Here is a 144,179-nt window from a genome sequence, read left to right on the forward strand (position 1 = left end):
AAAGTGGATCCAGTCACCAATGATGTGGCCCGCTATCGACTGTGACCTGCGTCACACCAGCAACAGCTGGAAAGCATAGGGCGCGACTAGTTATGGGCTGCATAGCAGTTCATAAATTGAACTACTAAAACAAATCAAAATACGCTCTCAGAAATTTTCTACACTCACCATGCAAATACTATTCGGGAACGGATACTAACCTCTCGGACCTTTTTCTTCTTTTCTTCCTGTCAAACTGTATATAGATGACCGTTACCTCAATCGAAACAGCCCATCTGAAAATTCGCGTGGTTGTAGAAGCGACGTTTGCTCCTCCAGTCCGGCAGATCTTTCACCTAAAAAAGAACACAAAGTGCTACAGAGGTATTACAGATGGTTCACACAAATGAAACACCCATTAAACACGAATGTGTATAATGGTCCAAGTTTACTTACGTAATAAAGGGAACCAAAGTGGGAACTCATAAACGAACAACTTCGATCCTAGTCTTTCTCAGCACTGAAAAGAGTTGTGTGACATCTCTATGTGTGACATGTTTAATACATGCTTGGAACAGGCTAGGGGAAGAAAGGAGGAAGAATTTGAGCATTTTACAACAACCCGGGCATTCTTCTTTTTTTTTTTTTTGCACGAATGCAGGAAGGTTCTGTTTTTCAGTCAAAGCCATGCGTATCATTGCAGCCACTAAATTTGTTAGCGTTCACTTTAACCATGGTTTTTGTTTTTTTCACGCTCGGCGTTGTTACCTCGTCATATGAAACGCACCCTGTTATTCATCACTGCTGAGCATTTACAGGATTTGTCCAAAGTTGGGAAGAGCGCCTGGAACCACGGCTGTAAAAGCCTTTGATTCAAGCTGTTCGAAACCGCACCACCGATGAACAGTATTAGAACTAGCCTTTTTGCTCGAAGCATGTCGGTTTCATTTCGGCGAACGACGGCTGTGCATGCTCAATGCGGCCGCAATGAAAGCGTGTTGGTTCCAAACTTCTGATAAAGTACGTGCAGTAGACAAGATTCTGTATCCAGAGTGACCTCTTTTGGGCGGAACGGTTCCCTTTAGAGGGAGTGGGTGATCGCTAGCATGACCAAGTACCTCCCACACCTCTTAACCCCAATTCCCCCCTTCGGATCTTTATCGGCTTAGTTGAAAGTGGCACCTGCCCTGGTAATTCCAGCTCCTGTTGTGCTGTGCGTTATCGATTGAATTCGCTTTTCCATTTTGATTCGCTAAACCCGCTAGCCATTTACACAATATTTACTTACCAGTTTCTATGGTCTCGGGATTGGCACTCATCGTCGATGAACTCCGCGGCTTTCCCGGTTTGAGGGTATCTTGAAAACCATAGCCTGCAATGAAAGTGACTTCGACTTTACCAGCTGCTATTTACCATCCTTTTGGGGTGCATTTCTCACAACTCAAGAACGCGCTATGCTGCTTTAATGCATTTCAAAAATGTAAGTCGCAAACGAACGCATGTACTCGAACAGCGCACTTTTTCCCACCCTCTGTGACACCTTCAGCCCTCAAAGTGCCCCTTTCTAACAAAGTTGGCTATATAGTCACGCAGGTTGTCTGGTTGCTTACTCGCCAGCAAAGAAAGCTACGACAAAAGGCTCAGGTTTGCAGCTTTTAACAATATATCCCAGAAGTCTGACGAACTTTTTGCGATAGTTACACCGTCATACCGTCTAAGTTAACCAGCGGCAAAATAGGCTACCAAGGGGTGCATTCTGACATGTTCGTTTGCATTTGTATCGACTACATTCCGAAGTAGCTGCACTGGCTGCACCCCCCCCCCCCTTTTTTTTTCACGTTAAGGAACCCCGGCGTTCCCAACATAATTATCGCATCGCCAGGCAATTAGGGGCAAATGTAATGCTTTTTTTTTTTTTTTTTTCAAAATTCGCACAGCGAACTAACGTGACACGCACATTATTTTGTTTCGCGTGCCCAAGCCGCTACCTCACTTGCCCGGCTGAAGTGAAGATCATTCGAGTGTGGGCGAGGTTAGTTATCCGAATTCACTTTGCTTTGCACAAAGCGCGCAAAAATCGTTTCCATGCAACGAACAAAAATCGTTTCTATGCAACGTACCCGTAACATCGATTCTTCCATCAATACTGCCTACTATATAGTTCAAAGGCCCGTTCACACTTGCGAGGATGAGACGCGATTTCGGAAACTTTTGCCGCCCGGCGATCCGTTTTGTCGTTCGGTCTCGGCCAATTTGTCGCCGCGACAGAAATCGCGTTGTTCGTCGCAAGTGTGCACGGGCCTATAAGCAAGAAAATACTCACGAGTTGCTCCTGCACACCTTCCTTGTATGTCGCTTACATTGTCCAAACGCAGCCTCTGGCGCTTCGTTTTGAATATCCAGCGATAAACGGGTCTCGGTTGGACAGACCACGGAGAAAGATATAACACCATCGAACAGGCTACGACTGAACAAGCATGCGCTTGCGCATATACTTACGTCTACAACTGCAGTGTTCCAGGTAAACGATCCGGTGTAACGACTGGAGCTGGGTGCGCACGGGGTCGGTAGTGGCGAGAAAAGACCCCTTGAGCCCTTGCCCTTTTTTCTTTCCCTCTCATATGGGGCGAGAAGGCAGTGGATCTCCAAGCAACTTTCCGCAGCCGCTGTCTGCGGCTGAAACCTGTCTGAATGAACAAAAAGCCGTGGGGGATGCTACACAAAGGAACGTCGCACAATGCGACGGGAAACTTCTCCACCCGCCCTTGGGGACAGCGCCGCGAAGTTCGCCTTTTACATCGCAAAGTGAAGACAGCCTTACCTGCTCGTCTCAACGAACAGAATGAAGAGGACTCGCGAACAAGATTTACTTTGAACGAGACTGATCGTGATGCCCGGATCAAGGAACGCTTCATAACCAAACATGAAATACGAGTGGTGTAGGGAGAAAATTTGTAAAAAACACCAGTGGCATTTTTTTTGTAAACTTGAACTTTAACGTTTTGATTCACTAGTCAGAAATATCATGCTTCGATGAAAAAAGAATTGTGGGCAACTTAACCAGTCCGGCTGGTGCGTACGGAATAACTGTGTGGTCACATAACTACAAAAAAGGTTTTTTTTTTTTTTTTTTCGTACATGTATGCTTTAAACAAGTGAGTTACCCCTGCAGCCTTGAGCACTATTAGCGAACACGATTACGTAATTTCTCGCCTGATCGCCGATAAAGCATGCCTTCGCCAGGAATGCCTTCGCACATGGAGTCCATCTCCCCCTCCCTTCTTCCTCCCCCGTTAAACGGCTCCGAAAATTACATAGTCTCACGACTAGAAATAATAGGATATTTCACAGTAAATCACGGAATATTACGCAAATTACGGGATATTACGGCTAGAAACTGCTCTTTGTAATGTTTTCTAAAATGTTTTCTGAGTGAATCTAGAGCAATCTCTCCCCTGCCCAAAGAACCACAACTTAATAGGAAATAAGCCGCAACGAGTAAAATAAATCTGCTTTATAATAGGTGTACCTAACAATGGACACAAATCGTAAGATAAACTTTTGAAACACGGCATTAATATAATAAAAAAATTCAGTAAGTGCAGTAAATAGTCATTCACGACATATGATTTACCAAAATCAAAATACAACAATACGTTCAAAGCAAATAAGGCATACAAGAACCAGACCGAAGTAGGTGGCTAGTACAAACAAATATATTTTACATGACCTGCTCGAGACAGCTAGCGCACCGCTGGCGTTGTCTTATTACCGCTGTTTCCAGAAAACTGCACGTGCACTGCTTGCGTACTCAAACGCTTCGTCGTCGTTTTCTACCGTCGTTGTCTTCTTCCATCGTGGCACGTTAGGAGCACACTACGAGTAACCATATCTGTTCTTCAAAATGTTTTCGCATCGAAATGCCTTTGAACCGAGAAGTCCGTGCATCGGAAAGCCCGTGCGCCGAAACGTGCTTCACCGAAATGTCCCAGACCCCGTCATAACAGTAACAGGGAGACACTGAGATCGGATGATTCGTTTAAAATTAGCTCGATGGCATAGGCGCCAACAAAGTGGGCGCTGAAAGGCTTGATCCCCCCCCCCCCCCCTCTTCCCTCACCCTCCCCATTTTTCGAGGGCTTCGTGTCCTTACGCCGCACACGATGATGGGAAAAATATGGGTACGCAGCTTTTCAACAACAAACGCAACTCAAGGTTTTAAACGAAGTTCGCGTTTTTGGAGGCTAAACATTGCGCTTCGGCTGATTATAAGGACTCGAATACTTCCTAATCGTCTTGCCCTTGCCTGTGAGAATTCGGGCTTTGAGTTAGCACAATGTCTGCAAGGCACAAAATGGGAAAAAAGGAGTCATTTCAATTACATTTGAACCAGGATGTAACTAACTTCCATGTGACGAATTCCTGGATTTAACAAAGTTTTTCAAATCCCCATTGCCAGCCTCATTGAAAACGATGCGTTTTCAACCTGACCTCTATATAACGAAGGCATGGCAACAGTTACACCTTCATGTAACGAATTCGCTACGCTGATGAGCCATCGTTTTTTGCACTTTTTCTGAAAAATTGGCTGGAGATATGCACTAATTTAGCGAACATTGCCCGCGCTGCAAACTACCGTGTGTTTCCAATGTGAGTGTGGTGTCGCTTAGGTGCTAGGCTCAACTGTCGGTGAGTATATTCGCGCGTCTCCACTGATTTCTGAGGTGTAGGTTCGTTGGTGATGAGTACTGCTACTAGAAAACAAAAAGATTTGTCTTTTCAAGACAAGCTCGCAATTTCAGGTGCCGTCTCCGCAGGCAGGTAGGATCAACGTTGTCGTTCGGCACAGCATCCCAGCTAGCACCTTCTCAAAAAGTTTGAGTGCACAATTAAATAGCATCAAGTTCGCGAAAAGGCGCCCTTTCAGCACACGTTTGCTCCTTGAAACTGGTTAAAGCAGCGAAGAGTGTCAAAAGGCAAAATTGATAGTTACGTTACGCTTGCGAATACAGGGGTATAAGTGACCTTGATTCTTTGGACTGCCGTGTACTGAAAAACTTCGTGGAAAAGCAGAAGCCGCTAATAGAGCATTTTTTTCACTCTGAAATAAATTCTTGAAGGGAGAGTTCACTGTCCCTGATGTCAAGTATTCTGATTTAGTTTCGGCTTCATTTACGGGTGGCTTAAATCGAAACTTGCATATAATGAAAACCTGCATGTAACGAAAATTTTGAATTTTTATCAACTTCTTTGCATACAGGTTTAACTGTACGCGTAACTCTATATTTCGACGTGGTGCGTGCTTTTACACGGCGGATAAACCTAGGCTTGCATCAAAATTGACGAATTGATTACGTCTGCCGCAAAGGGAAGTTTTCAAAGTTTCAATTTCGTCGCCTAAATATTTTTATGAAGTTTCATCAAAGGTAATACAGTTGTCAAACAGTATAGCTTTTGCAGTGAATTAACAACACCGCAGCAGCAGACATCAAAATATTTAGGCAGCAATCGTGCCGCCAGCGCAGCGCTATGGGGAGGAATTGGAGCGACAGCGGAGTGCAGTTTATATACGTAGATGTTAAAAGTTGAAATCCACTCTAGAAATACAGTTATGCGGCTACAAAGGAAGGCTGTACAGCTTGGTTAGATACTTCGCAAGGGTCCCGGTGCTTGATTTCACCTAGGGTCCACCGCCCATCGACATCACGAAGTCGATTTCCCGACTAAACTTATAACCAGGAGGCTAGCCGTTTGTAGCGCGAGCGTGAGCGTAGGGTATCATCGATAGTGAGCACTTACGCGCTCGTATAGGCTCAAGGCAGGAGCATGGATATATGGTTAGCAACCGCCACCAAAATGTTAGAGAGGAAGACGTGAAACGAAGATGTATTTACAAGGCGTATTTACACCCGCCTTGGTGGCTCAGTGGCTAAGGCGTTGTGCTGCTGGGCACGAGGACGCTGGTTCGATTCCCGGCCGCTGCGGCCGCATTTCCGATGGAGGCGAAAAGCAAACACGCCCGTGCGTACGAGATTTAGGCGCACGTTACAGATCCCCAGGTGGTCAAAATTAATCCGGAGCCCTTCACTACGGCGCGCCTCATCGTCTGCGTTGCATCGGCGCGTTAAACCCTACAACCCATCAACCAACAAGGCGTATTTACATAACAGAAGGCTCCGCGCATACCAAGAACGCCAGAGCTTCGGCTTTTTCCTTTTCAATACATGTACACCTAAGAGTCGATCTGAGCGCGCCCAGCGTGTTGTTTTGGCTACAATTTAGCACACGTGCGAGCAGGCTAGGCACTGGCGTTCGTGTCTTCTTCCTCTGTGGCTGATGCACCATAACAATGCTGTTGTACTTTATATGGCTGATGCGAAACAAAATAACGCGAAACTGCGGTGTCGCAGTCTCGCGTTGCATGCGCAGGGCAACTCTGGCTTTCACTGTAGGTGTGAGTTCGTTACAGATCTACCAAATCATCCAATGGGTGTTAATTCGACCACCGCATTGATAAGAAGCAGCTCTCGCATTTTTGTTTTCTGCTTCAATGGCGCAGAATTTGCGGTGCAAACGTGACAGGAATGTAAAAATTACACATAACACTGTCAATTCCTATTCATTTTTTTCTATTCCTATTCATTCCTAGTCATTCATTCATTATTTAATTCATTCATTCATTCATTCATCCTAGTCATTCATTCCTAATCATTCCTAGTCAATTCCTAAAATAAATTTAACTTCATATGATGCTTACTGAAAATAGTTAAAAGCGTGCTTTCGTGTATATTTGAAGTAACCTGCATTTGACTTGCAAATCGTTGTTTCCCGGCAACAAGTGTATTTCTCGATGATGCAAAACACCTTCTGCTGCTCTGTGCTGTCGCTCTTTCTTGCGCTCGGTGCAGATGACAGAAAAGAAAAATACCAGGCAGCCTCACGCCGGAATACAAGACACAAGAACAGGCTTTTGACGCACTTCCCCTGCAGGTCTTGAGAGGGGGAGCAAGCCCCCACCCGCCGCGCGCACCCGCATGATACACGCCTTGCAAAACGAGGGGAGCGGCGGTGGGCAACAATAGGACTGGTCATAAATGGGACCGGTTGTTGAGGGAGCTATTCCTCTGAGGGAACAAAAGGCAACTGAGGGGAAAGCCGCCTTGCCTGAGAAATGTTTCGCGCGGACTCGCAGCGGCCAAAACCACAACTGATGACACGATTGGCGCTGTAATTTACCCTCCTCAACACGTTGGCTTGCCCATGTCCTGGGCTGGGCTGGGCTAAACACGCACGCATACACACTTACAACATTTGTCTCAGCACATGTCCGGCGGCGTCAAAATGCAGTCAAGCACTGAAATAATGTGGCTGCGATTTTTAAAAGCATTGGCGTAGCCAGGATTTTATATCGGATGGGGGGGGGGGTTGAGCCACCAGAGCTGCTCAAACGAGCTGGAAGTTGGCCGCGGAAGACACGCCAAAGATAGCAGAATCGGTGGCGACACGCCGAAGGCACGAGATGCAAAGTTCTATATATGTGAAATAAGGAAATAACCCGAAATATCCTCCCCCCCCCCCCTTTAATATGTCAAAATGGTGAAGCCCCCTCCCCACTTCCCTCACGAGAAATTTTGGGGGGAGGACTTGTTTTGACCCCCTGTACCCCTGAAGACTTTGGTAAAAGCCAGTTGTATTGTGCAATTAGTTTGAACATTTCGCTAATGCTTCAAGCATAACATCACCCTGCCGTTGTAACATAAATGTTATGCTTATGTTCAGATTTATTATGTTACCTGACAGTATTACCTCGAGCATTTTAATAACGTTAAATTTCTAAAATTACTTCAACGTTATGCCTTGAACATTGTAATAATGTTGCAATAAAGATGTTACCTATAACGTTGCTTTGCGGGTACTTCTTAACATTATAATAATGTTTACATTTTTACATCCCATTAATGTTCTGCCGTGAACATGCCCTGAACATTATTATAATGTTTCAATTTGCACATTACTTTAATGTTGAGTCCTGAGCATTTTAATAACGTTACCATTTCTAACATTGGTGATAAGTTGTTTCCTGAACATGTCCTGAACGTTATTATAATGTTTGTATATTTACATTACTTTATTGTGGAGTATGAGCATTGTAATAACATTAGTATTTCTAACATTGGTTTTAAGTTGTTTCCTAAATGTTAAATAAATGTTGGGAACAAAACGTTAACATACATGTTTGTTTTCAACGTAAAAATAACGTTTCTAACATAACATAAACATTGAATGTTTTTTTTTTAACGTTACATAAACATTGCCTCGTAACATTTAACGTTATTTAAACTTTCGCAACTTCCAGATAACGTTATTCTAATGTTCTGTGCTACTTGGGTTATGGCGAATCACTGCTCTGCACTTTCTACAGCGTTCACATTGAGTGGAACGGCTTTAATTTTTTGTTGAACCACTGCCCCCGCACCGAAGCTATGGGAACCTGGTGCACGGCCGCTCGATACCCCGCCGGGAGACCGAGTGGCCGTGCCTGGTGGAAACAAAATGCCATTACCGTGCGCTTTCCGGGCTTGCTCAGCCGTACCAGAGTCCTTCAATGCTTTACTCGCCACGAAACTTCGGCGCTCGTTTCATATAGGGACCGCGCGCGCCACTACAGGCGCCACCACCGCACGAAGGTCATCCAGCCGCCGCTTCCGCGGCGTAATTGGCCTGCTCTTGGCGTGCAAACGCTCGCCGCTTTTGGTGTCTGCGCGCTGATTAAGTGTATTTTTTTTCGTAGTACTTAGCGATGAATAGTCCAGTCATCACCTGCCTTCAATGTGGTTTTATTTTTCGTAGTAAATTACCGTAGACTTCGGCCGCGAACGGCAACGGCTTCTGCGGGCTCTGGCACAAGCGCTGCGCCGTCGTGTTTTCGGATTTTTAAATCTCTATTTCTTCTTTTCTTAAAGCAAAAGTTGTAAATATCACACATACGGTAGCTGCGTAGTGTGATATTTACAACTTTTGCTTTAAGAAACTGAAAGAAACTAAGTACGCGTCGTTCAGACTACGCTTAATGAATCCGTTGATTGCTCTGGAATGCACAGAACACTAAAAGAGATAGCCCAATAGTATTGTCGTCTCAATGAGTGGGTACATACTTGAGAACATCTAAAACGCTGCAGAAACGCGAAGGATCAAAACACGGAGAGATATGTTGCACGATGTGTCTTTCCGCTTCCACGCTTTACAATCCTTGCAAAAACAGGAAGCGAAAAAAGAACAATAACACTGATTTTATCACACGTAACAAAAAATTTGTTACGAAGGGAGACAAAAAGCGTGGTCCAGCGTACAAAAATTTATTTTTTCGCGCTGCGATGTACAGCACACGGAGGAAACAGAATATTGCCACGTTGCCAAGAACGACGCAATAAAAGCTTTTCTGAACGCAGCGAGCTAGCGAGCTCCTGTTCTACAGAAGATAGAATGAAACACAAACGTCGAAGAAGCAGTCCGCAGTGTGACGTGCACAGATGAACGTCAATAAAGTGAGTTGCGCGGCGTTTGCTATGCATGTACTCTCGGAACGTTATTAATTTCAGATCCATGGCAATGGGATCTAGAACATTGTCGAAGAAACAAAAAATCAAGTTGGCGACAAGGTGGCACCCTTTTCATATCAAACAATATTGCCAGACGGGACTTACGACAAAAAGAGCAAATGGGCGCTCCGGTTGAAACACCAGATAAGAAACCGGAATCGGCCACGTGCAGTTACAAAACAAACAAGACGAACCCTAAGGGATACTTCGCGGAAATATGAAAAGTAAAAGTACAAGGACGTCCCAAAGCTTTTTTTACACGCGAGCCTGAGCGCAAGGTAATAGAAGTTTGCAAACAGGTAATGAAGCACCTGACTAATATGACAAAAATTCGGCTTTAAGTTAGCCTTGTACCATTCTAGGTCCACGATGCTCTCAAAAGGGTACATTGCTTTTTCCATTCTCACACACAGTGCATTTCCACGCACTGTCACACACTTATAATCGAAGCTGAAATCTCCCGTTCCTTGCCTTGGAATGGCGCGCCTCCATTTCTCTCGCAGCTCCCCGTCGCTCGGTCAACAGAACAAGGAAACATTTTCTGTGGTGTCGTTGTACAAGGAACGACATCCTGGGACGCAACACGTTAGGCATCGTCGTTGCACTACTTAAAGGCCAAGTGCACTCAAAATTTCGACTTCTTGAAAACCCTATTTCCGTATAGTCTGCTTAAAAAGAAAGCAACATGCAAAATACAACAGCTGAAATACGCACGTGGACGCCGCAAGCGGCCAGCAAAAATCGGCGATTTTGAAACCGAAACCGAGGAGAGCGCGGCCATTGCAGTGACGTTGCAGCCGTCCAGCGAGCGGCCGGACGGTCACCAGTTCGGGAGAATGTCTGCGCGCAAGCTCTACGCGCGCACGGGGCAGCAGAGCTCGACCGGTTCCCCCGCTGCGTGGCTGGCCAGAGGAAAAAGCCACCGTCGGCTGGAACGTCACAGGCGCGTCATGGCTGTTTACGCGATCCGCCGGCAGGTGCAGAGTGGTCTGCGGCGGAGCCTTTTTAAACGCTTCTGACTGATTAACGAGGCGTTTCACGGGGCTACCACTTGTGTCTCAGCTTATTTGGGGGTACTTACTACGCATTAAAAACAAATTTGGCCGAGGTGAAATTTGAGTGCAGTTGGCCTTTAAGTCGCATCACTAGAGCGCGAGATACACGTTACATTTTTTTTTCCGCACAACACAAACACAGCTCGCCGCGGCTCCGCCGTTCGAGCCAGCGCAACGCCGCCCGAGTGACCTCAGTGAGAGGGTGGCGCCACCGCGCGCCGTCCAAACGCAGCATATGAAGCTCTCCCATTGAGTTACGGAGCAGTTTCGTTACCAGTAAAGCATTGAAGGACTCTGGCCGTACGCAACAAATACGATCGCCTAGGATATGTTCAGTGAAATTACGGTGAGAAATATTGCATGATCTTTCCGCATATTTTTTCGCGAACGCGTTTCTTTTGGCTAGGCTTGTGCCTGCGGTGGCTCCTTTCCTGCACAAGCAAGTGCGTTTGTGCCTTGAGTAGCATTATAAGATTTTAATAAGCGGTAAAAGCGGCCGTTAGAGCTACCGCACTACTTTGCGACCGGTGCTGCCGCCATGTTGCCGGCGCGTGCCGCTCGGCACACACAACTCTATGGTACACACCGTGCCGAGAAAACGTTTCATGCGGATCACGCTTTCGTCGCCCGCGAACGTGTTGCGTTCGTGTAACTTCTTGGGGGACTCCAACACTGGTTTCCCCTATTGTAAAACAGTGTGGGCAGTCCCCGAAGTGGTTTTCCCTGACTGGTACTACTGGATTGAAAAATTCCCTGACAGTTTCCTGACTTCTCCCGGTGGCTCAAAAGTCCCCGACTTTTCCGTTTTCCCGGTCGCTAGACACCCTGTATATACTAGAGGGAAATCTAGCGCTGCATTCGTGGATGAAAATCAAGATTCCGCGTGGCGCGCAAATCCGCGCCCACAATGAATACATGCCCGGTCCCTTGTGCAGGCATTAGATTAGATGACGACGGCACTATGCGATTAGTTGCGTTAAGTTGGCGATAAATGTAACATCCACAAAAAATCATTTATGTGGCTAGCATTTCGGTACAGCCCCGATGTCGAGTGCCCTGTAATGGGTTCTCCCTCGGTGTTCTCTAATAGTTACATTACTCTCTGTTAAGTATGACATGCTTGATGCATAACAGCCCTTGGTCTGTCTGAAGGCATGTACAATTTGTAACTTGTCTGGGCCGGGAATTCCCTTTGCATCTACGCCACATTCCTGAATAGGGTAGAACAAGGCATCTGCTATAGCCCCACAGGGGCTGCAGTGTGTTCAAATGAATAAAATAAATAAATAAATAAATATACCCTCACACCCACCTGCGCACAAGCGTAACCTTTATCACGTGAAAGACTGTCTTAAAAATTCGTATTCATTTCCACTTAAAGATACTGCGGATTTATCGATACACTGTTTGCCTTCCTTCCGAATGCAGAAGGCTCCAGTTAGTTCCCTTGCCACCTGTTCTCGGCTTTCGCTCATTAACTTAGTCCGATTCAGGAACGGCTTGCATGGCCTGCTTTCACACATTGCGCAGTGGTGCGGGAGGCTGTTTTGCTCCCCAGGCTCAGCTAGTTGCGAGTCTGCACTCGGCCCGTCTCATCTTTTTCGCTGTCCCATCCGTGTGGGCAGTTTTAATCCAAGTAAAAAATTGGGGAACCGTGAATAGGAGTAATGCTTAGGGATGGGAAATGACTAGGGAACTCTTGTAGAAGGGAAAAGAGTTGGGCTGGCATATATGACTCCCACATGTAAAAGGCTCAAAATTGGACCCACAAACAGCAGCGTTCATTTTTTATAGCTGCCGTTCAGTACAAGAGCCACTTTTACCAGGCCATCTACCAGCACCAGCCTTGTCAGTTTCTTGTCTCACTTTGGAAGCAGACTCCAAGTGTATGTCGTATCTGAGATTAAAAGCTGTTATTCAAAGTATCGTGAAGAACAAATTTTTTTTTACATTTAAGTGCTCACTGAGACTGAAGTACGTAGCTAAAAGCGGTGTAGAAATGATGCTCACAGCACAAACGGACCATGGACGCAGACAGCAAACAAGCACCAACTTCCAACGCACTGCAATACTCAAGTATACGTACAAACAAAACGTCACAGCAGGTCAGAATAAAGACAGTTATCAGGTCGGCAGCAAAGCGATGACGAGTAGCTGTTCAGTTTAGGATTTTCACATTTGCTACTCATCATCACTGCTCAACCCATTCGCTGTTTTAATTGTGTTCACCTTCTTGCCAGATTGTTGCAATGTAGCTGTCTGACCTACAGTCACGTTTTGTTAGAACTTCATTATGCGTCTTTCCGTCGATTGCAGTTGGTTGGAAGTTGGTGCTTGCTTGCGGTCCCCGTCTGCGTCCGTGGTCCCGTTCTTTGTGCTGCGAGCCAGTGGCATAAAAAAAATTCAAAAAACATTACTAAGAGGCACCACTGCTTCCTCACCAAGTAAAAGCTATGTGCACAATGCCTCCTGTGCACCACTTACAAGTATGGACACATCTGGTACACTTTAAGGTTCTTCACAATGTGTCTTTTGTCATTAGGAAGCCATGTACATGTACCAGCCCATGCAGCCAGAGCAGGATAAGCGAAAATGACTGCACCGTCATTTCTTGTGTGGGGCTCACCTAAACACAACTGATTTCTGGTCTCTTTGTCCAAAAATTACTTCTCTTTTTAAATATGAAGGTTTGTTTTATGAGATACAAATGACCTTTGGACAGTGAGTGAAGTCATCGTCTTTTCTAAAGGCTGCATACTGAGTAAGCAAGATGATACGTTGAGCACTTTGTATGTGTCTGCAAGAGCAGACATACTTACGCTCCGTAAAAATGTCACACATAGTGTTATGGGGCTGCAGAGAAGAAGGCGAACAATCTATTTAGATTTTTACATGGCGGCGATCAGACAGCCAGCGCAAGGCTTGCCAGCCCCTTTGTCGTCGTCGCTGGTCTTCGGTCATGGTGCTGTGGGGTATTGCCCACCTATATGTCCCAACACAACATCATCTTACAATTGCAACAACCATACAATTGCAGTAACTCATGCTTTCTGTTATGGGTATAAGAGTGCAGTGTTTGGGTGCTGCAATCCAGGGAGGCAAGTTTTAAAAAAGTCTTTTATTGGCGACTAGAATGCGAAAAACTTGGTCTGTCCGTCGCTTGCAGCAGCAGTGTTCCTGGCGAGGGGAAGAGGGGGAAAAGGCTGTGGAGGGTCTTGTGAGGCAGGCTGGACACGACACCATCATGCTTATGCCCTGTAATTGAAACCACTGTCTTAAGCGCATTCTCCACTTACTCCAATGGAGGCAGCAGTTTTGTACCAAACCAGCTTCAAAGGTAGAGACGCTTGCCAAGGCCATCCTCAGTGCTCATCGCATGTTCTCAACGATCATGCTCCTCGCCTTTTTGCCAAATTATATACTCGGTGTTCAGAACTTCTGCACCAATGTTAAAGGGACACTGAAGTGATTTGTAAACAATGCGGGATTACGAGCGCAAATTGTAGTCCGGAGTCCCTAGGCCCTGTTTCGACCACTCAGAGCGCGTTTACGCGAATTTATTTAGTAGAAAAATCAATTCGAAAATGCTGTCCTCCTCTCTGCACTCTCGCCCATTTTCTGTGGCGTTTTCGTGTGACGTCAGCAGGAGAGGAGCTGGCAATTGGTTGCGCTACTGCACGGCTCGCTGACCTTCTGCGACCGAGTCAGTCGGCCCAACGTTTAGTCCGCCGGCCGCCGATGGGTCGTCGCAATTCGCTTGATCAGTTGAAACTAAGCCACAACACGTTTGTGAATGGAAGAATGTGCCTTTCTTTACTTCGTTAGTTTGTACACTGTATCTCGCTCCAAGTCAAGGTCGCTTCACACAAGCGCTGCACAAGTGCACATGCGACGCTTCGCTGTCTGGTACGCCAGTGGGAAAATATAAGGCCTCTTGAAGGGGGAGAAGAGTCAGCGAAGTCAATATACGTACTAAGGAAATAAAATCAACTGATATTTTTACCGTACAGCGTAAAACTACGGTGTGGGAAGCACTTTTTTAGGGTGCGGGAAGCGCTGACAAGCACAGCGGTCAGCAGCACGACTACGCATCTGCGAACGCTTTTCCGTCGAAGAAATGCAATTGCTAGACGTGAGCTATTGTGGAAACTCAGGGGACGCTTACTGCATGAGCGCAATACAACAAAAAGTCACCTAAGCTGCTTGAAATACTAAAACTAAATAAAAGTGTAAACTGGTTATACATTATATACCTTATATTTGCAAGGTCAGCATGGCTCGCCCCGTGGCCTATTGGTCTGGGGTGCTATGTATGTCACCGCAAATTTTTTGCCAGTCACAAGTTCGAATCCCTGCGGGTGCATGCTTTTTTTTTATATATAAGTTAACTTTTTCGTTTTTCGCGATGTTTTTTATACTGAGTTTACCTTTTTTTTTTTTGGCCCGCAACGTTCATTGCTCCACGAACTAGTCCACAGAACTCGCGCAGGCTGGCACTGGCGCGCTAGCGAGTTCTCGTTGGTGTGCTGTTGCCATAAGCACCGACTGCTTGCGGGCAGTGGGCACGGGCCAGAATCAACAGACCCTTGGCCTGGTGCGAACACGCTTTTTACGATACAGGCATGAGTGAGGCAAGCTCCAAATATGGGGGAAAAGCGCATGCATTTGTGCGTCTGCGGGGACGCGGAGGGCGTTCATGCACTGCGTAGGCCTCGGCTAGTGAATGCTACGATTCCAAGCCGTCCTGGGAGGCTTATGTTATGCAGTTTACAGCCGACAACATGGCAGAAGCGCGGTGCTACTATTACTGGGATATTGAGAATGCCCATCCAACGACGCCATCGGATGCCAAAGATTTTGTTTTACAGAACCAAAACCGAAAGCGAAACTTGTTTGATTGCTAACCTTGGGCATCGTCCAATCACGGTGCCCCCTCCTCCCAACGTCACAGCTTAGTTGGTGCGGCCGCCGCAAACCGCACATGGTAGTTTTTCTTCTTTCGCGCTTTGTAAAATAATTACCGATTTGTCAACCGGATAAACGATGAAAAGTGTGCTAATTTGCGCCAGTCTACGCAGTGCAAGCAAAAACGGGAGCTTGACAAATTCACTTCAGTGTCCCTTTAATGCACCAATCCATCATCGCATATCACAGAATTACCGTATTTACTTGCGTAATGATCACAGTTTTTTTCCCAAAAATATCATGCAAATTTAGGGGTGCGATCATTATGCGAGGTAAATTTTTCGCAGAAAAAGTTTGAGCGCAGAAAACGCAAGTTGCAGGTCAGAATGTTCACGATAAGTCTCATGAACATAATCAACACAGCAAATAAAAACATAACTCAACCGACCACCGAATGACCACCGAACGATGCAAAATGCAGTGTTTTCATTACGCAACGCGCCGGAATTAGAGAATTACAGAACGCGCCGAAACGAGTTTGCTGCGAGGTCAGAACAGGTCGACTAAGTGGTGCCACTGTCATAGTGAGGGGCATCAAAACAGACATAGCTGCCGACGCAGCAAGCCGAGCGCACTTTTTTATATGTCTCGTGAGTACATTATGTGCATTTAGTGAGTGTTTCTTCCGCACCAATAATGAACTCATGCTTGCCAATATCGCTAATATTATCAAGTCGGCGACAATAACGTAGCCATGCCCGCTTTGAAAGAGGAGGAAACTAAGGTAAGCACGACCATCGTCATCAAACTTGGCACACATACGAAATATGGCTGTGGCAAGTTCAAGGTGCGATCATTGCGTGGGAAATAAAAAAAAGTCGTATTTTGACGACGAACTTCAGGGGTGCAATCATTACGCGAGTGCTATCATTATGCGAGTAAATACGGTAAAACTGTGGTCCCCCACAAAGTGCACATACAACACAGCGCAGAGGAACCGATCACACACTGTGCACCAAACAACCCACAGCAGTGCACATTTTGATTATACGTTTTATGCTCACTTTCTTCACAATCAAAGAATGTGTGGAAGGAAATTGAAGGTCAAAAACTGCCCTCTCAAAAGATACCAAACTGGCCGACCTACAGCCATGAATTTCTATAAAAGTTATGAAAAAAAAGAATGGAGCTGTAGTTTGCGAAAACACTGTTTACAGGAAATAGCTCACCCGTTTCTTCCTTTGCCCGTTTTATTTTCCCGAAAATACATGATGACAGAACGAACCCAGGCCAAGTTATTTACAGACCACGACCAACTTTATAGATAGTGACCTGCCCGTCACAGCCGGCGACAATGGGAGCCAGCACGGCAAAAAATTGCCGTGAAGGGACTGCGCGCCCCGCCCCGTCATGTGGGGCGAAGTTCAGCCCTCAAACTCGCCAGCTTCGCTTGCCTTGCAATGGGGCGTGCAACTTCTCGCATAAAAAGCAGCGATTGTATTTATCAGTGCCGACTGTACCGATCACTACCTTTAATACCGGCCAGCAAAGAGAATGCACAGTTACATACAGAAGCATTTCTTAGCTATGCAAACTTCAACGTAAACAAGTAAACCACACTGGTTGCATATGTGTCTGCTCGAATAGCATTTTTTATTTTAGAGCATATCCGTTCATTTACTCAAGGTAGATCTTAAAAATCATCGGGCGTGGATGAAATTCCTAACGCATTTCTTGTTTGCTATGCAGAATGGTCGGCTAAATATTTAAGCCTTATATTTAACAAATCACTTGCTTCCAGTGGACTTCCTGATGACTGGAAGTGCGCTAAAATAATGCCCACACCAAAAGGAGCTAAAAATCGCTCTATGATAACGTCATACCGACCCATTTCTTTACTCAGCGCATGTGTAACAGCACTCGAACACGTGATATTCAAACATATTTCCCAATTCGTCGACCATAACAATATTCTACACAATCGGCAACACGGGTTTCGTCAGGGGCTGTCAACTATAACACAGTTATTAGAGACGGTTCACGATTTCGGTACAATACTAGATGAACGAGGTCAAGTCGATGTAATCTTTTTAGACTTCGAAAAGGTGTTCGATCGCGTGTCACACTCAAAGTTACTCATCAAGCTCAGAGCAATACTCAAAAACCAATTTTGCTGGCCTGGATTAAATCGTACCTTTTCTTCCGACGTCAGACTTGTAACCATGGATGGCGTATCGCCAAGCACTGCCACAGTAGAATCAGGAATTCCACAAAGTTCTGTTCTTGGGCACCTTTTCTTTTTACTTTTTATTAATGATATAGCTCGCGTTATCCCTGTCAAGATAAAGCTGTTTGCAGACAACTGCATGCAATCTGTAGCCATAGCGATCAGGCCCTCCTTAATGAAACTTTAGGTAAAACACAAAATTGGAGCACCACGTGGCAGATGATTCTTAAGTTAAAGAAAACGGTAGCCCTGACAATCACACGCAAGGAAAATCTGTTGTCATTCACATATAGCATAAACAACCATCTGGTCTTGGCAGCTACAAGCTATAAATACTGTGGTATCATGATAACGTTGGATCTCAAATGGAATCAACACATTACTTACATTCAGAAAAAGGCAATGCAGAAGCTAGGTTATTTAAGAAGAACTCTAGGAAAATCCACTTATGATATAAAACTTCTAGCTTTTAAAACTTGCATCAGACCTCTACTGGAGTACGCCTCAGTCATACGGAACCCACACAGTGTAACCAACATTTCGAAACTGGAGAACATTCAAAGAAAGGCTGCAAGATTTATTTTTAATTCCTACAGTAAACGCGCGTCCCCTACAGCGCTTTTGCAAACCGCGAATTTAGAAAGTCTCACAGTTAGACACTACCGTGAAAGATTAAAAACATTTTATTCGCTTTATCATCAAAAATTTCGAATCAACACCAGTGCATACATCACCCCGTTCAATCGTCGGCAGACACGTTCGCACCATCCGAAAAAAGTCAGTGATATTACACATGTAGAACTAACTCTTACCAAAATTCTTTTTTTCCCCGAACCACACGTGAATGGAACCTGTTGCCTGCACATGTTGTACAATGCCCGGATGTTTTATCGTTTATGCATGAGCTCCCAAACCCACCAAAATGTACTTGATTTGTGCTTGAATGATGTGCTTTTTTTCTCCTTTGCTGTGCTGTTTCCTTTCGTCGTATCACCCACTCCTGCTTAAGGGGGGACACTGGTCTTGAGGACCGAAAATTTGCCAAAAAAATAAATTTTCTGTATTAATTTTATTTGCAGTCTACAGATCCCAAAGAATGTACCTGAAAAATATCATAGCCGTATCATAAGTATTCACAAAGCTGTCGCCCTTTGAAGTCGCCTAAATGACCATTTTTGCCTATGTTTGCAAACTTTGTGCCCTGTTTTCTCAGAACCAATTTTTTTCCCACATGGTCAGCTGTCAGGTACAATATCTTGGGATGTACTGGTTCGATTTACATCATTTTTGCTGCATTCGAAAGCTTATGAACTGAACAGTGCAATAAAACCACAAAAAAATTCTTTTTGCTGGCACAAGATTTTAAGCAGTTGGTTTTACAAAAACATTGTAAATTGATGACCTGACATTTACGAATTTTACAGCGTTTGCAGAAACCATGCTAAAATTACTGCAGTGGTATAGTTGCACTCCCTGGTCCTTCTAGAGCACAATGGGATAAAAGCTATTTGAGTATTTCATAGGTACATAATGAAAAAATTGCCCGAAACGGAGTGACATAATGTGTTGCACAACTCTAAACTTACACCCCATAGACGAAAACTGACTGCATATTTGTGCTCAGGTTGTTGAAATACACTCAATGTGCAAATCTCAAGCACATAGGTTAAAAAATACCAAAAATGTCCTCAAGACCAGTGTCCCCCCTTGAAGCCTTGCCCCAAGGCAAGCAGTACCCTTTAAATAAATAAATAAATAAGTAAATAAATAAATTTAACCACACGGAAACTTTTACGGTTTTCACTTTATGTCAAGGAGCTGTCTTTGGTCATAAGGCTAGACTTTGCACGTGTAAAAGTTCACAGGGAAGGCTCAAATTTGCATAAACACCCCAGCAGGGCCATTCTGTGCGTGAAAGCGCCGTCATTCTTACGGGAAAGCAATGTTTTTCCAGCGAAGGGAGCATTACTCGGCAGCAAACGTTTCAGTGGATGCGGCGTCTTTACCGTAATTTGGAGCGTCACGCTTGTAGGAGCTCCGTCCAGGTGGCTTACAACTCCAACAAATGGCTGACTTGGGTATGGTAGCTGTCCCAGGGCAATGCTTGCGGTGAGAACTAGTTATCTTCAGGCTATCTTTTTGAGCCGCTGCCCCCATACCGAAGCCATGCAACCTAGTCTTCACTAGGTTTGCTCAGAAGGTTCGCTCAGCTGTATACGCAACAGATACCGTCAAGTACAATACGTTCACTGAAAGTACGATGCAAAAATATTGCAGCATGTTTCAGCATATTCTTTTGCAAAAGCGTTTTCTTTTTTGGCTAGGTTTATCGCCGAGCCTCCTGCCTAAGTCGACTATAACCTACAACTTCAGCATCAGACTCACTGCGGCTACTTTTTCAAGAATGACTATTCAAGCTGCTGTGGCACTGCTACCACAGTAGCTGAAGGACAACCGAGACTGCGCGGGAAATTCCTGACGCACGCTAGTTTTTTTTTTTGTTCTACCCTTGCTATGCTAGGTAACCCAATAGAAATTGACCGTGTGCTGAATGTGTCTTACTATTTTTCCTTTTTGATGCATTATATGAAACAGTGTGCGCAAGGTGGTTCTTCCAGTTCATTTTTTTTTGTTCCACAGTATAGAACGAAACACGCTGAATATTTCTGTGTTTTATTCTTTTGGATGTACGCCCACTATGAAACGGGTGGAATGCCATGGCACAAGTAAGCAAAGGGTTAGCAGCTGTAGACAGTTTTTCGCAGATGATATCCGGGTGGGTGCGTGCTTTCGCCTGGCCTAGCGAAGTAACAATTCTGCGTTAAAAAACTCATATTTCAGCACACCGCCCATTCCACAGAAGGCGTGCACTTTCCCCAGTGTGAATCGGCAAAGGCTGAGCTGAACGGACTGAAAGAAAGACAAAATAACAACAACGACAGGCCGAGCAAACGCGTATACAGCGGAGAAATGGGGATTAAATGCAGCTCCAGCCGGTGCAGTGGTGTCGGAAAGAACTAAAAAGAAACAAACAAGCAATAACAAATTCGGCACGCCGTATCGGTGCACGTGGGCAGGTCGCTATCTATAAAGCCGGTCGTAGAACAGACTGGCCGGCCTTCAATTTCTACTGCTGGCTGGAAAGTTGCGAAGTGCCGCTGCCCACACAACCTAAACAAGGTTTGGATGATCAAAGATGTTTCCCTGGCCATGCCTTTCGGCTGGCACAAAATGAAGGAGGCAAGAGAGCTGCTTTACCTGAAGCCCGCTCGTCTCACTTGTGGGCGAAGAAACTTGTGATGGAGCTTATGCCCTCCGCCTTGTCCGCCTTGCGCTGCCGCCGCTTCGTTGTCCCCCGCTTGGCCGTCGGCTGAGCCTGCAACCAAGGACACGGCACGAGCTCAGCAATCCCCACCACTCAGCTTCCCCCAAGGTGAACCACCGCAGCCACCAGCAACCAGATTCTTTCCACTGAAGCTCTGGCAAATTCCCATCATTCACAGCAGCACGAGAACCTTGTCGAAACGCTTGAAACGGATGACCAGAACAAAGGCTAGTGGAAATTGTACCTGCAGCACAGCAACGGTTGGAAGGACGCTGAAAAAAAAAAGGGCGTTTAGCAGCACCAACACGAAATTTCAAAGCTGAGGATAACTATGTAAAAGACTCCCTTTGTGCATGGAGATACCCCAAGCAAGTTATTCAGTGGAACATATTTTAAATCAATTCTAATCTTTGCGCACACGAGAAAGCTCCGAACGGATACCCTTCCAACATCGGCGCCAGCATGATGCGTTGAGCGCCTTGCCCCAAACTGCCGACGTCAGTGCTCCGCGCTGCTCCACTGTGTGCATCACGTCAAAGTTTTGGGGGCTGACGTCATGCGTGCTGCCTGGGTGTGTGCGACTACGGCCGGTCTGGACGCATGCACACGTGCATCCAGGCCGGCCGTGGTGCAACAAGAACAGTGGCGTCAAGGGCGCCCCCTGTCACGGCAGCTGCCTTGGCGTTCGTTCCACCACAGCCAAAACTGACACAAAAAACGAAGCTAAAAGTAATTATCTACGCTGGAATCGACCATCTAATGTGCCATCCTATAATTAGTGTGCTGGCAGGCACCCGCAGTGGCCAAAAAAACGTTACACAAAAATTTCGTGTCAGTACTCCTTTAAGGTCTACTAAGAAGCAGCTTGCTACTGGCAAAAGTAGAATGAACACACTAAGAGACAAAAGAGGTCACATTAATGCAAAGCTTTTATGGGGTGTTTTCACGAGAGTAGGAAGAGAGAGAGAGAGAAGTAACTTTTATTTACATAAAGGGTTAGGCCGCAGTGGGCACAACCTGGAGAGTCGCAACGACTTCAGCCGCTTGAGTCACGAGCTCCTTCTGGAGCTGCGGGTCCGAGCGGCCCAATGCCTCCATCCACTGGTCAGGAGAATTTATTGGAAGGAATGGGTCCTCTGCACAAGCCCAAATTTGGTGTTTGACCGTGGTTTTTTTACCGCAGCGGGTGCAGAATGAGGATGGGTACAGGGAGGGGTGGACATGATGAAGGACGGCTCTGCACGGTACAGATTCCGTTTGGAGTTGACGCCAGAGGCGTTCCTCCTCCAGAGTGAGGGATAAGTGAGCGGGGGGAAGCTTGCGGCGGGAGAGGCGGTAATGCTGTGCGACCTCTCGGAATGTGAGGAGACTGTCCTTGGTCGATCTGGCTTATAGGGACAGGCATGTCCAATCGACGCCTTCAATTTTGACAAAAATTTAATATATAGCTCCTTCTGCGGCAAAGAAAACACATCTGGAGGATTTTTGCAGCAATAAAATTTCGCCCTTCTAAAAAAAAAAAAAAAATATCCCAAAGCCCACTTGGATCAAAGAACGTTGGAGGAATCGCACGAAATTGGAATCCTTTACTGCTGCCAAACAAACTATTGCAGCTATCCCCGCAGGCCTTCTTTTGTGGAGACTATGCAATTTAAATGAGTCGACATACTTATTTTAGGTTTTCAGATAAAATTCTTTTCAATAAAAAGTTACAAACTTGGCGGTTTTTCTGCACCTAGAAAAGCTTGGGAGTTCAAAATTTTTTTAGTATCATTTCTCCGTCCGTTTTTATTCGTGTAAATTTTATTTTGCTTTGAAAAAAATGGTTCAATTTGCAAAATGCACTGCATTGCAAATCAAAACTAATATATGTATAAAAAATCACAATGTGAGAAGGTGCTTTTTGCGGTGCTTAAAAGTGATGAAGAAACACGCGTGCCGATGTCAGCCGAGAGTACCCGACGAGAGAGAAAACAAAGAAAAGTGTGAAGAACAGGCGAGAAAGGTGTTAATCGACCAGATTCAGGGGAAATTCCCAAGATGGAGTAAATTTCTGCGAAGGAACGTTTCCTTTGCAGCCGTGCGGCTGCAAAGGAAAGCTGGACTTTGCAGTTGAAGAAAAATTTGTTCTTGTCGAGGATTCGAACCTGGGACCACTGCGCCCTTTCTCTGTGTCTCCAGAGGTGGCTGGACAAACCGAAATAGGTCTTGAACTTCCTTTGGAACGATCTTTTGCGTGAGGCAGTACACCAAGTAGCGGGTTTGGCATGGTTGACACCGGTGAGAGCCGCACTGCGCTTTGTCTGAGAACATAAAGAAGAGCTCAGCATAGAAGAAATGTGACTTAACAGGTCTTGGTTGCTGGCAAGTTGGTGCTAAAGATCAAAGAGAGAGAGAGAAATTATAGAAGCCTACAGGATTAGAGACTATGGGGGGATCGTGTCAGTGTGTCTTGCGTACGCCTGCAACCCACAGACATAACATTCTTACAGGGTCACATTTAAACGAACTTTGGGGGAAAATTTTCTTTTTCGGCATGTTGATTGGCTTGCGGGTGATACTGGGGGGAAGTATATACCGTATTTACTCGCGTAATCCTCGCACTCGCGTAATCCTCGCACCCCTAATGTGAGCCACCAAAACTTGGATTTTTTGGTTCCTCGCATAATCCTCGCACCCCCAACTTTGCAGCGGCGAAAGTTGCCTGCTCGCGAAACCCGCATGGTGCACGCGCTCTCCAACGCGCGCCCTCCCCCGCCGCCTCTCCGTTCGGCGGAGAGCGCTGTGTATCCAAGGCCATCCAGGCGCCCCAACAACCTGCATGGCTACTCCCTAACAGGCGCCCTAACACGCTACTCGCACTGTACTTGAGCCGGTTTCGCGTGCGCGCAACTAGACTGCGTTCGCGCAGCCCGCTGTCGTGTCGTCGTGTCGCCGTCGTGGTCCCGTCGTTGAGCAGCAGCAGTCAGTGAGTCACTCGCGTCAGTGGTGGATATCTCGCTGCCATTTTGAGAACTTTTTGATCTCTTTGTTTTGTGCTTGGTGTCGTTTCGCCATGGGGAAGAACGCCAGCTACATTGCCGCTTTCAAATTGAAAGCGATAGAGTACACGATCGAACACGGCAGCCGCGCCGCAGGCAGGCACTTCGGCGTCACCGACTTCAACGTGCGTTACTGGAGTAGGGCACGCACGTGATGCCGACGAGATAGGGCGCGCGCCAGAAAGCAAAGGCGGCAATTTCATGAACGCTGATCGACGGGAGACTGTTTACGTTGTAAATAACAAAATAAAAAGAAATAGCTGCTGTTGGCAACACTGAGCTTACATATACAAAAAACGACCGCTACATTTAGCGGGACTGGCAGAAGGAAAATTGGCAACACTGTGCACCGAATTTTTTTCCCCGCATAATTCTTGCACCCCTATTTTCGCATTGACTTTTCCTAAAAAAAAAAGTGCGACGATTATGCGAGTAAATACGGTACACTCTAACCTCAATATAACGAAGTTGAAGTGGAGCCGTAATTATTTTGTCATATCCATTATTTCATTACATCAATTATAACAGTTTACGGCAATGTATGTTCAGTTGGGTGCACAGCTATAATCATGCGAAGAATGAAACCGCCTCCTGGCACACTACAGCTACGTGATAGCGCATGCGATGGAATTTGTTTAGAAGACAAATATTTTGCTTGTTAAATGCGCATACAGTTAAACCTCGATGTAACGAACTTCAATGTAACGAAACCCTCGTAACGAACCACGGAATTCTTCGTAACTTCAAGTGTATGCACACCATGTATTTTCACCCTCTGTGTAACTAAGTCCCGTTTGCCGGAATTTCAATGTCACGAAGTTTCATGGAGAACTAGGCAAGAAATTTAAGTTGTAGAAGTAGATTTTGGAAGACGCAAGCGCTGAAATGGGGTCCCAATAAAACGCCAACGACGACACGGATCGCCCAATGCCGCGGATGCAGCCAGCCACGGAGTTGGAGTAAGCCCCTTGCCTACAAACTGTGTGGCGTGCATACACAATTGGCGCACTGCTTCTGTCGGAGCTTAATCGTCTACGGCTTAATCGGCATCAGCGTGAACCGCACGCAGCATTTTCTCCCTGCAAAAACGCAAAACGCGCCCCGCAAGCCACAGGCTCACTGACGCAGCCGCGGAGACCACCCGCACGATGCGGGTAGCTCCTGCCACCGCGTTGATGCCGTCATTGTCATCATCATGGGCGCTGAAGAAATGACTTAGAAGGTCAACCACATCGAGTGCCTGCGACGACGTTGGCATGTCGAACGTGTGTGCATGGGAGACCATGGCACCTTCATCGTCGCTTGTGTTGGTCTGTCCGGTGAAATCTGCGACAACAGCATCGTCAGTCCGCTCTTCCATAGTGACCGTGTTGGCATCGGCATTGTGGGAAGCCACCTTGCCCCTCTTCTCATTGCTGTCACGTGGCGCACCCGCTCCTCCCTGCTGGCTGAGCGAGGAGGATGGCTTGCTCGGCCGCGCATGGCCGTCACGTCTACGTGGGAGTTTTGAAACAGCCACGCTGAACAAGTGTTGAGCTCCGTGGTCAGGTTTCTTTTTTTTGGGGGGAGGGGGGGGAGGAGGAGACTAATATAATTCGTTATATCCATTGACATGTCAATTTTACTTCATTACAACGAGGCTTCAAATGTAAGGTTCTCTATGGAGATTTCAAAGGGAACTTCATTTACTTCGATATATCCATTATTTTGTTATATCCCGTTACGGTTTCAGTGTATATGTGTTATCGTTTTATGCAAAAATAGAGTTTGATATTGCGGTCATCTTGTCACCCTCTTGTATATGTCCTATCCTCATCTTTCCTACAGTTTTATTCCTTCATGTCCACATTTGCAGCACCTGTCAAACAGCTAATGTTTTCATCGGGTACATGCCAAGCCCTTGCCTGCGCTGCAGTTTCTCCACACGCTTTGGAGTGACTTTAGCACAGTGAACCAGAAAAGGAATATGCTTCAGACTCGTACGAAGCGCTTTAGTCTGCGCAAATGAGTTTGGTTCGATGATGCACAAACTTCAAGTTGTCAGCGTGCCCTTCATTCTCCACCAAAGTTAGAGAAGCACAAATTTTGCACCCAGTCGGCCATTTTGGCACAGTGTGAAGCAATGTCAACAAAGTTGATCATTTTGGCCCAGCTTGGCTCAGACACATGAAAATGTGCCCACATGGTGCAGTCGGCACAGCTGTTGCACCACTGGGCAAAGTGCCTTGCACCGGAGAGCTTCATCCCACATCGCTACGGGTGGCTCGACCCCAGTGACGGGGAAGTATGCTGCAGAGGCCCGACGAGAGCCACATGCATGACAAAAGGCCCTTCTCTGAAAGTTCTAAGCATTTCGAGCATCTTGGCACTTTGCTTCCTGCCTTCCAGATTCGGTTTCAGCCGTTTCTTTTCCCATGCATGGCTCAGTGCAGGCGCGTAGCCAGGATTTTTTTTCGGGGGGAGTTTTCGGGGGCGGCTAAAGTTGTTTTCAAGAACCCCCCTCTGACAGAGAAAAAGCAAGGTAGTTTGCAGGCGCCCTTAAAGGCTATAAAGACAAAATACATGTTGGGTTCATTAAACGGACTGCCTTTTCCCGATAACAATGATACCAATCTTATCGCAAACTTCAAAAGAATAATCGAGATATGAAATAAAACATATGAAGCAGCGGCCACTCCCCACCCATTTTCCGGCGATTTCTCTACATCACAGCATCCTTTTACAATTGGCGTCAAACGACCTGAGACACAGCCAATCAACATGGCTGCGCCATTGTAGAAAGCATGTAGTTTCATTGATGCTGTCATTTCGATTGTTACATGCAGTTAACCCACTCATAACTACGTTTTAGTCCAGGCCTGTACTAAATCACTCCTGCCCATACTACGCCACTGCAGCGCGAAATTTGAAAATTTCTGATATATGTTGCATTGCTCCAGTTGAAAAACGTCTTCCGGGGTTGGAATGTAGCTGAGTGAGTTACCAAAGGATAGTTCTTTCAAATTCAACAGGGTTGTATTTTGTCTTCAAATGGGCTTAAGGTCTCTATTGGTGTTGATTAAGATGGTATTTAGTGCCAGATGAAGTTGTAAACTGGGAAAAAATCCGCAATCGCGTGGTGCAAATCTGCACCCGTAATACAGTACGTATACTGCACGCACGGGCACCTTGTACAGGTATTGCATTAAGGGGGAAGTTGGGACTTTGGGGCCGAAAAACGGTCAAAAAAAGCGTTTTCGGAAAAATGGCATTTTCAGCCTCCACGGCCATTTTTCCATCAGTCTGTAAATTTCCTCATCAAAAGGCACCATATTTTGTTGTTATTATACTATAATAGCATCTTAAAGTGCACTCTACAGCTCAGTTAGCGCAGAATCTGATGGTGAAACGGCACTTTCCTTGCAATGCAAAGCTAGCATTTCGTCCTCGGATATCTCGGCACCCAGAGCAGGTACAACTGTAACTCTTTTAGCTTCTGATACCAAAATGTGTGGAGAATGCAATGTTGGAAATAAATTTTTCCAATGGAAGCTTTGGAAAATTATTATTGTGTTCAATTGGCACCGCCTGCGATCCATTTCTGGCACAGCGCGGGAGAAGTGAAGTTCAGTGTTGTAAAACGACCAAAAATAGCTGAATCAAAAAAGTTCTTCCTGTGTTGTATTCTTCAGTGATTTGTCTGCCTAGCCATGTGGCAATTGCCATTGTGTATGGAGTGGCTATTTTGTAACTGTGACCCAAAATAATGGCAATTAATCATTAATTACCTCAAAATATAATCAACTTACAAAAAAACTAATGGCAGATGTGAAATCAGGACAAAAAACTCTATAATTCAGTGCAGTTTCATTAAAATTGGTTGGTAAATAAAAAAAATAGCTCTAAGACCAGTCTGCCGCCTTAAATGAGCATGGTTTCACGCGATTACTTGCTTTATTTCAACGTGTGTGGTATGATGAGTGTGAAATCCGCAATAAAATGGCGCAGGCCGTTAGAATGAGATTTTTTATTTAGTTGCTGCTGTCCAAAACGTAGAAGAAACTTTTTTGCTGATAAGCATTCCACGCCCGATCGCGTGGTGTGAAATGGGGTCGCAAGTCACGATAACGGGCACACCATGCGACAGCCGCTACCTCACTTGAAGTTGCGTGCCTGTAGATGAAGCAAACTAATAAAACTGCAGTGAGAACAAATATATTTTTAACTCTTCATGAACGTAACACTGTCCCGATACGCTTTTGAGTAACCCTCGTCAACTTTGTGCATCATAAGATATTTAGGCGTTCATATGAGCAGAATTTACGTTTTCCCTCTTTCTACGTTACCAACCCGCTTCATAGCTGGTGCTCCTTTCAACAACCAATGCAAACACAAACATTGCATTAGAAATAAAAAGAGATATAAATTTTTTGGCTTGCAGACATAAAGGCACTGTGACATCGTGTAAATATTAGGAAGCGATTATTTAAATATTAAAGGACATCAGTGATTCCGCAATGATAAATCAGGGTCCATGGGAAGCAAGTGACTTACAATTGCGGCCTCTTTTGTGTGTTGCATGGCACTTCGAGTGTGGGCTTCCCAAAGCAAGGGCGCTTCGGCCCTTGCACTGTCCTGTCATGTCGGCGCTGTTGTGACTCAGGCCCCTGAATATACACTGCTCTGGGCAGCCGCCGCCCAGGCAAAAAGCGGCTGTGGACACAATGGAGGGGCTTTAGTTGTGACCGAGGTCGAAGATGGCCATTGGGTATTTGTTACTGTCACGAGCGCCGTCTGCAGGGCTGGTGACTGTCAAGCCTTCACGTGTAGGATAAAGTCTGGGACTCGCTCGGCAAGCCGCAGCATGCCCTTTTTGTCAACTTGCTGTTCCCCAGTTTCCTAGGTTAGCGAAAAATACCACCGAACGAATCTTCCTAATCGCGGAGGAGAAAATGGCTGTCTGCAACACCGCTTTCTGAAGAAGACACGCAGTGCGCGTAAGCTGAGCCCATTCAATTATCCCACGCCAACACCCTCCCGGGCTCCACAGAAACGTGAAAAAGAATGAAGGGGTGACACGCAGAAGAGGGGCATACTTTGCTATGCAACTCATCCACAAAGGCCCTATGCCCAACCCCGACATTCATCCAGCTAAAGCACATGTTCCGCCCAATACGCAGACCCATCGCTTTCTTCAGTTGCACGACTGTCTGCCACCGCCGCTTGCACGTGGTTCTGTTTACACATACAAAGATCGTCTTTTTCCTTTCAGCTCTTTGTCGTACCAGTCTTCCCCCATCAATGGTGGGTGGTCTCTCTTTTTTTCCGCCACAAGTCAGTGTGGACAACCCCTTGCTTCCCCAGTTATACCGTGACGAGTCAATCTCCTCTGCTGAGGACGACTCAGCCGGCCAATTATTCTGTGTGGCCACAAGCCACACACAAAGGGACACAACGCATGCCTTTGGAGTCCCGTGCACTCAGCATACCAGAGAGCTGCCAGCGCTTTTGGAGCTGCACCCCTCCAACCCAATTATCCTGACCTGGGCGCTTCGTTTTGTGTAAGCACCAATTCTTTAGGACAGGCATTGGGTCGTGAATGTTTTTAATAGTGGCACGTTCGAAGGATATGCGCCTTTGTTCACAGGTGTCGTACCAGGCATAACAGGCAGCACGGCACCAGCCGGAAAAATTTCGGGGGAAGGGGGGATTCTGAAGCACAATCAGCCCCCCCACCCCCACCCCCTGCTACGCCACTGGAACTTGCGACGGACGGATAGAGGAACCCACGTGAGGGAGGCAAACTAGACGATCCGGGAGATCACAACAGCGACTAGAACCCAAACCTAGATCGAGATCTTACCGAAAGTCTCAACAAAATCGCCATCATTCAAAATTTTCTCTTGCTACGAGCCTAGGAAGTTCGCCAATTTGGTGAAAAGGAGGCAATATGGTTTCTTAAAGACTACAGAGAGTGGGGGGTGCAGTGAAAATTTTTTTTTTTTTGGGGGGGGGGGGGGGGAGGGGTTGAACCCCCCCCCCCCCCCTCTCTGGCTACGCCACTGGCTCAGTGTGCCGAATGGGCATGTTTACAGCCGCTAGGGTACATGTATTCGTTGAATAAAAGCGTGTGCCTTCACGGATCACAAGGCCTACCTGGGAAGCAGCAGCCTGTCCTTTAGGCGTGCGTTGCTCCACCCTGTCGCCCTTGGGCACCTGCAAAGGGGGCAACATTGCGCCAACGGTGAAGAAAGGCCCCTGTCCAAACACTGCTCGCTCACCAACCAATTTCAGCACCTTCACATAAAGGAGCCACATCCACTAGCCCCTTGTGCAGCATTGCACTGTGATGGATATCAGTGCCAACCATGCGGTTGGGTACAAGAAACCAAACAGGTGTTCTTCAAAGGCAGGACTTGGGTAAATATACACTAAAAAACAGCTACGCTAATATGAATCATCATCATCAGCGTACTCAGGTCCACTGCAGGACGAAGGCTTCTCCCATTGACTACCAACCGCTCCTGTCCTGCGCCGCTCGAGCCCACTGTTGGCCACCGAATTTCCCATTTCATCCCTCCATCCCCTTCTTCTACACCTGCCTCTTGGTATCTACCCTGCTATCCTAACTGTCCACCAACTGTTGTTTCGTCTTGCTAGAAGGCCAGCCCAAGTCCATTTCGTTTTTTTTATTTGAACTATGATATCGTCTACTCTAGTGTGGTCTCTGTTCCAGAAAGTTCGTTTCCTGTCCCTGAGTTTTATTCCTAACATTATTCGTTCCATGGCCCGTTGAGTCGATCTAAGTTTGCTTTCCATTTGTTAATTCAGGTGCCAAATTTCAACTCCGCATGTCACCACCAGCAGTATGCACTGGTTGTAGATTTTTCTTTTGAGTGACAGAGGATGCTTACTTTTGATTCTTTGGGAGTGCATGCCGAGTGCCCCCCAACCCATACCTATTCTGTGCCGGATTTCTCTCTCGGGGTTGCGGTCAGCACTAACCGTGTGTTCGAGATTGTATTCTTTTACTTCTTCTAGCGTTTCGCTTCCCAAGCTGAAGGGGACATTTTTGGCAAGCTTATTCCTCGCAACTTTGGATTTATTCATATTTATTTTTAGCCCCACAGCCACGCTTTCTGATTGTAGCTCCTCAAGAATTTTTTGCAGGTGTTCTGCAGTCTCACTCAGAAAGACTATACCGTCCGCAAACCTCAAATGACTCAAGTATTCTCCATCTATCCTTAATCCTGTATTTTGCCAGTCAAGCTTTCTGAATGCTCCCTCCAGACATGCTGTGAACAGTTTTGGTGAAATGGTATCTCCCTGCCTTACACCGTTTCAGATCAAGAATATAGCCCTGTGCTTGTCAAGTATTAGTAAGTAAGTAAGTAAGTTGTGGTTTTTTGGCACAGCAACCTTTCGGTTATAATGCGCCAGACGCAGGGTAGAATAGTTAAGCGACGATTAAACGATGTTATTCAGGGTGTTGTGAGGATTAAAAACATTTTAAAAGGACTCAAAGAGGCACATAGCTAAAACCGGTGTAGAAGGCCGGCGTCCTCAAAAAATTGGAAAACGTTACTAAAATCCACCAACGGTTCATCACTAAGTAAAAGCGCAGGGTGTAAAGGGATGCAAAAGGTGTATAATGCTTTGAAATGTCTGATGCGTGCTGCTTCAAGGTGTGGGCAGCTTATTAAAACATGAAGTACAGTAAGAGGTTCTCCACAGTGGTCACACATGGGTTTCTGTTCTTTCTGGACCAGGAAGCCGTGTGTGAGCACAGTGTGACCTATTCGCAGTCGGCATAAAATAACCTCATAAAAACGATTTCTGTGTCTGCAACTTTTCCATTCAGATAGGTATGGCTTCACTAGGTGTAACTTATTTTCAGTCTGTCTGTCCCATTCAGTTTGCCAGTACATTGTAATGGACTTTCGTATGGTGTTCCGAAGGTCCTGGTAAGGAACCTTGGACTTCGTTATTGCACAATGCTTAGTATGGTATGCTGCTCTATCGACAGTTTCATTTTCTGGAATGCCGATGTGGCTTGGTACCCAACAAAAGACGACACTAACCCCTGCCGATGTGAGGCAGCACAGTCGATTTTTTAGCATACCTACAGCCGCATTCTTTGAAGGGACAAGGGAGGTCAAAGCACGTATGGCGCTTAAGGAATCTGTAAAAATTGCCACTTTTTGTAGTCCATTTGCTATTACGTCTTCAATAGCTGAGGTTATACCAAAAACCTCTGCAGTGAAGACACTGCCGTCATCAACTATCCTCTCAGCTACAGTAACTGCCGACGAGTTTACAAAAGCATAACCGGTGTGACCAGCAGTTTTTGAACCATCAGTAAAGTAGTGGCAATAGCTACTGTATTTATCCTTAAGTGCAAGAAATTCTTGGCGCAAAAGCTGGTGTGGAAAAGCTTTCTTGTCGTATTTTAACAGCGACAGGTCACATTTGACAGCACTATAGTCCCAAGGGGCTAAAGCGTCCGAGAAACTCAGAAGAGTTGTCGGGCATATCTTGAAAGAGTACAGAGTCATGTGCTCCTCCAAATGGAGGGCAAGAGGGCGGACCACTCTTGGTTTGTTCTCATAGAGCTTCTTGTACTTATTTTCAAACAATTCTCTGGCACAAGGATGGTCATTTATGCATGCTATTTTGGCTGCATATACTCCACTTAGGTACGCTCGACGGTACTGCAGAGGCCACTCATTGCACTCAACGTAAAGACTATCAACAGGGGAGGTACGATATGCACCTGATGCAAGTCTGAGGCCCAAGTTGTGCACTGGATCGAGTGAGGTGAGAACAGATTGGCGAGCTGACCCATAAACAATACAGCCATAATCAAGACGAGACCGTACAAGTGAGCCGTAAATTCGGAGCAAACATGCACGGTCGGCCCCCCATGACTTGTGCGACAAAATTTTCAATATGTTAAGGGGAGACGCGGGTCTTGGAATCCCGAAATTTGGCCAAAAAATCGATTTTTAGAAATCGCCATTTTCGGAAAGTAGAGCTATTTTTCTACCGGTTAGCAAAATATCCAGACCCAGGAGTACGTATTTGAGCCATAATATCAATTTATAGCACCGACGCCCGCTAAAATGGGCCAAGATTCGACGCGAAAATAGCATTTTTTCGACGACTCGCCTCTCGGGTTCTACATGCGCCACGGCGTCCATCTTGGTCTCATTCGAAAGCGCGTCTTTTCGTTTTCAATTCCCCGCCAGAACCACTCCGTTTCGTCCGTTGGTTGCGAGTAAAACCGGGGTAGAAAAGAGACGGATCGCGCCGCCTAATTGGTTACTGACTGCACGTGACCGCAGGGCGCAACCTCATTGGCTGGGCGCCGTGGGTCGTCTGCTCGGCACTCTCATCACAGGGCAACGGCTCATGTATTCGTCTATGCGAGGACCGGCAAAAGCCCCGCATGGCGTAAAAATAAAGTAAAGATGTCTATCGATAACCGAAAGGAAGAACAGGCATTATTAAAAGCGCCTGAAATACGATTTTCTGCTCCTGTGACGACGACTTATCGCGAGAACGGCGCCGAGACGGAGGTAGGCTTAGCGCCCGCGCGGGCTGCCGAGACGATAGCGTAGCGATATGATTACGCCTGCGGGGGCACTAAGGTGCGTCTATCTTTCGATCAGCAGCAAATAGAAAGAAAAGAAATGATAAAGTGGAGGATGCCGCATGCCGACGTCGCAAGGGAAGTGTGTTCATTCTGTTATCAACGATGCTGCGGCGGTTCGGCCCGCACACCGGCGCGCGCTTCCTCGTCGGCAGGTTACCATATAGATGAGCGATTTGAGAATTATAAATGTTCGCACTGTGCACAATGTGCGTTGGTAACGTGATATACGAGTAGATTAAACCGAAAACGTGGTTATCCCACCTAGCCAAGCGCATGCACGTTACAGAACAGTGGCGGGCATTCCGTTACCAGCCCCTTCGCTGCAACTCACTTCACGCGATGCAAATCCGATTTGATTGCTACAAATGAAGCAGTAACATAACAAAATAGCGTTTACAACTGTGGTGCACGCTCGGCACCTCAGCCCTAGCCGCCAAAGAGAGACGGCGCGATGCCAACAGCATAAAAATTGAAGCAACGTTCTGGCTTTGCTTTTGTTCAGTTTTTCTGCCAGGTGCCATCTGTAGACAGAGGATTTCATAATTTTCCCACCAACTGATTTCAGCAAACTTGGTATGCTCGTGTTGAGCGAAAAGCGAGCTACATTCTAGAACCTTTCTTTTTTTCATATGCTCAATAGATAAAACTGTCACTTGTAGTAAAACTTCAACTGCGATTTTCTCAGCTTCCCTTTTTTTGCATATGTGCCTAGCCTTACAGGGGTTTTGAGGTAGTTTTTTTCAAAGGATTTCTACAAGTGTTATACCGTTGAATTCGGGATAAAATGAACTGCATGCTGAAGCTATTTTAATTGGCTCATTTTGCCTCAAATAAATGTTATGAGTTATAATTAGAGGTCATTAAGTTTTCAGAAAACTGTACTTGGCATAATTAGATTAATTCTATCCAATAAACTATCTTTACAGGAATATAAATAGCTTCAGCATGCATGGCAGGCCTTAAGCTACACACCCATACCATTTATTTAAAAAAAAATTGAATAAAAAGTTCCTTAAAGGCCCGTAAGAAATTACTTAATTAGGCTCCAGTGTTTTCCTTATAACTCAAAAAATAATTCTACCACTTGAAAACTAATTACATATTTGAAATGAGGAAGCCAAAACACATATGCACAGTGATTTTCATTATCACAGACCAATTAATAAAAAAGTTCATTTCAAGACCCACGTCTCCCCTTAAAGGCCAACTGCACTCAAAATTTCGACTTCTTGAAAACCCTATTTCCGTATAGTCTGCTTAAAAAGAAAGCAACATGCAAAATACAACAGCTGAAATACGCACGTGGACGCCGCAAGCGGCCAGCAAAAATCGGCGATTTTGAAACCGAAACCGAGGAGAGCGCGGCCATTGCAGTGACGTTGCAGCCGTCCAGAGAGCGGCCGGACGGTCACCAGTTCGGGAGAATGTCTGCGCGCAAGCTCTACGCGCGCACGGGGCAGCAGAGCTCGACCGGTTCTCCCGCTGCAGAGGAAAAAGCCACCGTCGGCTGGAACGTCACAGGCGCGTCATGGCTGTTTACGCGATCCGCCGGCAGGTGCACAGTGGTCTGCGGCGGAGCCTTTTTAAACGCTTCTGACTGATTAACGAGGCGTTTCACGGGGCTACCACTTGTGTCTCAGCTTATTTGGGGGTACTTACTACGCATTAAAAACAAATTTGGCCGAGGTGAAATTTGAGTGCAGTTGGCCTTTAAGTGTCCTCATGCAGGTCATTTTGAGTGTCTTTATGTGAGCCCCAAATGTTAATTTGGAGTCATAAATGATGCCCAAGAATTTGTGCTCACTGTGTACTGGAACGAGCATATCCCTGATTTTTATTGTAGCTTTGGCATGAATACCTCGTTTCCGCGTGAAACACACACATGCACACTTCTCAGGAGAAAAGCGAAAACCGTTTTCATCTGCCCATCGTTGCAACCGATTGACCGTAGTCTGGATTTGTCTTTCACAGACTGATTGGTTACATGACGAAAAGGCAATCTGTAGGTCATCGACGTAAAGGGAGTACATAACCGGTCGAGGAATAACCTTTGCCAAGGAATTTATTTTAATGGCGAAGAGTGTCACACTTAGCACACTGCCCTGAGGTACTCCATTTTCCTGGCTGAAAGAACGGGAGACTGCATTGCCCAGTCTCACAGTAAAGGTTCGTTCTTGAAGAAAATCTTGTAAACATGAAAACATTCGCCCTCTGATTCCAATTGCTGCCATATCCTGCAGAATTCCATACCGCCAAGTGGTATCATAAGCCTTAGCCATATCAAAAAAGACAGCAAGGCAAAACTGGTTGTTAACGAAAGCATCTCGTATCATTGTTTCAAGCCGAACAAGGTGGTCAGTTGTAGACCGAAACTGCCGAAAACCACATTGAAACCTATCTAAGTAACCTGAACGTTCGAGAACAAAGACCAATCTAAAATTGACTATCCGCTCAAATGTCTTGCACAGACAACTGGTCAACGTTATGGGTCGGTAGCTTGATGGACAGTCGGGTGGCTTGCCATCTTTCAGTAACGGAATTACGACAGCCTTTTTCCATGCTTTGGGCAGCCTACCCGTTTTCCAGATTTCATTAAAGAACTTCAGAAGCACTTCTAAGCAGCTATCATTTAGGTGTTGTAGAAAGGCGTAGTGAATAAGGTCAGGGCCAACAGAAGTAGCCTTGCACTGAGCTAGAGCTCTTTTAAGTTCGTACAATGTAAATTCTTGGTTATAGTCTTCAGTGTTGTTGCTAGTATTTTTAATCCTGAGCTTTTCAGCACTAGCCTTATGTCTCATGAACTCTTGTGTGTAATTTTTATCGCTAGAAACATCTGAAAAGTGGGCACCTAAAACATCCGCTTGCGTTTGCAACAAATCGTTCCCACCGTCGGTAGAAAAAAGTGGTACCGTAAACCGTCTGTAGATGCCTTTGACTTTGCGTACATGGTCCCAGACTTTTTTTGCGGGAGTGGTAGTGTTTATTGTGCTTACAAAGTTTTGCCACGAGTTTCTTTTTGCTTCTTTTCTGATTTTTCTGGCAGCAGCTCGGGCAGCCTTAAAGCTCAGGCAGTTGTCCATGGTAGGGTACCGTCTGAACACACCCCAGGCCTTGTTTTGCTTTTTCCGGGCTTCGCGACAGGCATCATTCCACCACGGCTTTGGCCGCTTAGGGATTCGGCCAGATGATTGTGGGACGGCTACTTTAGCAGCTTTGACAAGTTCCTCGCAAATGTAGGCGTTTGCTTCGTCTATGGACATACTGCTCATGTCAAATCCCTCAAAACTGACCAGATCCTTAAACTTTCCCCAGTCTGCTCTCTCGAGCCTCCATCGGGGTGGACAGTTTTTGAGGGCTGGAAGTGGCTGCACGTCTCGCACCAAGGCGGGAAAGTGGTCACTTCCGTGCGGATCGTTCACTACACTCCACTCAAAGTCCATCTCGAGCTCTGGCGACCCAACACAAAGGTCTAGCGCAGAAAAGTTTCCCGTACCCGCAGAAAAATATGTCTTGTCTCCATTATTGAACACAAAGAGGCTGTTATTCATCAACCATTGTTCGATTTGTTTTCCCCGACTGTCGATTTTGTCACCTCCCCATAGGCAGTGATGGGCATTAAAGTCCCCCATAATAACAAATGGTGCAGGCAGTTGCTCAACAAGGTCATTAAGTTCCTGTAATGACACATTATCAGATGGTGGCAGATAAAGTGAGACAACAGTGATCAGTTTGTTGACATAAACTTGTGCTGCAACGGCCTCCAGTGTAGTGTCAAGTTGTATTGACTTTAGAATTGTGCCCTGTGCCACAACCAAAGCCACACCCCCTGAAGCACGGGTGCTCTCTTCTCTGTCCTTTCTGAGGAGGTGATAACTGCGGAGAATTTTATCATGTTTTTTTGTTAAATTTGTCTCCTGCAACGCCACCACTTGGGGCTCATATTCGTCTATCAACTTATGTATATCATCAATGTTATGAATTAAACCTCTACAGTTCCAGTGTATGAAGGGAACCGGCATTTTAGTTTTTTGGATGAGGTACAATTTTTTTTTTTTTTTTTTTACTTTTTGTCAGGTGGTTTCCTTGCAGGAGGTTCACTCCTTGCAGGGATCTTGGATGCATTCTTCCCAGTACCTTTAGAAGGCACGGGTAGGAGAGATGTAGAGTGTCTTCCAGTGCCCCTTTGGGGCCCTGAAAGGGACGAGGTGGAGGGAACAACGTCCATGGCCTCCTCAGCCGGAGCAGAGAGGGCCGGTGGTTGCACAGCCTCGGGGGCCGGAGCGCGTGCAGTCGTCTGTGGCTGTGCTGGCTGCTGCACGGGGGGAGACTGGGCAAGGGCCAGGTCAGCAGAGCTAAACTGCGTCCCTACCGATGCCCGAGGCGGCCCGGCCCCCCGGCGCGCCACCTCGGCGAAAGTGCCTTTTTGCACAAACGAGAAGCGTCTTCGCGCTTCTTGAATTGACAGACCTTCTTTTACCTTGATAGCCATTATTTCTTTTTCATTTTGGAATTTCTGGCATTTTCGTGAGTACGCAGGGTGTGGCCCTGCACAATTGACACACTTTACTTCCTGCGCTGCGCAGGAGTTCGCGTGATGATCAGTACTCGCGCACTTGGCGCACGTCTCTCTGCCCCGACAGCTCTGCAGTGTGTGACCAAACCTCTGGCACTTAAAGCACCGGCGTGGGTTTGGGATGTATGGACGGACTCGATGGACTACATAGCCAAGTTTCAGGGATTCAGGAAGCTTGGTGGAGTTGAAAGTCAATACAAGGTGATTAGTGGGGATGTCAATGTCGTTACGTCGGATCATGATACGCCTGACAGCAGTAACATTTTCCTCTTGCAGGCCCTCTAAGATTTCATCCTCCGTGAGGTCTGCGAGGTCAGGATCTGAAATCACTCCTTGGCACGAGTTTAGGCTTCGGTGAGCCGATACTTTTATAGTTAGGTTTGCTAACCTTTGCATTGAAAACACTGCATCAGCCTGGGCTTTGTTTTCGCATTCAATGAGGATACCTCCAGAGGACATCTTTGTAGCTTTGCATTTACCGCCGAGGACAGCTTCCAGTTCTTTAGCGACTACGAATGGCGAGGCCTTTCGTAGGGGGCACTGGCTGTCGGTCGATTCGATAACAAGAAATCTTGGAAAGCTTTGTTCTTTTAGTTGGAATGGGACCCTTGATACAGGGTAGCTTACTGCGGTGCGAACTCGTTTCCGAGCCCGATCATGAGGAGGTTTTGTCGTAGCCATAAACTAGCAAATAAACATTCAGCAGCCATGCTGGCCACCCACCTCGGAGCCCAACACGGGAACGCAAACTTGCATTAGCCATACGTGGCCACTATAACCCTGCATAAAGAAACCTAGGGTGGCCATTCACACAGGGTTAACCCTTGCCGCCTGGAAGAGGAGATCGGAAAGCAGAAAAAAATAGAGGACAGGAAAGATGGAGAAAGAAGACAGGAAAGCGAAAGAGTGGAGAGGGGGACAGGAAAGGGCGACTGGCTGATTCCCCCTCGGCCGGGTCAGTCCGGGGGTGCCGTCTACAAGAAGCGAGGGCCAAAGTGGCGTGTTGCCTCCACCAAGGGGCCCTAAGGTCCACAACAACCTCGGTGTCGGCTCAGCCACCAGGATCCCCTTTTCCCTGGACACGGCTAAGCCACGCACAGCCTAAAGCGTGGGTGGGTCCAACCCACATGGGCTCGGGGTCCGCGGTGTCGCCACTACCGTCACCTTGAACGAACAAGGTGCCCCTGCGGGGCTTGTCAAGTATTATCCCGCCAGTACATCCCTTATATATGTTGTCTAAAAGTCATGTGTGGGTCTTATATTCACTACACTCTTAATGCTCTTAATGAAGCAACCAACAAACCCGTTTCAATCACAAAGTATTCAAAACTGAAGTGAACATCATTGAATATATCAAATTTACTGTGAATGGAACGTTCATCAGCAACTACATCAGTAATTTTTTTTTCAGCACTTGGAGTTGAGAAAAGTAGCAGCTTGCACACTTTGCACACATTTTATGTTCACATACCATGCTCAATGAAAAAAGTTACAAAAATACTATTCACACAGCGGTGAAACATAAGAGAAAACGTGTGAAAAACTTCACCACACCAGAACCCCAAAGCAGCAAAAAAATGTGGCAGTCAAGCCCAGTGAAGTGCACGGGTGAGGACTACTCCAGTTGAGGGGGGACATGGCAAGTGAAATGACTTTTTTATTTATTGAATCAAATTAGGAGCATTTACGTAACTAACGATTCTAACAATAAAACTGGAATTGGTTTAAGGATACCTTCTATGCCTTCAAAATTTTGTGTCAGTACCCCTTTAATTTCAAGTGCCTCATTCTGCAAGCTTACAATCCCCGTTTCATTTGAATTTCGATCTGTCGGCCTCAGCCAATCGCAACAAGTGGCTCATAATGTGCCACTTGTAGCTGGCCTATTATTTGAGTGAAACCTGCATTAAAAGTGACATAGGTGTTATTCTAACGAGGCCGCTTTTGAATGACAGAGCTTGTACCTTGTCCTCACGGGTCCATAAACTGGGTGCAGTGGTGCTCCCCTCTTGCCCCCATCACAGCGGCCACACGTGGAAAGAGCCTGAGAGCGTGCGCGACAGCGACAGTGGGCAATCAGAGCGACCTTCCCGCGGAATAATGGCCAATTCCAGTGGGAGAGCAGGAGCACTCAAAAGCACTCTGAAAGTGCTCTCTCCTGAGCAGGCGTGTTTCAGTGGTCGAACAGGAGTAGGAGCACTGTCATCCAGTGGTAGAGCGAGATCACTTTCGCTGCTCCGAGAGCAGTCGGGAGCAGTCCGATCTTTCGCTGCTCCGAGCAGTCCCCCCCCCCCCCCCCCCCCCCTTTTTTTTTGCTCCTGCGAATAGTCGCGGCTGGGCGAGCGCAGCCCGGACAGCGTGGCAGGGCAGTAGCCATCGTGCATTTGCAACTTTGTGGAATGGGTAGCCAGCCCTACGAGCATGCGAGTGCTTCCTACCGCCACACGTGCTTTCCCCGCTTTGCTCACACATGCTTTTCCACAGAGGTTGCTGGGATGCTTAAAGGCCGGAATACGTGGAGCGAACTTTCATGACGAAGTTTGTGTGGCGAGAAATCTCCCGCGGCAGGACACCGTATGTTTGTCCCGCTGAGCTACATGGAGCGACAACACGGCGCGCGCCGCCGCTGGGTTGCTCTCAGTGACCTTCATGCCCATATTCAACGGTGCCGTTCAGTAAACAGACCCAGCGAAGGAGCTTCCCACTTTGGTTGTACGTCATTTAACGATTCTGCGTGGGGCGGGGGCGTTTCTTCTACTGAAATATTCGTTCAGTTCTCCAAAACCCTAAAGAACAAGTAGACGGCATTTTAACCACTACTCTACCTTGAGAGATTGTCGTACTATTTGAGAGGCCCACGTAGTGATACCCCCTTTTCCTCACCTACCGATCTTGCAGACGGGCCTCATATTGCTACTACTACAAGTAATGTAGCCGGATCGGCCTTATTTAACATGATAAATGTTATCGTGCATGTCCATTTCGGCGACAGAAGCCACGACAGTCGGGTCGGGGCCATGTTTTCCCCTCGTCATTTTTTCCTCTCCCACCTGCTCTCTGGGTGCGTGCCGCATTTCAATGGCAGGTGCAGTAGCCCTGCTCCCACGTGATCCCAAGTGTTCCGTCCCCTACTCTCTCACTGCACGACGCCCCTGCTCCTGTTCTCTCAGTGGAATTCACCATAACATCCTCCCTTAGAGGACTACTTCGGGACAGTGCTTAGCAGTACAGCTGGGAGTCTTCTGCTCGTCTGATCTGACAGCTGCTCTGGTTCAGCATTTATGAAGCACGGAAAAAAGTCCTCCTCATGTGTTCTCCTATTTTTCGGGGCAAAAATTATGACACAGCACATGAAAACGTGGTTCCACCCGAAAAGGGCTCCACTTTATTTTTCAGCAGGTGGGTGCTGGGTGCATCATCATTTCGTTTGCCTGTTTTTGTTTTTACACCCCTGACAGAGAGGCCCACAATGAGCAAGTTTGCACCCTCTGGCACTCTGCACCCAAGTGGCGCCTGTAACATGTCACTGCAGTACGACAACTGTAAGAGGCGCACTTGGGCCATGAACACATTTTCAAGAAGAAGCCAGTGGGAAGCTTAGTTGTCACGCACTAAGCCTAAACCACACACACACACCGCTCCGAACAACCACGCCGACCCGTCTCCTCTATTCCCAACACTCAACCCTAACCCCTCACACTTTACTCCTTCCTCTCTTCTCCCAGTCCCAATGATGATGATGGTGCCATCACGTAGCGCCCTCTCTCGGCACTCCCTGCTTCTGTCGTCGTCTGCCCCACGCCACCCTCACATAGTTACCATCCCAATCACAGCCGATGAACCTTGGCGGTGTTCTTTCTCCCGACACAACCAAGGCTGTTAGTTTCTGGTGGCAAAGCATTGCTGGCTATCGGGCTGGCATCTCAGCCAGCATGCACATTTGTCACTCAATGCGCCCCGCTTAGCCTGCAGGCCTCCCCGATGGGGCTGTGGAGACCTGTTTTTCAGGGCACCCATCCGAGTGGCCATTATGGAATACAGTGAGCACACCTTTTGACAAACCTCAAGATTACAAACGCAAGGGGTGTGTACGACACGTGAGCACATTCAAGAATAGCCCCACAGCGAGAGGCAAAGCCCACCTTGTTCGTCGGGGCAGCCACCCCTAGAGAGCCTGGCCCCTCAGCTGCTGGCTCGGCATCCAGGCTGCAAAGAAGAGATGGCACGGCTGAGCTCCTTCCCAGCTCAGGCTGTGCGGCACCACAATGCACACGGATCGTTTCCTGTTCCGAGGAAACGACAGAAGCCCCTAAATATTGCTTGCCGCACTTCCATTCAACCAGTCTGGATGCACGGCAAACAACTGCACATCAGAATCTCGTTGACACGTCGACAAAATGGTCCCAAATCTGGGCAAACTTACTCGAGGTGGCTGCAGAACTCGTGATTTCAAAACACCTACCTAAGCATACGGCGCAACATTAGGAGCGAAAAAAAATAGCCTTCCCAACTCCATTCCTCCCCAGCAGCACGGAAAGCCTGCACGTACAGGCCTGACGGTATGGATCCAGGAAACGACCGCCGGTGGCCACCTCCCTCAACTTACAGCATGCAAAAAAGAGAGGCGCCTTTTTCCAGCCCACCTAAACTTTATTTTTTGCCATTACGAACAGGAGTGGTACATGCACCATTTCGCCCCATCTTATGCTCTGGGCCCAAAGCATGAATGGGGAAATCCTGTGCTGAAGGTCCCATCCCCGCCATGTACTATAATGCGTGCACTCACATAATGCTAGCTCCCCAACACTGGCCTTGAAGTTTTCTTTCCCTTGCACAAATTGCTCGTGCCAAGTGGTGATGATGACAGCAGGCAGCCAAGCGCCGTTGTTTCGATGCAACACGAGCTATTCGTGCCCGCAAGTGGTGGGAGGCACTTACGGTGGTGAAAGTGTATTCTGTGGCTGCGCCATTTTGCAATGTTGCTCGTTGGCATTGTCTGCCCTGCCTGTACCCTGCTGCTTTTTCACGGGGTGGTAATCAGGCTAGACCTTTAAAAGAGTGGTGACACAAAATTTTTGTGCTGCACTTTTTTTCAGTCAAGGTTGATGCTTGGGCGAGCTGGTGTTCCGTTTTTCGTGAATTCACAGCGCAAACAACAAACAAACAAGAACGACAGGAGGACCAGGACACACGGGCACTGTGTCTTGGTTAGGACTAACCAGCCTCCATAGCTGGTTAGTTCTCGTTATCTTTTTGTATTCGTCAGCTAATTAATAAGTAAGTTCGCAGGGAGTCCTGATTTCCTTTTTCACTTGAACCCGCTGTGGCCGCTGACCAGTGTGCCACGGACTGGGATCGCAGTCTTATTCGCACAGGATGATGATGATATCTGGATTTTAATGGCGCAAGGCCAGCTAAGGGCAAAGAGCGCCAAACAAAAGTGATTTCATGACAGCGATGTGAAAGTAAAAGTAGAGGGTTTCAGTAAACATACACAAACTAAAACAAGCTCATGAAGATGACTGGTGTAAAGGGCCAGGTTGTCATGATGCATGATAAGAGATGAGATGTAAAAAATTGACATCGGTGAGAAACTTAAAAACAAGCTTGGTGGAAAACATGGGCTCGTCTCCTAGAAAGTACAATGGGTGAAACGGAACGTGTTGTCTGTATAGTTGTGGGAAGTGTTTGCGTCGTGTTGTGTCAAGTGCCTTGCATTGGATGAGTACGTGGATTACGGATAGGCCCTCTCCACACCTGCTGTGAGCAAGTGCGAGTGTGTTGCATGTGTGTGGCCTATCCGTAACCTTGCTAGGGTCACTTCGGTGTGTCTGTTGTGTGAGTCAGTTGTGTATCGTCCCAAGTGTGGCTTTATTACATGCAGCTTGTTGTCTGACTGTTCACTCCAGTGTGTTTGCCATGTTTTTCGTAGGTGTTGTCTGATGACTGGCTTCATGTCAGTGTACGGTACTGTTGCTATGTCTAGAGTGTTTCTCTGTGCAGCAGCAGGGGCCATTTCATCAGCAAACTCATTGCCCGCGATGCCAGCGTGGCCTGGAACCCAGCAGATGGTAACATTCAGACCTGACGCATACGCCGACATCAAAGATTTAAAAACCAGATTGACAATGTAATTTTTGGAAGACCTTTGGGATGATAATGTACGCACGATGCTTAGTGAATCCGTGAAAATGATGGAGTTTGTGATATTATGTTCATTGATGTGATTTAAAACAAGGAGTATACCATATGCCTCCCCTGTAAAAATGCTAGAATTCACATTCATGGTTTTACAAGCACTGAAATTGGGTCCGTGTGCAGCACAAGACACCGCAATGGATGTTTTTGAAGCATCAGTAAAAAATTCTGTTGCCCCATATTTCGCCTGGAGATACATGAAATGCTGCAAAACGGCAGTTGTGGGCACCGTGTTTTTCTTAAATTGTGTAAATGACAAATCACACAATACAGGACGAAGATGCCATGGGGCTATAGAATCAATGACAGATGTTGTAAAAGTGTCTAAAAACGAGACAGAGAGTTCGGAGGCTTTCTCCCTCGCCCTGAGCAGGAGCCGGGAGCCGGGAAGTGAAGCCCGCTTTACGGCTAAGCGCGTAAGGCGACCCCACAACTCGGTGCCCGAACGTGGAGCAAAACAGGTAAATCTGGACTCGGTTTGTTAGCGCTAACGAACTCCAGCGCGAGAACAAAGAACAATGGCTGACGAGTCTGACCTCCAGGCTGCGCAAGTGTTGTCGGAGCCACCGGCTCATTTTCTGCGCGGCACTGATTGGTCAGGGATCTCCACACTTGGCACTGGCAAAGGGGGCTTTTCCCGCCTGATACGGAAGATGCCGCTGCGAACATTTTGGCAGGAAAATGGGTTGAGCCCAAGGCAAGCCAGCGCCGGTTCTCAACGCTGCCTCCTGCTCCTACTGTTCCCATTGGCGTCAGTCAGTCAACGATAGACGCACTGCTCCAAGACGAGATGCCCCTAATTGAGAATTTGGCGGGCGTAGTGCAGAATAGCCTCCACAGTCGAGTGCAGGCGGGGAAGTCACGCGTAAAGGCTGACCTCTTCAAGTACAGTGACCTGGACCGTTTGCAGCACTATCAGCAGGCGACGGGGCTTATGGAGGCCAAATTCTCAGCCGCATGGTCCTAGCTTCACTGACGGACCAGGCAGGTCGATGGTTCCAACTAGTGGGAGAGAGAGAGCGCACATTGGAGAGCTTCCGAGCGAAATTCCGCGGCCCGCTAACTACGAGCAGCTGCACTGGGAGCTTGAGCTGCGTGCCAAGCATCCAGATGGCTCCCTGCTGGAGTACGTGAGAGCGATGGAAGATCTCTACCACCTTGCTCACCCCAAAGCCACAGATGCAGAAAAGGCCGACCGCAGGGCGCGACAGGCACACCAGACATTTACGGCCTTCTTGCGAGGGGGGACATTCAGGGATCTCAAGGAGCTCGCCGCAGAGGCAAAACGCATTCAGGGCGTCATTTTTGCCGCACGTGTGCTGTCCCAAGCCGTCTGCGGCACCCTCATTAGAGCCTCGTTTTGCGTAGAATAAAGGGCTCCCTTCATCACATCTCAGCAGACTGGATGCTACCGTCTCATACGCTGATGAGCAGTTCCCCGAGTCAGGTTTGAACTGTCAGACCGAGCTTTGGACTCGTATTCCTGCATATTGCACTGCACAACCTGGCGCGTAGAGTAGCCAGACACAGAAGGAATGCAATGAAGGAAGAAGGCCAGACAGGATGGCCATCAGAAGGCCACCGTTAACCAACACCAAACACCTGATGGTGGCTAAGAGAATATTAAGTCACTCACACCGCTGGCTTGTCGTGCGGGACAATCTTCCAACTTGCCAGCACCTTTCACTGAGCTGACGATAGCTCGAAAGAAGTTTACCGCATTGGTGGACACGGGATCAAGCGCTTTGTAGTTCTGCGATGAGGTATTGGAGCACCTCCGCAGGAACAATATCAGGCTGAGGATATGTGACACAAGTTTCCGGCTTGCAAGTGGGCCGGCACAATCGAGTGGCATGTCAAGGCTACTGGTGCGTTGGGAAAGACGCATAAGACACAACACCTAGTCCATCTCCTGGGTTTGTCAGCTTGTGTAGCACAGGTAGTTATGCTACACAAGCATTTCTAAGGCTTTTGAGTCGAATGCCATTTGATTCAAATGACACTTTTGGGCTGCTACACGACGTTTTCAGAGGCCTTTCGTTGAAATGCCATTTCAGTCACAGGAGCACCACCAATGACCTTTGAGGCTCTCAAAGGCTTTTGAAATGTGAACGACCGTACTCTCAGGCGCAGTTTCTGCATGCTGTAATTACGAAAAAAATTACTTACGAGTAGAACTTGGCGTTTAAGAGTGCACGATCCTCATACATTTTTCACTTGTTTTTGTTTTCTATCACTCTCTACGATTACAGAGTAACTTGGTACTCTTATCAATTTGATCACTACTAACTGTTCTCTTGCCAATTTAACTCTTTCGGGACCGCCGGAAAAAGTGATGAAAAAGGGAGGTCTCGGTACAAATTTTTTATTACATAAAGCAAAAGCATCATCCTGCCTTAGCATATACCAAAATGCAGCTTATTATATGTTCTTTGACATACAATATCAAGTTTTACTTCAACACTGATGATAGAACCATGAAAAAATCTCAAAGTAAGAACTTCGTAAAAAAACTACAGAAAAAGATAGAAAAAAGTGTGAATATAAAAATATTAAAAAAGAATAAAATTTTTTCAGGATATACAAAATCTAACAGAATGCTTTGTTTCTTCATCGCGAAAGTTTGATGCGGCTAGGTGCAACTGGTTTTTTCTTTTGTGTGTGATCTCTTTGGCACTAGGGCCATGGCTACGTCATCGCCCAGGTACACGCCGGGCTCTCGTCTCGGCGAAAACTTGATCCGTTTCTGCGCTGGTGGCAGGAGATCACCACCATAGGTAGTTAACACTCTAGCGAACAAATATAAACCAGCCAGAACATATTTCGAGCGCACATACCTACTCCAGAGCCAATTGAAACCGAAAACAACACCCACCTTTGAGCGCGATTTGATGTTCCAGGCTGATCGACACCCGAATCCTCACTCGAGCTAAAATCCGATCTCTAAAGCCGCATTCCGACTCTTCACTGCCCCTCTCATCGTTAAAATCCACAGTAGAAGGCGAAGATATGCGAGACGAGACGAGGAGGATTTCTTATCGCACTCGCGCGAGTATGACGCCATGTTTGTTTACATTCGAAACCACTGCCCATCAGAATAAAATATCTGATGCGTTGCCGCCTGGCGATAAAAAAAGAAACTTCACACAAGAGAAAACTCCAGTTTTCAAACTATCTCCTAGATGTCGCTAGGTGTTCCACCGAGCGAAAATTTGTATTCTGCAGGCTCGCGGAACCATCGATCATATGTGATCGATGGCCTATGGAGCGGTCCCGAAAGAGTTAAACTCTAAAATTAAATTTTTGTCAAGAACGAAACAGGGCAGCAGTGGCGACAGCAAAACATGGAACTTTACAACTGCCCTTGAGAATTGCCGATCGGCGGATTTCCTTCCAGTTCGAATGGCATTTTAAATTTCGAATGCCATTCAACTCAGATGTCCTTTCAAACGCTCGTGTAGTACAGGTGAGTGCAGGAAATCCCCATCTTAGCTGAGCCTAGTGGGGCCTTATCGGGTCAGATTATATCGGATTATAGCAACTCTCCCAGCAGATACGGGTCAAAGAAAGAGAGAGAGAGAGAGAGAGAAACGTTTCTTTATCTTCAGAACGAGCTGCATAGCGCATGAGGCTGACCGCAACACAAGCGGTCACCAGTGGCTGGCGGCCACCTAGCTTGCTCCAGCTCAGAGCACAGCTCATACCCGAGCCAGGAAACGACATATTTACATACAGGAGAATCTCAATGATACGATTCTGGGTGATACGAATTTCTGATAAGTCCCGCCGAAATTGCATTGTTTGCAATGGGAAAAATTTCGGCTCTTACGAACGGACCTGTGCGGCCCGTTCGCGGCAATACGAACAAGCCGGCGTGGCGCCCGACTGCCGAGCGAGCAAGCGACGGCAACGTATGGGCTCTTCCCACTTTGTCACTCTTTCTCCAGGAATGACGGGCTCTTGTTTTCTGCTCGCAAAAACGCGCCGCGTACTCCACAGGAGTGCTGACTCCACTGCAACACCATCCGCACACTGCGCGGCCGGTGGCGGCAACATGGCGGTGGCTTCGGCCGCGAAGTGGTGCGAGGCACTCGAGCGACCGCTTCTAACCGCTCCTTAAAATGCTGCTCAAAGCACACACGAAGTTGCTTGTGCGGTAAATGAGCTGATAATGCGGGCGAAACCGGTACTATAAAACATCATCCGCACTGCTAGTGAAAGTGCCCCTGAAATATCTGCCGAGGTGGAAGGCCTAAACATCTCTGCCGGAACCAGCTTTAGTACAGCATTTGCTGCCTTTGCGTACCCTAAACGCTAAATTTTTGCGTCACGCTATGTAAACACCGCAAGGGCAGTTTTAGTAGAGCGTCTCATCTGTTTTGCATAGCAACACACTACTAACGCCGACGAGCATGAATCGCGTGCAAAAATGTGCCATGCGGTTCATGCCTTGACTGTTGCGGTGTGTGGTGAGCTTGGGCACCGCAAGTGAGGAGACGAAAGTCCAGAAAGCACTGCTCGGGAACATGCAGGTTAAAAAAAAAAAAGCAGAAAAACACCACGGATTTCATCACGCGAAAGTAAGAAAAGAAATAAACGAAAAGTTCTTTTAGTGCTCAATTTTTCGGTCTGAATTTCAGATGATACGAATATTTTTCGTGATCCCGAGAGATTCGTATCATCGAGATTCTACTGTATTTACAACACGGACCTTTCTGCTGCGTTTGGAGGAGGTTTGTCTTGCCAAAGGGAGTACTGGCGGACGACATGGGGTCCGCACTCTCGTCTGGGAGAGACCGTGGGAGAGAGCAACGTGTCAGGCAGCTAGTGCAGCTAGGCTCGTGCCCTCTGACAAGAGGCAAAACTCCGCCGTGTAAATATACAGCCAATAAACTCTCTCTCTCTCCGTGGCTGAGGCGGAGTAGTACACTGACGGTGCCTACCCCCGTAGCCTCACGCCGCCACAAAATGTTATTACGGTGCACAACATTTTCTGCCGCCTTTCAGGGGTCTACAAATCTGGGAAACATGCAAAAACAAAGGGGGAGGGTATAGAGAGAGGAGCGCAGTGGCGGCCGTCAAAACGGTCAAAGAGGTCACCTGCAAGTAGTACTGAACAACTTTTCAGTAGAACCAATGACTTCAGACAGCGTCATCAGCAACGGGGCCGATGAACTGTCCACTTTCAACTCGCTCTGGCCGGCATTACGTGACTTTCGCTTCCTTTTTAAAATTACTGCTAATTTTCCCTTACAGAAGCACAAATTCCCCGAGGCCTCCCAGAGTTTTTCCAGACTATTCAAAATCCCTGACAATTCCCGGTTTTGATGATGATGATGATGATGGTTGGGGTTTTGTGGCGCAAGGCTAGCTGGGGCCAAGAGCGCCAAACAAAAGTATCTTTAAAAAAAATAGTGGCTACTAAAGCCAGAACAACTATAAAATCAATTAGCGGCAATGGTGATGGCTGGTGTATAGGGCCAGATTTGATTATGCGTGACAGGAAATGAGGTTTAAAAACTTAACGTCTGACAAATACTCAAACACACGTTTCATGGAAACCATGGCATCGTCACCCAGAACAGCGATGGATGTAGGGGAATATGTTGTCTGTAGAGTTCTCTGAAGTGTTTGTGTCGTGTTGTGTGAAGTGCCTTGCATGTGATTAGTATGTGCACTACGGATAGGGCCTCTCCGCATCTGCCGCACTGGGGTCTAGAAGATCCCGTCAGCAGATACGAGTGCGTTGCATGGGTGTGCCCTATCTGCAGCCTACCCAAGGCGACTTCCGTGTGTCTGTTGCGTGAGTCAGCTGTGTACCGTCCCAAGTGTGGCTTTATTACATGTAGTTTGTTGTCTGTCTGTTCATTCCAGTGTGTTTGCCATGTTCTGCGCAGGTGTTGTCTTATGTGTGGCTTGACGTCTGCACAGGGTATCGTTGTAATGTCTACAGTGTTCCTGAGTGCCGCAGCAGCGGCCCTTTCATCAGCCAACTCATTGCCCGCGATCCCCGCGTGGCCTGGAACCCAGCAGACGGTTACATTCAGATTTGAGGCATACGCCGACATTAAAGATTTAAAAACCAGATTGACAACGTAATTTTTGCAAGACCTTTGGGATGATAATGTACGCACGACGCTTAGTGAATCCGTGAAAATGATGGAGTTTGCGATATTATGTTCGTTGATGTGATTTAAAACAAGGAGTATACCATATGCTTCCACTGTAAAAATGCTGGAATTCACATTCATGGTTTTACAAGCACTGAAATTGGGTCCGTGTGCAGCACAAGACACCGCAATGGACGTTTTTGAAGCATCAGTAAAAAATTCTGTTGCACCATATTTCGCCTGGAGATACATGAAATGCTGCAAAATTGCTGTTGTGGGCACAGTGTTTTTCTTAAATTGAGTAAAAGACAAATCACATAATACAGAGCGAAGATGCCATGGGGGTACAGAATCAATGCCAGATGTTTTGAAGGTGTCTGAAAACGAGACAGAAAGTTCAGAAGCCTCCTCCCTCACCCTGAGCGAGAAAGGCACAGAAATAGATGGACGATTTAAAAACAGTTGGGATGTAGATGTATCGTTCATTATAGATTTAATGGGATGGTGAGACATTGATGAAACTTTAAAAGCACATAGTAAATCGACATACTCGCGCTGGTACCCTAGGCACCATTTGTCACACTCGACATACAAACTTTGCACAGGGCTAGTCCGGAAAGCACCAGACGCAAGTCGAAGACCCTGGTGCTGCACTGGGTCGAGCATTTTGAAGGCCGTTTCCCTTCCTGAACCATATACAACACTCCCATAGTCCAACCGCGAGCCTACCAGGCTGGTAAACACCCGCAGCAGAAGTTATTTGTCAGCACCATACGAGTGATGCAACAAGACCTTGAGAATATTCATTGTTTTAAGACATTTTTGTTTTAGTTGTTTCATATGAGGGATAAAGGAAAGTTTTTCATCAAGAATTATACCGAGGAACTTGTGTTCTTTTTTGACCGGAATCGAGACACCATTCAGTTTGATGTCTGGATCTGGCCTGATCCCACGACTTTTGGAAAACACAACACAAGTGCTCTTGACTGGGCTCAGCTTAAAAACCGTTCTGATCAGCCCAGCCTGCTAGTTTGTTGACACCAAGCTGGACTTGGCGTTCGCAGATTGACATATTGCACGATTTAAAAGATATTTGCACATCATCTACATACATTGTACAGGAAATGGTTCGTGGCAACGCCTTTCGAAGTGAGTTCATCTTGACAATGAACAATGTGCAGCTCAAAACGCCGCCTTGAGGCACGCCGTTTTCCTGCAGGAAAACATTTGAAAGGGCAGTGCCAACTCTCACACGAAAGGTTCGCTCCGCCAGGTAGCTATGAAGAGTATTAAACATATTGCCCGAGACACCGAAGGCTTTTAGGTCGCAAAGTATCCCGTATTGCCAAGCGGTATCGTACGCTTTCTCAAGATCAAAAAAGACCGCAGCACAAAACCGTTTATGGACAAACGCATCCTTGATATACGACTCAAGGGCGACGAGTTGGTCGTTTGTGGATCGCCCCACCCTGAAGCCGGCCTGGCAGCTCTCGAGAAGACCATTGAACTCTAAGAAGTACACGAGTCTCCTGTTGATCATCTTCTAGAGAAGCTTGCCCAGGCAGCTTGTGAGGGCGATGGGTCGATAACTGGCGGGAGAAGAAGGGTCCTTACCCTCCTTCAGGAACGCCACTACAATAGCCTCCCTCCAAGATTTTGGGATGTGCCCCGAAAGCCATATGTTGTATAGGTGTAGGAGTGTTTCAAGAGCATCCGGGTGTAGGTGTTGTATCATGGTGTATGTAATCTGATCTGCGCCTGGAGCTGAAGGTTTACATGTGCTCAGGGCAGCCCTCAACTCATAGAGTGTAAATTCAGAATTGTAACCAGATTTTGACCTGTTATTGTCATGTAGGGACTTCTTTTCACAAGTATTTTTATGTTTCAGGAAAGTGTTTGTGTAGTGTGCAGAGCTAGAAACGTGTTGGAAGTGTTGTGCAAGAGTGTTAGCCTGGTCTTCGAGTGTGTCCCCTGTTGTACTGACCAGGGGCAGGCTATGTGTATGTTGTCCTTTAAGTTTGCGTATTCTTGTCCATACCTTGTGTGCATCTGTGTATGAGTTAATGGATGTAAGGAAGGTGCGCCAACTCTCTCGTTTTGCCTCACGGCGCACACATTTTCCGAACGCCTTGGCCCGTTTGAACAAAATAAGGCTACCCGACGTGGGGTACCGACGAAGGATACCCCACGCCTTGTTCTGGGCCTCTCGCGCCCGCCTACAGTCCTCATTCCACCATGGCCTCTGCTGGTTGCGCGGGGCACCAGAGGCATGCGGAATGGACTTTTCGGCGGCGTTGAGGATGTGCGCCGTGAGGAGTTGGGTAGCTTCTTCAATGTGTAGGTGTCCTATGTATGTGTGGTGTAGTTTGGATGTCTCTGTAAATGTATTCCAGTTAGCTCGTGCTTCATTGAACCTATTATGGGAAGATGGACTGCACGGGCCTTTACCTATGTATGTTAGTGAGGTGGGGAAGTGGTCACTGCCATATGGGTCAGTGCCCACACCCCACTCGAGAAGAGGAAAGAGAACTGCAGAGCCAACAGCCAAGTCAAGATATGAGTATGTGTTGTGTCCTATGTTATGGTAGGTAGGCTGTTTATTGTTGAAAAGGCATGCTCCAGAGGATGTAAGAAACCTCTCTATCAGACGACCCCGGGAATCCGTACGAGAAGAGCCCCATAGAGAATTGTGAGCATTAAGGTCGCCTGTTAAGATGTATGGTTCGGGCAGCTGGTCAACCAACGCCTCGAAGTCAGAGCTCGAAAGTGCAAGATCAGGAGGAATATATATGGAGCATACCATTATCAACCTATTAAATATTATTGTTCGAATTGCTACAGCCTCAAGGACAGTGTTCAGAGTGACAGGGTGGCAGGCTAAGGATTTCCGGGCAATTATGGCCACACCACCAGAAGAGTGCATGCAGCCATCCCTGTCCTTTCTGTATATCAAGAAATTTGTGTGTTTAGAATTCAAATGTGTTTCCTGAACACACATTACACTTGGCTGATAAGCATGCAGTATTTCGTATACATCGTCAAGATTATTCAGAAGGCCTCTGCAGTTCCATTGTATTATGTTTTCTCTTCCCATTATGATGTGTTCGGAGCTACTGGAGTGTGACTATTTATGTAGGGTCTTTCGGGGCTTGGACTCTTGCAAGGGGTTTTCTGGCCTTCTCTACTGACCTGGACATTGCAGCCCGTTCCTTCCGCTGCGATGAAAGCCGTAAGGGCTCGACGTCCATGTCATCATCTGATGGCAAGGGGGTGCCCAGCGGACTGGGACCCCTTGACGTGGTACCCTTTCGGGCGTCCTTTGCCTGCGCTGCCAGTGCCGAAGGCGTGGGGAGCACGACAGATGGCACAGGCAGTGACGCGGGGGAGGGGGTCGCTGCGACTGCCTCCGTCTCCATCTCTGCGCCCTCGCGTGTGCTTTGGGACGGTGGAGCGGAAGTGGAGGACGCAGCATCACTCCCACCGGACGTGGATGCCACCACAGCCGCTGCTGGCCCAGCGAGCGGTGCGGAGGCAGGTTGGGCTGCAAGAGGCAACCCAGGGGGGGGCGGGGGCCGGACCAAGTCCGACTCTCGGTACTGGGTCCCCGCCGAAACAAGACGCCGCTCCGCCCCCCGGCGAGCTGCGTCGGCGTACCTGCCCAGAGGGAAGGAGGCGAACCTCTTCCGCGCCTCTGAGAAGGTGATGTTTTCGGTTACCTTGATGTTTATGATTTTCTTTTCAAGTTGAAATTTTTCTCATTTTCTGGAGTAGGCCGCGTGTGGACCCTGGCAGTTTATGCAAAGAGACTGTTGCACGTTACAATTTTTGGACGCGTGGTCGTGCTGGGCGCATTTCGCGCAGGTAAGTCAGCCGCGACAGGAGTTCGTGCCGTGCCCGAACCGTTAGCACTTGAAACAGCGCCGCGGGTTCGGGATGTAAGGCCGGACTGGACATCGCACGAAACCTGCATTGATGGATTCCGGAAGGCTCGACCTGACAAAGGTTAGGATGAGGTGCTTTGTTGGTATGTGTTCATCATCTCTTCGTATAGTTATTCGCCTGACCGCTGTTACGCCCTGGCCACGAAGGCCCTCCAGCAAGTCGGCTTCAGTTTCATTCAGTAGGTCATAGTCGGAAATCACGCCCTGGGAGCTGTTTAGGCTGCGGTGGGGCGTGACTCGGATTGGCAGATCGGCGATGCTGGTTTGAGCAAGAAGTTTTTTGGCCTGATCCTGGCTACTGACCTCGACAAGAATTTCACCGGTTCGATGTTTTTTGGCCTTATACGACCCTCCAACAATACCGTCAAGAAACTTTGAAATGAGAAATACCGACTGTGAAGCAAGAGGTTTTGATTGGTCTACAGATTCCATCACGATGAAGCGAGGATAGTTGTTCGGTTTCGGAGGACTCAAGTCAGGAAGTGGTGGAAAGGAAACTTCGGTGCGACCCCTTTTCGGGGGCCGATCACGTTTGGGGGGGGTTTGGAAAATGCCATATGATACATTGGAAAGCAGGGAGACGGGGGTACTTTCTCCTTTGACCTTACCCTGGTAGTCAAAGAGGTCCCGGAGCTTCCTGCCTGGTAGACAGGCAGGGAGCCCATCGGCCGGAGCTTGACCAAGGCTCCGACGGCCACCGTTCACGGCTTCTAACCCTTCACCTTTCAACTTCTAGCCACAGTAGGTGACAGCTTAAGTATGGGGGGCTCGGGGTACGCGGTGTCGCCACTCACCGTCACCAAGATTACTCAAGGTGCCCCGTGCGTGGGATTCCCGGTTTTATCGGTGGGTAGACACCTTGCAGAACGGAGCTCTTGGCAAAACAAGTCACACATGAAGGGTACGAGGTCATTGTGTGAGTGAAAATTGTGCTATAACTCAAGGTTTAAAGCTTATGTGCAGTTTTTGCAATACCCCGAAACATTTGACAGAAAATTTTCCTCGCGTATCTTGCTCGGCAGATTTTTTTTTTGTTGAGCATTCCACGAGTAAATGCCGTTTTGCACCTGAATTAAGGATGACCATCTGACAAAAAGCATTAAAACAGTAACTTTTCCAAAATTTCACAGAAATGTCACTTCGAAAAAGCTACCCTAGTCCTGCTGATTTCGCAAACTCGATACCTTGCACTCCAATTGTTTACGTTCTCTAGTGAGCTTTAAAATGACCTTCCTTCCTGCTCTGTAGTTTTGCCAGAAAGCAAGGCCTAACCTCTGCACAACCTTCTCAATGTCTGGTGATCTCGGGAACAATCCTGGCCTTCGAGTTCTCGGCGATGCCTTGGGGCCCAAACGCTGAAGGATACGTTCGGCAATCAGCCGCCCTGACTGCTCCTGCTACTTTTGCTTCACGAGTGCACCCCTTATCACAACTACTTCCTTAGCTATCTCTGCACGAACCTTGATTGACCCATGCCCAGGGCAAACCATTCGTTCTTAGCCCCACAAATGTATTTCCGGCCGTACAATGCGAGGTGAGGGGCTTATTTGAAAGTAGAACATAAAGGCCTGTGCCCTGTGCAGGGATGCGAGAAATGTCCATGAGCCACGTACCCAAGTGACGACCTCAATGCGCAGCCCAGCACCGCGGGAACGTAGTCGGAAATGATGGAGAACGCCGTTGTCATGTAGTCCTCTGAAGCGAGGGGGGGGGGGGGGGGGGGGAGAAGCAAAGGAAAAACTCAGGGACAGAAAAACGCTCTGTCCAGAATGCAACCACAAGCGGTGCACTTCAAACTGGGCAAAAAGGGCTGTTGAAAAAGGGCTGCCTTTTGTTTTTGGCACAGAGATCAACATCCCAGCCTCCACAGCAAGTGTACTATTTACAGAGTGGCATCACAGCGATAGCAGAGCGAGAAAACTCCCCAACCTCCCCTTCTCCAGCCCAGCACAAAGCAGAATGCACGTTGCACTGGCACCGGGCGCTTCTGGGGCCTTTGGGGCAGAAATCTAGGGTTTGACAAATCTCGTCTATCGTACAGGGTTCGTACAGGCTTGAAAAGCAAAAATTCAAGGGTTTTCAAGGACTTTCAAGGACCAGAAAAGACACTTTCAAGGTCCCCATCTAACGTTTTATCTGGGATTATTTATAACTTTTCCTACACGATGCAAAAGTTTTTTATTGCACAATACCTAAGCACATTAGTGCACATTTAGAAAGGTGCTAACGGGTTCGGAAATGCTCCCCCTGCTTCATTTTTTATTTCATGGCTGGTATTTAGAGGTTTTTCTTTTTCTTTTGTATTTGCTGAGGCTGTTTGATTTCAAAACCTAGTTAATGTTGCCTGCATCTCCTGCTTTGTCAACGAGAGTATCAGCTGAAATCAAATCTGCAAGTGTTGCTGCAAGGCAGAATGAACAATGTACACGTCCACCATTTGCACATAAAAGCAAACGCAGATGGAGCGTATCAGGCACAGCAAACATGCAAGGAGCGAGCGTCCACAGACTAGATGGAAGATGCAAGATAGAGAACAGAAGCTGGCTTTCACTGGATTGTATCGTGACATGGATTAGATTGATAAGTGCCTGCTCCCAGTGTTGCCTTGTAATAATGAAAATCCACCAAACTTGTAATTTCATGCAATACACTGAAACTTGATTGTTACAATGTTTCTTTACATTTTTAGCACCTAAAATCCACGACAAACACTTTAAATTCTTGAGAAAAGACAGGGCCATTGATCCTCTCCGGAAAAATCAAGGGTTTTCAAAGACCATTTAAAAATTCCAGGACTTTCCAGGCCTTGAAATTGGCATTTCTAAATTCAAGGGTTTTCAAGGTTTTCAAGGACCTGTGTGAATCCTGATCGTAGCATCGGATCTTCTGAAGCTGTTGTAGTTTTGCCTCAAGAGCACATATTTTCCTTTTCGGGGGGCAAAGATCTAAAAGCAGGCACATGGCACAGCCATGGGCGCATTTATCTCCGTGACAACCGGGAGCATCAGAAACTCGTGCCCTGTCTTCGCTAGAACCACACCCCAAGATTTTTCTGCGTTATATGAACAACTGTTTTTGCATTAACAAAAAGGGACACATAGGTGCCTCTGCAGAACATCTGAACAGCATTAAAGAATCCATTCAATTCACTGTCGAGGCGCAGGTTGCGGGCCGCCTTCCTTGGCTGGATGTGTTGGTTGAAGGTTGTGGCAATTGCCTTTCGTTCAAGGTTTACACAAAAGAAACCCACACAGGACAGGACCTCCATTTTCGTTCCGTGCACCCAGCCCGTCACAAAACGCTCTACAATGGTCATCGCTAGAGGCCGGATATTTAGGCACTAAAAAAGAACGCTTTAGGCGCCAAAAATAGGCAGGCAAAACAATGTTTTAGGCCTCCAAGGTCATATATATCGGCACCCTAAATTTTTACATAAATGCTAATAATTTGAAACAGAGACATGCGCAACCAATATCTACGACAGGAAAACGTAAAATGTTATTGTTTATGATGGCACAAAGGTGCCAACAGTTGAAAATAGCCGTTCAATTGTCCCATGAAACTGCTGAACTTGCGGCGATCCATTGGCTCAATTCAGGAAGTGCACTGCTCCCATTCATGTTCACTGGCCACAGTCACTTGCTCGAGTGTCGCATACAGTGAAACAGGCATGAAGAAGAACGCTAGAGAGCTGACAATACTGATTAAAAAATCTGCAGAAATTCAGAGAATTGTGTACTAATGCGTAGCATTCTTATGTTATTCTTTGGTTTTGAGGGGAGGTGTATGAGATGCATATTTTTCATTATGCCACATCACTTTTGCGAAAACCTCGTTTTTTTCTATTTTTCTTTTTTTATGGTTTTTCAAAATTCTGTTCAACCAATTATCTCCATTCACGCTACTATAACGATTACAGGTGTTACTGTCACGAAATCTCCATTTTTGCGGAAATTCAGGGCGTTACACAGGTCGCCACTTTCGCTATCTCTTTATTTGTATTTTGAATTTTTTGCGGACTTTTTTTACTCTTGGTTTGGGGGTGGAGATGTACAAGATGCATATTTTTCATTTTGTCAGATCATTTTTGTGAAAATTGAATTTCTTCTATTTTTCTTACCGTTTTGGTTTCTCAAAATTCTGTCCGGCCAATTATAACCCTTCACGCTATTACAGGGCACTGCTCTAAGATGCGGGTGAGAGCTCCAGCACGTCGCATTTTTCACACTTCACAGGCTTTCTTTATAAGCAAGAAAAATGAGTACGCAATTAGTATGTCACTGAAACTACTGCAGTTAGATGTTGCTTGTGGGTACCTACAAGTGCCTCATTGGCACTTTAATGATTGGGACAGTGCTTCTCGAGTTACTCTTCAGCGTCATTCATTGTCTGAGGCAAGAAAAAAATATTTCCTGGAAGACCCAAAAACACCCTACTTTTCCGCGGTCACGAAAGTGCTAATGACATATCAGTAGAAATTAAGAAGAAGAAATGGGTGTGGGCAGGGCATGTAATGCGAAGGCAAGATAACCATTGGTCATTAAGGGTAACAGAGTGGATCCCTGGAGAAGGCAACTGTGGCAGGGCAGATGAGATCAAGAAGTCTGTGGGGACAAATTGGTCGCCGTTAGCACAGGACTGGCATAAGTGGTAGGAATGGGCGAATATAGATTTTGAGGTTCGAAGCGAATTCGAAGCGAATAGTGATTTGGTCGAATAATTTCGAATCGAATAGTTCGAATAGTGCAGATTGCAAATCACAAAGACAAATGAGCAACTTGTGACCTGACTAATGTACACATTTTTTTCTAATAATTAGAACTCGCGTAGGCACAGCATTGTGTAAAACTATTACCAGTTGAACATTTATTGCGAAATCTTACACACAGCTTTCCTTTGCTGTATTCACAAGTTTTCATGAAGAAATTCCTGTTGCGCCACATGCTCTAGGTGCAGCAGTTTCCGCCGGCTGCTCATTCACAAGTTTAAGCGCCGCCTAGAAACTCGCAGAGTTAAGCGCCGCCTAGAAGTAAGGGGGCACAAGGGTCTTTGATCAAAAACTTTATTTTTGCAGTTATGATGATGAAAATTGGGGGGGGGGGGGGGGCACATGTAGTTTCTCCTTCTAATTGTAGATATCAAATTTGTTTTTGAGTAAAATGATTATGTTCAAATTTATTTGGATTTTTATATTCAATTTTTTGACAGCCTTTGTAAAAGAACTGCTGGAGGGATGCAGCTAAACAGGGAACCAGTAAACTGTGCACAAATCAAAGAGTGCAATAAGACTAACATTATCATTATATCTGGTCTGTAGCAGAAGTTACGACCACTTGAAGTTTGGGCCTGGAAGGCAAAACCGGTTTTTCTGGTTGCCATCTTTCAGGCCCAAACTTCAAATGGTCGTAACTTCTGCTACAGACCAGATAGAATGATAATGTTAGTCTTATTGCACTCTTTGATTTGTGCGCAGTTCACTGGTTCCCTGTTTAGCTGCATCCCTCCAGCAGTTTTTTTACAAAGGCTGTCATAAAATTGAATATAAAAATCCAAATAAATTTGAATATAATCATTTTACTCAAAAAACAAGCTTGATATCTACAATCAGAATGAGAAACTACATGTGGCCCCCAATTTTCATCATCATAACTGCAAAAATAAACTTTTTTGGTTTAAGACCAGTGAGCCCCCTTAAAAAAAGAAGTATTGTAGCCACTAGTATCCTCGGCCGTAGCCAAGCAAAGCGCAAGTGGCTGGCCGCCATTTTGAATAGGCTCGCTTAGTGCGGCGTACTGCCGCGCTGTGCGAGCCTATTCAAAATGGCGGCATGCCTATTCAAAATGGCGGCCTGTACAAGTCTGCTGGCTTGGTGCCGCGATGTTCGGAGCGGTGTCGTTTCAGTGCCGCCTTTTTTTTTTTTTTTAACCTAAAGTGTGCTGGCGGCCGAGAGCTTCGTCGAACCTCTAGGCAAGGCAGCAACTCGGCAGTGCCGGCACTGATAATAGAAATGTCCGCGTCGGTGGGTCTTGAGCCAAGCCTGGGGTAACTCTCGGAAAGCTTGACCGAAAAGCTTGGCTTTCAGCTGCCTATTCGGGAGCATCGAATAATTCGAAAATATCGAATACCTGCATTCGGATCGAAGCGAATAACGAATAGAGAGCTATTCGATCGAATATTCGACAATACCGAATATTCGCCCATCCCTAATAAGTGGTGATCCATGGGAGAGGACTCTGGCACGCAGAGGGCGTAGATAGGCACATGGTGATGATGACCTGCTAGTGTATTACAAGGTCGGCCCCTTTGCACATGGATGGGCCTCACCGGTCGTGTCGCTCGTATTTACCAGGCATTAAAGCCTCAACTCTGACCGCCCTGGTGGCTGGTAGTACAGTTAAACCTCGATATAACGAAGTTGTACTTGGGGACGCAAATTTCGTTAAATCGAGAATTTCGTAAAATCGAGGTTTCGATTTTACAGTTCATTTAACCAGTTATTGGGGTTTTAACACTTTGGCCCTCGCCAGGCAACAACTGCTATGTAGTTACCTCTCCAATTAAAGCGAAATTTGTACTAAAACTGGCCGCGAAAATTGTGTGAATTAAGAGTTTCAACACTTGGGCAATGGAATTCGGATAGCCGACGGTAGTTCATGTGTCATCGTAAAACCGGTGCTTTTTCCGCAACGCCTCATTAAATATGATAGCAGACTAGGTTTCCACTTTTTCTTTTTTCATTTCGGTCACTACTAAATGCCGCTGTTAGTCAATTGAACCCGCGTCCATGTCCCGTGAACTTCACCCCGCCGAGGTGCTCGTTCGAAGTTACGCCTCTTTTCGTCCATTCAGTGGTAGGCTTAGGCGCGGCGGGCCAACAGCGGAAGGCTGCTATGAAACTTTCGAAAGACTTTTTTCATGTACAAGGGCTCCGCAGTATGGGCGCGTGATTCAACCACAACACTCGAGATAAAACCATGATTGCGAGTTGAGCGGAGTACACGCGGACCGCTTCACTGTGTGGAGCAGCGCTTACGTGATCCGGAAAGCGGAAAGCTTACATTAAAAATCTTCCGGCCAAATTCGATTAAGCAATTACTTTTATGCCCACTGAGCCCTTACGAAACTGATTTCTCCGCACCGCAGCTGTCTAATGAACGCTGGTGAAACGAAGATGACCACGTTCAAAGAGAGCAATTTATTGCCACCAGCACTCGATGTTCAAGCTGTAGTGAAGAAGTCCGTAAGCAGTGCTTGGCGTTTCTTGACCAGGGCGGGCTTTACGTGACGCTCGTATGCTGACAGCGCTAACAAGGTCTTAAACATTCGTGTGCACCTGCGTGCCTCCGCAGAACATCGATGGCATCCACCACACTTCGGTGGCTGTCAGTTTCACCGAGCTTCCTCAGGCTCTTGTTCGGAACACTTTTCTTTCTCTTGGAGTGCTCATGCTGCTTACAAGACTCACCTAACGATGCACAAACAAAATATTAATTTGGTTATCAGCGAGCACAACCTAGCGCAGCAGCACCGTGAGCAATGACGCGTAGAAAAAAAAAAGCTTGAAGTAGGCTTCGGTAGCCTAAGCATAGAGGGCGCTGGCGTAGGCAACGATGGAGACGTCAAAATAGTGGCTGCACTATTAAACCGTCTATGACCGCTAGCGGTTTGTGCAGCTTCGTTCTTCGCTTTTAATTGTTGTTAACCGTAGATTTCACCGCTTTTCTTTCATTTTAGCCTTCAAGAGTCAATTTTAGTACTGAATTTTTTCAATGTAGGGCCTGAGAGGCAAAATAAAACGTGCCTCGACCGGAATTTCGTTCTTCCTTTCTTGCCGTGACTTCGTTAAATCGAAAGCGCCGCACAAAATTACTTCGTAAAATCGAGACAAAAATACATGCATTTAGCAAAATTTTGTTAGAAAACTTGAAAAAATTCGTTATATCGCGAATTTCGTTAAATCGAGGTTTGTTATATCGAGGTTCGTTATATCGAGGTTCAACTGTATAGCTAGCTGGTAGTGCTTACTCTGGCGGAGCCAGCCCCCTGTCATCCCACACGCTAGTCCACAGAGGCCAGAGCCGAAGAAATGGGCCCAGAGGAGGCGCTCCTCACCCTTGGCAGGCGTCTGGCCCCTGGTCACTGGGATGGCCGCGGACTCCAGCGTGGCTGCCACGGCGGCCACCTTGTTGGTCAGCCAGCGCAGGCACAGGGACTCATTGTAGCGGTACCGGACCTCCTCCTCCCCTTCCGTCTCTGCAGCCAACAGCCATGCTTTTACTGCCAATCATTTGCGAGCCAAGCACTGGAGTCACCAACAGCGACCAGTGGCACCAGTGGAAGCTGGAGCACCACGTATCCGAATAATTGAAGCTTGCCGAACTGAGCACCAACCTCGTAAAAGCAGCCACGTCGGACCCTCATTGTTCCCACAGGAGGCCTGTGCCCGCAAGCCAACGTGCTGCCAGGTTTACAGCCACACAACCACCCGGGGCGCCCATGACACAGCCTCCGACCCGAGAGGTGTCACTTGTACTACTCTGCGGAAACTTTCCAGTGCCAACACAGGCTGCTGCACTCTGTTTAGAAACGAAACTCGTTTGGCAGCCACTTCCAAGGAGCCCCGTCATCACATCACTGTGAAACTGTCCCTGCTAAGGAGATGAGGCAGTGAGCAAAACAGAAATGCCCACCCATCGTGATGGCTAATCATGGTGACACTGGTCTTCAGCCCTTTGCAGTCTATTGTCGGGCATAGCCCCACATGGGTGTTCAAGGTTTTTTTTTTTTTGTTTTGTTTTTTCACTGCGCTGTGCGCGCACTCTTCGTAAACATGATGCACCATCTCTAGAGCGATAAGTGAACTTTGTTGAGGTTTTCTTCATTTTGCACTAGGGTGCAGCCCAATGTTCACCATGAGCCTTCTGGATACAGGAGCGCTTTCACGTGCGCGCTGTTCGCTGAAAAGGATGGGCAGTTTCTCATTGCAAGTGTTCTACAATGGAGCACAAAGTGAAAGCAATGATGAATTCAGTGAGGAAGAGAATTGCGTGCCTTTATCAGTTAGTGATGACAGCGATTCGACAGAAGCGAGTGACAAAGACCACGACGGCAGTGGAGACAGCACCGGGGGATTATTACACTGTGGGTTATGCATTTTGTCGAAAGACAATAAATAGGTGGGGAAGATTTTTTTTCCTGGCATCTAGAGGTTTCCATTGTCAATAGCTGCCTTACAACGCTTCGCCCACTTAGCTGCACTGGAGCTGCATATGCCTGTGCGACTGGTACAATAGTTAGGGTCAATTAAGGGCAGCAGAAGTCAGTGAAGTTAACCTAGGGAATAAAGGAACTAAAATCAACAGACGCGTTTATGGTAAAGCATAAAACCACAGTACGAGAAACACCTTTTTAAGGGGGTGAAGTAGCAAACCAATGTGCAGCCTAACCACACATTTGCAATTGCTTTTTCTGCCTGAAAGTGCGCAGTCTCTGGTGATCAGTTATTTGTGGGGGCTACGGAAAAGCTTACTGCACAAGCTTTATTAAAAAAGCTTAGCAGCTTCAAGCTTAGCAGCTCGGAGGACTGCAATCTAACAAATAAGCAGCAATGTACAGCCACGATCAAAAGTTGAAGGACCAGGAAAATGGCAATTTTAGGTTATTTCTCTTCCGGTAGTAGCCCGACAAACCGCCGTGTGCATGTAAGATGTCGTATAGTTACTGAGGTAATGAAAAATACTGCACATTGTTCCCTAGGCTGTAGCACGGCAGAGGAATAACCCAAAATTGCTGCTTTCCTGGTCCGTAATCTTTTGCTCTTGGGTGTATATGTTGGGGTAGGCCTACAGAAACTGGACCTCTATTTGTGAGTGGACTGGCTTGTTCCGTAGCCCAGTGGTATAGAGCCACACGCGAGTGGCGCCTCACTGTTAGGGTTCGAATCCAAGGAGGGGTTGCACTGTTTTCTTTCCCTTTGAGTTGCCCAACTGTCGGCGTTACGTCCATGCGCCTTCTATAACCAGGTGGGTACTACAGAGAAGACAGGCGTGCTCCCAAGGTGCGGGAGAAACACGTTCCAGTAGAGCATCTCATGCTGCCAAGGGCATCGGGCCACTGCGTATGCTTCAGCTCGTCCTGTAGTCCTGAGTGCTACTACCGTATAAACCGGATTATAGGTCGAGTGGGAATATAGGTCGACCCCCTACCCTGAGGTGGGAAAAGTTCACAAAAAAAATAATTCGGCACAGAAGCGCAATCACAATGTCTATATTTATTTTCGACGCCCGTCCGTCACTGCCACTCACTATGCCTGCCGAAGTCACTCTCCTGAGCTCTCAGAGTCGTCCAAGGATGACTGCTTCGCAGTCATCTTCCATGCCATCAGGCGCGTTGCTGATGAAGCACTTCCTGAACGCTCGTGTAACCATGTCGTCGGGCAGCGACTGCCAAGAGGAGGACACCCAGCTTGACACGGTCGCAACCGGCCCGTATAGGTCTTTTTGTTGTCGCCGGCTATCCACTCATTGTACAGTTCGCGGAGCCGGTCCGCGCATGGCCTCCGGAGCGATCGCGAGTGAAGTTCCCGGACGAAGTCCGCCACTTTGTTCTCCAACTCGGGGTGGACCGCTTGTCGTCCACGGAACGATCAGTTTCGGGGGTTGCACGCGCACAGCTTAGCTTTCTGGCCCCGCCAGTACCGCACACTTTTCTCCGAAACGCCTAACTGGCGTTGCGCCGACATATTCCCATTCTGCTCGGTGACTCAATCGCCGTCAGCTTAAACGCCGCGGTGAACTGGCATCAACTGCCGCCACTCATCTCAGAACAAAGACGTACGAAATGTACGCACGCACACACAATAAACGAGTAAAAGACGAAAAACTAGAGAAAAGCGAAATCAAATAAAAGCCTGATAGTGCGAGAGAGCAGTCCGACACGAATGGCAATGGCGACGGACTGCGCTTGCACATTGTTGCCAGACAACGATTTAAATTCTGCCAATGACCGCTATATAAGACAAGGGGTGACTTTTGTGCGGATTTTTTTGGAAAAAAACTCGACCTATATTCCGGTTTATACGGTACGTTTGGTCGTCCTGAGCAGTGCTGACAGGCTTATTTGGCCAACTTCTGCAGCCAACAAGATAGCAATAGCGGATCATGGCAATTCCTTAAGTAGTGCTAATGTGCGATCACAGATAATGTCGGAGGCCATGAAAGTGATGCGTGATACTGAAACCGAAACTGGTTTGAACCGCCCCCCCATAACAAGCCACAAGAACCACAATCCGACACATAAGCTTGTTGCAGTTACTAGTACAATTTACCCCAAAGAGAAAATAACATTGACACACATGGAAGTGTGTACACGAACCTTGGACATTGTGTACTCACGCCGCAACATAAGTACGTGCCATTTCACATCACTGCAGTAGTTTTTGAGGCCCCACCGACGTCGCATGGTATTTCCGGCTTCATGGATCAGATACAGTGGAACCCCAATGATATGTCCCCCGGTCCTACAACGACCCACTTCTTACGACGGATCACCGCGGTCCCAGCAAACTCCCCATAGAAAAAATACATCAAAAACCCCGATTATACAACGCTCAAGTGCACGCAGTCTGCTTTCATAACACAAACCCTGGTGGAGATAAACCAGCGTTTTTCCCGTTTCCACATCACTTCGCCAGCTTGGCCCAACCTTTCTTTATTCTTAAAGGAGCCATGAAGAGAAAAGACAAGTTTGGTTCATTCAAAAGATTGCCTCGTTAGAATCATACTGACACCACTTTTAACGTAAACTTCGCTCAAATAAGCTACATAATTAGGAAAAAAGGGAATGGCCATGTGACCCACTAGCTCATTTCCCGCAACAGAACCTATGATGTCACTCGAGCCAGCTCTGCGATTGGCAGAGGCCGGCGAAAGTAAACGCAAATTACGGAGAGCTTACAAGCTTGACGAACGAGCTATTTGCGCTTAAATTTAGGGCACATTCTTTTTAAAGCAGTAAGAATGGTGGTAAGTGTAAGTTACGAAAGCACATGTAAACATAGAAGTACCGCTGCGTACTGCTGTTGATGGTACTGTGCGCACTATGCTTGTTTAGCTGCACAGAACTGCGGGGCTTTGGGGTTGTCTCAGACGACATTGGCCGATTGATTGACGCGACGGTATCTTACGTGAGCATATTTGTCGAGCGAGCACTATGTTTCACAAAACGATTTTCTCCCAGAACGAAAAAAAAGGCAGAAAACGACATGCCATGGTATGGTGGCGCCATTTAGGTTCCGTAACGTAAACAAACGCGCGAGTACCTCAATGCCAGCGCCGCCGTACAGGGTGGAGACACCCTTTGAACGGTCCCATGCCGCTGCAGTTTGGTCAACGTGCACAACGCGTTGTTCTTTTCGTTTCCCACGAAACCCAGCAACGCGAAACAGATAAGATGATTCAAACTTCGCCAGTTAACCCCGTTGCGGCGATAATTTTAGCGCAGTTTTGATACAATAACTTGTTTCGGCAGCGAGCGAGTGGACCAAAATGGCGGCGCCAGCCAATATGTGTCTCCACCCTGTACGGCGGATGCGTGAATCAAGGGACCCTAGGCTGCAGAGCGGTCGGTTCCTGTGATGTCATTTGGGACCACGAAAACACACGCTTTAGCGGGAAAATCAAAAGTTTTACTTAAATTGATTAATTTCTCAGTGAATAAAGCATCGTTTGCCTTCGGACAAGCGCTGGGGGCACTATAAAACACGAAATCTTTCGAATAACACAAACTTGCATTTTGTCTTCATGGCTCCTTTAACTCTTTCACGACGGCGCCATAGGCAATCGGAAGCCGGCGTCCGATGATTTTGAATCTCCCGCAAAATCTGAAACCCGCGCTCCGCAGACAACTATCCCCATCTGGTGTGTTCATTGGCAACTTCTCTTTCAATTTCGGTTTCGTTTGTTTATGTGTCTCGTGTGGTGGCGGCGTAGCAAGAGAAATTTGAACCGAAGGGGGAGGGGAGGAGGAGGAAAAATGGCGTCGGGTTCACGCCGCGCTCCGCACAGTCGGACTGCTGTAGCAAGCACTTCGGCAGCTCCTGCTGTCGATTTTTCTGATTTCAGCAGCAGTGAGGGGTCAAGCAATGATGTGGGATCTTCAGATTTCAGTTAGGACGACGAAGCTCCGGTTCAGGGGCCTCGCACTTCAACAAGCGCTGGCAGGTAATTTCGTTGTGACTCCGCGCTGTATTTATAAACAAAACGTGCTTCTTATCTGACGACTGCGGTTTTGATTTTGTGTTTAGGGTCTCGAGAACGTACGGCCGGGATATTTTGCCAAATGCACAGTGCTATATCGCGCTATCACCTCCAAGATAACCTGGCGCTCGTGTCAGATTAGCGCTGCAGGGTTCAGGTGCGACGCTTGTCGAGAGCGCTCGATTTTTTTTCTTGTTTTTTACCACCGAACTGATAAGAATTTTGTGCGAGGACACAAAAGAGTATACCGTAATTACCCGATTCTAACGCGCACCCGATTTTCCTGACAAAAAAACTAAAAAACTTGCACCTCCGATTGTAACGCGAACGGAACTGTGTGAGCAAGAAAATCGAATGCGAGAGAAACGGGTGATTTATTTCCCGAAGTAATCTCACTCCTCGTAGCTCTCCACTGACCACAACATCTCGTCCTCGGTGCCGCCAAGCACGTTCGCGATGCCACACTTCTGAACAAACGTTCAACCATGGTGGATGGGATCGTGGCCCACACCTCACACGCCCATCCCGCAAGCTTCTTTCAGAGGCGCACGCTTCAGCCGACCGCTCGTTTTGAACGCGTGAGAGCCGCTGCTGCCATTGCTGTTATCAAGCGCGCAAGTGGAACTATTTGACGATTTGTGTGAACGCCGATCGAAAAGCCTAGGCGCCTATGCTTCCTGCGTCCGAAAAATCGTTGCTAAAAGCTTTGGTGCCGTCTTGACATGGCGATGGCGATGGGTGGGACGAAATTTCCGCTGTTTCGGTTTCGTATCCGATGCATGCGATTTTTCGACCTATTTTTCCTGAAAAAAAGTACGCGTTAGAATCGGGTAAGTACGGTACTTGGATGCACGTTTTACAGAGACTCACTCACCCTTGAGTGCCCTCGCGGCGTGGCACAGCCGTCAGTGTCGCTAGGTTGACGGGCCCTCAAAAAGCCAAAACTTGGTGTACACTGTTGAGTTATATATTGAATCATAGCCAAGGAACGTAGGAACAATTTGTATATCTTAAAATACCTGAAATAATTTTTAGTCTCGGTAAAAGTGCCGATTTGTGTTTTTCGTATACTTTTCTTGGGGGCTTTTTTCTGATTACTTGACGAATAAACTGTAAGTTATTGTACCTTTAACAAAACTGCTGCTTTGTGTTTGGAAGAGCAATCTATAAGCTACAATTTCATGCATAGCAAGGCTACGTGTGTTCAGTAGCTCAAGAGAAAAAAAATGTTTTGTCGAAGCACTTAAAATCGGCCGTTTTTCCGCCGTAACGAAAGAAATAACCCCCTTTTGACACTGCTTGATGTGCAAAGGTCCGAGGCAGGCCAGACCACTTGCTGAACATACGCAAGCAAGCAGGACGGTACAGGCAGGCGGGAGTTAACCTGCAACAGGCCCACGCAGCAGCAGAATGCCAGTGCGCCAACCGCGGGAAGTCAAAGTCCAAGTGGCCAGCAGACCGCGAATTTGAAGCTCCCATCGAGCCGAGGAACGCGAAAACACGTGTGATGCAACCAAACACCCGCTTTCCTTGCCTGCTCGATTCAAGTTTCTTCCCTTAAAACGCTCTCTCTGCCCCCCTCCTCTCTTCTCTCTGCTTATCAGTGTCTTTCAAAGCGGTGTCGTAGCTCCCGTCCTTCCTTTCCCGCCTATTTTCCACCACCGTCTCGTACTATCGTTCGTTTTGCTTGGCCTTGGCAGTTTCACACGCTCACCTTTTCCCCTCTCAATTTTCTTGGCTGTGCCAGCCTTCCCAGCTTATCTCGCGCAAAGCGTAGGATTGAGGGCCAGCGCCAAACGACATGGGAATCGCGCACCACGTGACCCCCATGGCTGGCATGGCTGGCATGCTAACACAGACTTCGCGGAAGGGGAGGGGGGCACAAAATATTAGTTTTTTTTAGAAACTTCGAATTTTAGCTAAGGTGTCGAAAATTACACGAGAGCATGCTAAATATAGTACTTTAAATGAATCCTTAGCCCACCTGTCCCACGGGACCATCTACTAGGCCGGCATTTACACGTACCGTGATCATACGACACTTCCGCGTGGTCCCTTGAAAGTTGCATTATCGGGGTTCCACTGCACTGCTTTAGCGAACACATAAATGATAAAAAGCACGCTTATTTGAGCCCGTCTTTGGATGCAAAAACAAGCAGAAGTTTGACAAATTCACTTCAGTGTCATTTTAAAAGCCGACACGTAGGTAAAAATGCGCACAGCGTCTTGCGATCGCCTTGGACGAAAATGAGCTAGGCAATACCTGCCACATAATTTTTTCAATGTAGACAATTCCAGGCAGGCTTTGAGACCTGGCATTTAATTCATGGGGCGGAAACATAAGTATAAATGGAGCGTATCAAAAAAAAGAAAGGGGGGGGGGGGGGGGGGGGTCACCCGTCACTTGCTTTCTGAAAAACTGTGCTGTATCCAGAAACATGACTTCCAAGGGAAAGTAAAATGTGTGCAGAACGATAAGCTAGCTACTCAAATTAGGGGGTGACACTTCGTGCTCGGAAGCCCTTGCAAGGCCAACACAGAGAAGACTCCCATTCCAGTCTCTGCTCTACCTGTGTTGTGGTTTTCTTTGGGGCACTCATTAGACGTCTTTATGGCTGCAACTGGTAGGAAACTGGTCAAATAGCCCATTAATAATGATCGGACCAAACAGAAGGAAAGATCTATTGAGCAAGCTTCCGAGTAGAGTAGCACAGGTACTGTGTGCCAAAGTAAACGGACCATAGCGCAGGCTGCCAGAGGGGCTGCAGGGCCGCACCGCGGTGCTGCCATCGCGCTCTCTGCGCCCACGCCGAGAGTGTCCCGAGTGACACCAAACTTCGCCCTCACTCTCGCGCGGGTGCTTGTCAGGCTTTACGCATTGCAATTGCAGTGTTTGGTGGCTCTGCTGTCGTGCAGTTGTGGACGGCCTCAGGCCACCAAACCGCGGCGCCGTGAATTAGCGAAGACCTGTTCTGCTTTAACCCAGTGCTTAACAATGGACACAAGTAAATAACATTATGCCGGATGACTGTGCGGCAACTTTGAAGGCGATAGTCTTTCTTTGCTACTTGAACCCAAAAATTTTGGTCTTCTGTATGTGCAGAAACTTTTGGACTCCTGTATGTTGGTCTTCTGTATGTATGTATGTATGCATGTATGTTTGTATGCATGCATGCATGCATGCATGCATGCGTGTATGTTCCTTGATTCAGCCTTCCATCCAAGAGATAATAAATACTTAAATGACAGGTTTGTACAGGCAAAACTTTTAACCACTAAACCTAGAAACACATGTCCTTCTTGTCAACTTTGTTCAGGAAAAAGAAAACTTTAGGCATATTTGAGGCAGAACATCAATACATAGATGGTATTTGCAGTGTTATTTTATTTAAACATACATGGCTGATTGGTTGTTGTTATAGCAAATGAACAAATACGAGTTGAAAAGACTATTTTGATCTAGAAATGCGGAGAGAGCATGCAACCAGTTCGGACCTCGTGACGGCATTCCAAATTCCGCAGTACATAAAGGTTCCATCAAATAGCCCAAGAGTAGTGGACGCGTGAAAATTGAATTGGCTTTAGCAAATCTCCTCTCGTGAGAGGATCAAAATGACCGAGGGACGAGCATGAGGGGCAGGTGGGGGAGAGAAGAGCGCCATTCATGTGGCAGGGGTGGCCAAAGATGACATTTGCATTGAAGTGGGCAGATACGCGCCCATCTTTTTGCACATGCTGTTAGTGCCCTTCTGAAATGCTACACCGTGCCTCAGCTGCCGTGGCCGCCTAACAGGGCTCACTGCAACCCGATGATGATGGTGGTTGGTGCTTAATGGCGCAAGGCCGACTAACGGCAAAGAGTGCCAGACAAGAAGTTATTTAACGGTTGATGAGACTGTCAGATCTGAAATAAGACGAAAAGTTCACTGCGCGAACCGCTATCACAAGCGCGCACACCGCGTTTCACTTTCCAGGGTAAAGTCACGCGCACCAAGAAGCGTTCGATGACCTCCTCCTTTCGAGCCACGCAACTTCCCGTAATACGGCTTGTGATCTCAGGAATTGCCATCGCTATGATGCCCGTGTTGAATACCATAGCAGATAAAATGATTGAACAGAAACTTGGATGATCTAGGCAGTGCAAATGAACTCAGAAACGCGCACTACACAGTTCAGGTGGCCGCCATCTTGCATTCCGGCAGCGACGCCCAATCAGGAGGGCCGTTTCAACGCGCGCCGACCGGAAGGCCAACCACGCTTGAGCATCTACTTCTGGCTTCGTTTATGCGAATTTCTTTTCTGCCATTCGTGCATTTGTGAATGAATGAAGATAAAAGAGACGGTAAGGACCGGAAAGAGGATCGCTCGGCCGGTCCAATGGTACCAAAACGGCCACGCCCGGTGGCACCGTAGCAGAGATACAGCGCTCCAAAAATTGCAGTTTTTTCGCCCATTTCCGCTGACATTTTGTCACCGCCGCTGGCAGAAGTATTCTTTATACCACATTGTGACGGTTTTCGGCGGACAAACTTTGCAAACGCACAGGATAGAAAACATAGAAGCCGAATATGTGGCTTTAAAAAAACGATGTTTTGGTCCCTTTTCCGAAGTTGAAAGACATGCCCTCCCCTTACACTAATCAATCCAAATATTTGATAACAGCCGATTATTCGAACCCGTTCCAATATTCGAAATGTTTCGAATACATAGTTTTCGAAGCGAATACGAATATAACATATTTAATATTCGAGTAATATTCTAAATGTTCGAATATTCGCACACCCTTACCGACAGTACTTCGTGGCCCCCTGGTCTAAGTGCAAATGTGCTTGTTGACTACATTCCAGACTTGAACAAAGTGACGCATGTGAATGTGAGACATTTTCTGGGAGTATCTTGCTTGCTGACTCACATCACATAATCCATCGTGACATGAGAATACCTTTCTTACAGCTGAATTGTTTCTAGTCGTACTACTAAACTTCCCTTGTGACCTCTGAGATTGCCCGATACACCGATTTCCTTCAGGCTGGGCCCTCGCCTGCGACTTACGAAAGCGGCAGCCTCGCATTTTCCTCCTCCCCGCGGAGGATCCCGTCTTGAGAGGCATGCCAGCCAAGGAGGTGGCCCCCCCCCCCCCCCCCCCCCCCCCAGCCCCTCTGCAAAGTGTTTTTCTGCAGGGGGGCCGGTGTGGGGCCACCAAGATGGCAAAAACAACGAGATTACTTTGCCCTCTGCTGCTCAGTGGAAGGGCGCTTTCGGGGAGTTGCAGGTGCAGGCCTCGCTGGGCCACACCCGCGGGAAATGCCAAGCGTGCCCCAGTGCCTAATGCTCCAAAGTGGGACAAATGTTCCATACGCACCTACGACGTCACAGATCTGCGGCAGGCGGCCCTTGCAGGAGTTCAGCACACCGAGCAGTTCTGGGTAGAAGTCCACTAGGTCCTCCCACGGCTCGAGCCCTACAGCCTGCCGGAATGCGCCAGCACACCATCAGGGTCACACTGCGCTCCAAAACATAGTTGTCCCCTGTGTGCTTATGTGAAGGCTGGTCAGCCTTCAGAGCCTTCCAAAAATCCCCCCTTAAAAGGGGAACATCATTAATAATAATAATAATAATAATAATAATAATAATAATAATAATAATAATAATAATAATATAATATTAATACAGTGGGGGGCAATACTGTATTTTCGCACGTATAATCCACACCACCACTTTCCGTCGACGAATACAAAAATATATTCCCGCGTATTGCTTGCATACTTTATACATACAAAGGATGGACGAAAGCTATCACTTAAGCAACATTACACATTTGTTTATGCAAAAGAACTTACCTAGCTGGCAACAGAATTAGATGACTTGCCGCATACATTTTTTCAAACTGGTATATTGTTCAGCTGCATGTGCGAAATAAGCACTGTCAATGGGATGACAGTGGCTTAGTCGCTATTACTCCTGTAGGGGCATCACAGCCAAACGCGCATTGTGGTGAAGCTGCACCAAAGGAAATACCTGGCATTCAATCTGCACCTCTACTTCACCCCTGAAATTTTCGATTTCTGGTGCGGGTTATACCCGCGAAAATACGGTAGCCACTCCAGCAAAGCTAAGGGGGGTTTAAAGCCAACAGAAAATAAACAAGCAGGGCTAGCACAGGGGTGTAACGACCAAAATAGGATTTGGAGCAATTTTTGGAGCAGCAAATACCGAATTTGGGGCAAATTACGGGAAAAAGAGAGGTTCATTTTGAAGCACCAAATACCATATTTGGAGCAGTTTAATACAAGATATGCGCAAGCAATGTCAACACAGACATGTTTTTAACTTCAGTGGGCGAGGTCCTGCAAAAGTGACCAACAAATTCTGCAGAAAGCCACAAGGCGTGAAGTATTTGTGCCAACCTTCAAAGCTGGTTCGACTGAATGCTCAAAATATTCACAAGATCAAACAAACAAAGAAAAAAAAACTGAAGAAGAATGGCATAAAAACTGCGAATGACATTTTTATAAGTACTCCAAAATACTTTTACACATGACTAGCACTAACCCAACATTGTATAGCAAATAGATCTGCCAACTGGCTACAGTAGATACAAATAACGGGTGAGACAGCATAAGCAGATTTGGGAGCAGTTTCTGGAGCAGCAAAATCTCAATTTTGGAGCAGAAGAACCTTGATTTGGAGCAGTTGACATTTATTACGTCATCGTAGGAGTCTAAAAACTAATATTTTTGGCAAGTCGCGGGTACACGTGCATTTTTGATTCGCTTTTGAAGGTACAGAACACTGCCACAGCATTTGGAGTTTTTTTTTTTTTCCTAACAGAGTATCACAAGGTACGAACTGCACTACCTTTTTACCAATTTTTAAAATTCTGAGGCGTTAATCAGACACCATAGAGTGCCGTTGAAAATGTACCTCGAAAACTCAGCAACTGTAAGGCGTTTTTATTATCCATTGAATGCTGAAATTATTATTTTTGTAGCCCCAGGCTGCGTTGTATGCACACGTGTAGAGTCACAGCAAAAACCGCGAAAGCAAGGTGACGGTCGTGCCACTTAACAGCCCCCTCCAATTTCAATCCCCAAGGGGCACATTCACTGCAATCGTAATTCGGGTCCGTGCGGCGGCCGCATTTCTGATGGAGGCGAAAAGCGAAAACGCTCGTGTGTTCAAGATTTTGGCGTACGTTAAAGATTCCCAGGTGGTCAAAATTAATCTGGAGCCGTTCACTACGGCGCACCTTATCGCCTGTGTAGCGTCGGCGCGCTAAACCTCATAATCAATCAATCAATCAGTTCGAGTAACGTTGTATATTTAGCCACCTCGCTTTTGACAATAAATTTCACTTCAGTAATAACCATTCCCACTATCGGATGCTGACTGAACATTTCGCGGAGTTGTATCCTGTGCCACAACTTCTGTCATGTCGTTCGTACTGTTTCCACCACTCGCATGGTCATTGTCAAACACAGCAATAACTCAGCATTTTTAAAACACCGCAATGAGTTCAAAATTTTACTTCATGCACGCACTGTGCCTCACACAAGGACAAACTACAGCGAAGTCGCGGGCGCCACGTTGTTTGTGATGAACTCTGTCTTTTGAGCCGTGCCAATTCCCGAAACAGATCATCCGACTAAATGAAAACCCAGCCACCCGCTTAATCTAAACCATGGTAGAGATTGGTGAAACGCACTGAGTGCCTGAACTATAAGCAGCCGCTTATAGCCGCTTCAGAAGGCGCCGCGTTTTTCGTTCTCCATACCAAGAATGCCCAGTGGTGCCGTTTTGGATATACGGCGCTCCGAAAATTGCAGTTTTTTTAACAACTTGCACAAATAGTTTGTCGCCTCAGCTGACATAAGTATTTTTCTATTGCACTTTGCAATGGTTTTGGATGAGAAAACTTAAACGCACAGAACATAACATGTGCCACTCGCCAATGTTAGGTCGGAAAAAAACTATCGCTGGGACATTTTTTTCTTGATGGGTGTTTTTTTGGCTGATTGATCTGATAAATCAATCAAACCGCTAAAAACAGCGTCACCTTGGGTGTGCTCGAGAATTATGCTGTCAAGTTGACATTTTTCCCTACTCAAACTGACGTGCCCGTCAAAATTGTTGTTTTTAAGACTGCTTTGCAGCAGTTTGGCGCAATTTTTGCAATTTTCAAGCTTGTGCAGCAGTTTGGCGCAGGAAAACTGATTTGTATCAAAACTGCACAGTATGCGCAGCTGTCTCACCCTTGAAATAAGACAAAAATGTTCTTCCATACCCGAAGAAGCTAAGTGGCAGAAGACATGAGTTGTGCAGACATCAGTGGCATGATATCAACGCTTTGCCTTCAATATCACTATTTGTTTGCACAACCGTACTGGGCAAAGTTTGGAAGCGGCACTGTTGTTGTGCCAGGCCCAGTGGCATACCTGGCGCAGGAGGGTGACCACCAAGTAGAGGGGATCCAGCGGTGCAGCCATGTACAGCGATCCATCTGTCGGCATGAGAAGGAGGAGGCACAGGGCCACGGGGCAAGGTGCAATTTGCTACCATAAGAGGAGATGATTAGGAATAAGAAGAGCAACGAGAACGGCAAGCGCTGCCAGGGAGCGAGAAGACCGCAGTGCTGAGAAGTGCTCTGCCACCTGCGACGACACACGCACAGTGCTATGCTAGCATTGCAGCATGAACTGTAGCAGCAGGCCACTCGAGACAACACGCAAGCGCAGTAATATAGCAGCAATACACAAAAAATTAAACCCGTTCCACTCAACGTGAAAGCTGTCAGAAGTCCAGAACAGTGGTTCGCCATAATGGGCTGTAGCGCCGTTACCTGCTACCACCCACTGCTACCACTCAATGCAATTCAAATTTCCCGCCTTCGCAGTGCTCGCAAGCCCCCTGCCTGAAACTGTGCCAGCGGGAGTTCTTTTTGTGCTTGCTTTCCCTCCTGCATGTGCCGGCGTTGCACCGCCACTTTTTTTCGCTTACTATCATAAGAACCAACCCATCGAGAGTTCTGAACTAAATGAACGCGGGCACTGCCAGTTAATTACAATTATTTTGCCTCAAATGTACCTACAGTTTTCATTGGGCTAAACAACGGGGAGATATATGACAAGCGCCAGCTGTTCAAAAGTTTTGAACGCTTATGACTATATAAACCGCTTGGCTTTCAAAGCCTCCGAGTTACACCGCGAACAACAGCCGCTACGAAGGAACGACATGGGGCTCTACTTGGGTCCAGTGAGCGAGCTACGATGACAAGGCGAGCCCCCAAAGTGCTCCGCACTTATAATTTCAGTAAAGTCGAGCAGACGTGTGTGTGCAAGAAAAGACCTTCAAAGCCATTAGCACCCTTGACAGCAAGCTCACTGGAGCCTGCTTTAGAACAAAGGGGCAAACTCTCGCAGAACGAGCCAGGGCCTGCATGAGCCTCGCCCCCTTCACCTGGAGGAGCAAATGCATCCACTCCCTTCCCGCACATTACTCGCATTTTGTCTTCATGGTCCCTGTAACAATAAATCAAAATCAGCCTTTGAATCTAGTGTTAGCAAACAAACGATGCCAAATGTGCATTTCTAAAACCAACGGCAGCTAAAAGTGGCCACAAATTGAGGCTAAATACAGTTCAAGATAGCAGGCGCCTTGGTCTCGCCATGAATTTCCAGCTACAACATACTTGCTTCATCATTACACAGCGCACAGCCAGACAACAGACAGAGAAAAGAGATGCACACAAGCACTTGGGTGTCTTTTTTCTTTGCATGTTCCTGGTTTGTGCACAATGGGGCGGTATGGATCAACAACTAGCCGGAACCCTCACTCTCTTAGGTGTTGCTTCATTGGTTTTTTTAGGCTAACAAGACAAGAAAAAGGGACAAACTTCAATATGGATAGCCCACACGATCAATTGGCACCGAGGTTGTTTGCTCAGCCCAATAATCGATAACAGCGGCCCGGATGAGGATGGAAGCTCCATGTTGCAGTTATAATTTCAAAACCAAAAATCGACATTACGAACATCTTTACGAATACTGTTTTGATAAATGTTTACTTTTTCTCTCTCCCAGCTTGTCAACAGGCAGTGTTTGGTGCTGCATGATTCGGCTCCATTTAGACAAGAGGCAAGCAAACTAAACAGAACTCGTGGAGGTGCGACATCGGCAAGATTAGTGCAAGACTGTTCCACTTAGAAGACGCCGCCGCAGCTGTGAACGTCAAGGACTGATGGCAGAAGTCCCCAAACATTCTTGCCCATCGCTAACACAAACTGCGCCTGTTTGAATAGATTTTTCTGCTGAAAGGAGTGCAGACGCGAAGTTTCCAACGTGAGATTACTATGTAAGCAGCTTCCTACGTATGTGATGAAGGCATCGCCCAGGAAGTATTTGGCGGCCTCCTAGCAGTCATGCTGTCATGCGGCATCCTAGCAGTCATAACCATGACTCTAATATTTGCCCTGTAACATCAGGTGTTCCCCAGGGATCTGTGCTTGGCCCACTCCTTTTTCTAATATACATTAATGATCTTTCCAATACCGTCGTCTCCTATCAGACTCTTCGCTGACGATTGTGTAGTTTATAAGAGAAATCTCTAACACATCTGACATTTCTATTTTGCAGAACAACCTCGATAACGTAAGTGCTTGGTGTGACACATGGCTGATGAAATTAAATGTCGGTAAATGTAAGGCAATGCGTATAACCAAATCCAAAACAAAAGTAGAACTGCCCACATATAGTCTGAATGGTTCCCCGCTTGATCCCGCTAACACATACAAATATCTTGGCGTTCACATTTCCAGTGACCTTTCTTGGCGCACACATATAGAGCACATTACTAACAAGGCTAACAGCATGCTTGGCTTTATTCGGCGTAACTTTGCCTCAGCACCAATCTTGTTAAAACTTCTACTATATAAAACCCTCGTTCGAACAAAAATGGAATACGCTTCTTGCGTCTGGGATCCATATACTAACAACCTTATCACTGATCTCGAATGTATTCAAAACCGTGCGGCTCGTTTTGTACTATGCAATTATTCCAGGACAGCAAGTGTAACTAATATGAAACTAACCTTGAACCTTCCTGACCTTGATAAAAGGCGAGCCATTTCTCGTTTGTGTTTGTTCCACAAAATATTTTTTTACAACGAATATCTAAAAAATGCACTTATGCACTTTTTTCAGTACCATCGTATGTCTCGCACCGGACTAATCATAAGTTCAAGGTTGGAGTACCCATGTGCAAAACAAATCTTTATTTTTACTCTTTCGTCCCCAAAACCAGCTCCGAATGGAACCACCTTCCCGCCTCCATCATCGCTATCACCGACCCAGCTCATTTCAAGTCCGCGGTGTGCGACTTCTTGTAATTTTTGTTACTAATATTACTATATGCTGTATTACTTCTTAGTCATGTTAAATGCCACTCCTCTCTGTAACGCCTTGCGGCCCTGAGAGTAAATAAATGAAATAAATGAAATGAAATGAAATGCTGTTGATGTTCAAACTGAACGAAAAAGAGCACGGCAGTCTGAGGGTGCCCAACAAGGAGGGGTGCACTCATGGTGGTGGCTTCAAGTAGTTTTTTGCTTGAAGATCCCTCTGGCTCACCATCACAGCCGGTATGTGATGGCCGCTTTCCCTAGTGGCAGTATTTCCACCCTCATCATCAGCACCTCTTTTCCGAGTTCCAATTTGGCGGCAGGCTGCCGCTGAGACTGACGCCATGTGGCACGGCCACCTTCCAAATAGAACAGTGGCACCACAAGGCGTGTCAAAACAAACAAAAAGGCTGCGAACAGTGCCATCCCACAGTTGTTGGGCCGACAGGTGCCAAAGCAGCGATAAAAATGCCACACAGAAAGACCACGTCAGCGCTCCTTCGAGGTGGCAGCTAAGAATGACCAACTGCAAGTGCAACCAGGCTTCCCTCCCCTTCCTTTGGTGTGGAAGACAAGTGGGAAGACCTGGTGATCAAGGCAGACAGCTCGAGTTTTACGCAAGCCACAAGTGCACGCCAGTGCAGCACTGTGGCGAACCAGGGGATCGAACCAAGGGTGTTCACAAACAGGCCAACAACAATGCTTCAAGGGGCACTGACACAAAAATTTTGCATCTTGTTTTTTTTGTTGCGATAAGTAGCTAGTTACCTACTTATAACCTGTAGAAACCTCATTTGCTTCAGCGTGCGGCGGTTGTTTAATTAGAGGAATTTTCAATGCGGCCAGTCACAGTTTCGGTTTCAGCGAGTGCTGCGAAACGATGGATTTTGTGGATTTTGTGTGAACAAAGCTGACCACGTGACCGTCGGAGGGATATCACAGAGCAGAGCCGCCGTAGCACTGTCGAATCCGCATCGACGGCAGTTTCTGCGAATGCCCTCACGTACTGATCTCGTGAGGCGCTTAATTAAAAAGCGACCGTGGATGTGACGCCGGCGCTGCGAGTGCAAATGCTACCGCGGCTAAAGAACGACGCGCGACGCTCGAGACGGTGGGTGGCAAGACGCGCGCTGGGAGCAGCCGGCCGGTCTGCCTACAGGTCCGCCTACAGTTGTGTTCGGCTCAGCACTGCGGCGGATATTCGAGTGCCGCTCTCGTAAGCGGTCAGATGACAATTTTTAATGCAACCCGCCAGCGCATCATTAACTCCTTTCTCATGTAAGCCACCAAGGTCGGGACTTGGGGACAATTTCGTGCAGCGGTAACAAGCTATCACTCGAGCTACCTGCGCCGGCCTGGGTCACTTCGCGGCCGTGGCCGCCGCCTGCACAGCGACCGTGCGGCTAGCTCAGTGAGCTTTTCGTGCCTCCGGCGCGTTTTCGCGTCCAATGTAAATCAAAAGTAATAGAAACAGAGTGCCTGGAATCGCTGTAGAACTTTGGTCGCTACAAGCTGCCCGATGAGCTGACGAATTCACGGCGCCGCTGCCGCCAACGATCTGGTCGTTCGTTCTCGAGAGCAGAAGCTCCGCCCTCCGGCCCTCCGATTGGAGCGGCGAGCCGGCGGAGCCGGCGAAAAGCGCCGACAGTGCGGAAGCGGCAAACACAAACTCGTGACGTGTTTGGATGTTGTTTATTTACAATTGCGCGTGGTCCTCTGCTGGCTGCTCGGTTGCGTTTCGCACACTTCAAAATTGATTTTAAATATGTTCTAGGCTGTATTCGCCGTCAATATTTTGCAGATGATGTATATGTGTTCCCACCAATCTATCTCCGAAGTTATCTCGCCTTCAAAATTTTGTGTCAGTGCCCCTTTCAGGCTTCACATCCGGGCTACCGAGAAGGCTGATGGCCCACCTTGCTCCACACCGCCGTTGACCATCCAGGAACCCTGCTTCTCCCTGAACTTCACCATCTCCAGGTACTCGCCCGTGTCAGTCTTCATGTACAACGCCGCTTCCCCTGCACAAACGAATAAGACCCTTGCTGCCCTTGGCCGACCATTCACAGCCAGACCCCGGTGCTCCATTCCAGGCGGAGTGCATTACTCCGAACGATAGTGCACTGTGGCTCGATGAAACACCGAATCATCAGCAGCAGCTTCAGAAACCGCACGCACAACAGTGACAAGTTTGGCGGGAGAGTGAAGGGCTGTGGAGAACCTTCGAGAGAGGGCAGTTGAAGAGGTACAATCAGGGTTGTGCAGCTGTGTTGGCAGTGCACTATGGGCTGCACAGATGCTTCGCTGAAGACAAACGGATGTCAACTCGGTGAAAATACAAACGGCATAACATGACAAAAAAGCAAAAAGGAGGCAATCGGTTCTCTTCTGTTACTTTGTTGTGCTGTACGCGACCATGCATTTCAGTTCGGTCGGTGTACAGCCATGATGACAGATCCGAGCCATCATGCGTCAGCAAGCGAGCGGAAAGGCCTGCCTCCACAGTGAGCGATGGTACATTACTTGCATTCATGTGGTAACAAAGCCACACCTCTGCTGTCCCAGTGCTGAGTCTAGATGCACAAGTGTTTGGGCTAGTATGCCTATAGTTCCTCTCAGAAGCTGCGTGAAGCACTGTGGAGGCTACATTGTTGCCAACAGCCCACCCACTGAGCACACCTAACTCCCCTTGAAAAGAAAAACGAAATACTAGGCACTGGGGCCTTGCAGTCCCACCTGCTCAAAGGGGAGACAAAAGTGTCCTTTCAAGGCCCCCTCCAGGGTGAGTTAGGCATGCTCAGTGTGCAGACTTTTGACAACAATGTACCGTATTTACTCGCATAATGATCGCACTCGCGTAATGATCGCACCTCTGAGGTTCGTCGTCAAAATACGACTTTTTTATTTCCCGCGCAATGATCACACTCTGAACTTGCCGCAGCCATATGTCGTATGTGTGCTAAGTCTAGACGACGATAATCGTGCTTACGTTAGTTTCCTCCGCTTTCAAAGCGGACACAGCTACGTTATTGCCGCGGACTTGGTGATATTAGCGATATCGGCAAGTGTGAGTTCATTATTGGTGCGGAACAAACTCTCACTAAATGCACATAATGTACTCACAAAACATATTAAAAAAAACGCGCTCCGCTTGCTGTGTCGGCAGCCATGTCTTGATGTCCCACACTGTGACAGCAGCAGACACTTATTGGTCAACCTGTTCTCACCTCACAGCTAACTCGTTCCGGCGTGTTCCGTAACAAAAACACTGCATTCAGCATCACTCGGTCTCATTCGGTGGTCAGTGGAGCTATTATTATGTTTTTTTGTTACGTTTATTATGCTCATGAGACTTATCCTAAACATTCTGACCTGCAACTTGCGTTTTCTGCGTTGAAACTTTTTCCCGAAAAATGTACCTCTCGTAATGATCGCACCCCTAACTTTGCATCATATTTTTTGAAAAAAAAAAAGTGAGATCATTACGCAAGTAAATACAGTACCTCCACAGTGCTGCACGCAGCTTCTGAAAGGAACTACAGTGGAACCCCGCTGATACGTCCCCTGGACTTGAGACTACCAGCTTCTTACGACGGATTATCGCGGTCTTGGCAAACTCCCTGTGAAAACAATGCATTAGAAAACCCCGATGATATGACGCTCGGGTGCACGCGGTCCGCTTCATACGACGGACCCTGGCACGGTTAAACCGGCGTTCTCGCATCTTTTACACTGCTTCACCGCCTCATCTCGACCTTTCTTGATTCCTTCAGACGACTTGATGAACGGACACAAGCAAGCAGGCGGGTACCCGCAAGTGGGAGTTCACCTTCAAAGGCCCCACGCAGCAGCAGCACGCCAGTGCACCAACCACGAGAAGTTAAAGTTCAGGTGGCTGGCGGACTGTGAATTTGAAGCTTCCCTGGAGCCGCCGACGAACGTGACGATGCGCACGACGCAACCCCACGGCGATGATGGAACAGCCGCTTTCCTCACATGCTCGATCCAAGTTTTTTCCTTTCACGAGGCTGTCTCTCCGCTCCTTTCTTTGCCGCTTTTTTAATCGCCGTATCGTACTATCGTTTGTTTCGCTTGGCCTCGGCAGTTTCACACTCACCTTTTCCCCTCTCAATTTGCTCGACCACGTTCGCCTTATCTCGCGCGCGCAAGGCGCGGGGCTGGCGGGCTAAAAATAGCGCCGGACGACAGGGAGTCGCGTTGCCCGCAGTGCTTGGCTGGCAGGCCAGCTTGGATGCCGTGGAGAGGAGTGGGCATTAAATAGGCATTTCTTTTTAAAAAACGGTACTGTAGCTAATGTTAGCAAATCACGCGAGAATGCGCTAAATATAATGGTTTAAATAAGTTCTTAGCTGCTTCGTTGCGTAAGACCGTCCGCTAGGCCGGCATTTACCCGCACCCCGGTCATACGACCCCCCCCCCAGTTATACGACGCCTTCGCGCAGTCCCTTGAAAGTCGTATTAGTGGAGTTCCACTGTATAGGTAATACAGCATAGGGGTACACGTTGGGAACGAGAATTTGCCAACCACCAATTCTGGGAAGGACATAAAATGCGAGCTTTAATTTTATGAAATTAAGGTAGCCACAAAAAATGAGGGCAGCTTATGCACTGCTATGCCCTTGCTCGATCGAGGGTAGTGAATGCTTCTGGTGGCCTGTCGGTTAACAGACCGCTTTCGGTTAGCGCCGAGGTGAATCTCAAAATCAAACCGAAAAAAATTCCACCCTTGCTTAACGTGCTGAAGAGAACAAACAAAAAGGGGCACAAGACAAACAAGATGCCACACTTGCATCTCCCTGTCACAGTGCATCCTCGCCCGCAAATGCTTGGTGCAAAAGCGCTCCTCGGCTAGGTTGGCGGCACCCTCCAGACACATGCACAAAGGGCTGCCCTACTGCAGCAACACTCAACTCCCATTGGCTGCGACAGTGCCTGCACAGGGAGACTGCTCTCGCAATAAGCTGGACTTGCATGGAGGCGATGTAGCAACAGCAGCATGGACAGTGGTTCTGCCACAAGTAGCTGCAGCGAGCCCAAGGTCGAGGCTGTATGCTTAGCGTACCCTAGAGCCACTAGATAAGGTTTCAGAGTATTGGCACTCTGTTCTGTCATTGTTGTATGCCGCTGACAGCAGCCATTGGTTGGTCGAACCGTGTCACGTGACATTTGTTTACCCCGGGAAGACCCATGGGAGCTGACATTTTGGTGCCTCTGTGTTGAGCGTGCGTGCGTTCTTCAATAAATAGTGATTTTCAGAGCGCAGTGTGGCTTTACGACACGTCGAGAGAGAGTTTTTCAGTCCCAGACAGAGTAGCGATGCCGTGCTGCTCTCTACTGGGCTGTTTCAACCGGCCAGAAGGTGAGAAACGCCTGCTCCGATTCCCGCAGGAAAAGAACGACTGGCCTAGCGTAACCTACAGCCACTAGAAAAGCGTAGTTTATTTAGTGGCTCTAGCGTAACCTAGAGCCAATAAGTTACGCTAGCATAACCGAGCCTGACCTTGTCGCACCTGCGCACTGTCTCAAAATCCTCAAAAAGTAAGCACAGCTGTCATGGTTGCCAAGTAGTGCCCAGACCCGCCCGTCAGTTTCGGCAGCAATAGGGCACATAAAGCTGGCCACCCTGGACTCAGGCACCAAAATGGCTGTTTCCATGCCGCCAGTGTCGTTACTCTTAAGCATAGCTTATTCAGTGGCTTTAGCATACCCAACATCAGCAGAAGACAAACTGAACCACAAGAAGCGCTTTCGCATTCTCGTATCATAAGAATATGCTCAGCAGCAAGTTTTAAGGAAAACAAAACACCACAAAAACCTAGTTGGGACGCGTAGCACAGACACTGCAAGTTTTGCTTGTTATGTGGCTCATGTAGATTTTTGGGGTGCCTAAGCCCGCTGAAGGGGAGTTGCGGGGCAAAAAGAGCAATTTCTCACCTTGGAATACATTCACAGGTTTTCTGGCACTGGGTTACTCATCTAGTAATGAATATTTCCATTAAATTTCGTTATCATCTGTGGCGTATAAAATATCAAAATCAATCTTTTTGCCATAACGGTCGCACGTGTGCGATGCCAAAGCTGCTAACAAACACTGGATTCAATGTGCAGTGAGGAAAAGACCAGCACCATCCCATTGTGCTGGTCAGACAGTTTGCTTTATGCAGTTTCTAACACACTTGAGACTTTCGCTGTCAAGTGACTACATTTCTCATCATCATCACCAGCCTATCTACGCCCACTGCAGGGCGAAGTCCTCTCCCAATAATCTCCAACTACCCCGGTTCTGCGCTAACTGCGACCAATTTATCCCTGCAAACTTCTTGATCTCATCTGCCCATCTAACTTTCTGCCGCCCCCTGCAAAGCTTGCCTTCTCTAGGAATCCACTCTGTTACCCTTAATGACCAACTGTTATCTTGCCTTCGCATTACATGCCCCGTCCACGTCCACTTCTTCTTCATTTCTACTAATATGTCCTTAACACGCGTTTGTTCCCTGACCCACTCCGCTCTCTTCTTGTCCCTTAATGTTACACCTATCATCTTCCGTTCCATTGCTCGCTCAGTCATCCTCAATTTAAGTTGAACCCTCAGTGAGCCCCCAAGTTTCTGCCCCGTAGGTGAGTACTGGTAAGATGCAGCTGTCATACACTTTCTTCTTCAGGAACAATGGTAGGCTGCCATTCATTATCTGAGAATATCTGCCATATGTACTCCACCCCATTCTCATCCTTCTAATTATCTCTGCTTCATGGTTGGGATCTGGGGTCACAACTTGGCCTAAGTAGATATATTCGCTTACCACTTCCACTGCCTCGTCGCCTATCTCAAACCGCTGTGCTGTCCCAAGGTTATTGATCATTACTTTAGTGTTCTGCATATTAATTTTTTGACCCACTGTTCTGCTCTATTTGTTCAGTGCGGTAAGCATGCTTTGCAATTCATCCATCGAGTTACGTAACAAGGGAACGTCATCAGCAAATCTGAGGTTACTGAGGTATTCTCCATTAACCCTTACTCCCACCTGTTCCCAATCCAATGTTCTGAATACTTCTTGTAAATATGCTGTGAATAACATTGTGGAGATTGTCTCCTTGTCTGAAGCCCTTCCTTATAGGTATTTTACTGCTCTCCTTATGGAGGATGATGGTAGCTGTGGACCCATTGTAGATATCCTCAAGTATTCTTACATAATGCTCATCTACCGCCTGGTTCCGTAATGCCTGAACGACTGCTGAGGTTTTGACCGAGTCAAATGCTTTCTCATAATCAATGAAGGCTATATATAAGGGTTCAGTATACTCAGCGCACTTCTCTATCACCTGATTGATCGTGTGAATATGGTCGATTATTGAATAGCCTTTACGGAACCCTGCTTGTTAGTTGACTGAAATCGAAGGTTGCAGAAATTCTGTTAGCGATTACCTTGGTAAGTACCTTGTAGACGACTGACAGTAAGCTGATCGGCCTGTAATTTTTCAAGTCCTTCACGTCACCTTTCTTATGTATTAGGATGATGTTCGCGTTCTTCCAAGATTCCGGTACACCTGCGGCTGTTAGGCATTGCTTATACATGTTTGCCAGTTTTTCAAGTACAATCTCTCCGCCATCCTTAAAGAGGTCTGCTGTTATCTGATCCTCACCAGGCGCTTTGCCCCCTTTCATTTCTCTCAAAGCCTCACTTACTTCTGTCGCTACTGGTGGGATGTCTATCTCCTCGGAACTATTTTCTCGTTCGGCATTATCCTGGATGTCCCGGCTACTGCACAGATCCCTATAGAACTCCTCGGCTACTGTGACTATTTTATCCATATTTGTGATGACATTGCCTTGCTTGTCTTTAAGTGCATACTTCTGATTTTTCCCAAAGCTAAGATGCCTCTTCACTGCTTTCAGGCTATTTCCGTTCTTTACAGCGTATTCGACCCTCTCTATATTATACTTCCGTATGTCAGCTGTCTTACGCTTATTGATTAACTTCGAAAGCTCCGCCAGTTCTATTCTGTCAGCTGGGGTGGAGATTGTCATGGTTTGCCGTTTCCTAATTAGATCCCCATAACAGGAGACGAAAGATCTAATTAGGAAACATTTCTACAAAGTGACAAAAACTTGAAGCTGGTTACTGTTATCTCGTACAATAGGCTGTCCAGGGGCTATTTCAAAAGAAAAATTGGGTATATATTTTGCATTTTGGAAAAGGTAGTTTTCCTAAGCTGACACGCTCACTGCAGAGTGAGGCGTTCATGACTTCATTCCCGGTTAAACTGGAATAACAACATTTTGCACGCTTTCCAATCACGATGAAGCAAACCATCTCTAAAGATTTTATCAAAATCAGTGCACTGATTCAAAATTCTCCCCTTCAGTCCCGATTATGCCCAATCTTTCTCCTGCTCATCCCTGTTACCCGGTAACCTGATCCGAACAGGTGAATTAATGACACAGGCAGTTTCAATTTTTGTTTGACGGTTTGTCATTGGGAGCTCCAACTTTATCCATCAAGATTGCTCTAAGATTAAAGGGGCCATGAAGACAAAACGGATGCAAGTTTGGTTCGTTTAAAAACTGCCTTGTCCCATCATCATTATGCCAATTTGCGCACATTTCAGGGAGGACATATTGCTCTTAGAACAGCTTCCTTTAATTGTAACCAACTCTGTGAAACATGTCAGTCTTGCTGCTTTTTTCCCACTTATCTCATATATGCCACTATTTTTTGAGTAAGTCAATTAGTTACCAAGATAATTAGAGATAATTAGCCATTTTTGGAGGAACAATAGACAAAACAGTGTTAGTAAACTTTAGTGCTTGAAATGAGTATTCGAAATGGTTCCTTGCCACTGGTGCTACCAAGGTTAAATGAGCCGTAAAATTAGTTCAAAGTAGTGCATCAAAAAAAAGATTCTCTTATTGCACTCACCAGGGTTCATGGTATTGGAAAATATAAAGATTATAGTTTTATGGCTAACACTGTTTTGCCTATTGTTCCTCCAAAAATTGCTAATTATCTCTAATTATCTTGGTAACTAACCAACTTAAAAATAATGGCATATATGAGATCAGTAAAAAGAAAGCAGCAAGACTGACAAGTTTCACAGAGTTTACTTAAAAATTTTTAAAAAATTGTTTTAAAAGCCATGTCGCCCCTTCAGTTAATCTCAATATTGAGGAGAACAGATGGAGCAGCCGCAGCTGACCAGCCACTTTTTCACCGGGTTCTTTGATTCACTGAATCTTGTTCATGTGAATGCCGGCCGCAACCAAAAACACCACCACTCTGTCTGATCATATCATTTGAATGAACACTGGAAAGAGCTATCAGTGCGTCAACAGCACATTAGCGTTCAAGAGATATGATCAAACAGAACTACAGGCAATCACCCAGCAGTGGGCCCACCAATTGCACAAACCAAATTCTGAAACATCAAGAGACCTTGGCAGAAAGTGGATGGTGGTTTGCCACTGCTTCGTCTGTTGTCCCGATTACTTGTTCCAAGTGAGATAGTAACATTTTGCACACTTGCTCAAAACACAAGAATTAAAGTTGATTAATGTGGAAAGCTGGGCTTGTTGGTTCATGTTGTCAAAGAAAAAAAAAACGCTGCACGCAGGGAGAGGCAGAACACAGCAGCGTCTCTCCTTCGGTGCTGCGTTCCCCCTCTCCCCACCCCCCAGGTTTGCTGTATTTTAGAAAACAAGAATGGAGACCTAGTGCAGAGAAAGCCAGCTACACAGAATTCAGCATCCCTAAGAGAAGCCTCAAACCTGTCTTGGGGTGCGGAAGCAGGAAGACGGCATGTGTGCGTTCCGTGCCGGTAATGTACTGACCTGCAAGCATAAACAAGAACCACTGTAAACAGTGGGAAAATTAAAAGCCAAGTGGCAGTTAGGTGTATATACTGCATGATGCATTCAGGTAGCCAACCATACCAGGGCGCAGCAGAAGATATAACATCCCACAAATTTATTGAAGGGTACCGAACTGCTTAGACAGAGAATGCACCAAAAAATTATGTTGCGCCAATTCAGGCAACTTTCTCGATTTCATTCAGGGAAGACCCCTTGACTCGAGCGGGTCACCCGTTGTGCAGGCCTAGGGGGCTTGCCAGTTTAACAAAACAATTTTCTGCACTACACAAGCGCATGGCAAAAGCCTAGGTTACACGATCTGGAAGCACAGCGCCTGCTGTCAAGACCAACTGGGCGCGTCCTTCCATAGTTGAAGCCACACAAATTTCCTGGCTTTCGCACCACACGGTGGCTCCTTTGCGGCATTCCTTCTGTCGTGATAACCACCTTGCAGCAAGGCAGGATGATTGTTGCCTGCATTCTGTCCCTTGGATATGCTTTTGACTTTTTGATACTGCCGGCAGCGATGATGTTGGATGATGAAGAAGAGATAAATCGTGGGGAAGCCATGCACGAACCGCACCGTGTACACCTGGAACAAAAGTTCCCAGGACGCAATCTGTGCCCCACATTTCGGGCCTATGCTGACGGGCACGCTCGTAAAAGAACCCCGATTTGACGCCTCGCTCCATTCAAACGCTCATCGGATTTGCTTGGGGAAACAAGGGGATCCTCCTGCTCGCAGTAGAAGAAACGTATGCCTGCACTCGGCCGGCCGGGCGAAATTATGCTGCCTTGGGTAAGTTTCAGCAGAAGGGCCTTCACGCAGTAAACGTTCACAGTTTCTTCTGTCCCTGCTCTTCTTACCCCTGAAAAGCGCCTGCAAAGAAACACGTGATCGAGAGACAGTACTGCGAAGGGAAATTAGCCATTTCGGGTGATTTTCCTTCGCAGTGCATACTCCACATTGGTGTTTCCCATAAATTCATTTTATTTATTCTTAACACCCCCCCCCCCTCTAAGGTACCCGTGAGGGGGTATTACATAGGGGCCGGGGTTACATTTGCACATACATTGCATACGCGTAACAAAAAAAGGCAGAAAACAAACAAACAAAACGGGAATATTCAAACTGAGAACACACTGTAACCTTGAAAAGAATGATAACGCACATTTGCATCATAATAACAAGGAAAAAAGACACGAATACAATACAAATGGTTACACGATGTACAACCCATCAGCACAGCAAAAAGGAAAGTACACAAAAAGAAAACAGGAAAATCTGCTCAAAAGAGACGGTACTGAGAGACCGAACGTAACAGGTCAGTTACCTTCATACTGAAGAAAACCAACCCTTTCAGTATTCCTATCTGCTTGGAACGCACTCTGGTCCGTTCACACAAGGAATAGCGCCCAGTACTCACTCGGTAAAACGAAGAATCTTAGCGGCTCCTCGGGAGTTTGGGAAGCGGCTACGCGTGCCGAACGTGCTTTACTGGCTTTGCACTTGCGTGTCATGTTCTAGGGAACACAGCGTACGGGATTTGGTTATGATAACTTGCTTACACCTCTTTGAATAGGACGGTTAACAGTTCGCGCACATTCGCGCAGCTGCTGCGCGCGAATTTGGACCAGTGTTGCCAAATGTCGCAAGCAAAAGTACCTAGATGGGAACGTCAAAGTGGCTAGAAGTAGCTAAAAAATCCATCAAGGAGATAAAAACAGCCAAATTTCTTTTTGAAGCGCTTTTCTAATATGTCCATTTTATATAACAAACTTATCGGCCACTGCATTATGTTTAAAGATTAAACACAGCTTGCAAACATCAGCAACTGCACAGAGCACGCACAAAAAAATTTAAAAAAATGTGCCCCCGTTTTCATATCCATAATTTAGTGCAGGCGTAGTTCTTACAAGTTGTCAAAGGCGCGTTCACAAAAGACCAGCCACGAATGCATCACTCCACTGTACACATGTAAAAAAATGAACTACATATATTTTTTCGGCCTACCCAAATCAAAACTTGTTCTGTATCCCTGCGCCACTTGCGCCAAGCATTTTGTTGCCATGTTTCCAAACCACACTATCATATTGCGTAGTTGAATGGAGGTTCAACCAGTGGTCAGCATCAGAGTGAACTAGAATAGCATGGCTGGTTCATCCATCGCCGATCGTTCATCATATGCAAATATTCCATGGCCGAAAGGCACATTAAACGGAACGATTATAAGTGCTAAAGGTCCGCCCAGACGGAAGAAAGTGCTGCGGGTAACTTTCCGTCCAGGCGGAATCCAATTGAGAGCATCTCGTTCCGCCCAGACGGAGCCGACGCCCAGACAGAAGCAAAACCGGCTGATAAGGCGCGGTGACGCTAGGCGCGGTCTGCGGTCTCCGGGTGTGGTGTAGGGCTTGCGGTTCCCTGTCCCGGGTTCGGTCCTCCCAAATTTGCTTTGTTTTAAGTGCAGAGCCCTTTAGGCGCTCGCCTTGTCGTCCTAGCAGCAGCACATCGCTACCGGGCCTTCCACAGTACATAACCCTGTACATGTATAACACAACATCGACAATATAATATGGTTCTTATTACGCGTAACCGTACTTAAATACTCGTTTGAAAATCTTGCGCTTAAAAACTTCACGCTGGCCACAACCTCCTTAAAATATCCCAAGATACCTCCCGTCATGTATTCAGTCGTAATCACGAAATCGGGGAGAACACTGCCTAGCCTTAATTGACACACTGTACGAAGAAAAGGGTAACTTAATTGCTTCTCTAAAAAAAAAAAAAGAAATCTATTCACTATTATAGTTCGCGACGTACCCCTGAGGCTTCGAAAGCCAAGCGTTTTATATAGTTATAAGCGTTCGAAACACGTGAAACGCTGGTGCTTGTCATACATCTTCCCGTTGTTTAGCGCAAAGAAAAATGTAGGTATGTACTTTTTAGAGAAAATATGCATAATTAACCGTCAGCACCCGCATTCCTTTAGTTAAGGACGCCCGTTGGGTTGGTTTTTACGATAGCAAACGCAAAATGTGGCAGCGTGCGGGGAGAAAAGCACAAAGAGAACAGAACCAACAGAACTCCCGCTGGCGCAGTTTCAGGCAGGAGGCGCGCGAGCACTGCGAAGGCGGGAAATTTGAGTTGCATGGGGTGGTAGCAGTAAGCGGATAACAGAGGTACAGCCCGATATGGCGAATCACTGCTCTGCACTTCCGACAGCTTTCACATTGGGTGGAACGGATTTAATTTTTTTTATTGTGCTAGCGTTTTGTAACACCTAACTTCACGCCCACCTTACAGTGAGAGCGGTCGGTCTTGATTTTGTGCTCAACCGGCCGCTCCGCTAGCGATCACTAGGGACAATTCTTCCCAAGTTTGCTTTTTTTATTTATTGTGCGCACTTTGTAACAGCTAACTTCACGCCCACCTTTCAATTGACGCGGTGATCGAGCGGTCGATTTTGATTTCGTACTCAACCGGCCGCTAGCCAAAAGGCAGACGTATCCACCGCCAGATCGAGTTACATCCGAGCATCTGAAGTCAATTGGTAATGGTGATTAATAATTAACAGTGATTCTGGCTAGTCAGTGAGCGGAAGCGGTTTGTTCGGCTGGGTAATATCAAGACAGACTGCTATCGCTGCTTGCTAGCTGTGAAGCGGGCGTGATCGAGCTTGGAGTTTCGTTTGACGGCCGATCACATGTAATCATTGACAGGGATTATTAATGGCTATGGCGTTGTGTTGCTGGACCCAAGGTCGCGGGTTCGATTCCCGGCCGCGGCGGTCGGTTTTATGATGGAGGCGAAAAGCGAAAACGCCCGTGTGCACGAGATTTCGGAGCACGTTAAAGATCCCCAGGTGGTCAAAATTAATCCTGAGCCCTCCACTACGGCGCGCCTCACCACCTGTGTAGCGTCGGCACGTTAAACCCCGCAATAAATCACTATATACCGTTTACAGCAAACAGGCCCGCATACAGGAACGTAAAATTTGTGGAGCTCGTGTTTTTTCCACGTGGTGTTTCAGTTATAGGAATGTTGACACACCTGTGTGCACACCACGGAGCTCCGTGGTGCACACGTATAGCTATTGCAACGCGAACACCAATTCGATGCTCATCGGCATTCCCGCGTGATAATACGCATTGTGATTTGGATATCGCCTATAACGGCTGTTGAAGTGCTTCCTAGTACGGTCTACTGTTCTTGATGTCTCTACCTCTTGTAAAGGGGCTCTGCAACACTTCTGATGAACGCTTTCACCCTGTCCTTCGCGTCCGGAAGCATCGTGAAAGCTACAGTTATCGCCAGCACGGAGCGGCATTGGATGATTTGCTCGTCGCATGAGACCAGTCTTCCGCTCCTGCTACTTTTGCGACTGTTTTAAAAAGAAGTCCCCCTCTTGGTTCTGCCTGGCTGCACCCGCTGTATATCCCGCGCCCCACACCGGATCCTCGAGCTACCATCAAGAAAGAACACTGCCCACGAGTGCCCAAACCCTCCGAATACTCGACGAGAATTTTCAAGCTAGCACACCTGGTAGTTGGAACTCACACTACCAGCCTGACTACCAACTGCCGGCGGTGCCTCAAGTCACCCCACGCCAGCGCCCTTCATCCTCTCTCCAACTTCCAATATCCAGTTAGTACCTATCCGATCCCCCCCCCCCCCCCTTTCCCCCGTTTAACCGAGGTCCCAACTCATGCCAAACCCTGCGCACTGAGCCAACCTACTCACCCAGGAAAGTATTTCCTTGCTGATACAGATGCATAAAGTCAGTAAATTATTTATATGCCCTTTCATGTTGTCTTTCCAGACACACACACACACAAAAATGGTCGCCGCTCTCGCCGCACGCAAGGTTATGCAGATACTGTAACTGTGTAGGCGCCGGCATTAGCGTCTGTTTAAATAGCCTCCGCGAAAAGAACAACGGCAATAACGGCGACTCTTTTTGCTTATGGTAATATTTTGTGAAAGGAGTGTGCCTTAGCAGCCTGACTGCGAAATGCTGATGTGTGCAAGCCTGAACTTCAGATTTTATACTGTGTTAGGTTTCCGAAGACCTCAATGTAAACTCAGTTGCAAATGTGTAGCGGAATACTTGCCTTTAACGTACGACAGGAAACGAGATCTTCGTAGATAAATGTCCATATGACTAGTTGCAAACAACTTGTATATGACCAGGCGCTACTTTCCGCGTTAAATGTCATGTTTCCCACTGCTCCTATTCTCGGTAACAAGATAAATACAATTGAAGATGTAAAAAAAGATTGGCAGTGTATGTATTTCAGACGTAACATCGTAGTAAAGCGGATGCTTTATGGCTAGTGAAATATACGCATGTAACGCATCTACGGGAATTTCCAGCATGCGGTTGTGGCTCCGATGCTGTCTTTTGGGACAAACAGGTTGGTGCACGCGTCCTTTCCCAATATCTGGGGGGAGGGGGGTGATTTTTCCTCACTACCTCTTTCTGCACAATATTTGGAAATACCCTTTCCCTTAAAAACCAGTCCGAATTCGGTTCAATTGCCAGGGCAACTTGTATTTCTCCCCTAAGCATTTGTTCACAAGGCTCCGTCTGTGGCTGCAAAGCTTTTTCAATGTCTCTGTCTGCCTTAGCACGAGTGTCGTTGCTTACGAATCTGGATACTCTCTCTCTCTCTCTCTCTCTCTCTCTCTCTCTCTCTCTCTCTCTCTCTCTCTCTCTCTCTCTCACCTTCAGGGCTCTTGGAAGCATCCCTTTGCTTGGTATCGACTCTACGATGTGGTACTCTCTCGCTGCCGCATACCGGGCTTCAGATAAAACCTAACCCCCTCTGGTCTGGCATTTTACACACAATTCACAGTCTGTGCTGCCACAAGTAGCTCTTGGCCACTTCTTGCTGGGCTGCTAATGGATTTGTCGCGCTCTCGAGCGACCTATCATGCTGCTCTTTAAAGGGACACTGAAGTGAATTTGTCAAGCTCCCGTTTTTGCTTGCACTGCGTAGACTGGCTCAAATTAGCACACTTTTCATCGTTTATCCGTTTGACAAATCGGTAATTACTTTACAAAGCGCGAAAGAAGAAAAACTACCATGCGCGGTTTGCGGCGGCCGCACCAACTAAAGCTGTGACGTTAGGAGGAGCGGGCACCGTGATTGGACGATGCCCAAGGTGAGCAACCAAACAAGTTTCGGTTTCGGTTCTGTAAAACACAACCGGTGGCGTTGTTGGATGGGCATTCTCAATAACTCAGTAATCACCGTACTGCGCTTCTGCCATGTTGTCAGCTGTAAAAATGCATAAAGATAAGCCTCCCAGGACGGCTTGGAATCGTAGCATTCACTAGCAGAGACCTACGCAGTGCATGAACGCCCTCCGCGTACCCGTATAGACGCCCAAATATCATGCGCTTTTCCCCCATATTTGGAGCTTGCCTCCCTCATGCCTGTATCGTAAAAAGCGTGTTCGCACCAGGCCAAGGGTCTGTTCATTCTGGCCTGTGCCCACTGCCTGCAAGAGTTGGTGCTTATGGCAACAACACGCCAACGAGAACTCGCTAGCGCGCCAGTGCCAGCCTGCGCGCGTTTTGTGAACTAGTTCGTGGAGCCATGAACGTTGCGGCCCAAAAAAAGGTGAACTCAATATAGAAAACATCGGCGGAAAACGAAAAAGTCAACTTACAAAAAAAAAAAAACAGCACGTACCCGCGGGGATTCGAACTCGCGACTTGCAGAACAGTTGCGACGTCATACCAAGCACTCCAGCCAACTCAGCCACGGGGCGGCCTCGGCTGGCCCTGGTAATATAAGGTATATCTTGTATAACCACTTTACACTTTTATTTACTTTCGGCATTTCAAGCAGCTTAGGTGACTATTTGTTGTTTTGCGCTCGTGCAGTAAGCATCCCCGAAGTTTCCACAATATATCACGTCTAGCAATTGCATTTCTTAGACGGAAAAGCGTTCGCAGATGCGTAGTCGTGCTGCTGACCGCTGTGCTTGTTCGCCCAGCGCAAAAAAGTGCTTCCCGCACCTTAGTTTTACGCTGTACGGTAAAAATATCAGTTGATTTTATTTCCTTAGTACCTATATTGACTTCGCTGACTCTTCTCACGCCTTCAAGAGGCCTTATATTTTCCTACTGGCGTACCATGTCAGCGAAGCGTCGCATGTGCGCTTGTGCAGCGCTTGTATGAAGCGACCTTGACTTGCAGCTAGATACAGTGTACAAACTAACCAAGTAAAGAAAGGCACATTCTTCCATTCACAAACGTGTCCTGGCTTCGTTTCAACTGAGCGAACGAATTGCGACGGCCCGTCGGCGGCCAGCTGACGAAACGCTGGGCCGACTGACTCTGTCTGAAAGCCGGGGAGCCGTGCAGTAGCGCAGCCAATTGCGAGCTCGGCTCCTCTCGACGTCACACGAAAACGCCCCAGAAAATGGGCGAGCGTAAAGGGAGGAGGACAGCATTTTTGAATTAATTTTTCTACTAAATAAAATCGCGTAAACGCGCCCAGAGTGGTCGAAACATGGCCTGGGGACTCCGGACTACAATTTGCGCTAGTAATCCCGCAATGTTTACATATCACTTCAGTGTCCCTTTAAAAAGGCTAGTTTAATCAATGGCTCTAGCGTTTCCTAGAGCCACTAAATAAGCTACGCTAGTGTAACCGAGCCTGACCCTATCGCACCGGCACGCTGTCTCTAAATTTTCGAGATGTAAACACGAACCCGGCTGCCATGGTTGCCCAGCGGCTCCCAGACCAATTCCTCCCGTCAATGTCAGCCGCAGTAGGTGGTGGTGGTGGTATTAAACGTTATTCACAACAAAGGTAGAAGGGGAGGGGGTGGAGTTAAGGGTGGAATCCTATTTTCAGGACTGCAGTGGCGAAAGCCCCTAGCTTGGCTCTTCCCAGCAGTTCTCGCTGACTGGAGAGGTCCGAGCTTGACAGTGCCGCTTCCCAGGACTCTATTGAAATGTAGTTCTGTTGCCATATGGTCGGGCAGTTCCATATAGTGTGGAAGAGGTGTGACTACTGATGGCACAAATGGCATTCTTCGATATACTTATCCGGAAACATAAGTGCTAATCTGGACTTATGTGGTTTTTTTAAAGATTTCTGGCCTCCGCTGCGTCTAGTAGAAGATGAGGTGTCGGCATTGTTTTTCTGCTTAGTCGGCATAACCGGAGTCGGTCGGTAGCCGCACTTATGGAGGAAGGGCGTATGAATGCTCAGACTCCCCACGGTCCATGATTTGCCTCGCGAGGGAGTCCACTTTTTCGTTTCCTTCCAGTCCCTCATAGGCCGAGGTCCATATTATTTTGTGTTTGCCTTTCGGTGTCAGAGGCATTATATTCTTTGCTGTTTTAGGAATTATTCCGCAAATTAGGTTTCTAATTGCTCTCGTGGAGTCAGTAATTATGGTGAGATTTTTCTTTTTATGCTCGTCCCACCTTATGTCCATTAGGATGGCGGTGGTTTCGGCTTCTTGTATGTTCTGCTTGTTGCTCATTAGGGAGTCTAGAGTTTTCCCGTCGCAGTTGACTACCACCGCTGAGGCGTTGCCACGGCTGTTAGTTGCCGCGTCGGTGTAGACTGCGTCCGGGTCTTTGCCGTAGGTCTTCCTAATGTATCTTGTTCTTGCTAGTTTTCTTCCTTTATTGTATGTAGGATTAATTTTTGGGGGAATAGGTGGAATTTTGAGGCTTCCTCTTTGTTGAGGAGAAAGTTCTGTCGTTCTCTGTATGTACTCTGAGTGTACTGAGTACCCGGCTCTTCTCAGTATTTCTCTTCCAGTCTTGGTTTTCAGTAGTCGGTTTGTCTGGGCTTCTAGGAGAGTATCTGTGACCTCCCGAAAGGTGTTGCACGTTCCCAACTTGTAGAATTTCTCATTTGAGGTGTATATGGGAAGACCGAGAGCTGCCTTGTAGGCAGTTCTGATAAGTGCGTCGACCCTCTCATGTTGATATGCGTCGATGTGGTGGTACGGTAAGCTGTAAGTAATTCTACTCATGATTAATGCTTGCACCAGCTTGAGAGTGACTTCTTCTCGAGATCATGCCTTTTCTTGTTCTTGTGATTATTCGGATGACTCTAGCCAATTGTTGTGTTGTTTTCTTTAGCTTGTCCAAGGTGGTGGTGGCCTTGTTGTTTCGTATGTGCATGCCCAATATTCTTATCGCCGACTTGAAGAGAATGTTTTGGTTGTCAATTACTATGCTTCCAGAGGGAATTTCCTCTTTGGAGGGCCTTATTCGATTGAGTTCAGTTTTTTCCGGGGCACATTTTAGGCCATTTCTTCGTATTGGCTCTTGTAGCTCGTTGATTGTTTCTTGTAGGATCGGCAGTTTTTCTGAGAGTGTTCCTCTTTTGGTCCAGATGGTGATGTCATCTGCGTAGATTGATTTGCCGATGTGTTCGTTCTCTTTTAATTTCTTGGCTATTTCAATCATTGTCAGGTTGAACAGCACTGGGGAGATGATGGCCCCTTGTGGAGTTCCCCTGTTAGGCATTTTGAAAGATTCGGATCTAGTGTTTCCAATGCCAATCGTGGCTGTTCTGTTTGACAGGAAGTTTCTGATGTAATCCTAAACTTTCTTGCCGCACCCTGCCTTTTCAGCTGCTTTCAATATTGCCTCATGCGATACGTAGTCAAATGCCCCTTTCAGATCCAGGGATAATACAATTTGATCGTAGTCGTCATTGCGATTGAGGATGTCGTGTCTCAGCTGTAGAAAGGCATCTTGGGTGGATAGACTACTGCGCAAACCAATCATACAGTGTGGATACATGTTGTTTTCCTCCAAGTGCTTTTGAAGCCTTGTCATGATGATTCTTTCGTACACCTTTCCTACGCACGAGGTCAGTGATATCGGTCGTAGATTTTCAATAGCCGGTGTCTGAATTCCCTGGTTTGGGTATTGTCGTAATTCTCAAGTGTTTCCATTGCATAGGTAATCGGTTCGGCTTCCATACCTATTCATTTATGTATGCAGCTAATGCTTCCAGTTGTGAGTCATTTAGGTTCCTGAGTATGTTATTATCAATTCCAGCTTCTCATGGCGCACTCTTTCGTTTTCTGGCGAGGATGGCGTGATATACTTCCTCTTTTGTGATGTCACTGTCGAGCTTTGCATTTTGGGAACCTCGGTATTCTCTTCTGGAGGGGGAACTTTCGCGTTGAGGTAAAATCTGTCTTTTAAGGCTTTAGTTAGTTCCTTGTTGGTGCCTTCGAAACCTTTGGCCACTCTTTTGATGTTGTGTCCGCTATCCCTTCTTGTTGTCTTCGGATTGATCATACCTTTAATTATTGCCCATGTCTTCGAGGTATTAGGGTATTCTTGAGTGTATCACAGAAGTCTTGCCAATTCTGATTCGCGAGTTGTATCGCGTATTTCATAGCTAGATTCGTGATCTTTTTAATTCTTGCTTTTAGCTTCTTGTTGTGTCTTTTCTTTTTCCATCGCTTAGTTAGCTTTTGTTCCTTGTTCCATAGACTGATCAGATGGTTGTTGACACACAGGTATTCGCTCTCTTGTCCAAATTCCTTGGTGGACTCTTTGAGAGCTTCTCTTATGCCATGACACCAGACGTCTATGTCTTCTATTTCTTCTTTTTCTCTTAGCTTTTCGCAAAAGGCGTCCCAATTAGTGATCTTTTGTTTATTTGCCTTTCTTCTAAAGTTATCTGATTTCATCCTGATCTCTACTATATTGTGATCACTGCCGAGATTCTCATGTCCAGGCCGTGAGTTTGTCCTTGGTGGGCACAATGGTGAAGTCAGGGCATGTATCTTTGCATCTGTGGTTGCCCGTTCTGGTGGGGTATGCCGTATCATTGATCGTTTGGAGATTTAGATATTCCATAGTATCAATTAAATTTCTTCCTTTTACAGAGTTGTAGTTGTAGTTCCATTCATTATGTGAGCGTTCATGTCTCCCAAGATTATGACATTATTGTTCCCGGTTAGACGTATCGTTTCTTGGAAAAGGGGTAAAATTCTCTTTTGGGTTGGAGGGAGAGCAGTTATCTTCAATGTGAAGAAACTCTTCTGTCCTCTCTGGGTGGGGTATATTTCAACCAAGTTCGCTGACAGTTCTCTAGTGGATAAGTAGTGCTTCCGGCAAGTTATGTCTTTTTTTACGTATTCGGCTGCTCTGAAGTCTTTTGAAAGGTCCATCCTATGATATTCTCTGAGACTAGTTTGCACTTTTACTTCTTGCAGGCATCTGACGTCCGGTTTCAGTTTTATGGTGCTTATGTACGTTTCTAACGAGTATTTCTTATTATGTAGGCTTCTACAATTCCATTGCCATATTATTAATTGTTCTTGGATTTGGTGCCGTCTATAGGTCATCTTCTGAGTCTGTGTCATCGGATTCCGCGTCCATTTGGCTTTGGTCGGTTTTAATGATTATTTGTTTTGGATTTTTGCTCGTTCGTGTGTCTTCGAGCTTCCGCTTATTAGCCTGTTCTAATTGTTTCTTCGCCTGGTCCATTGGGATTTGTGCATTCTCTCCCCCTACGGCTTTGCTCCAATCCATGAGGATTTTTTCAAACTCTACTCCTGTTTCTATTTTAAATTCTTGAATTTTCTTGTTCATTCGACTAATTAGATTATCGTCCAGTACTGCTACGGTTCGAGCGCGCGATGTGGAGGGTTCAGTTTCTGTTTGCGTTGGCTTTCTTCCTTCTGATCTCTCGTATTTCTCTATCTCCCTTAAAATTACATTTTCTGCATTAATGTCTAATATAAGTTCCTTGAGGGCTGCAATTTCATCCTTATATTTGTTTTGCTTGGACATTTTGCGTTTATGACAAATATAGTCCTGGGAAGCTGCATCTGCCCAGCTCACCTTAGTTCTGTCGTCTTCTTTACTTCTCTTTTTCTTGAGGGCCTTGGTCCCAGAACCCCTGGGTTTCCCTTGGGCTGGTTGGTCCTCTCGGTCTTCTGGCTCCCCGTGTTGTTCCAGCTCTGGCCACTCGTCGTCGAACCATCTCGGCCTGCTTTGCTTCGCCGAAATATTGCTTCTGTTGCCTGGTGGGATTCTGGGGCTACGGAAGTTCAGCTCGCACTCCTTGGAGCCCGTGTGGAGTTCCTTTTTTGCACAGCGCGCATTCGGGCGAACTCTTGTTGTGGTCTTTCGCAGGGTTTTCTTCTCCGCATGAGGAGCAGGTGTTGGCGTTGCGTTCTGGGCGCACGTCGGCTCTATGCCCCGTTTTTCTGCATATTTGGCAGACCAGCCTTATAGCCTTGTATAGGTAGCACGTAATTTCCCCTCCATAAAAGTAGGCGGCGTGGGGAACCGTGTTGCCCTCGAAGGTGACAAGAGCGGTGGTCGATTTGCCCAGCATGGACAAGAACAAGAACAAGAACAAAGTAGTTTATTTCATCGAAAAACATCACAAAAACATGCTGATGAGGCACCTGGATCCATAGCCTGTACGGCTAGTATTGGATCCATTACAAAAAAAATTTCCCCGCATTTCCCCGAGGGGAATAATGTGAAAGTGCGAATGCAGGAGTTGAATTTGCGCGGTTCGGTAATGTTCGCGAAAGAGAGATCACACACACACACACAACTACAAAGAAAGAAAGATGCATTTATTCACAGACACCTATTTGTGTTGTCGTTGTACTTGATTGCTAGAGCGGATCTCAGCTTTGAAATTTCGTGTCAGTACTCCTTTAAGCGGGTGCATTAGCCCTTCTCACGCACGATTCCTGGCCAATCCCCCACGTGTGTATGTGCCATGCACGGACACCTATTTGTGTTGTCGTTGTACTTGATTGCTAGAGCGCATCTCAGCTTCGAAATTTCGTGTCAGTACTCCTTTAAGCGGGTGCATTAGCCCTTCTCACGCCCGATTCCTGGCCAATCTCCCACGTGGGTATGTGCCATGTCAGCGGCCAGGCAGCGCGCGCCCATCTCCCCCCGTTGCCAAGGAAGACGAGGAGATTCCTGGCAAATCCCCCACGTGGGTATGTGCCATGTCAGCGGCCAGGCAGCGCGCGCCCATCTCCCCCCGTTGCCAAGGAAGACGAGGAGCGCGCGCACCCGCAGCTGTTGCTATGTGGACGGACGGCGGTCAACGGAATTCAGGGTCGCTTATAAAGTGCATTCGTATTTTCAAAAATACAATCCTGGGCAAAGTGGTTGATTGTCACACACAAGTAAAAATAATTGGCAGCAAGTTGTTACATTGTTTAGTGTTTTTACAGTAGTGTTCCTTACATTCAAGTTAACGATTCTGTTTTATTGTACTTGAATTCTGAAGTTATGTTTTAGAGACGGCAACATATTTGGTATTGTTTTGATGGAGTTTGGTATGCTATTGCTTATTTTTGCTCCCATGAAGGACAAGAGGCGCTGTCCATATACAGTAGACTCTCGATAAACGGAACTTCAAGGGACCGGAAAAATTAGTTCCGTTTAAAAGGAGTTCCATTTACTGAGATAGATGTGTAAAAGTGCACATTTGTGTGCGTACGCACTCTTCATACCATTTCATGGAACTCTAAGCACTAGTAGGTAAATGTAGCTGATAGGTTTTTAGAAAGCAAGAAAACTAAAAAAAAGGTTTAGGCACAGCATTCACAAAGTTGATTTGGCAAGAATTAGTCGGTGTGCACTACAAAATGCATCAATTATCTTTGTTTGAGTCCTTGAAACTGCGTCTTCACGGAGGTTAGAGGCGTCAACTTCGCGAGTATTACGAGCCACTGAATGTAGAATACGGCAACTCGGTAATGAAGGGCGAACAGCACCGCGATGGCACTAACAAGTCATAAGGAGCTGAGCCCTATAACCTCAGCGTCTTGAATCGAGACCAAACGACTGGAACGAGAACTTCGATGTTGCATTCGCTGCGCTAACACGGCTGACCACTAACGAGACGAGGCTTACGAGGCCAACGAGGTAAAAAAAAAAAACACGGAGGAAGAAAAAACAAAACAAAAACGAAACAGCCGGAACCATAAAAAGCTGATTCTCATCCCGATGGGATTCACAAGAAGTTCCATTTCTAGTTCCGTTAATACGGTGACGCCGAAATTTTAGTTCCGATTACCGGGAGTTTTTTTACGTTATCTGAATACAAAACCAACCAACTTACAGGCTACTCTTCCGTTTGAGCGGCAATTCCGTTTAAGCGATTTTCGTTCATCGAGATTCTACTTACATTATGTACTATTGGTAGGTTAAGGTTTTTGTGTTCAGCGTGCCTTGTATCTTGCTTGGGTGTAATTAGCGTTGACGAGCGGTACGGATTGTTTGTGGTAAGTATTTTGTAGATAATAACAGCAGTATTATAGTCCCTGACTCTATCAAACGGTAATATGTTGAATTCGGCGAAGAGCATAGCTGATGGCTGATTCCTCGGCGCTCCGGCCAATATTCTAATGGCTCTTTTTTGGATTACATACAGTGTTTTGCAGTACGACGCGTACGTGAACCCCCATGACTCTATGCGTGCGAACACAATCTTGGTGTCGATAGTCCGCACCCGCAGGCCGTCCAGAAGTTCTTCTGAGGTAGTGCCAGGTGCAAAGCCGTGAATGACGCCTTTAAATTCTTGTTCTGAGTAAGCCACGTACGATTTTACATCATACTTTTTTTTCTCCAATGGTCAGGGTTTCTATGGTTATTCTAAATTCGTTAGCGGCTTCTTGGTTCGGTGTGCTAACCAAGATGATGTTGGAAGTCCACTTCGGCCTTACTATGGCCTCTTGAAGGTTCTTCACGCCACTGGGGCATGCTCTCGCTATAGCTTGGGCGATTTGGGGCACCGTGAACGAACTTAATGGCATTCCCTTACGTCTAATGACGATTTTGAAGTCCTGCTTGGGAAGGTTTGGAATCCCTCTCTTATGTGCTACGTTGAACTTCGGAGCGCTCTTCTCCGATTTCTCCGGCGCCCGCGTGTCCTTTGCTGCAGCTGCTTGTATCTTCATTTCTTTCGTAATCTTCTGCTTGGTCCTCCTACTGAGCGCCTGTTCCCAGGACGCGTCGTAGGTGCTGTTGTTGCAAGTCTCCGTTGCGCGGTTGGCTGCTATGTCTTTATCGTCGGATGTCTGTATCGGGGTTCTTGTCGTGTCGTTCGTCTTGTCCGAATCATTGGGTCTGATTTCTTCCACTTCCATCGCTTCCGTAGCCGAGGCGGGATGTGCTGGGTTCTTGTTCTTGTAGGCAGGCTTCATCGGAGCACCGAGCTCGCGAGTGCTGCGCGGCGGGGTGCGTGCGCACGTGGGCGACGGCCGAGCTGAGGCGTTCGGTCTGGAAGCAGGTTGTGGCGGGGTTTTCTTTCTTCCGAAAACCGCCGAAAAAGCTTCTATGGTGTGATGCGGGTTGTTGTGTGGATGAGGAGGCCAAGTCTCACTGGCGAAGAAGAAGCGAGGCACGTGACGTCAGACAAGGACAACGTATATTAAAGGGACAGAATTAAAAAAAATACACAATTAACTATGACCTAATCTAATCAAAGGACTAGATGTCCGACAAGACACTGTTAACTCAATAGAGTTCCCGCTCACGTCTTGCAGTCTTGCAGTACTCGGCCGTAGGAAGCTGTGGCGGTACACTTGATCGGTGTGATGGCTGCAGGCGCTGTCTCCTTGACGCTGGCGCTGGCCGCCGCAAAGTCGGGTCCCGTGCGCTAGGCTCGGGGCGCTGCCGCGGTGCCCTTGTCGATACCGGTGCTGCGACTGATGAGTGCTTCGGCCCGGGTGCTCCGTGGCCAGTCTCGGCTGAGCTGCCTTGATGTCCGCGGGGAAGATACGGCTCGCAACGGAGGTTCCCCGAACGTTCTCGTCCGGCAGGTCGCTCCTCGAAACTCGTTCCTTCCGCTCTCGTGCCACGATCCTCCGGCTTCCTCCTCCTCTTTCTCTCCCGCGCCCTTCTTCGGCCTCCGCACACACCTCGTCGTCTTCGCTTCGACCTGCCGACCCCTGTCCGGTGAGCAGCGCCTCCTCACAGTTGCCCCCATCGGAAGAAGTGTTTTGGGGGAAAACACTTCCGGTGAGCAGTTGGTTGACTGGTGACAGTCCCTGGTGGTGCGGGTCTATTGGCCGACGCGCACTTCACTTGTAGTCACTAATAACACTGCCACACTTCCACGTCCGACACTCATTTTGATCACTATCACACTACATAGGAAGGACTCAAAATGCACAGAAACACTTAAATTACACAGAAATACTGACAAATAACGGTTCTACGAACCGGGACCGTTTCATGCCCTCATTGAAGACGGCTCAAGTAGTCTGCACCCACGTTACTAGCGTAAGACTTAAAACGCAGAATTCACTCAGTTCTGACTAGAAAAGGCTCAAGCCTAGCATCGTTGTATACATACGGCGAGCAGTATTCCGGCAGGGCAAAAACTGATGATACACTAGTTATTGGCATTGCGCAAAACAGTTCTGGTTCAACCTCGTGTCACGAAAGCTAAGAAGTCTTTTCACGTCCTCGTGCACGTCTCGTCTATAATATTCTGTCTTAACTCTGGATTCGGTCTTTTGGGTAGCTTTGCGACCCGCCAACAACCTCTCCCATTCGAATCGATTCGGTTGTTCTCGATGTGGCTTAGGCAAGACCAAGTGGTTAAGCCTTTCCCCGGAAGGTAGTTTGCGTCCCCCGAAGAAGTCTTTGCGTGTTGTCAAGGATCTTGCCACTGGTCTAGGCTTCGCGATGAATTGGTTCCGGCTGACGTCAAAGCAATTTTCCATCCCATTCGTTGGTTGTTCTTTGAACGATTTCACCTGATCAGGTTTACCACAGCCTGGTTTAAGCATTCCTGACCTAAATATGTCAGGTTGAGGTACATCCTCCTCGAATGTTCGTTTGTCTTCTTTCGTTAAATGGGCCTGATCCCTTGTCATGTGAGGGCGAAGCGTCATTTCCACACAGGAGCTAGACATCGACACACCCTCCACATTTCCTAAAATAATTTTCAAACCTGTTCCTCTCGTTTAGGCATGAGATTTCTAGCCATGTCGAAATCGTGTCTTCAGTTCCGTTTGTTCACACGTCACTTCATCTTCACCTTCTTCCGACGCGTCCACTCCGCACCCTTAGGGATGCGATCCCTTTTCTTCTGAGAGCGAGCTCTTCTGGAGCCCCTAAGGCACGAAGCCTGGCTCAACGGTTCCGCTGGAAACCGGCGCTTTACTAGCTCGTCCACTACCTTTCGCGCGCGAGCGATTCTTCGAGCCCACTTGTAAGCTCGCACGCGGCGGGGCAATTCAGGTAGTAGTTCGCCAGTTTGCGTTTTCTGACCTCCCCGACAGTGCGGATAATTATTCTTTCCTGTTATCTGGAACCGTCGCCTGCATGTCTGTTTCTTTCTGTGCGCTACTGGCACGAATTGCTTATTTGGCCTGCATTTCAACTCAGGTCGACTCTCGCCTGTATCAACAACACGACGCTTTGACCACTTGACCTCCCTCTTATCCGCAGGCTTGCTGGAGGGTGCACAGTTATGCTCCAAAAAATTTGTTACAGCTTGGTCCCTCTGGGCTTGCAAAAGCTTTTTACCGGGCCCCACGAGCTCGTGCAGTGAGTCCCTCTCTTTTTTTCGAAGCTCTTTATCTACCCCCAAGAGCTTCCCTGCACGCTGCAAGGATACCTCCATGCCACACTCAACACGTGCACCGTTTCGTGCCTGGAACAAGTCTTTCACCTGTACGTGTGGCAGTTCGGAATCTGTTCTTTTTTCTTCCTTTCCGCACGCGGCCTCATCACTGCCACTGGCCCGCATGCCCTCTGCCGCACGTGTGCGTGGAGTTCCAAACTCTTTTTCCATCCTTTTTCGGAGACGCGGCGCTCTCTGTCTGCAATTTTGAGATCTAAAGCTAGAGTCGCGCTCTTCTTCTCTTGCAGCTGTATTTCACGATCTAGCTCGTCGCGTTCGAGCTCAAGCCTGCGAATTTCAGCTTGTCTCGCGAGCGCTCTTTCTTGTCTCGCATCCTGTCTTTCCTGTCTTTTCTTTTCCATCTCTCTCTCGACCCATTCCTTCAGCTCACTGCCCACCAGGCCTAACTCTTTTCCCACGGCGAGCAATTTGTCAATGTCCATTCCGGCGCCAAGTGCTCTCCTCTCCGCCGCAAAAATTACCTCCTCGACTCTCTGGAAGTTACGCAGAGAGTCCTGTCGCGGACGCCATTTTTGTGATGCAGGTTGTTTTTGTAAATGAGGAGGTTAAAATTTAACGGACGGACAAGAGTAGAGACGACTTGGCTACGGAGAAGGACCAAGTTATATTGACGGGACAAATTACAAAATAACGTGCACAAATGAACATCCAGCTAATCTAATGACAACAGTCCTATGATAAAGTCCCCTGCGAGAAGTCCCACTCCAAATTGTTCGCGCTCACGTGTAGGTCCCAGTCGGTGAGTTGACTCGGTGCGCAGGGCTCGGTGCGCTGGGCTCGGTGCCCTTGTGGATGCCGGTGCTGTGCCGGTGCCGGTGTCGGTGCCGGGCCGATGAACAACACGTTGTATTCGGCCTGGGTGTTCTGTGGACAGTCTCGACTAGAAGAGACCAGGTGTTTCTCGGTGTGAAGAACTCCTGAGCGTTGACGCCCAGCTGAGAGCTTCAAGGAGGAATGTGCGGCTCCGTGACGAAGACCCCCTAAGCGTTCTCGCCCAGCCGAGAGCTTCTGGAACCACCTGCTTCCTGCCTCCAGCGCTCGCCACCTCTTCTTCCTCCTCTAATCCCTCTCGCGCCCTTCTTCGGCCTTCGCACACACCTCGTCTTCCTCGCTTCGACCTGCCGACCCCTGTCCAGTGAGCGGCGCCTCCTCACATATGGTTTTAAAATATTTCGTTGGACGTGGTCCTGAGGTCCTCTTGAGGTCGCCAAGCCATTTGTGCTCCTGTGTGCTCGTGTGCTCCCGACGAGCGAAATCTCACCCTTCCAGCCGCAGTAGGGCGCATAGAGCTGGTAACCCTGGCGTCAGGCACCAAAATGGCTGCCGCCGTGCGTCAGTGTCGTTAGTCTGATTGATTGATTGATTGCAGGGGTTAACGCGCCGACGCAACGCAGGCGATGAGGCGCGCCGTAGTCGAGGGCTCCGGATTAATTTCGACCACCTGGGGATCTTTAACGTGCGTCGAAATCTCGTACACACGGGCGTTTTTGCTTTTCGCCTCCATCAGAAAAGCGGCCACAGCGGCCGGGAATCGAACCCGCAACCTCGTGCTCAGCAGCGCAACACCTTAGCCACTGAGCCACCGCGGCGGGTGTGTCGTTAGTCTCAAGCGTAGCTTATTTAGTGGCTCTAGCCTCCACTGTTGTTACTCAGAGTTGAAGGGGTGCGGTTGACGAAGGGTTCATGAACCCCTGTATTCAATGCGAATTCGCACGTGGCACGAGCCGATACCGACGAAGCCTAAGGCGATTATGGGACTGGTGACCAAAGCGCGCTAATTAGCGCCGACGTGCGACCTTGGGTGTGCCGGGTCCGCAACCCGGTCATAAAACCCGGATATAGTCGTAGGCCGCAACCGCGGCATACTGAATAGACTCAGTGGCCTTCCATGCCAGTTAGCCTCCTGGCGTAGCCTCCCAGCAGGGTTCAACTCTGGTCGCGCCAAGCTTCCAGCAGCGTCGAGAGCTAGCCTCGCAGCCCGGCTCACCTGTGCTCGGTGGATGCGCGGGAGAAAACAAGGCCGACTGCTGCAAGAAGAGAGATAGCGGGACTCAGCCGGCAGGCGGCCGTGCGAGAAGCAGCCACAGCGTCCGGGATTGAACCCGCGTTCTTGGGCTCAGCAGCACAATCTCCAATCATACGGATAAACGTAGCCTGACCAACAATAAGCTAGGTGGGGCCGCCAGCTTCGCCGTTTGCCCAGTCTTCGCGCCACTAGTGCGAAGCTGCCCCAACGTTTCTAACAGCGAAACTGTTTAGCAAAGCGTTAGAGTTTGGGGTACGCAGTTAAAAATACCAAGAAAATGGCGAGCGCGCGTGAGCGCATGCCTCGCGGCGACCACCCAGCGCCCTTGCGCACGTTTGTCAAGCCAAGCATACTCACTTAGGAAGATTAGCCAATGTTTGCCAATATTGCGGCGGCCGCATCCCCGGCGCCCGTTTGTCAACCAACCATGCCCCCTACATTGAGATTGGCCAAGATTGGCAAAAAAAACACTCCAGCGTTCGCCGTAATCGTGGCAACATTTGCTCGCAAGAAGAAATACACGTCATAATACACGCCCCTCCAAGGTAATGACCAATGATTATCACCAACGAAAAAATAAAGGAAGCTCATATTTACAGCAACAATGATGGAGTAAAGGTCGTTGCGGCAGCGAAGAAGCAAATCGGCTGCATTCGTGGACTCAAACCATCGTGATTGTCATGAAGGTCGCGTACAGTTCCGTTACCTTGAAGTCTTACGCGTTAGTATGAACTTCCTTAATTTTTTCGCCGCGGAAACTGACGTAAGGGGGAACAGGTGATGGATGACACACACTTTCCTCCTGAATCCGTAATCACCAAACGTAAAACACTGGCCCTTTCTACAATGCGATGGTTCCGCTCCTCATTTCCACCTAAGACGCATCGTTGTTCCGAATGAGGGGAAAGGTCACGGTGTGCCGTTCTTCAAAAATGACAGCGGGCGTGTCATTCCCCTAGGCGGCGCTTCTCATCCATGCGGGGAGCAGCATGACCCGCCACTCTGCCTCTCATGAGGAGCGGCATCTCACAACTCTGCTCTTCTCGGAGGGAGTGATGCTGACTGAGATGCCGAGTGAACGCGCAGAAAATCTTCGTCTTCACCAGGACATCTGTACTCTAAGATGAAAAATGAACCTTAAGAAGCGTAAAACAATTAGCCTAAACCGTTACACCTTTTCTCACAGCAACGTACAAAGCAAACTCTTTTTATTACTGAACATTACAAGCCAACGATTGATGCAAATCAGCAACGACATCGGCGTTGTGCTCCAAATTACACCGCTTTGAGGAGTCCAAAATAATGCACCACTCAGGTATGATCCGGGGCCTCAACGCGCCTCTCGTATGCCATCAAGCTTCTTTGGGCGGGATGGGACACGTTGCTGAGTCGTGTCGTCCAGTTTCTTGGCGCACGAAGAGCAGCGTGGACAGGCCCATCGGCAGGACTGCAGGCAAGGCTGGCATCCGGAGGCCACGAGACCACGGGTCATTCGCCTGCTCACGGAGTGCATGACGGTCAGGGGAAGAGGGACGAAGTGGACACTTTGGACCGCCGGGCAACCGTCTCTACGCTAACGCGGTCCATGAACTCGGCTGCTGAGAACGTGGCCGCATCGGTCTTTACGATCCCGGGACATGAAAGCACCACGTAGCAGGCTAGAAGGCCGAGGAACAGGGGAGCGTGGCTGCAGCTGTAGTGTTGCCGCTCGTCTTGATTCTCGTCCTGAATGCCTGGGCCGCCTTCGCGGTTGGTGCCGTGGTAGTGGGCAGAAAATGCTTCTGTGGCTGCAGTCATCGCAGCTGCACCCTCGAACAAGAGCTGGCTACTTGGCGAGTCACAGCTCTTGCGTGACGAAAAGATGCCCCTGCGCGCCGTCACGGGGAAGTCTGTGCAGTACACGGCGGCTCCACACGCGGTCGTGACGGGTTACGGTTGAGGGGCTTACCGATGTCGCTTCGATTCCGATTTGTGGCTTACGTGATTCGTTCGGCGGCAGCCGCTTGTAGGTCGTGGCAGCTGGACTAATACACGAGTCAGTAATAATGATAATGATGACATCCCGACCCACACATTGGTCAATGATGACGATGATAACGACGGTGACGACGACGAAGGGACCGCGAAGAGATTCTGTTCGCATGATATTGTCACGAAGCCAAAGATGACGCAGTTGTCTTGAAAGAAAAACATGTTTATTGGAGCGAACTTGTGCTCCCTTAACAACTCAATGAATACAGAGGCGGCGAAGGCTCTGCGGGCATTTATTTTTCGGCGCCAGTGTTTCTCGAGCCGTCGAATTACATCCAGAACACTGTAGATTAAAGAAGATTATTCTAGGCTGGTCTCGTTAGTTCGAAACCCTCTCCTTATCAAAGGAGATAACACCTGCGGCATAAAAAAAATGAAGAATTGAACACGCGCTTCACTTCGCACACAGATAACACAGCCCGGCGCAGCCTGTCGGCAAAAGCAAAACATAAACCAACCCAATGCATGGTTCGCGGCAATATACCGAATGTACTACGTTCGTCCTATTTTAGAGTTCGGCGGTGTGGTATTCTCAGGGTGTGCGGCGTATAAGCTCCGTCGTCTTATTCTTCTGTTTGATTTGATTGTAGGGTTTAACGCGCCGACGCAACGCACACGATGAGGCGCGCCGTAGTGGAGGGCTCCGGATTAATTTTAGATGCAGAGCATCTGATTCACTCGCCTTGTCCCTCCGGCGTCGTTGTCGTTGTCGTCGGCGTTGTCCACCCCTCCCCCATTCTCCTCGCTGAGCCAGCTGCGCTCTCCGCCGCTCACCCCCTCTCCTCTCCGATAGCGAACACTCTCTCGCGAGGGGCATTGGATTGGATTCGATTGGATTGGCTTGGATTGGATTGGCTTGGATTGGATTGGCTTGGATTGGATTTGGATTGGATTGGATTGGATTAAAGTGGATTGTGTTGGATTTTGTTGCGTCATAGCCGCGGCACGTTGCGTCATAGCCGCGGCAAACGCGCTGGGGCCGGCGCATGTGCAGTACTCTCTCTTCCGCGGTTTCGTCTCCTTCGGGCGCGCTGCGCATATAACCGGTGTGCCGTTCTCCGGCGAAGCAACATCCACGCTTGGCTCAAACACCTAGAGTCCACGCCGCTTTACAAGTACGCCAACGTCGTCATCGACTGGGACCGGCTTACGCAGTCCCCTCAACGTTATGCCCGCTATAAAACGCGGTCCCTTCGGCGCTCCGCCTATGCGTCGCATCTACACAAGGGTTCCCGCGAGGGGAGGTGGGAGTTTTTTGACCCCCTGGGGATCTTTAACGTGGGGATCTTTAACGAAATCTCGCACACACGGGCGTTTTTTTTTGTTTTTCGCCTCCATCAGAAAAACGGCCACCGCGGCCGGGAATCGAACCCGCGACCTTGTGCTCAGCAGCGCAACGTCTTAGCCATCTTATTCTTCTGTGTCTTTTATTCTGTTTGCACGGTCGGCGGTTGACCTTAAGGTCCCGCCGATGCCGGAAGCTGAATGTTCGCTTAATAGCCCACTTACTGCTTTTGTATTACAAAAAACAAACAAACAAACAAACTTACAAGATGTCATTCCGAATGTTGCTGAAGAAGTGCGAAGCAGACATAAGCTTACTGAATATTTCTGGCGGCAAGCCCGAATCAAATGTGTTTGTAGTACCTCTGCGACAGTCCCGACTATATTTCTCAAACGTGAGCACCAATTCTCGCATTCCTGTTGCTGCCGTGGACTAACAGCGCCACTGTTGAGAAAGTGAAAAAAGAACAAAATCTTCGCGCACTTAAGCCTGCCTACGGGGATTGAAAGCGGAAGGCTAGCAGTTATCTGACTTTGCTGCTAGATTTCGGGTGCGTAGCCTTGTTTCGTTTTTTCGTGTTTTGATCTCAAAGTACACCAACAGGCACACCTAGCCGCCCTTCACAATGCACCTCCCCCATAATCATCTGCCTGCGCACGTTCAACGGTCGTGCCGTCATGTGCACTTGTCACGGCACACGCACCGGCTAATGCTTGTCCTGTACCGCCAAAGTGCCGGGTTTGCGCTGGGGTTAGATAACTTGAGTGCCGCTCGGTCGATTTGACCTCAAAGCCCAGAGAAGCACATTTATTTTCTATTTAGAGTTGCGGACATTTTGGTACCATTCGTGTTCGTGCTGACGACGGTGACGACGACTGCGTTAAATCGTCGCGCTTAATGTGACACCTAAGGGTTTAGCTCCAATAAAACTCCACACATTTCTGTTCTTTCTCGTGTTTACGCTAACATACAGGTGCCGTCAAAAGTAATTGGAGCATGGGAGCTGTGGCCGAACCGCATAGGAGCGCCGTGTGGCTGCCCCGGCGGGAAACGAAAGGACGAGAACGCGTATGCGCACGTGGCGATGTCCAGAGCCCATCTATACATCTCAAAACACTTCTTTTAACCTCCATTCGAGAATTATTCGCAGCATACTCGGCGATGGCGCTCATAGTATACACACCTAAAAATATTTGAAGAAAAAAAAAAACTGCCACAACAGATTCCTGTGAGAGCACTGCTCCCCGGGTAGCTCGCGTGCGATGGAAGTGTGCCAAAGATGTTGGCAGCTGTGTTTCTGCTATCAGCGCCATCGCCGAGACCAGTATGCTGCGAATAATTCTAGAATACAGGTAAAAAGAAGAGTTTTGAAGTTTTGAGATTATATGTGGGCTATCGTCGTCGCCAGGCGCGCATGCGTGTTCTTGTCCTTTCGTTTGCCGCCGGTGGAGCTACACGGCACTCCTATGTGGTTCGGCCACAGTTCCCGTGCTCCAATTACTTCTGACGGCATTTGTACATCGCTTTCTTGGCTTTGTTTTCTGCGTGTGACTTTGCGCTCATATAAAGCTTCGGAAACTAGATTCATCGTTGCCGTCACCGTCGTGATTATCATCATTATAGACAAATCAGTCAGTACAAGTATCATCATTATCATCATTATTGACCACTCCAATGGTCTAGCTGCCAAGAAATACCAGCCGCGCAGGTGCCTCAGAACGAATCACGGACGTCACGAATCGGGATCAAAGCGACATCGGTGCTCAACTGAAACCCCTCAGGTCAGCGTGTGTCGCAACCATGCGCTCCGCAGACTTGCGCGTGACGGCGCTCAGCGGCATCTTGGCACCACGGAAGAAGGGTGACTCGCCAGGTGGCCGGCTCTTGTTCGAGAGTGCAGATGCGATGACTCCATTCATGGAATATTCTGCATGCTACCATGGCACTGGCCCCAAAGCTGGTCCAGGAGAGAATAAAGACCAACGGCGCCTCTTCAGCTACGACGACGGTCCTCTGTCCCTCGGCATTCTAGCCTGCTACGTGGAGCATTCATGTCGCGGGCTCACAATGACCACTGCTGCCACGTTCCCAGCAGCCGAGTTCGAGGTCCGCGTCTGCGGAGAGATGGTTGCCCTGAGAGCCACGAGCACGATCCTCGGCGATAATCACGGCTGCGACCCCGGCGCTCTCCACGCTGACCATCAGGCATTTGTTGGGCACGTGATTGACACGAGGTCTTCTGGCGCCTTGCATCCAGCCTTGCCTGCAGCCCTTGCAATGGGCCCTCCAACGTTGTTCGCAACGCTGGTCTTCGAACTCCCAGAAACTGGCGGACACGATTGAGAAACGTGTCAGCTCCTGCCCCAAGCAGCCGCTGGACTTACGTGAGGCGAGTGGAGGCCCCGGGTCACCCCTGTGTGATACATTGATCTGGTCCTCTCGCAAAGATGTAATTTGGAGCAGAACGCCGATTGTTTTACTCGTTTACACGTATCGTTTAGTCGTGCGTTTCAGTAATAAAAAGGAGTTCTCCGTGTATGTGCCCGTGTGAAGAGCTGTAAAGATTAAGGGCAGTAATTTTACGCTGCTTAGGGTTTTTTTTTAACAGCAGAGCTCTTTCAGCTCTTGGTTGCGCCGTCAATGAACAGAAAAAAAATATTAAGAAAATTCCGAGCGCACGTGGGCGTGCGTCTTGTGATGTTCCTAGTAACAAGGCACGCACCCGCGTGAGAAATTGGCCTGGAATTGCGCGCAAGGGAGCCAATGCGCCGCTACACACAAGTATAAACTATAAACGGAAGAATTCGAATGTAGAAAGAGCACATAATCACAAGCCAAGAGGATCTCTATGTTGAAAATGCAAGCGGCTCGAACTGCTTAGCTCTGCGGGCTTGTTGTGCAGCTGCGCTTTTAAACACGTTCATGCAGCAAGAAAATGCCGCCAGACCGGCCAAAATTAAGTTTTTGCATAGCGGGCCTGCCTCGACGCAGCGCAACGGTGACGTAGGACGTTTTCAGACAACGTGTACGCTTGCACCGTTTTCAACGGCGCACCGCTGTTGATTGTGTAAAGTTGAAAGAATTTGCGGATCGCGTAATAATGCTAGCGACGTGAGAGTTGTACCGGACCTCCTTTGAGTCGCCCGCCGGAAACGGTAGCGTACTCATACCGCGCATACTCATACACGCAGTTACACCGCGCATATAACTGCGTGTACCACGACTAAGTGCCGCAGTCGAACCGACAGGCGTCGCCTGATTATTTTAACAAAGCTCGCTGTGCATATGTCACGTTGTACATTGGTTTTAAAAGTCCCGCGTCGGAAGAAAAGTCACCGGGCAGATGTTTTTGCCTCGTTGTCAGTGCTCATTTTCCTCGGAGTTGCAGTCGTGGCAGTGACCGAGCACTCAATGGTTGTTTTTACCGCAACTACGGAATTCCGGAATAACTTTTGTCTGTGTGCGTGCGAACGGGCTTCCAACGGCTGTCCGACCTTGTGTGTCGTTGCAACGCGAGTTGGAATCGGCGGCAGTGTTCGGAACGCCGCTTGTACGACTGCATAAATTTCCTTCCTTTTACGGTTCAACTTTCCGCTGCGTTCCCGCATAACCAGGGCCACCGGAAGAGAAAAAAAAATGCAAAAGCGCACTTCAGGGGATCAGCTGTGTACTTTCGTGCGTGCTATCGTACGGGCAGCCCTGTGTCTGTCTGTCGCATTCTTCATGCTGTAACAAGCAGTGGCATGTACTCCAAACATGCTCGTACGAGAGACAAGTGTTCGCTACCATTGAATTCCACAGTAAGCAGCAGTGAAACAAACAAACAAACGAACAAACAAACAAACAAACAAACAATAATAATAATAATAATAATGATAATAATAATCAATCAATCAATCAATCAATCAATCAATCAATCAATCAATCAATCAATCAATCAATCAATCAATCAATCATGTTTATTTACGTGCCCAGGAACAGCCAGAGGCCTGAGTGCTGGCGCACGGGTAGTTACATGAAAACAAAATACAAGAAACATATAGCAAGAAACAAACAAGCGACAAGACACACAGATTGAAGTTGTGAAAATGACAAATACAGCACAGGCGGAGCCTGGGTACAGGTAAAAAATAAAAAAAGAAGATGCCTATGTTGCTCTGCCTGTCGTAAAGGCCACACGACAGGCAGAGCAACAAAGTTTGACAGTAATACAACAAAAACAACGGAGTGTAGAGACAAATGATAATACGAACAAATGACAGTAAACAGTTTCAAAAATAGGCAACTATCAGTTGGATAGACACAACCGCAGAGAAACCAAATTCCAGAAAAAAAAGAGCGACAGACATATCATAGGTGTTTAACATACTGCATTCAACAGCGCTGTACGGTAAATTGTAAAGGATTTCTGAAAGATGTCAAGGCGTTCAAAGAAGCGGTTGTGTTATAATAATAATAATAATAATAATAATAATAATAATCAACGTTTATTTTCGGTGCCCAGGAACAACCCCAGGGTCTTGGTACTGGTACACCATACACAAACATTCATAAAAAAAACTAAAATCATGACAACACAACACAGAAAACCATATGTATGACAGAAAGAATAAAGTAAAAATAGTTACAGAGATCCCAGAAAGCAAAACAGCAAAAAAAAAAGGAAGTCTAGTGTTCGAAGCCATGACACTCGGCCAGCAAAACGTTGAAGGCACGTGAAAAATTGAAAATACACAAGCAAATACTCAATGATCATGACGGAGATAGATTATACCCATCAAAAGAAAATCTTGTAACAAAATGTTAGGAAGCTTGAAAATGGAAAAACAAAGTTCAGCGTTACAACCACTGACACTAAAACCAACAGAAATTCAAGCAACACAAAACCAGGAAAAGTGAAAAACAAACAAGCAAGAAGATGATTTGCATAAAATAAATACGGCACATAAACTTGGAATGACATAAAGGCACTTAAGCTACAACAGTTTGCAATTCATTAGAGAACAAAGAAAAGGAGCTCTGGAATATATCAAGACGATCGGAATATTCATTATATGGACATTGTATTCTGCAGATGGACGAGCGTCGTCTACTTAAAGCATCTGTTCTCAAAGTTCGAAATGTTCGGAAAAGTTTGTTCGGCAAGTTGACATTGATAAGTGCAACCAAGTCATCACACAAAATATCACCATGAAGAAGTTTACGAACAAAGATAATATCAGCTCGCATTCGTCGACACCAAAGGGAAGGAATACTTTTCAGACAAGACATGCTGCCGTTTGCGTCTTCTTGTACATGACGGAAACGGTAACTTATTTCGAACCCTTTCGAAACAGTCACTATTGGACTTGCAAGTTCCATTCCAAACAACAGAACCATATTCGAGAAGAGGTAAGCAGAGAGCAGACAGCAGAGAGAACCACATAGTTTCTGTTCCGTTTCCGGAGACCACGCGTACCCCATCATTTTGTACCCCCCACGAAGCGCCTGCGCCTCATCACCGAAGCCGGCTGTTCCTCTGCGGGACGCAAAGAGCGCGTTACTGGGAGTATTTTGAACCTGGAACTAGACGTTTCCGTGATTTTTCGGACTTAATCTATGCGTAAACTACTGCAGCGGAGACAAACAAACTAGGTGAGAAGAAGACGATGCCTCCAAGTAAGTATTACTATGTCCTTGTAAAACGCGCGCGCGCGTCGACATCGCGGGCCCGTCGTATTCGTGGAGCAATACATTACATGATATATTTTCATCAAGAAACGTATTAGCGAAGCCTAATTCAGGAAACAATGCACTATTTGGATGAGAGGTGACTTTTTCGGGTGCTTTTCAACAGTCACCTGCCCGTCACATGAGCTGCCCGTGTGAAACACACACAAATTCGTACACACGCACACACAAATGGGAATAATTTCCCGGATCTTTGAATGGGCCTAACGCATCAACAGATTATTACCGAGCTCAGGCTGTGTGTTTTAAGAGGCGTTAAAAGCGATATCTATAGGTGGTATTCGTTGAAAAGTGTAGCTGTTAATTTCTTCACTTGGGAACACTGGAAACGGCCACAGACATGGCCGATGCGCCACGGACATGTCGCGGCTTTGGCCTCTTCGGCCGCACGCCGAAAAAAAAAAAAAAAAAACACCGGCGTGTGTCGGCTGCTCCGTTTCAACCAGATTCTCAACGTTGGCGTCAACAGAGGTGTTATTAATAGTTCATATTGGACTCGAGGCAATACTTTGCGTTCGGCGAGGTAGAGTTTGTAACGCGCAACACAGTCATGGGCTTAACACGGACAAATACCGCCATCCCGCGGAGCTCGACGTAACGAGTGACGGCGCAGTCACACGGTTGCCTGCATGCGCGCCTCGTCAGTGAATACAAGCAATACTGTACGAGCGAAATGATTGCTTAAAAAGCAACTGTTTCCGAGTATGCATGGGCCGCAGGACCAGCTAGTTATATATATCAGCATGACGTCATGCATTTTTATTACATTTATTTAATTTAATTTTTTTTCATACCAAAGGCACATTTATTATAACTAGTAAAGAGCAATGGGAGACCGTGCTACACAGCGAAAACCCTGACATCCAGCAGTGGGCCGTCCAAAGGGCCGAAGACGCCGCCAGGAGTCAAGATATCTTGGCCGTCGTCTAAGGCGCCACGGGCCTGAATAGGCCTCTTCTTTGGACTAAATAAAGTTATTTCCTCCTCCTCCCACACTCGGGGTTGTGCTTTTCACTTTGCGCAGTGGCTTAACACTAAATGCGACGAGCTCGGTATGGGGCGCCTGCGCAAGAACAACCTGCTAGTGCAGGAATGACTTGGGAGGGGGGGGGGGGGGTGTGCGTCACCTCCTGTTCGTGCCAAATGAATTCCGTTTGGAATTTGATTTGAGAAAGATTTCATCCCATCAAGACGACCAGTTGCACCAATTGACAACGCCCGGCTGCAACAGCTCGCCAACTACGTGGACGGATTTTTGGCTCTCCCACCCGAATGTGAAACACATCTGGGGACAAGTCGGTGCACAAGGCCCTCGCACTACGAACTTGGTGGAAGGCTGCCATCACGGCCTTCACAGCTGGACGAGCAATTTTCACCCCAATTTGGCTAAGTTCATTCACTTCTCGCAAGTTACCCAGTCCTCATCCCAGAACAGGATCCAGGCGCTTTTGAGGGACCCTTAGTGCCCTCGCTATAGATTCCGCAAAAGTTCGCGCAAAAAACGAGAAACTGCAGGAGGAAATGGCCCTTTTCTCATCCTGTGCCGGGACAACTTCGCTGACCTACCCGGACATAAAAAACTACCTGGCCAAAGCTGCCTCGCTCGCGCTCCTTGTGGCGCAGTAAGAAACGGAGACACAAATCTTTCATGAACGGACGACGGCAGCCAGACTAGCAAAACATCGTGTGGCCATACACTAAGCTATGGTCATTTTTGAACCATACAGAATAAAAGTATTTGACTAAAACAGACCGTGAACCCAACGTATCTTACTGCTTCACAAGGAGCCCGAGCGAGGCAGCTCTGTCCAGATAGTTTATTATGTTCTGGTAGGTCGCCGTAGTTGGCGCGGCATATGATGAGAAAAAGGCCATCTCCAATATTTGTTTGTTTCTGCACGTGTGCAAAATAACAAAGTATGACAAAACAAACAACTGCCCCAGCTAAACTTGATTCGATGGATACACACAGTTAGTGCATTAAAATATAATGATAAAGACGACACTTATTTTGATAATAACCAATCAAAAACTACGGAATCTAAGGCATTGTGCTGCTAAACCCAAGGACGCGGTCACCGCTTTTCTGATGGAGGCGAAAAGCGAAAAAGCCCGTGTTTTTGAGGTTTCGGCGCACGTTAAAGATCCCTAGAGTAAGTCCAAACCTATTCGAAGTCCTCCACTACGGCGCGCCTCATCGCTTGTGCAGCGTGGTCACGTTAAAACTTCATAATCAATAACTACAATATCACTCAGATGTAATAGTATGCAACGACTGAATAACAACGAAATAGAACAAATTGAAAAAATAATAAAAATACAAACCAGTTCAATGAATGGTGTCGTACATAACGTTCATATCAGCCAGGGCTTAATTCTAAGCGCCAAATGCATAGCTTCTACATTTAGAAGTTAAAGTTCAGAAATGGGAGCCAAGACAACAATAAAAATACAATAAAATTACGTAATATATAATTGTATATCTAGCCGACTTCTGAAAGTACACATAATTCGTTGAACCTTCTGTCGCGGTTTCTGGATAATTGGACCTTTCGACTCGTTGGATCTCCTAGCTGCTGAGCCCGAGGTCGCGGGTTCGATTCCCGGCCGCGGCGGCCACTTTTCTGATGTACGCGAAAAGCAAAAACGCCCGTGTGTACGAGATTTAGGCGCACGTTAAAGATCCCCAGGTGGTCCAAATTAATCCGGAGCCCTCCACTACGGCGCGCCTCATCGCCTGTGTTGCGTCGGCGCGTTAAACCCTACAATCAATCAATCGTTGAATCTCCTGGCACGTTGGATGTTTTGACTCGGCTGTCACGTGATTATTGGATCTTTTGACTCGTTGGACCTTTTGACTCTTTGGATCTCTTGACCAGGCCTGTCTCCCTGCAAGCGATAGTTGTGTTGTCCGGTATATGCCCTGTACCTACCAGGCAATAAAACCTCACTTTGGATAACCGAGGTCTGTCTACTGCATGTGAGTCCCCGAACCCGTGCGTGAGTCTTCGGATTCCGCTGGGGCTGGTGTACGGCGCGTAGCACGTTCCCTAGCGAAGCTAGCCGGGACTATCTGCTATCCTGTACGTTAGCCCACAAACCAAATCGCGCTCGGCTGTACTTGTGGCCCATTTGTATAATATGGCAGTGAAGCAAGAAAGCGGGCACCTTCTTTCTCAAGAAATCGCCTTTTTATTAGTCGTCTGTGCTCGTAACGCCATTAAGTACACTCGACGGAGCCCCTTATTGCACTTCTGTAGACCTTGTGGCACGTTGCATAAATTTAATTGTATTTTCAGCTGTTTAGTCGAACAGGGATTGTTTCAGTAAAAGTATGCTTACGCAAACACAGAATGCTGATTCGAACCAAGAGGGTGACCGAGGGGTCAAGGGAGTTGTGCTAAAAAAGGCAAAGATCCGAAATAATGTGCATCGTACAGTTTTGTACAAGGAAATAAAAAATGGGCATAAATCAGTGTTTTTCGTAGAGCAGATCTGATTCAACTGCGTTATTCAGTGAAAGGCGATGTCGGTAGGCGGATAAACATGTCAAGCATTATTAGTTGACAACAAAATACAGTGACATGCCCTGTTATGTAATAATAATATGTACACGACACAATATATACACAATATGTATACACTAAAAAAGCTCGCTATCTCGCCCTGCGAAAGTGGATGCCCAGTGAAGCTGTTGTAAAGCACTACAAATGCTGATGGGGGAGGGTATGAAATGTTTCTCGTCGTCTCTGCGGGCTTGTCGCTGGCGCTCGGCTTCTCTAGCGGCAAAATCGGCCTAGCCTGACGCATGCGCTTGGTGTCTTGGGCAAGAGCGTACCTATTTATTGACACTAATGCTGCCTAGCCTTCAAACACAATCTGCAAACATAATCTTTAGCAAGAACACATGGTGGGGTGGTCCCATTGTTCTCAGGATTCTTATCATCCATAATACGGTTTCGATGCATGTTTTTTTAAACGAATGCTGAGCTCTACGGTGTATGCGTGATTAGACTGATGCATGCTCTCGGCAACTTGGGCGAGAACTGCTGGGTGGTTCCTTGGTTTCTTGCTTACGACGTGAAATTTTCCGTCCAACCAGAGGCTAACAGCTTCGCAGTAAAATTTAAATGGCGGCGACTTCGACCCAAACAGTCGATTACGTCGGAAGCGCTGATACTTATGTCTCTGTGAGATTCTTCTGACATCGTTGAGCGCTGGTGGTTCTTGCGCAAGCATGGTGGGCCTTGCACGGTTGGCCTTGCGCAAGAATGGCTCTGACCAAGTCATTCTTCTGTTTCGTGCAGGTGGGTTCAATTCATAGATCTGTTGTGACTGTCGTTGCCTTGTAGTCCTGCCGTGCCCACGGAAGTGCTGGTTTATTGCATATGAAAGTTTTCTAGTGCTCCGGTTATTGCCCTGCGGTGATGCTGAGCTGAATCCCGGCGCTACTAACCAGGAGCTGTTGTCTAATTTTCTGGATGGGCAAAGTCTTCTGCGTAGTGAACTAGCCGACCTTACGCGCAAAACAGAAGGAATGATTGCTGACCTCAAGACTCGTTTCGCCGCGATAGAAGAGTACATGACAGAATTCAAACCTAAAGCGGCCAGACTAGATGACCTTGACAGCACAATTAAGATTCCAGACTCGCAAGCTTGCTGACCTGGAAGACCTAAGCAGACGATCTAATCTGGTAGTTTTGGTGTCCCTGAACCTCCAAAACCTCCAAATGAAACGGAATCCGATTTAAAAATGAAAGTTATTGCTTAATGTTTTTACAAATAAGTTAGGCGTCATCTGTGAATCAGCGGTAGGAGTCACAGACTCGGTAAACACATTGGTAATAGGCCTGTCATTTTGTTCTTTCAAATCTTCAACGAAAAAATGAACGCTTTAAAAATGCCTCCAAGCTAAAAGGTACCAAAATATTTGTTCAAAATGACTACTCTTAGCACATACTCCAGAAAAGAACGCTTATATGGGAAATCGCTAAATCCGATAAGCTAGAGGGGAAGAAAGTAGGTCTGTTTCATGATAAGTTAAAAATAGACGATGATTGCTACATATGGAACGAAACAACACATGAGCGACAAAAACTTCCACCTTTGAAATTTCAGTCTAGACCCGTCAATCCTGAAGTTTCCGCCACGTCTCCTTAACAGACCCTACGCGCGCATTGCGGAGCGCTGCTTTGAGTGGAACCAGCGATCACAATTCGTTTTGACCGGCTCGTTCCAAATGTTTGATATACTGCTGCAGCACAATCTCGTTGAAGTTGTATGTCTAGCGACGCGTTTTGCCGGCCATTCATGTTCTCTACTTGATATTCTTTTTCTCCCGCGTTCTATCAACCAGTACCAATTTTCGGTTGAGCCTGGTTTGTCTGACCACAGCATCGTCCCTGTAACTTCCTTTTTGTGCAGTAAGCATATGACTGAGCCACGTAGTATTAAATTTTTTTAAAGATTTCGCATGCGCCAATGACGTAACAGTTCTTGATTACCTCAGTGCGTAACTTGTTAAGTTTGATCATGATGATGTCTCTGTACTTCGGAACACTTTCAAAAACATGTTAATTTTGCCTAGATCATTTCATACTCACCAAAACTAAGAAAACTAACAAATTCACCCCCGGGATCAATCGAAAGATCATTCACTTAATGCGTAAAGCCAAGCGCTTGTGATCTTAGCGTTGTGTCCCTTCTGAAACCATTCAAGTCCGCTCTGCACTTGCCCAAGAGGTCCGTCAGACCAAAAGTTTTTATGCTAATACTACCATGCCAAATTTTATAAAAAAGGACCCCCAGAAATTTTTGAGCTTTGTACGCGAACGTAAAAAGAAGATTTATAAGATTTCACACAACGGCTCAATGCTAGATGACGCCTCGGATATCGCTTGTAATTTTAACCGATACTTTCACAGCGTATTTTCTAGCTCTGGTGTACCCCATCCAAATAATTCCAGTTTCCCAGATATTAACCTAGTGTCTTACGATGGCGTTCTTAACATGCTCCAAAATTTACAGCTAAAAGCTTCTCCAGGATCCGATGGTTTACGTCGTTTTGCCAATTTCCACGTTATTGTTTTTCAGGCGTCCATTAGATCTGCTATTATACCTCAGGATGTTAAAGTGGCCCGTGTTGTTCCTGTCTTGAAAACAGGTGACCCTCTTTCTTTGGATAACTATCATCCAAGTTCTATCGTCCTCATGGAAACTTCTAGAGCATATAGTAGGAACTCTTATCTTGAATTTTCTAGACGAACACCAGATTCTATCTCCACTTCAACATATTTTTTAGGAAGGGGTTTTCAACCACCACTCAATTTTGTTCAATTGCTCATTCTTTTGTTTCGACACTCAATGATGGTGGGCAGGTAGATGCAATTTTTTCCGACTTTACCAAAGCGTTTGATTTAGTGCCGCATCATAAACTGATTCACAAACTGCATCCAACTGGGCTTCCTTCCTTTCTTGTAGCATGAGTTTCGGATAATTTGTCGAATCGAAGCCACTATGCAGACATTGACGGGTCTATTTCTAGTACTCTTCCAGTCACCTCCGGAGTCCCTCAGTCCTTTGGACACAGGTTTCAAAATAAAGTTTCTCCCTCCCCTCTCCCTCCCCTCTCCTTCCTCTCTCTCTCTCTCTCTCTCTCTCTCTCTCTCTCTCTCTCTCTCTCTCTCTCTCCCTCAGGGTAGTGTTTTTGGCCCCTTACGTTTTCTTATTTACTGTAATGATATTGTATCCGTGATCAAAGAACCCGTCCAAATTCGACTTTGCGCCGACGACTGCGTTATTTTTGATAATATTAATTCTATTAGTGACCAGGAAGCTCTAAACTCCTAATTCACTGCAATCCTCTCCTGGAGCCTTGAATGGGGCATAATACTAAACCCCAAAAAAACAGTCTCCCTTCGCATGACCAATAAGCGAAATACTCACCAATTTTCGTACTCTCGCAGGAAATCCCTTAAACCAAGTTCAGGAACATAAATATTTGGGCATAACTTTAACAAATAAGTTAAGCTGGAACTCGCATGTTACTAACGTTTTTTCCTCTTCCTTTCGTAAATTATGTTTACTTCGGCATAAGCTTCCAGACGCACCAACTAATGTTAAACTACTTGCATACACAATGCTAATTAGACCTAAACTAGAGTATGCTTGCGCTGTTTGGGACCCTGATAAATCAAAGAATATTGACTTGTTACAAAAGATCCAAAGGAGAGCTATTCGGTTTGTGTATTCAAAATTTCATTGCACAGATTCGGTTTCCGAGCTCATGCGTATCAACGGAATTCCAACCTTGCAGTCCAGAGGACACTTTCTCCGCCTTAAATTATTGTATTTACTTTGTGATCGCAAAATTGCTTTGGTCTGGAGTTCCTTCTTGAAACGCCTTGCTACTCGCCGTACTCGTCATTCCCATTCTCTGTCCTTAACCCCAATGTTGGCTTCCACCAATCTGTTTAAATTTTCTTTTTTCCCCCGCCCAATTAATGATTGGAACAACATACCCGGAAATTGTCTAAACTCTCTTGGTTCATTAGAAGCAAATGTTTAGTTGTGCCTGTGTAGTTGTACCGAGCGTACACTGTTTCGTACTTCTTTTCTTGTTTCTGCTTTTTGCTGTTTACTGTTGGTAGTATCGTATGGTTGATATTGTTACCACATTATGCCCCTCCTGCAGGGGCCTCCATGGCCTGCAGTATGTTCTTAAATAAATAAATAAATAAATAAATAAATAAATAAATAAAAATAAATAAATAAATAAATAAAAAAAATATCTAAGGATCGAAAAGCTCCTCTCTGTTGAGGCGGTGGTGATCGTGAGTGTTACCAATATCTGAATGAGCCCGTAAAGATTGGGATAAAATTTTTCCTCCCACTGTGGAAGGGCGTCGGATCCTGTCCATGGAGCATGTTGGGCTCGGCTTTCTTCCCTTTGGACGACCACAGCCTTAGTTCACCCATTACCACCCTTTCATCCACATCATGACTCAACGCTTGGACGAGCTTTGCTGCACTATCCTCCCACGTGTCTCGCACTCTCGGAATCATCGAGGGAATAATAACCTTAGAGCTTTCAATCACTGTCCTGTGACGCACAAAGCGTTCATCCAGATGTGCAAGTATAGAATCAATGAACGGTATAAACAAGTTTCTTCGGTAATAATCTTCTGGGCTGTCGGATGGAGACTTTGCTTTGTGTTGTTGGAGAGTACCACTTCATGGCTAGATATTACTACACCAAGTTTGGTGGCCCAACCTACAACTTTGGAAATAAATTTAGCGAATGATTTATCTGCCTATTCACGGTTTTTTGTATTGCTTCCTGAACAACGCCGATGTCGTTTATTGCCGCGCTGATATCTTCGTCCTTTGCCTGCAGCTTTATGGACAATGGCATTGTCATTGCTTGTACGTGCTCAGTGATGTGCAGACGAACAAGAAACTATGGTGATAGCAACGCATGCAAGAAATTGCTTGCTTGAGTCGACCTTTCCAAATTTACTTTCGTTTTGATTTCTTCCAGAGTAGCAATCACCGCTTCGAACAAATCTACAAAAGAAAGAAGAGCGTCGTGCCTTTCTACCGAGCGCGTTTCTAACAGACGGAGGAGCCGCTTCCTTTTCGACTGCGGTTACATCGAGCCGATCATGCCTCGCAGAGCCTCAGAGCGCATAGCTGATTTTATGAAAAAATTCGCTGTTTCCTTCACTGTTCCAAAGCAGTTCCGCGTGTCGCCGACCGAGCACTCAGCGCAAAGCACCAGGTTGAGCGCGTGGCTAGCGCAGAAGATGGGTACTTTTGGCGCACAACAGCTTGTATACCATTCATTCCCCCAACTATTGAACGGGACTCATCGTAGCCTTGTCCACACAGATTTTCCATGTCGATACCGGTTTCAATGAGGAACTTTATGATTTCTTCAGCGAGGCCCCTACCGATTTGGTCTTGCACAGGAACACAACCTAGGAAAGCCTCCCCAATGCAGTTGCGTTCCTTGTTTAGATATCTAGCACGAATAGTCAATTGTTCGATGCCAAAAATGTCAGTTGTGTCATCCTATAATACTGCAAAACAGCCTGAAGCATTCACATTAGAGGCAAGGCGCTCCGTAATGACATCTGCAGAAATTAGAACAAATGCGTTGTGAATGGTTGGGCTGATATAAAAGGCGTTGCCGGGACACGTCACATGCGCAAAAGCAGCCTGAAATTTCCTTCGTTCAAATCGGGAACGGCGCTAAGGTCCTACGGCCCACTTTCCTTAAGGCTACGACGCGGCAAACCTTGGCGCTCGGAAAACGAAACCGGTTTCGACAATGGGCACTAGCCTCCCCCTTTTTTACATTGATTTGTGATCGTCTTACTTGGTCTAGCCGGTCATTGGCTGAAGGGACGCTGCCTGAAAATGTATTTAAAAATCATTAGCTGCCACTTGACAGTCGCGATGATATATTGTATTTCGCTGCTTTTTAACATCGCCATTCTGCACCTCCCAAAACAACTTGGACTAAGGCATGCTCTTTACGCAGACGACCTCACGCTGTGGATGAGAGCGCCTACAACTGGGAGAAAACAGGACGCTCTGCAGGCGGCTATCGACGCGATATTGAACTACTTAGACTCTTGCGGCCTCCAGTGCGCTCCGGAGAAGTCCGAACTTCTCGTGCTGAAAGCGCGAACTCGAGGACGACCATCCAAACTTCTTGATCCGGAACCCAGGGTCACTCTTTACGGATCGGAAATTTCCAGGATCAACTCCCTTCGTGTAGTGGGTCTTACCATACACAAGAATGGATCGGGTGCAGCTAATCTTCCCAAGCTACAACAAACAGTGACGCAAGTCACCCATCTCGTTAAATGAATCACAAATCAACGAAGGGGGCTCAAAGAACAAGACACCTTACGGATCATTCAAGCATTAATAACCAGTACGATGGCGTACGGCACCCCATGCTTAGCCTTATAAAACGGGGAAATAAAAAAAACTGTACGTTATTTTTAGGAAAGCAATTCAGGCTTCTCTAGGCCTTCTTATAACGGCATCAACCGACAAGCTGCTTAAAATATGCGTACATAATACGTGGGAGGAGATGGTCGAAGCCCACAAAGCCAGCCACCAAGAACGCCTCAAGCTCACTCCTACAGGCAGACTCCGCTGTCTCAATACGCCGCCTCTTTAAAAGCGGAATAAATAAGCCACCGATACCGGTCAGGCCACGTCAGCTGAAACTTCCGCCTATTCGAGCCTCGTTGAGGCGAGAATGGGTAGTATGGAGAAGAGCGCCATGGAGAGGTCAGAAGCTGGTGTCTTGTAACGTCGTCAACCTTGGTTCAGTAGTGTAGACCAATGTTGAATTTCCTCGTTGGAGGTCCAATACCAGATCCTGAAAGGCAGCAGTGTTTACAATAATAATTTTAATATTTTGCTACGCCACTGCTGCGGTGGTTCAGCCCGAGTAAAAAAAAGTAACCCTTCCGTCGCGGTGCTCCCAGCGAGCACCGCGACGTCCCGTGGCATCACGTTTGGCACCGCAGGAATTCAGTGCAAGAAAACCAATGAACGCTATTTTATTGGCGACCCGCCGCTGTGGCTCAGCGGTTAAGGCGTTGCGCTGCTGAGCACGAGGTCGCGGGTCCGATTCCCGGCCGCGGCGGCCGCTTTTCTGATGGTGGCGAAAAGCAAAAAAAATTACACCATCTTCCCGTGGGGAACCATGAGGAGGATGCGAAGCATCATAGGGGTTCCGTGTAGGTTCCATTGTGTTGCCGTTATGTTTTTTCATTAATCGGAGCACGAATGGGAACGTAGTGTGAACTGTGAACCCCCTTGTAGAGACAGATTGATTGATTGATAAATCTTTATTTGCGAGCATGAGGCGCAGATGTTAGGGCGCCCGCCCGGTGCAGGGCATCCTTAGTCCAGGATACCCTAGATTTCCAGAGAAATGTAGAGAAATGTAGAGACAGCGAAGAGACCGACACCGCTGTTACCTGATCGAACACCTCCTGGTACTCGCCTTTCTTTATTGCGTGCTCACGCTCCTACCCCGCTGCCCGCCCTCTTCGTCCTCTTCTCTGGTTGAGCTGCAAGGCGCGTGGCGCTTCCCGCCACAGCTTTCCCGCGGGAAATTCAACATTCTCCTCTAAAGTTTTCAGTTCGTCGTTTCCGTTGACGTTCAGCTTCGCATGCCCTCGTTGTATCAGTAGCTTCTTGACGTAGTTTGAATGAGTCAAGCACATAAGGCGCGTTCGTAGCACTTGCTCCTGTCTCTATTTTGTAGCGCAGTGGGAATTGTACCTCCCGTTGCGGCCAGAGAGTCGTGGGATCGAATCCGGGCGCCGCTATTTCTTTTTTTTTATAGTGTAGGGGGAGAGGTGCGGACGCCGGACGACGGAGGGTCGACTACGCCATGCTTTGCATCTAAAACGCCCGTAGGTACGAGATTCCGGAGCACGTTAAAGATCCCCAGGTGGACAATAATCCGGAGCCCTCCACTACGGTGCGTCTCATCGCCTGCGTTGCGTCGGCGCGTTAAACCCTACAATCAATCAATCAATCAATCAATCAATCAATCAATCAATCAATCAATCAATCAATCAATCAATCAATCAATCAATCAATCAATCAATCAATCAATCAATCAATCAATCAATCAATCAATCAATCAATCAATCAATCAAATTCTATTGGCAGAACGCTATAGAAACTGCAAAATGAAAAAAAAATGCCGCTACAGTCAAATCGCGTTATTGCGAACCTCAGATTACCGATTTTTTCAGATTAACGAACATTTTACAAATCTCCTACCAAGTCCCCATTAATTTCCATGTAAAAATATTTCACTACTACGAATTTCAGAACAGCGATTATTTCAGAATAACGTATCGAATTTTATCATCCCCATATCAAACAACACTTCAGAATAACGAATTCCGAGTGTACGAAATTACTCGTGTTGGTGTTAACGACAACTAATGGTGGGCATGTACAACTATCATCATCAGCATACTAAATGCGCGTTAGCTCTATCGCCATCGCCTGCGCTTGGGGGGGTCTCGCCGCCGTGGTAGCCCTCTGTCGCCGCCTTTGTTCCGTCGTCCAGCTACGCAGCTACGTCGGCTAGCTACTCTTACGGCTTTTTTTGTTTCATCTTGGGGAACAGCGCGAACTAACAGGGACACAATAAGAAAGAGGTGGACAGGACTAGCGCTGACTTTCAACTCGATTTATTGGAAAATACGTAACTACTTATACATACACAGAATCCTCCTCCCCCATCACGCCACGTGCCCACACCAGCCAATGACATACTATCACGACCAAAACACTCCACTGTTGACAACGCACCTTTCTTAACACTGGAACACCTTATCGCGACGACCGCCCCAAATAACCAAATTCTTTTTCGTGAAGGACAACTGATGTTTCACTGATACATTCACTCCCCCACTTTCTGATGTAGTATGATTCTATCGACTCTCTAGTACGCCTGTCTTCATGCTTAAACAGGATATCAGTCTTGCGGAAAAGCGGATAGCAACGGTGCTTACACGTGCGGCAATGCTCGGCCAGACGTGCGATAATCTTTGTTTCTACGTGCGCGATGAGCTCCGGAGCAGCACAAAAAGAAACGGAGGCAGTTTTCTTTGCAAGAAAAAGTGTACATGCTTCGTAAAGTGGACGCTGGAAAGAAACAAATCGACATCTCGAAGGAGTGGGGAAGGGTACCGTCAACGGTTGCAACAATTTTGAAGGATCGGCAAAATATCACCGAGGTGCACCGAGGGTCCGAACTTGCTCTTAACGCCGATGTTTTGCAGTGCGTAGCAAAAATGCACATTTTTATTAGTAGGTGCACCAATGCCACCGAGGCAGTGCACAAGAACGAGGACAGCTTCGAATCGTTCGTCTTGCAGCAGTTGAGTGGCACACGTCAGGCAAACATCACCGATTTCTTCAAATAAACGGCGCATCCAGACCCGCGTTAGAGGCTAACGCGATTGTGCACGTGTTCTCAGTAAAGGTAGGTGGATGCTGTTGTTACGTTCACAATTTTTACCGCCCATTTTTAATTTTTTCACTATAACGATTATTCAAAATAACGAACTATTTTTATCGGTCCCTTGAAATTCGCTGTATCGAGATTTGACTGTATACTGCTAAGATAAGAATAAGAACACAGAGATAAGATAACGTGTTATAAAACCAACGCGGTCAAGAAGTTTTGCGAGGGCAACGGCCAAGCGATTTACAAGCACTAAACCACTTCTGGACAAGCGCAGGGACTGATTCCGCGCTGTATAAACGTGATAGCTTTGGGGAACACCTTCACGTAGCCTCAAGTATCACCGACGTTGTCGGCACGAAAGATAAAAAAGAAAAAGAAAACCTGCGACACAACTTTTGAAGACAAAGAGGAATGTGCGCAGGTGTGTGAGAACACTGGTTCGCTCTACCAATGCAGAGTCGGCGAAATTGGAGAGCCCCCCCCCCCCCCTCCCCCCCCCCTTCCTCTCGCAGGCTGGCATGACGACACGAACGGAGCCGGCAACCCTCTGTTTTATTTTCTGACTTTTAGATGCAATGTGAGACCACTGAGTGAAGAGAAACGCGGCGATACGATTTTCTCGGTGTTTGTAGACGAAAATTACTGGACGTGGTGGAGCGCACATTACAATAGCTCTAATTTTTCACAAATAGAATTCCTCTCTATCCGAAGGGCCGACGAAAACACAAGACTATTTAATCGTTATGTGATGTTTGCGGAACTACGACAGCGTACGTTTTGCTTACGTAAGCAAAAATATTTTTGGCAACAAGTTGCATTCTCACTAGTTTCGATAAACCTACTGAAACAGAAACGCGAACTATGAGTTGTACGTGACCATGTGCTTGAGACATTTGAGTCATTTAAACGAAACTATAGATGCGAGACTTCTATTTGTGACTGCTATCTCCGTGTGTTTATTGTTGTGTTGCTGAGTAGCGTAATCATTAACGTTTCTTGCGTTTTCGTTTGAAAGCATTCTTTATATCTTTTGCCGGCGTACAATGCCGGCATGTATATACAGGGTGTCCCAGCTACCATGCACCAAGATTTAAAAAAAGAGTAATGGCGTAAGTCGAAGAAAACCTAGTGGATAATGTTTGCAGCACTGTGGAGAAGCGGGCAGTATTTTTTCGTCAATGAGACCTAATCAATTAATTATAATTAATTATCTAATCCGAGAAGTAATGTCCTAATCATTAAAGTGTCAATGAGGCACTTGTAGGTACCCACGAGGGGCATCTATCTGCGGTATTTTCAGCGACGAACTAATTGCGTACACATTTATTCTGACTGATAAAGAAAACCCGCGAAATATGAAAAATACCACGTGACGGCGCCTCCGCGCGCATCGTAAAGCGGTGCCCTCAAACAGGCTGCCTCTGAGTTAGCCAGAATGAAATAAACAAAAGAAAAAAAGAAGAAATCGCCACCGAGTTTGCGCCTTATCTGCACACGCGCCCCGCGAATCTTGCTGTCGCTGCTCCTTCCATGCATGCCATTATCAAGGTGACGCGCTGTCTCTTCGGGCGGGTGAGAGGCGAAGCAGTTGCTTTCAATCAGCTAATTTGGGGACGCTGCTTTACAATGCGCGCGAAAGCGCCGTCACGTGGTATTTTTCATATTTCGCGGGTTTTCTTTATCATCTTGACGAAACAGCGTAAAAAACGGGGACACTAGGAGAGAAAGACAACAGGAGGACGCTGTACTCACAACTATTTTTTAATAAACTGCAACACGCATATATATACTATGTCCCAAAACCCACGTGCGCTCACAACATGACGCATATCGAGATTATCACTACAAAGTAACACCAAACTCTAAGTCACGGACTTATCTAGAAATAAGAATTCTTTTTCATGTAATGCTATCGACGGCTCGCTTATGCAGATATCGCCTCTTTTTCTAATGTGAAATGCTTCGATAACTTCCCTAGTGATCTGATTAGTGTGAACCGAAAGGATGGTGGTGTCATGAAAAAGCGGAAAGCACCCATGCTCGGAACAGTGTCTGGTGATATGTGAATCTTTCTTGTTTTTTAGTGAGTTTTTGTGCTCTAATAATCTTATATTAATGCAACGACCGGTTTGCCCAACATATACGTGGCCACAATTAAACGGAATTTGATAGACCACCCCCGTTTTACACTCAACTGGAGGGGACCTGTGCTTAACAGAGCATTTCTTTTTAACTGCAATATCAGATTCTGCCAATTTTCTTTCTATTCGACCACAAATTTTTCTCATCTTAATGGGTGCTGAAAAAACAACATTTATACCAAATCTACCAGCTACATTTTTGAGCCCATGTGACAATTTATGCTTTTACGGAATTACTACCACTTTTTTCTTTTTACAAGTTTCACCCTCCCTTGGTTCTACGGAGGTAACTTCTTTTATCCGCCTAAGAAGCTTTCTTGTTGTCGCACAAAGAACATGCTCAGGAAAACCTGCCGTATGGGTTGTGCCCGAGTGATGTGCAGTCGCTGTTTGGATTCTTGCAGCCTTCTTCCGGACACACCAGACGCTTGTGTAGAATCCTAAGGGCGGAGTGGATGAATCAAGCTCGGTTTCTGGAAGACTGCCTTCGGACAGCCTGTTGGAGGGAAGAAGATAGAGGCAGGAGCAGACGGGATTTTCTGAATTGGCGGAAGACGTCTAACCAGACTGCGGAATGAATGTGGAATAACACCCGGCCTACGCTCCCCAAAGAGAAGAAAAGCAAGCCGCAAGAAGCAAAGGTTCTGGTCCTGGGGGATGCAACACTACCTGAGAGACACAGAAGAGCTCTTGCCCTAGGCCCAAAGTTCACCCACGAGCCAAGCCCCAGCCCTCCGGAGTTGGTGACTTTGGCTAGGTCAGTCACCCGTGGAAGTAGAGAAGAAGAAAGGCATCGCTTCACCGCCGAGTGCGTGGACGTACTAGAACGAGTGGAAGCAAATAGTTCTGTCAATAGGACTGTGAGAGATGTGGTGAACTACGCCGTGAGTAGGAATCTTCATGTTATGACCTCAGACAAGGAAGGCTTCTTTGTAGTAGTGCCTGGGAGTGTATATAGCAGGAAAGCGATAGCTGCCGTGGAAAAAAGTTTCAACAAAGTAGATTTTAAGCCGGCAGAGGTGAAGGAACACGCGGTCTCATTGCTTCACTCGCACAACCTACAGAAGTTAGCAGACGCAGTAAGTAAAGCAAGTAAAGGGTGTTTAGATATATTCTTTTCTGCAAAAACCCACAAACCTGATATTCCGTTCAGGGCAATAGTCACGGAAAGAGATACGTGGCAGCGAGCAGTGTCAGGGTACCTTCAAAAACATCTCCAGTCTTTAGTAATTGTTGACCCTTTCTTAGTAGAAAACTCCAGTGTTCTTGTCGATTTTCTTATTCAGTCAAACCCGGGAAAGTGTAATATGTTCAGTGTTGATGTACAAGACTTATATTATAGCATACCGCATAATGAATTAATGAAAAGTGTAAAACTATGTATAACGGAAGATAATGATGAGCTAAAGTTCTGTAATATTAGCGGTGTGTCGGTCAGCAGTTTTCTTGAAATACTTTCTTTATATTTAGCGTCTACCTGTGTGAAGTGGGGAGGAAATATGTACCGCCAACGGTCGGGGGTGTGCATCGGGTCAAAAGTTGCACCAGTGCTCAGCAATATTTTTCTGGCCAGGGTGGATAGGAATATTGATAAAAGGGGGGAAGACGTAGTAATTAAAGTTCTAAGATACGTAGACGATTTTCTTGTTTTTGTGAAGAAGTGTGATTTCAAACAGACAGTTACAGAGGTGGTTCAAATTTTCCATAATAATGGCTTTGGTCTACAGTTCACGCATGAAGTACCAAATAATAATCAGTTGCAATTTTTAGATGTTAAACTCTATTTAACTAATGCGCACGTGTGCTGGGAATACAGCCCGAGATCGGAAAAACCCATACTCAATTTTAATTCCTCGCATTCCAAGATAGTAAAAAATGGCATTGCCTTCTCGTGCTTGTTATCGGCCCTCTCCAGGTCTTGCTTTCATCAGGTTTCAAAAAGTTTTGTAGTACAAATGGAGCGGTTAAGAACGGCAGGTTTTCCTGAGCATGTTCTTTGTGCGACAACAAGAAAGCTTCTTAGGCGGATAAAAGAAGTTACCTCCGTAGAACCAAGGGAGGGTGAAACTTGTAAAAAGAAAAAAGTGGTAGTAATTCCGTATAAGCATAAATTGTCACATGGGCTCAAAAATGTAGCTGGTAGATTTGGTATAAATGTTGTTTTTTCAGCACCCATTAAGATGGGAAAAATTTGTGGTCGAATAGAAAGAAAATTGGCAGAATCTGATATTGCAGTTAAAAAGAAATGCTCTGTTAAGCACAGGTCCCCTCCAGTTGAGTGTAAAACGGGGGTGGTCTATCAAATTCCGTTTAATTGTGGCCACGTATATGTTGGGCAAAGCGGTCGTTGCATTAATATAAGATTATTACAGCACAAAAACTCACTAAAAAACAAGAAAGATTCACATATCACCAGACACTGTTCCGAGCATGGGTGCTTTCCGCTTTTTCATGACACCACCATCCTTTCGGTTCACACTAATCAGATCACTAGGGAAGTTATCGAAGCATTTCACATTAGAAAAAGAGGCGATATCTGCATAAGCGAGCCGTCGATAGCATTACATGAAAAAGAATTCTTATTTCTAGATAAGTCCGTGACTTAGAGTTTGGTGTTACTTTGTAGTGATAATCTCGATATGCGTCATGTTGTGAGCGCACGTGGGTTTTGGGGACATAGTATATATATGCGTGTTGCAGTTTATTAAAAAATAGTTGTGAGTACAGCGTCGTCCTGTTGTCTTTCTCTCCTAGTGTCCCCGTTTTTTACGCTGTTTCGTCAAGATGATACATAACTAGTACCAACTCGCCCAAATGTTGATCCTTCTGCAGTATTTTTCTTTATCAGTCAGAATAAATGAGTACGCAATTAGTTCGTCGCTCAAAACACCGCACTTAGATGCCCCTCGTGTGTACCTACAAGTGCCTCATTGACAGTTCAGTGATTAGGGCGGTAATTCTCGAGTTAGATAATTAATTACAATTAATTAGTTAAGTCTCATTAACAAAAAAATTACTGTCCGCTTCTCCACAGCACTGCAAACATTATGCACTAGGTTTTCTTCGAGTTACGCCATTGCTCTTTTTTTAAATCTTGGTGCATGATAGCTGGGACGCCCTGTATGTGGGATACTCTGTGTAGATAGCCCTGTCCGATAATGAAATTAAGTCGTTAGGAGACATGAGATAAGGCAAAGGTTAAAGTGTTTTTTCTTGTTTTTTTTCTTGTGCTTGTGTGTATGACGTGGTACGCATACATTTGATCATGCGCGGGTGTTGCAAAAGAGGGTATATATGTGTTGAGTGATGAATAAAATTTCAGTTGCTAGTCTGCGCTGGTCTTCGTGTCTTCGTTCAGTCCTCATTTTTTGTGCGCTCAAGTTACAGCTATGAATAAGCCAGAGAGCTAAGTGGACACAATAACTTAGGAAGAGCGTGAAAGGAACAAAGCGAAATAACAAGCGCACCGACAAACCGACAACGATGTACAAAATGAGCGACCACAAACTAGATGGCGCGATGATGACATCTGATGCTTCGCAATTTTACAGCTCTATCGTATCGTGTGTGTTACCTGAATCGAACGCGCGCTAGGCGCAGACGGTGTTCCACGCAGGCTGTCACCCTTGCCACCGACGGGTATATAAGCACACTCGAATACAACCAGTGGTTCGCCAGCAACCCGACGTTGTAGCCTTGCTTCATCGAATCACGCGATACATGGTGTCAGAAGTGGCGAGTCACCCATTGTACTATAGGCGTTCCAGAGCGCCTGGAAAAAACACGGATGCAATTTCTAAAGACACCGGACCCGCTACGTTTTACAAATGACATAAGGAGGAACTGGAAGTTGTTCATACAGAAAACCAACCTGGTCTTGGCGTCGTCCGAAACCACCGACAAAAAGCCTCTCCCGGAGTCTGTGAAAGATGCCTTCATCCTGAGTCTCGCTGGAGAAGAAGGCATCGAGGTCTACAATACCTTTGCGTTTGCGGACGGCGAACGCAACCTTGACTACGCCCACAGTGGTCAAGAAGTTCGAGGAGTACTGCGACGCCCGACATAACGAAGTCTGCGAGCGGTACGTCTTCCGGAAAAAGATCGAAGAGCCGGGTGAGCCTTTCAAACATTTCCTGAGGGATTTGAAGACGCAAGCTCGTGCATGCAACTTTGGCGCATTGACTGATTCAATGGTCCCAGACTAAATTGTCTTCGGAACCAGGGATACTAAATTAAGAGAGAAGCTGTTATCAGACAACAATCTTTTCTTGGAAAATGCCGAGAAAGCTTGCAAGGCGGCACAAATACCCGCAGCGCACCAAGAAGATTGGGATCAAGATATAAAGCATGTTAACCCAGTGCGCAAAGAAAGCCTTGTGGCACGTACTCGAAGAGGCTGCAAGTATTGGAAATGCGGGCGAACCCGCGAGCCGCGTAATTGCCCTGCGTTCGGAAAGGCATGCAGAAAGTGTAAAAAAAAAAAAAAGAACCATTCCGCAGTTTTCTGTAGGGCGAGCGCTAATGTCGACGAACTCGACGAGTCGGAAGACGGCTTTGATGTCCTCGAGATTTCGGTTAACAAGATCAATACTGAACGCTACTGGACTGCAGAAACACGCGTGACACAGAAAGCGTCGTCTGCATAGATTGTGAAACGCAAGCCTTCAATATCATCCAGGAGTGGGGGGAGGTCAGCCATGATGATATGAAATAGCGTTTGCGATAACACGGTACCTTGAGGTACTCCGCCGCAGTTTGCTGTTTTGGGGCCGAGTGTGTCACCAACTCGTACTTGATAGTGGCGGTCTCGCATGAAATCTTACACAAAGGCGCGTGCCTTTCCGTCCAGTCCTCGGTTGCGTGCGCCTTGGATAACTGCCTCATGAAGTACCGAGTGGAATGCTTTTTTAACGTCCATGGCTACCACTAGACGGGGATTACATGATGAGGTGTTAGCTATAACATCTTCGGGCAGCATTTTTAAGCGGTCTAGAATAGAGTGTTACAGTAGAGTAGAACGGAAGAAAGCACGAACAGTGCCGTACATGGAACGCTTTCGTTTGCACCCCGCCGACGGTATCTGCAAACAGTGCGGATCACCTGACAGCCAACAAGTCGTTCACCTTTACCATCTTCTATGGAGCTGCCCTGCTTTGTAGGACCTGAGAACTCACGCACATGCCCTCATCCCCATCAAGTCAGGCCACAAACACTGCGGGAGTGGGCCCATCCCGAAGGGTCTTCTCGTATATGTTCGAGAAGCCGCCATACAGGACTACATTTGATCGGGACACTCACTGCCCCCCCCCCCTCCCTCCCCCCCCCCTTCTCCAACTCCCTTCTCCCATCTCCCCCTCCGGCAATGACAAAATTAAAGGCACGGAGTGTGATTAGGATTAATACATACATATTACAACAACAACAACAATGAGTCAGTGCAAACTCAAAGGGGACACGGGATCTGAAGCGAACTTGCTGCCTTTCGGACCTTATAAAAAATGCCCCCGAAGCCACCACTGCAACCGAGCAGTGCGGTTTTGCGTGCGTGCGGTGGGGGTCTGACTAAACCCGTACGTGGTTTAAGGGCAGATGTGGAATTTGACAGTCGCAAAACCATAATGGACTTCTTCATTGTGCGCAACGGGCGTTAAGCGATACATGTCCTGCAAGCATGTGAATAAGCAGGAATTTTGTCCCAACGAGTCCAGTGTATCTGAAAACAGCTCCGAGAACGTGGTTAACGACTTCCTCCACTTGTTTTCGGCATAGGCTGTGTAAAGGGGCCCTGAGATGGATTTCAAAGTGTTTGTGTTTTTGTCAGAAAACTACTCTATAGTTCTTGTAGAAACAAGTCCAAAAATAATAAGCATATTCGCTCACGTTATTATTACCCCGACGAGACAGAACTATTTGTTCGCTCGGCGGCTTGCGATGACGACATAGTCCGACCTCGTCCGAGGCGAAGCAATCATTTCATGGTTGGCCGCCGGAATGTCCGCGATTTTTGACGGCGGCGGTCGTTGGTTTACAGCGTCGTCGTTACCATGTTACTTCAGCGAGTGGGTCGCACATGAGACGACGACGCCCTTTTTTTTTTAAGCTACCTTTTCAGTCCTTACGGCCTTTGAGCAGGAGATACTGGTGATTGCGGAAGTCGACCTTGCATGCGCGAACGTTTCCGTGAACGGTAACTTATTTTTACCGTCGCTACGTGGCGATACAGTGGCTGGAATTTCTAGCGACTGCAATAGCGAACTCCCTGCGCCGGCGAAATGTACGCTCGCGTCTTGATTAGATTACCGTAAAGTTCCCAGAGAACGCCCTCCCTCGAAACATCGCGCACCCCCTTTTACGGGTGAAATATTCAATTTACTGAAAGATGCGCCCACGCCGTAAAATCCATGGCTTTAGCGCCGATGAGTGAACAAAACAAACCCAAATCATCTCTTCATGTGTAGATGCGGTCACTTATTCGTCCTTTCCGCGCTTGACTCGAAAGTTCGCCAGTCTCGAATTTTTTCTTGACATCTCCGCAGTTTTGGTTGGCGGTGCGGCCACATTTTCGTAGTTTTTCGGACCTGACCCGAAAGTTCGCCCATCTCGTATTTTTCACTTGATATCACTGTACTCAAAGTTGGGTGGGCGTTCTTCCTGAACCTTACGGCACAGCAAATGTGCTGCGCTCGGCGCTTCATGCAAGCAATCTTAGTTGATGTTGTTTACTACATTCTTGCGAAATGATCAGGAGCACGATAAATGACAATTTTTTTTTTCAGAATGAGCGAGCAAAATCTCCGCCCCTACCCACGCTTCCAATGGTTCAGATGCCTTTATAGACTAGCATAGCTCTTTTATGCTTTTAAAATCGTGCTGGGCAAGGTAATATAGGTAACTGGTTAATGCAATACTTGGTCCTAATTGTTCCCACTAGATGGCGGCGTCAACGTCATGTTTTCTATTTTTTAAGCTGTACAGCAGAAGTATGCGGCTATTTTAAAAGAACATTATTGTATTGTGAGAGTTAACTCTAAAACGTCCAAGATTTAAGCTATTTCAAGCGTAAGCGAACAGTTCTGGGCAACAAACTTTTGTGTAATTTGCTTTGAGACAAATTCGTCAGATGTCGCTGCTTGGCAGAGCCGGTAAGCCGGAATGCAGAAACCGCAGAATGCAATCAGTGCAATCCTTTCGTTTTCAGCGGCAAACGGCTACTCTTGCTTCATTTAACACGGTAAACGGTAAAGCGCGCTAGGACACTAGGCAACAGGTTCATTCAGAAGGCCGGTGCAGCAAACCACACTTTCCTGCGATCATGACTTGATGGGAAGCAATGAAATGAAACTCTTTGGCAGGAGTTGTCGTTACGGGATGCGCATGCTCTTGCCCTTGCCGCGACCGGCGCATAGAATCAGCTGCGACAGCGTTTGGGCTTGAACTGATTTATTCAGCCCGCGTGAGCGCACTTGAGCGTGCGCCTCGTGATCACGAGCAGTGCCCGGCGTCGTCCAAGCGCTGCGTGCGGAGCTCCGCCTTCGTCGTCGGTGCGGCGCTCCCTTGGCGCGCCGTTCGTTACCACCTCATAACTGAAGCAACGTCGAGGCTACGCTCGAACAACGCCGCCTGTATTAACATTGCCTGACGCGTCGCGCGCTTTTCAATGGGAAGGGTAGGTACGCTTAGTTCAGGCACTGATCCGCTATGTGGCGCGTGCCGGCGGACATCTCGCCTGACGTCACTGCTCGCGAGTCGCGAACGCTGCACCCACTTCTACCACGTGTGTCTGTCAGCTTGCCTGTTGGGCTTCAAGGGCCGTTTCGCTTACATCTTAGCCGCGACGGGGCGCTAGTTCTGCGGCGCACTGGGGATCTCGTTCAACCTGTCGCTCGCTTCATACTTGCTGCATTTTTCCAAAGATAAAGACGGAGGCGGACTGAAATAGTGTAAGAACATACTGATTGCCGGGTAGACATATAGCTAACAGAAAAACGATATTTTCGGATGGGGCAGCCATTATTTTACTGATATTTTTCTTTCTGGAGTATTTAGAGAAGAAAAATTGCGTGCACGTTTTTTGTTCAGGCGCTCACTTCTACGATTACTTTCCAATATTATCACGTGCTTGTAAACTTCAGAAAATTATAGGAAACAAAAGGATAAGCAGCTGGGATCCCGCCACGCTGTCCGGGCGCTTCTACAATACAGTCCTCAATTTTAGAAGTGCGTACCGATGCGGAGTGCGAACAGCGGGGTCAAAACAATGCCTAAATGCGGAGGGGATAGAGGTGGGATGCCCCACTCAGAAAATTTCAGGGACTGTGATCCGAGTAGATAAGCGCGCAAAGCCGGCATAGCCTGCGGCAGCCCAAGGGATTTTGCTTCGTGACAAAGGAAGTTTTATCAGTGACAGACCAAGACAGACAGGCATGGTGAAAAACAAGAAGGCGTAGGAGCGCCGCCTCGGGAACGCTAAACAAACTTTTCACTATTTTGCATAGTTTCCGAGAAGCGGCGCTGGCTGGCGGACACGAAAGCACGCTGGAAGGCTACGGAGCGGGGAAGGGTAGGAGAGAGCAACAGGAGAGTGGCTGTTTGGCCATTTTTCGCTCATGCGTTAGGCACTGTTTATACAGGCGGCGTTGGCTCGAAACACAGATGGTGCAAATAATCCTTTCGGGTACAGCGTCCAAGAAGGCAAACAAGGAGAGCTGAGCGATCCCGCTGCAAGCGTCGTTGCTCCTGCGCTCACTGTATCCTTCCGCCGAGAACGGAGGAGCGTCAAGACCGGTTTGGCCCGGTGTGTAAGTGCTTTACACTCCGGTATAAAACAAATATGTGCGACTGTGTAAACGCGCACACACACAAAAGATGTTTTTTGTAGCTTTCTGATGTTTTTACGCTCGTAAAAAATTGATTAAATCCAGAGCGCACTATTACGTCACGATTAGTTCAAGAAATAGCCGTTGTGCTCCGATACCATCGACCCCCAAAAACCCCCATCTCAGGGGCCCTTTAAGCGACTCTACAGGATGGTGCTTTGCGAGGGAGCAAAACCAGTCGTCCAAACAACTCACCGGGTGTCCTTGGCTCTGCAGTAACCACTCAAGGAAGAACTACAGCGCATGGAGCGAGCCGGAATAGCCATCAAAGTCAAGGAACCTACAGATTTGGTGAGCCCACTTGTTCTTGTACGAAAGAAGGACGACAAGCTCCGTGTTTGCATTGAACCCCGAAAGATTTACAAAAATCTAAAGCGGGAACACTACGAAATGCCAAGGCGCGAAGATATCCATGCAGACGTCGCAGGCGCCGTATGTAGTCTTTACACGGTTGGATGCGAACTCTGGGTTCCATCAAATCCCGTTAGATGAAGAAACCTCGATGATTTGTGCATTCTCAACGCCGTTTGGACGTTACCGTGTTTGAGGTTGCCATTTGGCATTACGTCGGGGCCAGAGATAGAGATCTTTCAGCAGACGCTCAATGAAAATTTTGAAGCAGTCCCTGGTGTAAAAGTATACAGGGTGATCAAAGTTAAGTCGACAGGTTTTTTAAAAAATAGGCGCTTAGATTTACGCGAAGACAACCTCTACAGTGACGTTATGCGCCAAGGGGGACACATAAATAGGAGGTAATTATTGATTTTGAGGGCTTAATTAACTAAACTTGATTAATTAACTTTTTAGTGGCTGCAGTGACCAGGCATGCTTGTATGGAGGGTTAGACGCAATCTTGTTTCTACGCAGTTTCAATTGGCAGAATTCTAGCGCATCCGTAGTCCGAGATATCAAACGGCGAAGTTTACCCTACTGAAAATATGGCAACGATATCCATACGACATGAATGATATCATAAATATTTCAACGACATGTCTTCGATATCGCAGAGATTTCAATACGATGTCGAACAAGCTTTATGACATGTCATTCACATCGTAAGGATTTCAATGACTTATCGTTGTACTCTGACATCGTAAAGGTTCGATGTCGCAAAGACTTCAACGACATGTCTTTGACATCGGAAGGCCTTCTATGACATGTCGATGTGCTACGATATCATAAAGGTCTGTTATCGCATAGAGTGAAACGACATGTCAAAAACAGATCGACAACACCTTCATGATATAAAATTTCAACGATGAGTCGTAGAATTTCTGCAGTATGTCTTCAAGGTAGTCTTACGACGTGTGACATATCGCACAAATTAGCCCAGTGTGCCCTGTGGTTTCTGTAACATATTGCAGACAACATATATTCTGCCTCGTCAGCACTGGCAAAAAGTACAGTACAAAATAAAGTACATTACAAACGCTGACACTTTGCACTCTCGAGTTTACTTACACAAAATTCAAATTCTTTAACCTGTTATTCTCTAATGTTTCTACAGGGTGCATAATTCAAACTCGGTCATTTAGTTAATTCATAAATTGCACTGATCCACACTAGAAAATATCTGCTGCTTCATTACCACCTGCTCAAAATATGTGTCCAAATATCCCTAAGCAGTAGAAAATTTAATGTAAGAATGTCAAGACCTCAAAAAAGAATGTTTTGCTACTAAACAAACGTTCGAAATAAAGCAAAGCGTTAGTGTAGAGCATTGTTCTTAGCCCTACTCAGTATTCAAAGACCGTATTAACTTTGGTCATTTTCAAAACTGTCATTTTTGACGTGACCCAATTTGTTGAAAATGACCAATCTTGTTATATAGGCCCTGAAAGTTCTGGTCAGCAGTAGAAGACGAATTAACTAGTTGTGGACTTTTCACCTCTGTTTTCAGTTGGTTTTGTTTGTTTAGCCTTCAAAATGCTGAAAAATGTCATTAAAATCTATGTCCAAACATAAAGTGCACTTTTGTCTTCGCCAGAGTGATATTTATGATGACTTCTGCCCATTCAACAAACTTACAATGTCCCGTCAAGTTTGCAACAACGAGAATTGACTATGTGCAAAGTAGGTCATTGAATACAGCATTTTTTTGCTATATTAACAAAAATTAAAGATACTGAACGACTGCACTTTTTCATCTTCATGGATAACGTTGTTGGCTCTTCGTAATGAGGGCTTCGTAGTAAATTGCAGTGCTTAAGTTCCTATTGCCCTCGTTTTTGTTCTTGGCCATGTGTTCATCTGTGCTTGTCAGCAACTGGTACAGCCTGCTTGTAAATGGCACGGTACAACCCCCCCTCC

At 47.1% G+C, this 144,179-nt stretch overlaps 1 protein-coding gene and 1 long non-coding RNA gene across 7 annotated transcripts; both read right to left on the reverse strand.

Moving 5' to 3' along the window:
• Nucleotides 1-246: 246 nt before the first annotated feature.
• LOC144165590 (uncharacterized) lies at nucleotides 247-2,871 on the reverse strand. The gene is made up of 4 exons (XR_013321468.1): nucleotides 2,479-2,871; nucleotides 1,268-1,351; nucleotides 436-499; nucleotides 247-335 (listed from the first exon to the last, which is right to left on the reverse strand). It is a non-coding gene; the product is annotated as an uncharacterized LOC144165590 (long non-coding RNA).
• A 10,862-nt stretch (nucleotides 2,872-13,733) lies between these two features.
• Nucleotides 13,734-90,765, reverse strand: LOC144179421 (ribonuclease H2 subunit B-like). Of its 6 annotated transcripts, none has more exons than XM_077707781.1 (11): nucleotides 90,534-90,763; nucleotides 89,023-89,085; nucleotides 81,155-81,259; nucleotides 76,279-76,343; nucleotides 73,206-73,311; nucleotides 62,700-62,840; nucleotides 56,201-56,282; nucleotides 42,481-42,544; nucleotides 30,267-30,326; nucleotides 21,024-21,141; nucleotides 13,734-13,810 (listed from the first exon to the last, which is right to left on the reverse strand). In XM_077707781.1, the coding sequence occupies exons 1-10, from the start codon at nucleotides 90,625-90,627 to the stop codon at nucleotides 21,040-21,042; spliced, it is 882 nt and encodes a 293-aa protein (XP_077563907.1). In that variant the 5' UTR covers nucleotides 90,628-90,763; the 3' UTR covers nucleotides 13,734-13,810; nucleotides 21,024-21,039. The 6 variants fall into 6 exon arrangements, with proteins under 6 accessions (XP_077563907.1, XP_077563902.1, XP_077563914.1 ...); XM_077707776.1 differs by having other exon boundaries at nucleotides 13,734-13,888; nucleotides 90,534-90,762; XM_077707788.1 differs by lacking the exon at nucleotides 89,023-89,085 and having other exon boundaries at nucleotides 13,734-13,888; nucleotides 90,534-90,765.
• Nucleotides 90,766-144,179: the final 53,414 nt, after the last annotated feature.

The sequence above is a fragment of the Haemaphysalis longicornis genome, unplaced genomic scaffold (assembly GCF_048455015.1).
Source record: "Haemaphysalis longicornis isolate Haplotype H1 unplaced genomic scaffold, Haemaphysalis longicornis Haplotype H1 scaffold_1, whole genome shotgun sequence".
In the NCBI taxonomy this organism is placed as follows: domain Eukaryota; kingdom Metazoa; phylum Arthropoda; class Arachnida; order Ixodida; family Ixodidae; genus Haemaphysalis; species Haemaphysalis longicornis.

Excerpts from the sequence above, each read along its gene's own strand:
- LOC144179421 (XM_077707781.1), bottom strand. The coding sequence starts at position 90,627 with ATGACACGCAAGTGCAAAGCCAGTAAAGCACGTTCGGCACGCGTAGCC. Across the intron at positions 62,841-73,205 it reads GCAGATCTGTGACGTCGTAG|AGACGGAAGGGGAGGAGGAG; the intron begins GTGCGTATGGAA and ends TGTTGGCTGCAG. Across the intron at positions 56,283-62,699 it reads GGGCCAGACGCCTGCCAAGG|AGGACTACATGACAACGGCG; the intron begins GTGAGGAGCGCC and ends CCCTCGCTTCAG.